The 117780-nt window shown below is 44.6% G+C and overlaps 6 protein-coding genes and 3 pseudogenes across 6 annotated transcripts; 2 read left to right on the top strand and 7 right to left on the bottom strand.

Annotated features, from left to right (window-relative positions):
- Nucleotides 1-12904: 12904 nt before the first annotated feature.
- Nucleotides 12905-13861, bottom strand: LOC135974524 (olfactory receptor 14A16-like). Its single transcript, XM_065562950.1, has one exon. It carries the CDS (start codon nt 13859-13861, stop codon nt 12905-12907), a length of 957 nt encoding a protein of 318 aa, XP_065419022.1.
- Nucleotides 13862-17031: 3170 nt separating this feature from the next.
- Nucleotides 17032-17819, bottom strand: LOC135974523 (olfactory receptor 14A16-like; annotated as a pseudogene).
- A 12955-nt stretch (nt 17820-30774) lies between these two features.
- LOC135974603 (olfactory receptor 14A16-like) lies at nt 30775-31695 on the bottom strand. Its single transcript, XM_065563021.1, has one exon. It carries the CDS (start codon nt 31693-31695, stop codon nt 30775-30777), a length of 921 nt encoding a protein of 306 aa, XP_065419093.1.
- A 13830-nt stretch (nt 31696-45525) lies between these two features.
- Nucleotides 45526-46123, bottom strand: LOC135974522 (olfactory receptor 14C36-like; annotated as a pseudogene).
- Nucleotides 46124-52051: 5928 nt separating this feature from the next.
- On the top strand, nt 52052-52972 carry LOC135974602 (olfactory receptor 14A16-like). The gene has a single exon (XM_065563020.1). The coding sequence runs from the start codon at nt 52052-52054 to the stop codon at nt 52970-52972; it is 921 nt and encodes a 306-aa protein (XP_065419092.1).
- A 20246-nt stretch (nt 52973-73218) lies between these two features.
- Nucleotides 73219-74175, bottom strand: LOC135974521 (olfactory receptor 14A16-like). The gene has a single exon (XM_065562949.1). The coding sequence runs from the start codon at nt 74173-74175 to the stop codon at nt 73219-73221; it is 957 nt and encodes a 318-aa protein (XP_065419021.1).
- Nucleotides 74176-77345: 3170 nt separating this feature from the next.
- LOC135974520 (olfactory receptor 14A16-like) lies at nt 77346-78133 on the bottom strand (annotated as a pseudogene).
- A 15407-nt stretch (nt 78134-93540) lies between these two features.
- LOC135974519 (olfactory receptor 14A16-like) lies at nt 93541-97074 on the bottom strand (the record flags this gene model as incomplete). The annotated part of the gene is made up of 4 exons (XM_065562948.1): nt 93541-93594; nt 95148-95236; nt 95803-96210; nt 96774-97074. Coding segments are annotated over 4 exons (852 nt in total), but the record flags the coding sequence as incomplete, so codon positions are not given.
- A 3873-nt stretch (nt 97075-100947) lies between these two features.
- LOC135974518 (olfactory receptor 14A16-like) lies at nt 100948-101904 on the top strand. The gene has a single exon (XM_065562946.1). The coding sequence runs from the start codon at nt 100948-100950 to the stop codon at nt 101902-101904; it is 957 nt and encodes a 318-aa protein (XP_065419018.1).
- The last annotated feature ends 15876 nt before the right edge of the window (nt 101905-117780 follow it).

The raw sequence follows: 117780 nt of genomic DNA, 5'->3' as shown, positions 1-117780 counted from the left end.
CATGGGCTCAAAGTGTAAGCCGCTGCCCCCGGTGTCAGGGCTCTTTTACTATAATGACCCCCTGGCTTTAACGAATAAATGGCTTGGATCCCCAGGGATTCATTCTGATGAGGATGTACTGTATTTTGTCGGTTGGTTGATTTGTTTCTTTGTTCTAGATGTTTTTGTTAGGTGGGTGTTTGGGAGGGCGAGGTATGTTTGATTAGATGGGAGTATCCATTTGATGTCATCAAGTAGTGGGTACTACCAGATCAGGCCCCGGACGGAGCATGTGCCTATCTTTCCCTGGTTCATGGTTCCCTAGCAGAGACAGGGGCCTCCCTGACTGGACTTAGGCATCTCTCTCTGAGCTAGCACACACTCCTCTCCTTGGCATCTCCCAGCGGCTAGCTCAGGCGCCTCCCCTCCTAGTGTGCTGGAATTTGTGACTCACATTCTTAGGTGTCTGTCTCTCCCTATCTGTTGTTTAGGGAACCCGGGGGCCTGACTTAGGCTGTTTCTGACCCTATTGTTGTCCCAGTGATTTTCTAGGTGCCTAAACTTTAGGTGTTGCCGCACTGCGAGTCACGACGCCTGGTCCTCTTTATGGATCCAGGCCCCAGGGGTATTTTAGCACCTAGTAGGTTTTTCAAAAGCAACTAGGCATCTACATCCCACTGAAATCTGTTCTCAGTGGTAACAGATGACAGAAGAAGGAGTGATGGTCTCAAGTTGCAGTGGGGGAGGTTAGGTTGGATATTAGGAAAACCTTTTTCTCTAGGAGGTTGGTGAAGCAATGGAATGGGTTGCTGAAGCACTGGAATGTCATATGTAAGACACAGGAGGTAATTGTCCAGCTCTACTTGGCACTGTTGAGGCCTCAGCTGGAGTATTGTGTCCTGTTCTGGGTGCCACTCTTTAAGAAAGATGTGGACAGATTGGCGAGAGTTCAGAGGAGACCAACAAAAAATGATCAAAGGTTTAGAAAACCTGACCTGTAAGGAACAGTGAAAAAAAAACAGCATGCAGAGGAATGGGGTTTGATCTGGAAAAGAGGACCAGCAACTCAAGTCTGTAGCAGAATACAAGAAAATTTCTTTAAAATACTGTTTGAATGATACCTCGCACAGGCAGGTTAAATATATATGTATATATATGCAGACTAAATGTTAGAGAAATTGTGGTGAAAGAGGAGATTTGATGCATGTTAGAATATTGGAAGCAGTCTGTAACTAAATGACCCAATTCTTGGCTATTTATTATCTAATAACCTTCTGGTGATCCTCCTGGGGCTTACTTGTGGAAATGGTCACACAACAGGAAATGAAAAATTAACCTCTGATCTGCTAGTAACTGCTCAGTTATTAGTAACCTCTCAATTTGAAATGAAACATAGTCTAAACATTGAGGAATAGTTCAAAACAATATGGGAGGTTGGTTATGGAAAAAATTAACACAAAAATTATGTAATAGAAAAATAGACAGAGGACAAATAGATACTTAGATATTTGGTTACCTCTTATTCAGTGCTCAAAGTATATTCTCCTGCAAAAATATCCCAGCACACCTGTCCAATTGCTCTGCATATGAACACATCCAGCATAGGAAATGGCCCTGGGGTTCATGAGGGAGTTGGCCATGGACTTGGGGACGATGACAGAGATGGAGCAAAGATCTATGATGGAGAGATTCATCAGGAAGAAGTACATGTGGGTGTGAAGCTGGTGGTCGAAGGCTATGGCCATGAAGATAAGAAGATTCCCCATCAGGGCTGCCAGATAAATCACTAGAAACACCACAAAGTGCAAAATCTGCAGCTCCCGAACATCAGAGAATCCCAGCAGAAGGAACTCAGTCACGGTGGTTCGGTTGGACATCTTCTTTCTCATGACTTTGTGTGATGGTTGCAGAGAGAGGGACAAGAGCAAGGGCCAGGATTAGATCAGTAAAATACTTTCCTTTTGTGAAAACCACGTTAATTTCCTGGGGTCAGACCCTTAGCTTGTGAAGATTGGTGTAATATGGGAATGAGGAGGGGGAAAACAGTCTCATTGACTCGAATGGCTTTACTCCTGATTTACACTGGGGTGAGAGAAAGTAGAATCAGTTCAGTGGACTTCAGTGCAGTTACTCCTAATTTGTACCAGGGTGATGGAGAGAAGAATTTGGAATAATTTCTTTTGAAGAATTTGTATACCTCTGTCACCCAGAGGTGGGCGAACTCTGTATAATATTGTATAAATGTTACTATCCTCAGTTTACCAAGGGGAATCAGGGGTCTGGCTGGCCAGATTCTGCTGTCAGGGGCACTGCTGTGAATGTGGGTTAACTTCACTGCATGCCATGGAATTACTCCCCATTTATACTGCTCTAAATGGGAGCAGCATTTCACCTGGCGGTGACCAAACCTCAACCATAATTACACAGTAAACTTGAGTGATGAATACAGCTCAGGACTCCTGATGCTTCGTCCCCTGTTTTAGCCAGATTTGCACGCTTGCTGCGAGAGAAAGACGTTCTGGATCCCTTCCTGCTTTTCTAACTACTCAACTAAACTTCCCCCCAGAGCTTCGAAGAAAACACAGGAATCCTGATTCTCAGTTCACCCCTGCTGTAACCCACTAAACTCAACACCTGGAAATACAGTCCAGGAGTTCTGGCTCTACCCACCTCTTATTCAGTGCTCAAATTATATTCACCTGCAAAAAAATCCCAGGTCACCTGTCCAATTGCTTTGCATATGAACATTTGATAGACAAAACCTGTTCTGTTAAATATGTGAATACAGAAATTTCACTCAATTTAATAAAATCACCAGAAATGACGAAGGAGTTCTAATGATCCTCACTCTGTACTTTGGTAACAACCTGTTAAATAGAAAAATTTGGTGACTATATTCCCATATGATCTCTTTAAACCAAAGTTCACTGTTGTAATGATTCTCTTGTTTCTGATATTTACATGGCAAGGATTTGTAAACTTGTTAAAACTTCCTAAATAAACAGTTAAAAAAAACTGGGCATATTGATCAAGCTGCCAGAGAAAAGTTCAGCTCCTAGTTTAGACTGATATAAATTACATTAAATCCACTGACACTAGAGTAGATTCAGTGGAAATAATCAGGATTTATATGAGTGTGTGAGAAGAATTAAGCCCATTCTTAAAATGGACCACAAAATTTGCGCTGGTCAGAGGTTAAAAAAGTGGCATTGTCAGTTGAAGTGTAAAATAAATGACCTTTTTGGAATGAAACGTTTTGATTTTCCAGTACAAAACAACTTTTCATTTCACTTTTTTCTTAATTTTACTTTAAAACATGGTCAACATTGAAACAAAATGTTTAGATTTTGTTTAAAATGGAACCTGATACAAAATTGTGTTTGACTTGTTGATTCACCTGGTAACTTTTATTGGGTTCAATTGTTGCTATTTAAACACACAGGCAAACACTCACACAAACACCCATGCAGTATCTTCCATAGACTGATGCACACACACACCATGATGCTCACTCACACTTCACACAAGCAGCCACACGTACACTATCCAACATGCAAACACTCACTGTAACACAGCAGCCTAAATGCACCAAACACACTCTTTCCCCCAGCACAAAAACAATCATAGACACACACTCACTGGCTCTCACACACAAACACAACACAGTTATGTCCCATATATTTCACTGGTCCCAGTTTAGATGGTATACTCTATATAGTGGTGTTACGAAGAAGGAACCAGATCTGAGTTTGGCAATGAGAACAAAACACTTTGTGGGCCAAGACATCAGTTCCCACATTTAGGAATATGAGCTCGGAATTGGCAATGCACATAGCGGAGGGGGTGTCTACAAACCCCTCCCACAACCAGCTCCTATCACTGAAATGGAAACATGGGAACCCATCAGAAATCTGCTGGCTTCTTGGTGCTGAGGCACTTGCATGATCTATCTCTTTATTCCCATAAATAATCTGTTGTCCCACTGTCTTGAATCTTCTGTCTGAACTATATCCATCACTGTAACATTTGATGAATGTGTAGGGCTGCTGCCCATTCTCCCACATGAGAGTATTTATTTATATTGCCCCCAGAACACACCCAGTATTATTATTACCTATCTTTGGTGAAAAAGTGGCAGCTCTGCAAAATCTGCACAGGGTCTGCCGTCTCCTAGAGTGAGGCCAAAGCAGCGTGGTGGCTTATTTTTCTTACCACCTTTGAGGTGCTTTTGTGAATGAGAGGAATAGTCACACCTTGTATTGGCTCCAGGTCTGTATTTCTGGGTATCATTTTTGCCTTTCTCCAAGGTACGTGAGAGAAGACAATTGGGTTTGGAATATCTGCAGCTGATGTATTGATCTATGGTTATAAATTGCTGAACAAGTCTATTTAGGAGCCAAATTTTGAGTTGCTTATAAGTGTTTAATCAAGCAAGACTCTGGTTGGGCCAGACTGGGATCTCAGTAACACCAGAATAAAGCTGAAGTCATTGGTGTTATTTTGGCTTCACCCCTGAGATCAGAATTTCCTCCACTATGAGTTTTGCCTGAATAAAGACAGAATAAAAACCGTCCACCCAATTGTACCAGTTTTGCAGTGATGTAACCCCACTGAAATCAGTGGAGTTATGGTGGCATAAATCTGGTATAATGGAGAGGACAATATAGCTCAAGGACTTCAAGATTTTTTTTTAAAAACACTCTTTATTATTTCTTGTTCACATGCACCATTTGAATGAGAATTATGCACAATGCAGACCGCTGCTTTAATCTTTTAGGAAAACTAAACTAATAGTTCATTGTTATGGTCTTGTCTTGCCTATGCAATCCTCTTTCCATTGCTACCTCTATAAGTAGTCTTGGAAGGATTAGATTTTTATCAGTAAATATTGGCTAATGTTGATTTCACCATACACACAAAGCTAGCGAAAAAATATTTCCTTCAACAATCAACATTTTCAGTGAGGCAAAGTAAGAAAAATGCTGCTTGAGAAATTATGAGTGTTTGATTTAAGGTTATTGACTTTCTATATCTTCACGTCATGTGGAAACATTGTGCTTTCACAGTTCTCAAGTTTTAATTTTTGAAACTCAACATGTACTGTCATTAAATAACTATTGTCTGATCCCTCCATAATTTCCTGCAACTGTGAAAATTTAAACTGATAAAAATAAAAAAATGTTTAATTATAAACATCAATATTATCAGTCAAAATTATATATATATAAATTAAATACTGCTAAGCCTAAGTATAAAATAGTATTGTCTATGGTCAGGAGTCCTATTTGCATTTTCTTTTGAAAAGTAGTATCTAAAGTTGTTGTTTTTTAAGGAATAAATGTAAGCCCTAGCTCAGCCCTCTTCTGCTGGGGAAAAACTTTCTTCTCATCTCCAGCCTAAATTTACTCATGGCCAGCTTATCCGCATTAGTTCCTGTGCCAGTATTCTCCTTTAGCATCAATAGCTCTTCTCTCTCCCTGGTGTTTATCCCCCTGATCTATTTAAAGAGAGCGACCACATCCCCTCTCAGCCGACTTTTTGCTCGGCTAAACAAGACAAATTCTTTTAGGCAACATCTACATTACAAGCTAGGGCTGTGATTCCCCAGCTCACATGCATGCGCTTGTGCTAGATGGATGAGTATATATCACAGTGCAGCTGCAGTAGCATGGGCGGCACTATAGCTTTGTCATGCCACGTACAAGCTTGTCTGAACCTCAGGGCCACCTACTCAGCGTGGCTGCCCATGCTAGCATGGCTATACAGGATTTATACTTGTGCTAGCTCTCATCGGGCCATCTCAAGGACATGGACCAGAGCTGGGAATCACTCCCCTGGTTCATAGTGTAGAAGTAGCCTCACTTTCCTCTCGTAAAATAGCTCTCCATTGTCGCAATAGGAGGACCATAGTTCCTAAGGTTGTAGGGTTTGGATTGTAATTGGTTCCATATTTACATGGCATTTTATCAAGCCTCATCTGGGACCAGATCCTCAGATGGTGGAAATGGACACTGCTCGACTGTAAGGGAGGTGTGGCAATTTACACAGGTGTCACAATGCAGTTCACAACTGGTGAGATTGTTACAGTTGAGGAACGGTCTCTCCTGACATTTCCCTTGTCCTTACCCCTCCCAAGGCAGCACATGATGTACTGAGAAAGAAAATGTCCAACCGAACCACCGTGACTGAGTTCTTTCTTCTTCTTGGATTCTCCGATTTTTGGGGGCTGCGTATTTTACACTTTATCCTGTTTCTAGGGATTTACCTGGAATCTCTGACAGGGAATCTCCTTGTTATCATCACCCATAGATATGACCAATGATTCCTAACACTGGAGGCTTGAATTCATTGCAAGCTGGGAAAAATTCCACAAAGACCAGCACAGTAAGTTTGCCATTTCAATTAAATATGTTAGAGTATTAATATACAGGGCAAATTTAAGAACATAAACTTGAATTAAGGTTGGAACTCTTTAAGACTTTTGCTATCAAGTCAATCAACCATCTAGATCAACCCCAAAAACATGAGTTTTCAGTTCCCCTGTGTATATATATATGAAGTATCTGTGAAATATATTTGAGGATACCTGAGAGTTTCTATGAAAATTTGATTAATTGAAAACACAATTTTCCTTTGAAAACAATTTAAGTAGGAAATTTCTGACCACGCTTAATTGGCAACTGAGCTTTAAGAAAAACTGGGGAATGCAAATATTGTCCAATAATACGATAATTTGAAACCCATACATTCTATTACATCTCTTCTTATTTGCAGCCTTTGGTTCATACTGTTAGTTATGCCTAGGGCTCCTGCAAGGCCTATACTTTAGTGACTGCAACCGAACCCTGGTCATTGCCCTTGTCCTTCCCTTCACAGCCATCACATGATGTACAGAGGAAGAAAATGTCCAACCAAATCACCGTGACTGAGTTCCTTCTCTTCTGACATTCGGGAGCTGCAGATTTTGCATTTCATAGTGTTTCTAGGGATTTACCTGGCAGCCCTGACTGGGAATCTTCTCATCATCACAGCCATAGCCCTTGACCATCATCCTCACACACCCATGTATTTCTTCCTAATGAATCTATCCATCCTAGACCTTGGCTCCATCTCTATTGTTGACCCCAGTCCATGGCCAATTCCCTCATGAGCACCAGGGCCATTTCATTATACGGATTGCGTCATCCAAGTCTTTCCCTTCCTTTTTTTCGCTACAGCTGAGCTTTCCTTAATAATCATCATGGCGTATGACTGGTATACATTTCCATCTGCCAACCACTGCACTACGAGTCAATAATGAACAGGAGAGCTTGTGTCAAAATGGCAGCCAGTATCTGGATCAGTGGGGTTCTCAATTCTGCACTGCACACATGGAACACATTTGTAATAATCTTCTGTGGAGACAATGAGATGAATACGTTCTTCTGTGAAATCCCCCAGGTCCTCAAACTTGCTTGGTATGACTCATATCTCAGTGAAACTGGGGCTATTGCCTTTAGCGTGTACTTTGCCTTAAACAGCTTTATTTTATAATTATGTCTTATGTTCTGATCTTCAAAATACTGTTGAGAATCCCCACTGAGCAGGGCCGGCATAAAACCTTCTCCACCTGCATCCTTCACCTCATTGTGGTCTCCGTGTTTGTTTGCACTGCTAGTTTTGCCTATATTAAACCCACCTCGAGCTAAATCACAACTCTAGATCTCATGGTGGCTGTTTCGTATTCCGTGGTGCCTTCCATGATGAATCCGATAATTTTTTGCATGAAGAACAAGGATGCAAATGAACAGTGCTGCCATGTGGGAAATGATTAGGTCAAGGCTATTTTCCAAAAAATAAAATGGCCATATTTCTCCCATGACCATCATCTCATTCTGTGTTTCTTTATAAATATAATCACCTCTTGATATTATTTTCTCCATGAAAACTTAACGTTCAATCTGTTTATCCACATTGAGGTATTTACACTGGTAAATATCTAGAAAAACTCCACTCAAGTCAATGGAGTTATTATAAATTTACACCTATATAAATATCCTGTATTCACACAGTGGCCAATGTCACATACCTCTGAGAGAATGAACAGAACAGGACAATTATTGAGTGACCCATCCTGTGTTGTTCAATTCCAGCATCTGGCAGTCAGAGGCTTAGGGACACCCAGAGCATAGGGTTGCATCCCTGACCCTCTTGGTTAATAGCCATTGATGGATCTCTCCTCCATGAACTTACATGTCTATCTATCCCTCCATCCCCATACATACCCCTCCATCTATTGATTGATTGATTCGTCTGAGGCTTTTGTACGGTCACCCATCACCATGGTATTAGAGCACTTTCCACATAAAATCAGTTACCATATCAAATTCACACATGGGGTCTCTGTCTCTTCTCCTTTTTCCAGAGTGGGGAGTAAAAATTCTGCCCCTGCTGCAGCCGTGAGGCCAGAGGACCTCTCTGCCCCTAGTATTGACCCAGGGCCGGAAGACCTGTCAGCCTCCGCCATGGCCATGGGGTTCAAGGTGTCAGCCGCTGCCCCGGTGGCAGGGCTCTTTTTCTATAATGAACCCCTGGGTTTAATGAACAAATGGCTTGGATCCCCAGGGGTTCGTTATAGCAAGGATGTACTGTATTTTGTTGGTTGATTGATTTGTTTCTTTGTTCCAGATGTTTTTGATGAGTGGGGGTTTGGGAGGGCGAGGTATGTTTGATTAGATCGGAGTATCCATTTGATGTCATCAAGTTCCGGGTACTACCAGATCAGGCCACGGACAGAGCATGCACCTATCTTCCCTTAGTTCGTGGTTCGCTAGCAGAGACAAGGGCCTCCCTGACTGGACTTAGGCATATCTCTCTGAGCTAGCACACACTCCTCTCCTCGGCATCTTCCATCAGCTAGCTTACGTGCCTCCACTCCTAGCATGCTGGATTTTGTGATTCCCATTCTTAGGTGTCTGTCTCTCCCTATCCGTCATATAGGAGCCCAGGTCCTGACTCAGGCTGTGTGTGTTTCTGTTGTTGCTCCAGTGATTTTCTAGGTGCCTAACTGTTAATTGTTGCCTCACTGTGAGTAACCATGTCTGGGCCTCTTTATGGATCCAGGCCCCATGGGGTATTTAGGCACCTAGAGGGTTTTTCAAAGCAACTAGGCAGCTAATTCCCACTGAAACCAATAAGTTTTGGACACCAAGAGACTTTATAAAAACCTCCCAGGCAGCTAAACACCTTTGAAAACCAGGCCTTAGGTGATGAAGTGCAGGTGTTTATATTGGGCAATGATACCTTGGTGTGCAGCTATGGGTCCATTGACTTATGATCTTTGATATCCACCAGAGATCCTAGAATCACAGAAATACTGGTCTGGGAGGAACTGGAAGCAAAGGGAAATTGGGTGCCTGGTTCTTTGAAAATCCCATCCTAAATTCCCGGAAGGAATATTCCTCCCCTTTGAAGAACATTCCCATATCTCTGCTAATTCTGCGGCTGACACCAGCCCACCTAATAGAAAAAAATGTCTTTTGTAGGTATATTATAGAATCACAGAACCATAGAAATGTTAGGCTGAAAAAGACCTTGAGAAGCTGAGGTAGGACCTAGTAAATCTAGACCAGCACTGAAAGTTGCTTGTCCAACATGTTTTTCAAAAAATCGCCAATGATGGGGATTCCACAAGCTCCCTTGGCAGCCTATTCCATTGATGGGACCTATGGTCCAAAAGCCTAGGGACCTTTAAAATTCTAAACTAAAGCCTGTTTTCAGTTTCTTGTTTCTTTGGTCCTTAATTGAGAACCCTGGAGAACTAAATCCTTCTTTTCACCTACAAAGCAAGTGAAATTCTCCAAGACAGTGTGTCTGACACCTAACCAAGAGGTGCAATGTCTAGGGAGAAGACAGGAGGTTGGTCTAAGACCAGAGCTGTGATTTTCTAAGAGGCCTTAGGAGTTAAACACAAGTTCCCAAGGACTCCTTTAAGTCCATTAGGCCCTACTCAAGATGCTGGAATTGGACAACACAGGATGGGTCACTCAATAATTGTCCTGTTCTGTTCATTCTCTCTGAAGAATCTGACATTGACCACTGTGTGAAGACAGGATATTTATATAGGTGTAAATTTATAGTAACTCCATTGACCTGAGTGCAGTTTTTCTAGATATTTACCAGTGTAAATACCTCAGTATGCATAAACGTATTGATTGCACATTATGTTCTCATGGAGACAATAATGTCAAGAGTTGATTATATTTATAAAGAAACACAGAATGAGATGATGGTCCTGGGAGAAAGATGGCCCTTTTATTTTTTGGAGAATAGCCTTGACCCAATCGTATCTACTCAGTGCCTTTGGGACAGAATGCAGGAGATCCAGTTTGTTGGAACTTATTCCTGGTAGAGGAGATTTCTAGGAAACTGCACAGAAGCTCTTTGGGAGTGGTGAGCATGGTGGGTAGCTGGACATTCATTTTGTTTTAAGCTGGATAATCCCCTTTCTGTGTGGTTTGTCCCCTGTCTGGTACTGAGACAAAACCAGACATGGTTTTGTCCAGTATCACGGAGGAGGGACACATGCAAGGTCACACTGGCAGGCAGGACCATGAGGTAGGGGCGGGGCCACAGCTTTCCCAGAAGTACCACAATGTCCGGTGTGGCGTTGCTTTCTAGAAATAATAAACCCCATCATGCTTTATGGAAATATGCTTATGAGTGTAAATATGACATGACTGGAATAGGTTTTATGTTAGATGTGCCATTTAACATATCTCTGCAAAGGTTGTGATCTACTGGATATATTCATCCTATTTACATGCATATATCTTTTTGTATTCGAAGTTATGATACCTGAAAGAAACTGAAACAAAGGACAGTAACCGCAGGGGTGTGAGTAATTGCTGGACCCAGACTAGAAGGAGGCTAGTCTCTAAAAGAAGCTTACTGGAACATCTCTGAGGGTGAGATTTCATCTGGAATCACTTTCTTGCTGTATGAGGCATAGACTTGCGTATTTTATTTTATTATTCTTGGTAATTCATTTTGTTGTGTCTGTTATTACTTGGAACCACTTAAATCCTACTCTTTGTATTTAATAAAATCACTTTTGACTTATTAATTAACCCAGAGAATGTATTAATACCTGGGGGGAGGGGCAAACAGCTGTGCATATCTATCTATCAACATTATAGAGGGTGAACAATTTATGAGTTTATCCTTTATAAACTTTATATAGGGTTGTAGTGAGGCGGTGTGGCTCCCTGCCGCCCCAGAGAGGGAAGAGCCTAGCCGGAGGCCAGAGTGGGCGGAGCTAGGGAGCACAGAGCCCATACCTCAGAGGGTCAGGTGGCAACCCGGAAGTATAAAGGTTCGCCCTCAGAGATCAGTAAGGCCCGAGCCATCGCAGGGGCCAGATACTTGCAGCCCAGCTCGTGATTGGGAAAACTCTATGGCCCAAGGCAGCCGCCAGGACTGGCCAGAGCTGCCCTGCGCCTGCTACCCGGAGGATTTGCAGGACCAGCCCTACCCTCGCTATCCAGAGGAACCTATGGTGCTGGACCCCCCAGAGGATAACACTCTGATCAAGGTACTACCCGAGGGGGAGTCTGGAAGTAGCCCAGGGGCAGCCGACCCTAGTCTGGCAGCAGCACTGCCAGAGACCATGTCAGTGTGTTGCGGCCAGGATCCCCACTGACTATGCAGTGAGTCTTCTTCCGCTGTTAGGGCCCCGGGCTGGGACGCAGTGGAGTGGGAGGGACTGCGTCCCCCCTGCCACCCAACTCGTGGGTGGCAGTCTCCCCCTCTCCCAGGCCTGAGGAGGCTTGGGCCTAGTGCTATTGTTTGTATTGGTACTGCTCAGCCCTGCTTGAGGGCCTGAGCTCCTAACTCAGCATTGTTTCTCCACCCTGACCTAGAGTCTGGGCCTCCTATTATTTATACAGTTGTTGCTCAGCTCTGCCTAAGGGCCTGAGCTCTGACTCTGCATTGCCCCACCCTGACCTAGGGCCTAGGCTCAACACTATTTGTACTGTTGTTGCTCAGCCCTGACTGTGGGCCTGAGCCCTGACCCATTGTTGCCCCGCCCTGGCCCAGGGCCTGGGCTCCCTACTGTGTATACTGGTGTTGCTCAGCCCTGCCCTGGGCCCTGAGCTCTGACTCTGCATTGCCCTGCCCTGACCTAGGGCCTGGGCCTACTATTGATTGTACTGCTCCTGCTCAGCCCTGCCTGAGGGTCTGAGCCCCTGACTCATTGTTGCCCGCCCTGACTCGGGCCTGGGCTTACATTGTTTATTTCAGTTACCGCAAGGGCTGCCGAGGACAGACAAATTCCCCAAACAATAACTGTCTGTAGTGAGCCGGTGTGGCTCCCCGCCGCCCCGGAGAGGGTCGAGCCCCGGGTAACCCTTGTACAAGGGTAAAACTGATTTATTTGGGGTTTGGACCCCATTCGGAGTAGGGTACCTGAGTGTTGGAGACAGGAACACTTCTTAAGCTGTTTTCAGATAAGCCTGCAGCTTTTGGCAGATGTGGTTCAGACCTGGGTCTGTGTCTTCTCTCACCTACCCCAGTCTTACACCAGTCTGACTCCTCTGGTTCCAATTAAGCCACTCCCTGATTTATACACACAAGCAAGACAACTCCCATATTCTTTTCAGTGGCCATGGAAGAGGCGCTAGTGGCCAAGCAGTGTAAGGGGTATTGTTTTGGCACAGAATGAAAGTCTGATTCCTCTTGTGCACACAATTTACACCCATTTACTCCACAACTGGACCAGATTTTCTACTGGTGTAAATCACCCCAGTGGCAGTGACATCAGCGGAGTTAATCTAGATTTGCATTGGTGCAACTAGGTCAAAATCAGACGTGTTTGTGTGCAATCTGTGTGGTTATGAAAATAACTGACATTAATGAATAGCTAAAGATACTACATAAGCAAACTTTAATTAGAGAAAGACAGAAAATTAATTCTTGGTGAATTCCTATACCCAGTCAGTCTCCTCAGGGCAGCTTTGATCTCTTTGTTCCTCAGGCTGTAGATAATTGGATTCACGATTGGTGGCAATACGGAATAAAGAACAGCCGCCACAAGATCCAGAGCAGATGGGGAGCTGGAGGTGGGTTTCAGGTAAGCAAAGGCCCCAGTGCAAACAAACAAGGAGACCACAGTGAGGTGAGGAAGGCAGGTGGAGAAGGCTTTATGTCGTCCCTGCTCAGAAGGGATTCTGAGCACTGATTTGAAGAGCTGAACATAGGACACAATCATAAAAACAAAGCAGCCTAAGACTAAACACACACCAAATACAAGAACCCTAACTTCACTCAGATAGGAGTCAGAGCAGGTGAGCTTCAGCAGCTGGGGGATTTCACAGAAGAACTGATCCACCATGTTGCCTCCATAGAAGGTCAATGCAAACGTGTTCCCGGTGTGTAGCACAGAGTAGAGAATCCCACTGATCCAGGCACCAGCTGCCATTTGGACACAAGCTCTGCTGTTCATCATTGTGTCATAGTGCAGTGGTTGGCAGATGGCAACATATCGGTCATACGCCATGACACAGAGAAGGGAAAAATCCGCTGTCACAAAGAAGACTAGGAAAAAGACTTGGACAACACATCCAGCATAGGAAATGGACCTGGTGTTCATGAGAGAGTTGGCCATGGATTTGGGGACGGTGACAGAGATGGAGCCAAGGTCTAGGATGGACAGATTCATCAGGAAGAAGTACATGGGGGTGTGAAGGTATTGGTCAAATGCGATGGCCATGAAGATAAGAAGATTCCCCACCAGGGCTGCCAAGTACATCACTAGAAACCCCACAAAGTGCCAAATCTGCAGCTCCCGAACATCAGAGAATCCCAGGAGAAGGAACTCGGTCATGGTGGTTCGGTTGGACATTTTCTTTCTCAGGACATCATATGATTTTTGCAGAGGGAGGGACAAGAGCAAGGGCCAGGATTAGATCAGTAAAATAACTCTCCTTTTGTGAAAACCACCTTAATTTCCTTGAGTCAGACCCTTAGCTTCTGAAGATTGAAGTAATATGGGAATGAGAATGGGGGAAACAGTCCCACTGATTCCAACCGAGTTACTCCTGATTTTCACTGGGGTGAGAGAAAGTAGAATCAGCTCAATAGGCTCCAGTGCAATTACTCCTAATTTACACCTGGGTGATGGAAAGGAGAATTAGGAAAAATTGCTTTTGAGGTATTTGTATACCTCTGTCACCCAGAGGTGGGGGAACAATGTATAATGTTGTATAAATACAGTTCAGGAGTCCTGATGCCTCGTCCCCCCTTCTAGCAGAATTTCCACCCTCATTGCGACAGACAAATGTTCCGGCTCCCCTCCTGCTTCTCTATCCACTCAGCTAAACTCCTTCCCAGAGCTTGGAAGAGAAACCAGGAGTGCTGACTCCCATTTCGCTCCCTGCTCTAACCCACTATATCCAACACTCCTCCCGGAGCTGGAAATACAGGCCAAGAGTTCTGGCTTTACTCACTGGACTCAACTCCCTCCCAGAGTTGGGAACAAAGTGAGGTGTCATGACTCATAGTTCCTTCCTCTAGCGTGTACATTAGACTGCCCTCAGCCTCTGTCCCAGTGACTCTCCATTGCCATCAGGAATGATTGCTGCGAGTGACAATGGAGAGTCATTGGGCCAGCGAACGCAAGTGAGAGTGATTCTCCAGCGTGGTACTTGGGGCACTCACCTGGTGTCTGGCAGAGCCAAGTTCAAGTCCCTGCTCCAATGACTATTTAATTATTGATACAAAGTGGAGCAGCTTCAACAGGGGAGACTGAGACAGTCTCATTTCAGAACAGCCCATAGCCTAGCGGCTCAGGCACCCTCCTGTAAATTGGGAATTCAAATCCCTTCTCTTCATCAGTCAGAGGGAGGGATTAAATCTGAGTTTGTCACAGGCCATACGAGTGCCCTAACCACTCAGCTTTAAGTTATGAGGGGTGCCAGTCCCACAGTCTTTATGAGAGACAGAAATAGAACCCCTCAGTTCTGGCTCATCTACACACTGGACTGAATTTCCTCCCAGAGCCACATATAAAACTCTGGAATCCTGGCTCTCAGTCCCTGCGACTCTTACCCACTTGACCCCACTCCCTTTCCAGAGCTGGGGATTGAATCCAGGCTCCTAGTCCCCACTACTGCTAACCCACTTGACTCAACTACCTTTGCAGCAATCTAATAGACAGATGAAACAATAAACTGAGAACTAGACACAAACTGATGCTAGATAGATAAATAGATAGTTTGATAGATCTAACAACAAACTAAAAGAGAGACACAAGTAAGAAAAGAACCGATACAGAGAGTGAGAGAGAAAAACAGAACAAACCGAAACTAACAGGTAGGTAGAGAAGTATAAACAAACGAATATAGAGAGAAAAGTATAAACAAACAGATAGACAGAAATAACAAGAAACTAATGTATACAGAGAGAAAAGCAACAATGAGCCGGTAGTGTTTGTCATAATTTTTGGACAATTTTAATGTAAACCCTCGATCCATTCTAAAAAATTTCTTCCTTAAAATGCCACTCTGTAACTAACAAATATATTTCATTGCAAGATTAAACTTACGGTGCCGGTGTGTGTGGAATCCTCCCAGACTGAGATGTCTCTTCTCCTCCAGCTACAGACTGCAATTGGTTACCCCTCTCTCTTTAGCCCCAGGCACACCCCTCTATCGATCTATCTCTCTATCTAATGCCCTATCACTGTATTATGAGAGGCTGTTCCCCCCTCATACTGAGGCTGAGCTGCTGCAAATACAGTGAGATCTGTGCTCTCTGCAGATGAGCTGTGTGTCAAAAACGTTGGTGCTGTGGGAAGGTGATTTATCCATGTCTGTTTCCTGGGTTTGTCGGACTCACTCCCTGGAGCCCTCAAGGGCTCAGAGGCAAGAATTAATTTTCTTGCCCTCTAGTTTCCTGGAGAGTTTGCAGAAACTAAAATAATCACAATGAAAACAAGGCAGCAGGGTCTAGAGGAAAGATTGTGAGGCAAACACTAAGGGCACACAGGACTGTACTCCAGACATCTGGCAACAATTCCTAGCCCTGCCACTGACCTGCTGTGTTACCTTGGGAAAGTCATTCCCTAGGGCTGTCTTTCTCCTCCCTCCCTTTCCCTGTCTTTTCTACTGTAAGCTCTTTGGGGCGGAGACTGTGTCTTACATAATACAATGGGCCTCTCATATCAGGTGCAACTATCAGATAATTAATTAATTATTAAAAAGCTAAGGGTCAAGTTGTCCTGAGATCTGATCCCAACTATTCCCCTGACTTTGTTCAGTCTCTTCACCGCTCCATTCCTCAGTTTGTCATCTGTCCAATGGGAATAATAGTTACTTGGAGGATAATTCATAATGAGTGGTGATGATTGGGGGAAGTCGTTTACGGTATTATGAAAACCTGGAAATGGAAAACATTTTTGTATATTTTTTCAGGTTTGGATGGGAAAGTTTTCAATATCAGAAATCTTTTCCCAAATCTATAAAATGTTTACCATAAACTTGCATTTTTACTAGAGAAGATTATTGACAACCAAACACTTTTCAGACTCCAGTTTCATTTCTTTGCCCACCCTCATCCAAAAGCAATATTATGGGATGTTCCCAGAATCAGACCTGTTTGTGTTCAAGCTGTGTGGTCATGGAAATAACTGACATTAATGAACAGATACTAAGGCTAGGTCTACAGTATAGGGGTGGTGGTGGGGGGTGGTGTCGACCTAAGATACACAACTTCAGCTACGCGAATAGCGTATAGCTGAAGTCGGCGATTTTAGGTCAATTCACCTGCCCGTGAGGACGGTGGTGAGTCGACCGCTGCTGCTCCCCCATCAACTCCACTTCCGCCTCTTGCTGCGGTGGAGTTCCGGAGTCCACGGCAGAGCGATCGGGGATCAATTTTATCACGTCTACACTAGACACGATAAATCGATCCTCGATAGATCGATCGCTACCCGCTGATCCGGCGGGTAGTTAAGATGTACACTAAGTAAGCCAACTTTTATTAGAGAAAGACAGAAAATTAATTCTTGGTGAATTACCTACATTCAGTCAGTCTCCTCAGGGCAGCTTTCATCTCCTTGTTCCTCATGCTGTAGATAATTGGATTCATGATTGGTGGCAATACGGAATAGAGAACTGCCACCACAAGATCCAGAACAGATGGGGAGCTGGAGGTGGGTTTCAGGTAGGCAAAGATGGCAGTGCAACAAACAAGGAGACCACAGTTAGGTGAGGAAGGCAGGTGGAGAAGACTTTATGCCGGCCCTGCTCAGAGGGGATTCTGAGCACTGATTAGAAGATCTGAACATAGGACACAATGATAAAAACAAAGCTGCCTAAGACTAAACACACACTAAATACAAGAAACCCAACTTCACTGAGATATGAGTCAGAGCAGGCGAGCTTGAGTAGATGGGGGATCTCACAGAAGAACTGATACACCATGTTGCCTCCACAGAAGCTCAATGCAAACGTGTTCCTGGTATGTAGCACAGAGTAGAGAATACCACTGATCCAGGCACCAGCTGCCATTTCCACACAAGCTCTGCTGCTCATTATTTTCTAATAGTGCAGTGGTTGGCAGATGGCGACATATCGGTCATATGCCATTATGGTGAGACGGGAAAAATCTGCTCCCAACAAGAAGAGGAGGAAAAAGACGTGGGCAACACATCCAGCATAGGAAATGGACCTGGTGTTCAACAGGGAGTTGGCCATGGATTTGGGGACAATGACAGAGACGGAGCCAAGGTCTAGGATGGAGAGATTCATCAGGAAGAAGTACATGGGGGTGTGAAGGCGGTGGTCGAAGGCTATAGCCATGAAGTTAAGAAGATTCTCCACCAGGGCTGCCAGGTAAATCACTAGAAACCCCACAAAATGCAAAATCTGCAGCTCCTGAACATCAGGGAATCCGAGGAGAAGGAACTCGGTCACAGTGGTTCGGTTGGACGTTTTCTTTCTCAGGACATCACATGATGGTTTCGGGAGGGTTACAAGAGCAAGGGCCAGGATTAGATCAGTGAAATAACTCTCCTTTTGTGAAAACCACCTTAATTTCCTTGTGTCAGACCCTTAACTTGTGAGTATTGGTGTAATATGGGAAAGAGGATGGGGAATGAGGATAGAGAAAACACTCCCTCTGACTCCAATAGAGTTACTTTTGATTTACACTGGGGTGAGAGAAAGTAGAATGATCTCAATGCACTCCAGTCCAGTTATTCCTAATTTACACAAGGGTGATGGAGAGGAGAAATAGAAACAATTGCTTTTAGGTATTTGTATACCTCTGTCACCCAGACGTGGGAGAACTCTGGATAACAGTGTATAAATGTTACTATCCTCAGTTTACTGAGGGGAATCAGGGGTCTGGCTGGATATATTCTGCTGTCAGGGGAACTGCTGTGAATGTGGGGTAATTTCACTGCATGCCATGGAATTACTCCCAATTTATACTGTTCTAAACGGGAGCAGCATCCAGCATGGAGGTGACTGAACCCAGCCAGACATAATAACACAGTGAACTCGAGTGAGGAATACAGCCCAGGCTTGGGGGTGTGGATAGGGGGTGGGATCCTTGGGAGGGAAACAGGGGATTGAGTGGGGACAGGGATCCCATGGGGGCAGTCAGGAAGGAGGGGGGGTTGGATGGGGCGGCAGGGGGCAGTCAGGGGCAGGGGTTCCAGGAGCAGTCAGGGGACAGGGAGAAGGGGTGGTTGGATAGGGCAGGGGTTCCGGGGGGGCCATCAGTGAACAGGGGGGGTTGGATGGAGCAGAAGTCCGGGGGGGCAGATAGGAGGTGCGGGCTGGGCCCTCCATATGATTTACGAAACCCGATGTGGCCCTTAGGCCAAAAAGTTTACCCGCCACTGCACTAAACCCCACCCACTTCCCAGAGCTGGAGATAGAACCCAGAAGGCCTCACTCCAAGTCCCCGTTACTCTAATCCACTAGACTCAACGCCTAAAAGACAGGAGTAACAATAAACTGAGAACTAGACACAACCTGATGTAGATAGATAGATAGATAGATAGATAGATAGATAGATAGATAGATAGATAGATAGATAGATAGATGTAACAACAAACTAACAGGGAGACACAAGTAAGAAAAGGACAGATACAGATAGTGAGAGAGAAACACAGAACTAACACTAACAGATAGACAGAGCAGTAAAAACAAATTAATTGAGAGAGGAAACTAAAGACAGTAAGCAATAACAGCAAGCTAATGTATATAGAGAGAAAAGTAACAAAGAGCTGATAGTGTTTGTCACAATTTTTGGACAATTTTAATGTAAACTCCTCAATCCATTCTAAAAAATATGTGTGTCAATTTGATCAATACCCCCACTCCCAATAGAAGGAAACTGAGGCACATATATTCTGCTCTCTCTTTCCTAAGGTAACTGGACTACTTCAGTTTCCCATGCCCAAATTGAGCTAAGAGTGAAACTCTGACAAAAAATATATATTGTCATTTGCAATTTTGTTATTAAAGAGCCACTCTGTAACTCCCAAATATATTTCATTGCAAGAGCAAACTTACGGTGCTGGTCTGTGTGGAATCCTCCCAGACTGAGATGGCTTTTCTCCTCCTGCTACATACTGCAATTGGTTACCCCTCTCTCTCTAGCCCCATGCACACCACTCTATCTATCTCTCTATCTAATGCCCCTATCATTGTACTATGAGAGGCCGTTCCCCCATCACACTGAGGCTGAGCTGCTGGAAATACACTGAGATCTGTGCTCTCTGCAGATGAGCTGTGTTTCAAAAACTTTGGTGCTGCGGGAAGGTGATTTATCCATGTCTGTTTTCTACAGGATTGTGGGACTCACTCCCTGAAGCCCTCAACAGCCCAAAAGTAACAGTTAATTTCTCTTCCCCTCTACTTCCCTGAAGAGTTTCCAGAAACTAAGGGCAGGTCTTCACTACGGGAGGGAGGGGTAGATTTAAGATACGCAAATTCAGCTACGCGAATAGCGTAGCTGAATTCGACGTATTGCAGCCGACTTGCCCCTCTCTAGGGACGGCGGCAAAATCGACCTCTGCGGCTTCCCGTCGATGGCGCTTACTCCCACCTCCGCTGGTGGAGTAAGAGCGTCGATTCGGGGATCGATTGTCGCGTCCCGATGAGACGCGATAAATCGATCCCCCAGAGGTAAATTTCTACCCGCCGATTCAGGCGGGTAGTGTAGACCTAGCCTAAGATAATCACAATTACAATGAGGCAGCAGGGACTAGAGGAAAGATTGTGAGGCAAACAGTAAGGGCACACAGGACTGTACTCCAGTCATCTGGCATCAATTCCTAGCCCTGCCACTGACCTGCTGTGTTACCTTGGGAAAGTCATTCCTTGGGCTGTCTTTTCCTTCCAACCCTTTGCCTGTCTTTTCTACTGTAAGCACCTTGGGGTGGAGTCTGTATTACCTAATAAAATGGGCCTTTCATATCAGGTGCAACTATCAGATAATTACTTAATTATTAAAAAGCTAAGGGTCAAGGTGTCCTGACATCTGATCCCAACTATTCCCCCGACTTTGTTCAGTCACTTCACCACTCCATTCCTCAGTTTGTCATCCATCCAATGAGGTTAATAATTACAACTTGGAGGATAATTCATAATTAGTGGAGATGCTCAAAAATATCTTCCTGTCAAAACAGCTTTTTTAAGAAAAATTGCTTGTTCTTGAAAATAATTTTGGTGTGGAAAAAAATCATTTAGAACTCATTTTTCTATTGGTTTTTGTTTGTTCGTGGGGGGAAGCTGTTTTTGGTTCTGTTTTTATAAAAACCTGGAGATGGAAAACTTTTTTGTATATTTATTCAGGTTATTGGGGAAAGTTTTCAAAATCAGAAATCTTTTCCCAAAACTAGAACATATTTACGATAAAGTGGCATGGTACTAGAGAAAGTTATTGAAAACCAAACACTTTTCAGTCTCCAGTTTCATTTTTTTGCCCACCCCCCATCCAAAATCAATATTATAGTATGTTTGTATGAAAACAAAACAATGACATTTCCCACAAAAATATAATTTTCATTTTTGACCAGTTTTAATACTGAGTAATTAAAACTAAATTAAATGCACATGGGTTGATGTGGGTGCAACATTCACCGCAATTTTATTTGACAACATCTGCTTATCATAGGAACTGTCTAACTGGGTCAGACATTTTGACCATCCAGTCCAGTATTCTGTCCCTGACAGTGGCCAGTACCACCTGATTCAGAGGAAAGTCTACAAGGTGCTATAGAGGAGAATTCCTGAATGACCTGCCCTTGGTGGAGTCTCATCATCATCAGCTAGTGAATGGTCTATAGCGTGAGGAACGTGAGTTTCTACCATTCATATTGTTTTATCTATTACAAAGTAACTGTATGCTCTCATTATCCAGATAAACTGGAATATTCAAAGGAACCTACTGGATTTGTGTGTCTAAATCCCTTTGGCTTTCAACAGGAGAGGAGTACCCAGCTCCATTAATCCCCTTTGAATGTCTCACTTAGTTTATTATTAATTACTTATTTTGTAGATTCCATCACTGACAACTTTCAAATCAAGACTGGATGTTTTTCTAAAGGATCTGCTCTAGGGGATGTTCTCTGGGCTGGGTTATACAGGAAGCCAGACTAGACAGTCACTATGGCCCCTTCTGGCCTTGGAATCTATTAATCTAATTCCAACTCCACCAAAATTGAAGAAAAAATTCTCTAAAAACCTTACAAAATGGTAGATTTAAAAAAAATCTCAATTTCTATGAATTATTTAAAGAAAGTTTGAATTGTTTTAAGGGAGTAAGAGGATTCTGATCCTCTCCCCCGGTTTTCGACCAGATCTATTAAAATTAATTCTGTAAGATTTTAGCTGAATTAGGCAACATTTCAGAGTAATTTTGGGGGAAAAGTTTTCAATATCAGAAATCTTTTTTCAAATCTAGAAAATATTTACCATAAACTTGCATTTTTACTAGAGAAGGTTATTGAAAACCAAACACTTTTCAGGGTCAAGTTTTATTTTTTTGCCCACCCCTCATCCAAAAGCAATATTATGGGATGTTTCTATGAAAACAAAAAAAATGACATTTCCCACAAAAATATATTTTTTATTGTTGACCAGCTTTAATAATGAGTAATTAAACTAAATTAAATGCATTTGAGTTGACTTGGGTGCAATATTCTGCTTGTCATAGGAACTGTCTAACTGGGTAAGACATATGGATCATCCAGTCCTGTATTCTGTCCCTGACAGTGGCCAGTACCACCTGATTCAGAGGAAAGTCTAAGAGGCCCTATAGAGGACAATTCTCAAATAACCTGCCCATGGCAGAGTCTCATCATCATCAGCTAGTGAATGCTCTATGGCGTGAGGAATGTGAGTTTCTACCCCTCATAGAGTTTATCTACTACAAAGTAACTGCATGCTCTCTTTATCCAGATAGGCTGAAATATTCAAAGGAACATACTGGATTTGTGTGTCTAAATCTCATTGGCTTTCTACAGGAGAGGAGTGCCCAGCTCCATTAATCCACTTTGAATATCTCGCTTAGTTTGTTATTAATTGATTATTTTGTAGATTCCATCATTGACAACTTTCAAATCAGGATTGGATGTTTTTCTAAAGGATCTTCTCTAGGTATTATCTTGGGGATGTTCTCTGGGCTGGGTTATACAGGAGGTCAGACTAGACAGTCACTATGGTCCCTTCTGGCCTTGGACTCTGTAAATCGAATTTGAACTCCCCCAAAACTGGGAATAAAGTTTCTCCAAAAACCTCACAAAATGGTAGAATGCTGAAATAGGCAACACCTCAGAGTAACACAACACCACCTCTCTCTTGGTGATGTAGGATATTTTGTGTTCATGGTGGGGCCAACATGATCAGTGATGGGATTTTCAAGATTGCCCATAGATATTTGGCCACCAAAATTCCAATTAATTTTAATGGGAATTGGGCATCCCAGTCCCCTAGGTGAAAATCTCCACGCATAGTTTTATGATCAAAACCTGCAACTCTTTTCTGGTAGTATTTTTAAGGCCATTATTCAATATTTTTATATATGGCTTGTATAAAGGAGAAGAGAATATGTTTATAAAACTTGCAGATGACACCAAGCTGGGAGGGGTTGCAAACACTTTGGCGGACAGGATGAGAATTCAAAATGACCTTGACAAATTGGAGAATTGGTCTAAAATCAACAAGAGGAAATTCAATAAAGATAAGTGCAAAGTTCTTCTCTTACCAAGGAAAAATCAAATATACAATTACAAACTGGGGAATCACTAGCTAGGTGGTGGCATTGCTGAAAAGGATCTCGGGGCTAGAGTGGATCACAAATTGAATATGAGTCAACAATGTGATGTAGTTGCAAAAAAGGTTGATATCATTTGGGGTGTATTAAAAAGAGTGTCGTATGTAAGACACGGGATGTAATTGTCCCGCTCTACTTGGCACTGGTGAGGCCTCAGCTGGAGTATTGTTTCCGGCTTTGGGTGCCACACCTTAAGGTAGATGTGGACAGATTGGAGACAGTTCACAGGAGACCAACAAAAATAATCAAAGGTTTAGATAACCTTACCTATGAGGAACACTTAAAAAAACAGGAATGCTGAGGAATGGGGTTTGATCTGGAAAAGAGGACCAGCAACCTCAGTCTGTAGCATAATACAAGAGTTTTTTATTAAAAATACTGTTTCAATGGTACCTCACACAGCCAGGTTAAAAATATATATACAGACTAAATGGGGATAAATATTAGAATAATTGTGGTGAAGGAGGAGATTTGATGCATTGGGCATGTCCCGTCATTAGAGAGTATTGGAAGCAATCTGTAGCAAAATGACCCAATTATGGATATTTATTATCTAATAACCTTTGGGTGATCCTCTGGGGGCTTCCTGGTGGAAATGGTCACACAAAAGGAAATGAAAAATTAACCTCTGATCTGCTAGTAACTGCTCAGCTATTAGTAACCCCTCAATGGGAAAAGAAATATAGTCCAACCATGGAGGAATGCTTCAAAACAATATGGGAGGTTGGTTATGGAAAAATTAACACAACAATTACATATTCAGCAAAATGGACAGAGGTCTGAATTATATCCATCACTGTGACATTTGAGGAATGTTTAGGGATGCTTTCATTTCTCCTACATGAGAGTTTTTATTTATATTGCCCTCGGAACACACCCAATATTATTATTACCTATCTTTGGTGGAAAAGTGGCAGCTTTGCAACATCTGCACAGGGCCTGCCTTCTCTTAGAGTGAAGCCAAAGCAGTGTGGTGGCTTATTTTTCTTACCACCGTAGAGATGTTTTGGGGTCAGATGCACGTTGTGAATGATAGGAATATTCATACCTTGTATTGGCTCCAGGTCCTTATTTCTGGGTAGCATTTTTGCCTTTCTCTAAGGTACGTCACAGAAGACAATTGGGTTTGGAATATCTGCAGCTGATGTATTGATCTATGGTTATAAATTGCTGAACAAGCCTATTTAGGAGCCAAATTTTGAGTTACTTATCAGTATTTAATCAAGCAAGACTCTGGTTGGGTTAGACATGGATCTCAGTAGCACCAGAGTAAAGATGAAGACTTTGGATTCATCTTGAGATCAGAATTTCCTCCACTGTGAGTTTTGCCTATCTATCCTGATATGGAGGACAGGTGGACTTGGAGGAGATCAAGAGGAACAGAACCCAGAACTCCTACTCTAGCACCATATCTGGTGTGCAATAATGCTGGCAGATTCAGCAGATGTCAATGTTGTTCATAAAGAGAGATCACAGGCTCAGTTCAGTGGCAAAGGTGCTCAGCCAGGTTTATTGTCAGCAAAGCACGGTACTAGCGCCCTGTTCAACAGGTCACAGGGGCACTAACACATGTATGCCCATGACAAGGTAAAGGCTCAGTCAACAAAATAGGATCCTGTGCTCTCGGCCGATACAAAGATGCCCCCACCATGACTCTTATACATTCATAGATTCAAATTACATATTACACTCCAGACGTTGTTACTTACCAGCCCTACACCTTGTACCTGCTGGGTCAAAAAAAACTTCCTCACCCATTATCCTGTCCTCCCCTCCTTATTTTTCGAGGGGTCGGTGTGCTCCTGTATCACCTCTTGGGAATTTGTTTACAAAGTTATTTGAGAACTCTGGGTGTTCTTGTACCATCCTCTCCGATCAGGAATGTGCTTACTTGGTTAGTCAATACCTGGCGGGTTACTATTCTGCCAACGTCAGGCCTAGTTTGGTTTCCAGTCTTTGGTTCATACTGTTAGTTATGCCTAGGGCTCCAGCAAGGTCTATAGTGACTGCAACTGAACCCTGGCCATTGCCCTTGTACTTCCCTCCACAGCCATCACATGATGTACTGATGAAGAATATGTCCAACCAAATAACTGTGACTGAGTTCCTTCTCCTGGAATTCTCTGACATTCGGGAGCTGCAGAATTTTCATTTCGTGGTGTTTCTAGTGATTTACCTGGCTGCCTTGACAGGAAATTTCTCATAATCACAGCCATACCCTCGACCACCATCTTCACACACCCATGTATTTCTTCCTAATGAATCTGTCCGTTCTAGACCTTAGCTCCATCTCCATCATCATCCCAAAGTCCATGGCCAATTCCCTCATGAGCACCAGGGCCATTTCGTATTACGGATGCATCGCCCAAGTCTTTCTCTTTCTTTTCTTCACTACAGCTGAGCTTTGCTTACTGACCATCATGGCGTACTAACGGTACATCGCCATGTGCCAACCACTGCACTACAAGTCAATGATGAACATGAGAGCTTGTGACCAAATGGCAGTCAGTATCTCGATCAGTGGGGTTCTCAACTCTGCACTGCACACTGGGAACACATTTGCAATAATCTTCTGTGGAGACAATGAGATGGAGCAGTTCTTCTGTGAAATCCCCCAGCTCCTCAAACTTGCTTGCTATGAGTCATATCTCAGTGAAACTGGAACTATTGCCTTTAGTGTGTACTTTGCCTTAAGCTACTTTGTTTTTATAATTGTGTCTTATGTTCTGATCTTCAAAAAAGTGCTGAGAATCCCCTCTGAGCGGGGCCAGCATAAAGCCTTCTCCAACTGCCTCCCTCACATCATTGTGGTCTCCGTGTTTGTTTGCACTGCTAGATTTGCCTATATTAAACCCACCTCCAGCTCAATCTCAGGTCTGGATCTCATGGTGACTCTTTTTATTCTGTTGTGCCTCCCATGATGAATCCAATCATTTATAGAATGAGGAAAAAGTATATGGAAGCTGCCCTGTGGAAAATGATTAAGTCAAGACTATTCTCCAAAAAATAAGATGGCCATCTTTCTCCCACGACCATCGTCTCAGTCTGTGTTTCTTTATAAACATAATCAACTCTTGACATTATTGTCTCCATGAGAACATAACGTGCAATCCGTTATGCACACTGAGGTATTTACACTGGTAAAAATCTAGAAAAACTGCACTCAGGTCAATGGAGTTACTATAAATTTACACCTATATAAATACCCTGTCTTCACACAGTGGCCAATATCAGATGATTCAGACAGAATGAACAGAACAGGACAATTATTGAGTGACCCCTCATGTGTTGTCCAATTCTAGCATCTGGCAGTCAGAGGCTTAGGGACACCCAGAGCACAGGGTTGCATACCTGACCCTCTTGGTTAATAGCCATTGATGGACCTATCCTCCATGAACTTATCATGTCTAGCTATCCATCCATCTCCATACATACCCCTCTATCTTTGATCTGTTGATCCATCTGAGGCTTTTTTACTGTCATCCATCGCTATGGTATCAGAGCACTTTCCACATATAATCAGTTACCATATCAAAGTTACACATGGGGTCTCTGGCTCTTCTCCTTTTTTCAGGGTGGGGAGTAAAAATTCTGCACCTGCTCCGGCCTCGAGGCCAGAGGAGCTCTCTGCCCCCACTAGCAACTCAGGGCCAGAAGAGCTGTCAGCCTCCACTATGGCCATGGGGTTCAAAATGTCAGCCTCTGTCCCCGTCAGCAGGGCTCTTTTGCTGTAATGACCCCCTGGCTTTAACGAACAAATGGCTTGGATCCCCAGGGATTCATTATAGTGAGGATGTACTGTATTTTGTTGGTTGGTTGGTTCATTAGTTTCTATGTTGCGGATGTTTTTGGTGAATGGTGTTTAGGTAGGGTGAGGTATGTTTGATTAGATGGGAGGATCCATTTGATGTCATCAAGTAGTGGATACAACCAGATCAGGCCCCAGATGGACCATGTGCCTATCTTCCCCTGGTTTGAGGTTCTCTAGCAGATACAGAGGCCTCCCTGACTGGACTTAGTCATCTGTCTGAGCTAGCACACACTCCTCTCCTCAGCATCTCCCATCGGCTAGCTCAGGCGCCTCCCCTAAGAGCATATCGGGTTTTGTGGCTGGCTGTCTCACCCTATTTGTCGTATAGGCAGCTTGGGGGCTCATTTTTCTCCCAGTGATTTCCTTGGTGCCTAAAATTAGGTGCTGCCGCACTGCAGGTCACCACGCCTGGGTCTGTTTATGGATCCAGGCACCAATGTGTTTTTCAAAAGCAACTAGGCATCTAAATCCCATTGAAATCAATGAGTTTTGGAAACCTAGATGCTTTACAAAAGCCTACCGGGCACCTAAACACCTTTGAAAACCAGGCCTTAGGTGATGAAGTGCAGGTATCTATACTGGGCAATGATACCCTGGTGTGCAGCTGTGGGTCCATTGACTCATGATCTTTGAAATCCACCAGAGATCATAGAATCACAGAAATGCCGGGCTGGGAGGGACGGAAAGCCAAGGGGAATCGGGTGCCTGGCTCTGTGAAATCCCATCTTAAATTCCTGGAAAAAATAGCCCACCCCTTTGAAGAACATTCCCATATCTCTGCTAATTCCACGGCTGGCGCCAGCTCAACTAATAGAAAAAAGTGAACTCCTGTCTTTTGTAGGTATGTTAAAGAATCACAGAACCATAAAAATGTGGGGCTGAAAAGGACCTCGAGAAGCTGAGGCAGGACCTAGGAACACTGGACCAGCCCTGACAGGTGCTTGTCCAACCTGTTCTTAAAAACCTCCGGTGATGGGGCTTCCACAACCTGCCTTGGCAGCCTGTTTCAGAGTTTAACTGTCCTTAGAGTTAGAAAACTTTTCTTAATCTGTAACCTAAATCTCCCTTGCTGCAGATGCAGCCCATTACTTCTTGTCCTATCTTCAATGGACATGGAGGAGAATAGATCACCATCCTCTTTATAACTGCCCATAACATATTTGAAGACTGTTATCAGGTCCCCACTCAGCCTTCTTTTCTCTTCCCAGTACGGCAACTACCATTGAGGAAATGATCAAAGAGCAGCAAAATCCCTTGTGCCGTATGCCAAACCATATGCTGGGACAACAAATACAATAGGGCTCAGAACTTCAAATCTATCAAATTCCCTAATTAGCTTTGAAAATTCCCTTCAATCGGGACTGCACGTCCAATTCACCTTGGGAGCTTTTACCAAGGCTAGTCGTGGATTCTCCATCTCTTGATGTCTTTAGATGGAGACTGAATGCCCTTCTGGAACATGCATTCGTCAAACATAACTTATTGGGCTCAAGATAGGGGAAAATACCCTTTGATCTATAGGAGGTCAGACGGCTCAGACTGGGTGATATAATGGTCTTTTCTGGATTTAAATGCTATGAATATTCCACAAAAATTTCTATTGATGGGACCTAGGGTCCAAATACCCTAGAGACCTTTAAAAAGAGACTGAAAACAGGCTTTAGAATTATAGTTTGGTCCTTAACTGAGAGCCCTGAAGAACTAAATCGTTCTTTTCGCCTATAAAGCAAGTTCACGTGCCCAGGGCCGTGTGTCTGACACCTAACCCAGAGACATCATGTCTAGGGAGAAGACAGGAGGTTATTCTAAGAGCAGAGATGGGATTTTCTAAAAGTCCTGAGGAGTTAAACGCAAGTTCCCAAGGACTCCTTTAACTCCATTAGGCCCTACTCCAGAAGGGAGCCACAATATTCACTGTTAGACAATATACCCGCCACCAGTGCCTCTGGGACATAATGCAGGAGATCCAGTTTGTTGGAACATATTCCTGGCAGAGGAGGTATCTAGGAAGCCGTGCAGAAGGTGTTCGGGAGAGGTGAGCATGGTGGGTCGAGGTAGCTGGCTATTTATTTGGTTTTAAGCCAGATAATCCTCTTCTTTTGTGCATTGTCTGCAGTCATGTTTTTATCCACTATCATGGATGAGGGACTCAATCAAGGTCACACTGGCTGCAGGGCCACGCAGGCCAGGGTGTGGCCACAGCTTTCCCACAAATACAAGAATGTCCGGTATTCTAGCAATGCGTCAGTGGCCAACCTAGTTGAGGGCAGAGTTGGGCAACGTTTTTCCAAGCCTTTGGCAGATTGTTTAACTTAGCTAAAAACATAGCAGCATCTGTCATGAACATGTTGAGGAAACCATTTCCCAATGACAAGTTACTTTGACCAGCTCTACCAACCTGAGCTGAGAGTAACACACACACCCGTGCCCATGTCATGTATCTTTGGTCTGCAGGGTACAGAGGGACTAGGAATGGGCATGTCAGAGATGATCCGGGAATAAACCTGCCCCTCCTCTTGCTAGGGAGCCCCTCCCCTCTTAGGTCTCACTCCCACTGCTGTTCTGCAGTAGCTTGGTAGGCAACATCAGCCTCTGATTAGTGCAGGAATAAGGTCCCCTGAAGTTCTCAGGCCACTTACGTGTATGCGAGGGTCACCATCTAATCTAGGCTGGCACCTGGGGGACTCAAACAGAGACATCTAAGGCCCAAAGTACGAGCTTTTACAGCTTGAGCTGAAGAACCAGGCTGTCTGACAGCCACTGGAACAGGCTCCGATCCTCAGGTGCGGCACAGAGGGGCCTCCTAATATGCATTGCCCATGGGTGGTGTTTATAGAGTGACACTGCACAGCTACACAGGTCAAGGGCTCCATCTGAACTGGAGTCACCTCCCTCAGCCAGGAAGACAGGGCCTCACAGACAGTTGTACTAATGCAATGCCATGGACTCTACTAGTGTTTATTCTGTGTGTGGCCCCTTCTCCTCTCCCCCGTCCCTGCACATACATAAAGACACAGAGTCATAGAGTTCAAGGCCAGAAGGAACGACCAGTACACCCAGTCGGATCTCCTGTACTCCAACACCAAACCCAACAACTGAAATTAGACCAAAGTGTCACAGCCCTCAGGAGACTAGACAGTTCTGTGCCACCGGCAGAGAATAGGAGAGACTGAGGTGCACCAGTGCCTGTGGTCCCCGCAAAGGGAGGGAAATGATTGTGATACACCCAGAAAATACTGGCAAGTGACCTGCACTACACTCTGGAGATGAAAGCGAAACCCTCCTAAGGTCCCTGCCAATCTGAACGGGGGAGAAATTCCTACCTGACCCCCAGATGGTGATCAGTTAGATCATGAAAATGTGGGCAAGAACCAGCCAGGCACGCACCTGAGAGAGAGACTGGCTTGGTGCCACCTCAGATCCCTGCCACATCCCACCCAATGGGCCATCTCCAGCTAGGGCCGCCAAATCACCCCAGCGGCAATGACATCAGCGGAGTTAATCTAGATTTGCATTGGTGCAACTAGGTCAAAATCAGACGTGTTTGTGTGCAATCTGTGTGGTTATGAAAATAACTGACATTAATGAATAGCTAAAGATACTACACAAGCAAACTTTAATTAGAGAAAGACAGAAAATTAATTCTTGGTGAATTACCTACACCCAGTCAGTCTCCCCAGGGCAGCTTTGATCTCTTTGTTCCTCATGCTGTAGATAATTGGATTCACGATTGGTGGCAATACGGAATAAAGAACAGACGCCACGAGATCCAGAGCAGATGGGGAGCTGGAGGTGGGTTTCAGGTAGGCAAAGGCCACAGTGCAAACAAACAAGGAGACCACAGTGAGGTGAGGAAGGCAGGTGGAGAAGGCTTTATGTCGTCCCTGCTCAGAGGGGATTCTGAGCACTGATTTGAAGAGCTGAACATATGACACAATCATAAAAACAAAGCAGACTAAGACTGAACACACACTAAATGCAAGTACCCCAACTTCACTAAGATAGGAGTCAGAGCAGGCGAGCTTGAGTAGATGGGGGATTTCACAGAAGAACTGATCCACCATGTTGCCTCCATAGAAGGTCAATGCAAACGTGTTCCCAGTGTGTAGTACAGAGTTGAGAATCCCACTGATCCAGGCACCAGCTGCCATTTGGACACAAGCTCTGCTGTTCATCATTGTGTCATAGTGCAGTGGTTGGCATATGGCAACATATCGGTCATACGCCATGACAATGAGAAGGGAAAAATCCGCTGTCACAAAGAAGACTAGGAAAAAGACTTGGGCAACACATCCAGCATAGGAAATGAACCTGGTGTTCATGAGGGAGTTGGCCATGGATTTGGGGACGGTGACAGAGATGGAGCCAACGTCTAGGATGGACAGATTCATCAGGAAGAAGTACATGGGGGTGTGAAGGTGATGGTCGAAGGCGATGGCCATGAAGATGAGAAGATTCCCCACCAGGGCTGCCAAGTACATCACTAGAAACCCCACAAAGTGCCAAATCTGCAGCTCCCGAACATCAGAGAATCCCAGGAGAAGGAACTCGGTCACGGTGGTTCGGTTGGACATTTTCTTCCTTAGGACATCCTGTGATGGTTGCAGAGGGAGGAACAAGAGCAAGGGCCAGGATTAAATCAGTAAAATAACTCTCCTTTTGTGAAAACCACCTGAATTTCCTTGAGTCAGACCCTCAGCTCAATGGACTCCAGTGCAGTGACTACTAATTTACACCAGGGTGATGGAGAGGAGAATTAGGAATAATTGCTTTTGAGGTATTTGTATATCTCTGTCACCCAAAGGTGGGCGAACTATGGATAATCTTGTATAAATGTTTCTATCCATAGTTTACTGAGGGGAATCGGGTGTCTGGCTGGCCAGATTCTGCTGTCAGGGGCATTGCTGCGAATGTGGGGTAATTTCACAGCATGCCATGGAATTACTCCCCATTTATACTGCTCTAAATGGGAGCAGCATCTCGCATGGAGGTGACCAAACCCAGCCATAATTACGCGGTAAACTCTAATCATGAATACAGCTCAGGAGTCCTGATGCCCCGTCCCCAGTTCTAGCCATTTTCCATGCTCGCTGCGAGAGACAGACATTCCAGCTCCCCTCCTGCTTCTCTAACCACTCAACTAAACTACCTTCCAGAGCTTGAAAGGGAACCCAGGAGTCCTGACTCCCAGTTTGCCCCCTGCTCTAACCTACTAAATGCAACACGCCTTCCGGAGCTGGAAATACAGGACAGGAGTTCTTGCTCTACCCAGTGGACTCAACTCTTCCCAGAGCTGGGAACACAAGTGAGGTGTCATGACTCCCAGTCCCCTCCTCTAATGACTACATCAGACTGCATCTCAGCCTCTGTCCCAGGGACTCTCCACTGCCATCAGGAATGACTGCTGTGAGTGATAATGGAGAGTCATTGGGCCAGGGTAGGGGCGTGAGAGTGATTCGCCAGCGTGGTACTTGGGACACTCACCTGGTGTCTGGTAGAGCCAAGTTCATGTCCCTGCTCCAATGACTATTTAATTATTGATACAAAGTGGAGCAGCTTCAACAGGAGAGACTGAGACCGTCTCATTTCAGAACAGCAAGGGCCAGGATTAGATCAGTAAAATAACTCTCCTTTTGTGAAAACCACCTTAATTTCCTTGAGTCAGACCCTTAGCTTCTGAAGATTGAAGTAATATGGGAATGAGAATGGGGGAAACAGTCCCGCTGATTCCAATGGAGTTACTCCTGATTTACACTGGGGTGAGAGAAAGTAGAATCAGCTCAATGGGCTCCAGTGCAGTTACTCCTAATTTACACCAGGGTGATGGAGAGGAGAATTAGGAACAATTACTTTTCAGGTATTTGTATACCTCTGTTACCCAGAGGTGGGCGAACTTTGGATAATGGTGTATCAATGTTAATATTTTCAGTTTACTGAGGTTAATCGGGGGTCTGGCTGGCCTGATTTTGGTGTCAGGGGCACTGCTGTGAATGTGGGGTAATTTCACTGCATCCCATTGAATTATTCCCCATTTATACTGCTCTAAATGGGAGCAGCATTTTGCATGGAGGTGACCATACCCAGGCATAATTACACATTAAACTCGAGTCAGGAATACAGTTCAGGAGTCCTGATGCCTCGTCCCCCCTTCTAGCCGAATTTCCATGCTCATAGCGAGAAACAAATGTTCTGGCTCCCCTCCTGCTTCTCTACCCACTCAGCTAAACTCCCTCCCAGAGCTTGGAAGAGAAACTAGGAGTGCTGACTCCCATTTCGCTCCCTGCTCTAACCCACTAAATCCAACACCCCTCCCGGAGCTGGAAATACAGGCCAAGAGTTCTGGCTTTACTCACTGGACTCAACTCCCTCCCACAGCTGGGAACAAAGTGAGGCGTCATGACTCATAGTTCCCTCCTCTAGCGTGTACATTAGACTGCATCTCAGCCTCTGACCCAGTGACTCTCCATTGCCAAAAGGAATGATTGCTGCGAGTGACAATGGAGAGTCATTGGGCCAGGGTAGGGGCATGAGAGTGATTCTCCAGCGTGGTACTTGGGGCACTCACCTGGTGTCTGGTAGAGACAAGTTCTAGTCCCTGCTCCAATGACAATTTAATTATTGATACAAAGTGGAGCAGCTTCAAAAGGAGAGACCGAGACAGTCTCATTTCAGAACAGCCCATAGCCTAGCAGCTCAGGCACCCTCCTGTAAATTGGGAATTCAAATCCCTTCTCTTCATCAGTCAGAGGGAGTCTGAGTTTGTCACAGGCCAGACGAGTGCCCTAACCACTCAGCTTTAAGTTATGAGGGGTGCCAGTCCCACAGTCTTTATGAGAGACAGAAATAGAACCCCCCCCGTTCTGGCTCATCTACACACTGGACTGAATTTCCTCCCAGAGCCACATATAAAACTCAGGACTCCTGGCTCTCAGTCCTTGCTACTCTTACCCACTTCACCCCACTCCGTTTCCAGAGCTGGGGATTGAATCCAGGCTCCTAGTCCCCACTACTGCTAACCCACTTGACTCAACTACCTTTGCAGCAATCTAATAGACAGATGAAACAATAAACTGAGAACTAGACACAAACTGATGCTAGATAGAGAGATAGATAGTTTGATAGATCTAACAACAAACTAACAAAGAGACACAAGTAAGAAAAGATACAGAGAGTGAGAGAGAAAAAGAGAACGAACCCAAACTAACAGGTAGATAGAGAAGTATAAACAAACTAATATAGAGAGAAAAGTATAAACAGACAGATAGACAGAAATAACAAGAAACTAATGTATACAGAGAGAAAAGCAACAACGAGCCGATAGTGTTTGTCACAATTTTTGGAGAATTTTAATCTAAACCCTCGATCCATTCTAAAAAATGTGTCAATTTGATCAATTCCCCCACTCCCTATAGAATGAAACTGAGGCACGAATATTCTGCCCCCTCTTTCCTAAGGTAAATGTTTTGGACTGCCTCAATTTCCCATTCCCAAATTGAGGTAAGAGTAAAAATATGAAAAAAAAATCTATTGGCACTTACAATTTCTTCCTTAAAATGCCACTCTGTAACTCACCAATATATTTCATTGCAAGAGCAAACTTACGGTGCCGGTCTGTGTGGAATCTTCCCAGACTGAGATGTCTTTTCTCCTCCATCTACAGACTGCAATTGGTTACCCCTCTCTCTCTAGCCCCATGCCCACCGCTCTATCGATCTATCTCTCTAACTAATGCCCCTGTCACTGTATTATGAGAGGCTGTTCCCCCCTCATACTGAGGCTGAGCTGCTGCAAATACAGTGAGATCTGTGCTCTCTGCAGATCAGCTGTGTGTCAAAAACGTTGGTGCTGTGGGAAGGTGATTTATCCATGTCTGTTTACTACGGGTTTGTCGGACTCACACCCTGGAGCCCTCAAGGGCTCAGAGGCAAGAATTAATTTTCTTGCCCTCTAGTTCCCTGGAGAGTTTGCAGAAACTAAAATAATCACAATTAAAACAAGGCAGCAGGGTCTTGAGGAAAGATTGTGAAGCAAACACTAAGGGCACACAGGACTGTACTCCAGACATCTGGCAACAATTCCTAGCCCTGCCGCTGACCTGCTGTGTTACCTTGGGAAAGTCATTCCCTAGGGCTGTCTTTCTCCTCCCACCCTTTGCCTGTCTTTTCTACTGGAAGTTCTTTGGGGCGGAGACTGTGTCTTACATAATATAATGGGCCTCTCATATCAGGTGCAACTATCAGATAATTAATTCATTATTAAAAAGCTAAGGGTCAAGGTGTCCTGAGATCTGATCCCAACTATTCCCCTGACTTTGTTCAGTCTCTTCACCGCTCCATTCCTCAGTTTGTCATCTGTCCAATGGGCATAATAGTTACTTGGAGGATAATTCATAATGAGTGGTGATGGTGGGAGGAAGTCATTTTTGGTATTATGAAAACCTGGAAATGGAAAACATTTTTGTATATTTTTTCAGGTTTGGTGGGGAAAGTTTTCAATATCAGAAATCTTTTCCCAAAACTATAAAATGTTTACCATAAACTTGCATTTTTACTAGAGAAGTTTATTGAAAACCAAACACTTTTCAGAGTCCAGTTTCATTTTTTTTGCCCACCCCCCATCCAAAAGCAATATTATGGGATGTTACTGAACAATGACAATTCCCATAAAAATATAGTTTTCATTTTTGACCAGCTTTAATAATGAGTAATTAAAACTAAATTAAATGCATTTGAGTTGATGTGGGTGCAACATTCATTGCAATTTTATTTGATAGCATCTGCTTGTCATAGGAACTGTCTAACTAAGTAAGATGTTTTGACCATCCAGTCCAGTATTCTGTCCCTGATAGCGGCCAGTACCACCAGATTCAGAGGAAACTTTAAGAGGCCCCTTACAGGACAGTTCTTGAATAACCTGCCCATGGCGGAGTCTCATCATCAGCTTGTGAATGGTCTATGGCGTGAGGAGTTTTATCATAGAGTTTTATCTACTCCAAAGTAACTACATGCTCTCATTATCCAGATAGGCTGAAATATTCAAAGGAACATACTGGATTTGTGTGTCTAAATGCCATTGGCTTTTGACAGGAGAGGAGTGCCCAGCTCCTTTAATCCTCTTTGAATATCTCGCTTAGTTTATTATTAATTACTTATTTTGTAGATTCCATCACTGACAATTTTCAAATCAAGATTGGATGTTTTACTATAGGAGCTGCTCTAGGTATTATTTTGGGGATGTTCTGTGGACTGGGTTATACAGGAGGTCAGACTAGACAGTCACTATGGTCCCTTCTGGCCATGGAATCTATTAATCTAATTTGATCTCCACCAAAAGTAGGAACAACATTTTTCCAAAAATTGACAAAATGGTAGATTTTTTAAAAAAGATTCTAAATTTCTATGAATTAAAAAAAAAATTCTTTAAATAATGGTGTAGGAGGATTCTGATCCTCTCTCCTGTTTTTGACCAGATTTATTCAAATTAATTCTGGGAGATTTTAGCTGAATTAGGCAACACATCAGGGTAACACAACTCCACCTCTCTCATGGTGATGTCGGCTATTTTGTGTTCCTGGAGGGGCCAACATGACCGGTGATGGGATTTTCAAGGTAGCCTATAGATATTTGGACACCATATATCAAAATATCAAAAATTCCAATTAGTTTTAATGGGAATTGGTCATCCCAGGCCCCTAGGTGAAAATCTCCACCCATAGTTTTACGATCAAAACGTGCAACACTTTTCTGGTGGCATTTTTAAGGCTATTATTCAATATTTTTTTAACGACTTGGATAATGGAGGAGAGAATATGCTTATAAAACTTGCATGTGACACCAAGCTGGGAAGGGTTGCAAACACTTTTGAGGACAGGATTAGAATTCGAAATGACCTTGACAAATTGGAGAATTGGTCCAAAATCAGCAAGAGGAAATTCAATAAAGACAAGTGCAAAGTTCTTCTCTTACCAAGGAAAAATCAAATGTACAACTCCAAAATGGGGAATCACTGGCTAGAGTGGATCACAAATTGAATGAGTCAACAATGTGATGTAGTTGCGAAAAAGGTTAATATCATTTGGACTGTATTAAAAAGAATGTCGTATGTAAGACACGGGAGGTAATTGTCCCACTCTACTTGGCACTGGTGAGGCCTCAGCTGGAGTACTGTGTCTGGTTCTGAGTGACACACTTTAAGTAATATGTGGACAGATTGGAAAGAGTTCAGAGGAGACCAACAAAAATGATCAAAGGTTTAGAAAACCTGACCTATGAGGAACAGTGAAAAGCAGAAGAATGGGGTTTAACTTGAAAAGAAGACCAGCAACCTCAGTCTGTAGCAGAATACAAGAAAATTTATTTAAAATACTGTTTGAATGGTACCTCACACAGCCAGGTTAAATATATATAATGGGATTCTCTGATGTTCGGTGGCTGCGTATTTTACTCTTTGTACTGTTTCTAGGGATTTACTTGGTATCCCTGACAGGGAATCTCCTTGTTATCATCCTTGCACTGCTTGACCATCACATTCACACCCCCATGTACTTCTTCCTGATAAATCTGTCTGTCTTAGACCTTGGATCTATCTCCCTCACTGTTCCCAAGTCCGTGGCCAACTCCCTGTTAAACACCATGTTAATTTCTTATGCTGGATGTGTTACCCAAGTCTTTCTCTTCATCTTCTTCACTGCAGTTGACTTTGCTTTTCTCACCATCATGGCGTATGACTCATACGTCGCCATCTGCCAACCACTGCACTATGAGATTTTAGTGAACAGGAGAGCTTGTGTCCAAATGGCATCCAGTGCCTGGATCACTGGAATTCTCCTTTCTATACTGCACTCTGGGGTCACATTTTCAATAATCTTCTGTGGAGGCAACATGGTGGGTCAGTTCTACTGTGAAATCCCCCAAATACTGAAGCTGTCCTGCTCTGACCTGTACCTTGGTGAAACTGTGGTTCTTTCCTTTAACATATTCTTAGGCTTAAGCTGCTTTTACAATTGTGTCATATATTCAGATCTTCAAAACAGTGCTGAAAATTCCCTCTGAGCAGGGTTGCCATAAAGCCTTCTCCACTTGCCTTTCTCACCTCATTGTGGTCTCCTTGTTATTTTGCCTAGTGGTTCCAAGTAATAACAGACACAATAAAATAAAACACGCAAGTCTATGCCTAATACAGCAAGGAAGTGATTCCAGATGAAATCTCACAATCAGAGATGTTCCAGGAAGCTTCTTTTACAGACTAGCCTCCTTCTAGTCTAGGTCCAGCAATTACTCACACCCCTGCGGTTACTGTCCTTTGGTCCAGTTTCTTTCAGGTATCATAACTTCGAATACAAAAAGATATATGCATGTAAATAGGATGAATATATCCAGTAGATCATAACCTTTGCAGAGATATGTTAAATGGCACACCTAACATAAAACCTATTCCAGTCATGTCATATTTACACTCATAAGCATATTTCCATAAAGCATGATGGGGTTTATTATTTCTAGAAAGCAACGCCACACCGGACATTCTGGTACTTCTGGGAAAGCTGTGGCCCCGCCCCTACCTCATGGTCCTGCCTGCCAGTGTGACCTTGCATGCATCCCTCATCCGTGATACTGGACAAAACCATATCTGGTTTTGTCTCAGTACCAGACAGGGGACAAACCACACAGAAAGGGGATTATCCAGCTTAAAACAAAATGAATGTCCAGCTACCTACCATGCTCACCACTCCCAAAGAGCTTCTGCGTGGCTTTCTAGAAATCTCCTTTACCAGGAACAAGTTCCAACAAACTGGATCTCCTGTATTCTGTCCCAAAGGCACTGAGTAGATATGATGGGGTCAAGGCTATTCTCCAAAAAAATAAAAGGGCCATCTTTCTCCCATGACCATCATCTCATTCTGTGTTTCTTTATAAACATAATCAACTCTTGACATTATTGTCTCCATGAGAACATAACGTGCAATCCGTTTATGCACAATGAGGTATTTACACTGGTAAATATCTAGAAAAACTGCACTCAGGTCAATGGAGTTACTATAAATTTACACCTATATAAATATCCTGTCTTCACACAGTGGTCAAAGTCAGATCCTTCAGAGAGAATGAACAGGACAGGACAATTATTGAGTGACCCATCCTGTGTTGTCCAATTCCAGCATCTGGAGTAGGGCCTAATGGACTTAAAGGACTTGTGTTTAACTCCTTAGGCCTCTTAGAAAATCACAGTTCTGGGAACTTGTGTTTAACTCCTTAGGCCTCTTAGAAAATCACAGTTCTGGTCTTAGACCAACCTCCTGTCTTCTCCCTAGACATAACACCTCTTGGTTAGGTGTCAGGCACACTGCCTTGGAGAATTTCACTTGCTTTGTAGGTGAAAAGAAGGATTTAGTTCTCCAGGGTTCTCAATTAAGGAACAAAGAAACAAGAAACTGAAAACAGGCTTTAGTTTAGAATTTTAAAGGTCCCTAGGGGGTTTGGACCATAGGTTCCATCAATAGAATAGGCTGTCAAGGGAGCTTGTGGAATCCCCATCATTGGCGATTTTTTGAAAAACAGGTTGGACAAGCAACTGTCAGTGCTGGTCTAAATTTACTAGGTCCTACCTCAGCTTCTCAAGGTCCTTTTCAGCCTAACATTTCTATGGTTCTGTGATTCTATAATATACCTACAAAAGACATTTTTTTTTTATTAGGTGGGCTGGCGCCAGCTGCAGAATTAGCAGAGATATGGGAATGTTCTTCAAAGGGGAGGACTATTCTTTCCAGGAATTTAGGATGGGATTTTAGAGCCAGATGATAAGAGCCAGCCACCCAATTTCCCTTTGCTTCCAGTCCCTCCCAGAACAGTATTTCTGTGATTCTAGGATCTCTGGTGGATATCGAAGATCATAAGTCAATGGACCCATAGCTGCACACCACGGTATCATTGCCCAATATAAACACCTGCACTTCATCACCTAAGGCCTGGTATTCAAAGATGTTTAGCTGCCTGGGAGGTTTTCATAAAGCCTCTTGGTGTCCAAAACTTATTGGTTTCAGTGGGAATTAGCTGCCTAGTTGCTTTTGAAAAACCCACTAGGTGCGTAAATACCCCCTGGGGCCTGGATCCTTAAAGAGGCCCAGACATGGTGACCCACAGTGTGGCAACAACTAACTGTTAGGCACCTAGAAAATCACTGGGGCAACAACAGAATCACACACAGCCTGAGTCAGGACCCGGGCTCCTATATGACGGATAGGGAGAGACAGACACCTAAGAATGGGAGTCACAAAATCCAGCATGCTAGGAGTGGAAGCACCTGAGCTAGCTGATGGGAGATGCCTAGGAGAGGAGTGTGTGCTTGCTCAGAGAGAGATGCTTAAGGCCAGTCAGGGAGGCCCTTGTCTCTGCTAGAGAACCACGAACCGGGGGAAGATAGGTGCATGCTCGGTCCGAGGCCTGATCTGTTAGTACCCAATACTTGATGACATCAAATGGATACTTCGATCTAATCAAATATACCTCGCCCTCCCAAACCCCCACTCACCGAAAACATCTGGAACAAAGAAACAAATCAATCAACCAACAAAATATAGTACATCCTCGCTATAACGAACCCCTTGGGATCCAAGCCATTTGTTCTTTAAAGTCAGGGGTTCATTATAGGAAAAGATCCCTGCCGCCAGGGCAATGGCTGACACCATGAACCCCATGGCCATGGCGGAGGCTGACAGGTCTTCCAGCCCTGGGTCAATACTAGGGGCAGAGAGGTCCTCTGGCCTCGCGGCCGCAGCAGGGACAAAATTTTTACTCCCCACTCTGGAAAAAGGAGAAGAGACAGAGACCCCATGTGTGAATTTGATATGGTAAGTGATTTTACGTGGAAAGTGCTCTGACACCATGGTGATGGGTGGCAGTACAAAAGCCTCAGACGAATCGATCGATCAATAGATGGAGGGGTATGTATGGGGATGGAGAGATAGATAGACATGATAAGTTCATGGAGGATAGATCCATCAATGGCTATTAACCAAGAGGGTCAGGGATGCAACCCTATGCTCTGGGTGTCCCTAAGCCTCTGACTGCCAAATGCTGGAATTGAACAACACAGGATGGGTCACTCAATAATTGTCCTGTTCTGTTCATTCTCTCTGAGGCATCAGACATTGGCCACTGTGTGAATACAGGATATTTATATAGGTGTAATTTTATAATAACTCCATTGACATGAGTGGAGTTTTTCTAGATATTTACCAGTGTAAATACTTCAGTGTGCATAAACGGAGTGCACGTTATGTTCTCATGGAGACAATAATGTCAAGAGTTGATTATATTCATAAAGAAACACAGAATGAGACGATGATCATGGGAGAAAGTTGGCCATTTTATTTTTTGGAGAATAGCCGTAACCAATCATTTTCCACAGGGAAGATTTGATATCCTTGTTCCTCATGCTATAAATGATCAGATTCATCATGGGAGGCATCAGGGCATAAAAAACTGGGACCAAGAGATCCAGACATGAGATTGAGCTGGAGGTGCATTTAATATAGGAAATAGTATCAGTGCAAAGAAATTGCTGGGGGATTTCACAGAAGAACTGCTCCACCTCATTGTCTTCACAGAAGATTATTGCAAACATGTTTCCAGTGTGCAGTGCAGAATTGAGAACCCCGCTGATCCAAATACTGGCTGCCATTTGGACACAAGCTCTCCTGTTCATCATTGACTCGTAGTGCAGTGGTTGGCAGATGGTGAAGTACCGGTTGTATGCCATGATGTTCAATAGAGAAGCTCAGCTGCAGCAAAGAAAAGGAAGAGAAAGTATTGGGCGGCACATTCATAATAGGAAATGGCCCTAGAGCTCATGAGGGAATTGGCAATGGACTTGGGGACGACAATGGAGATTGAGCTAAGGTTTAGGACGGACAGATTCTTCAGGAAGAAATACATGGGTGTGTGAAGATGGTGGTTGAGAGCTATGGCTGTGATGATGAGACGATTCCCAGTCAGGGCTGCCGGGTAAATCCCTAGAAACAGCAAGAAATGCAAAATTGGCAGCTCCCGAGTGTCAGAGAATCCCAGGAGGAGGAACTCAGTCATGGTGATTTGGTTGGACATTTTCTTCCTCAGTACATTATGTGATGGCTGTGAAGGGAAAGACAAGGGCAATGGCCAGGGTTCGGCTGCCGTAAGTAGAGGCCTTCCTGGAGCCCTAGACAGGGCCGGCCCCAGGGTTTTTGCCGCCCCAAGCAGCAAAAAAAAAAAAAAAAAAAAAAAAAAAGGCGCCATGGCAAGCGGCGGCAGCTCTACCTCCGCTTCATTCAACTGTGGCAATTCAGCAGCAGGTCCTTCGCTCCGAGAAGAAGTGATGGCATTGCTGTCTTAGGAGTCATTGGTCCTATCTATCTATCTATCTATCTATCTATCTATCTATCTATCTATCTATCTATCTATCTATCTATCTATCTATTCACTGCCGGGATTGTTTGGTTCTCTCTCTCTCTCTCATACCCCCATCACCGTATTATTCAGCAGCCACTGCGGTGTGCCTTCGCTGGATGTCCTGAGTTGCTGGGTCTCTCTGCAGTTCCTAGCACACAGGGATCTACTCCATAGATGGGCGCTCTCTGCTCCCCTCCTTAGGCAGGCTTGGCTGAGAGGTGATGGACTAAATGGGATGAGGGACTGAAAGCCTCTCCCAGCTCTAGAGAGGGCCAGGCACAGGAAGGAGGAGAGTGATGTGGGAAGGAAATGGTGGCCAGGGCTGGCCAAAGGACAGAATCAGGAGAGAATGTCTGGTGTTTGGAACTCTGACAGGAGGAAGCAGAGGTCGTGAGCTGATCCCTGGGGCTGGGGCCATATCAGGGGAGTGGAGCTGAGCAGAAGAGGGCACTGGTGGGAAAAGGGGTTCAACAGGAATCTCTGAGGAAGCTGAGTCAGGAACTCTGAGTGGAGAATAGGCTCTGGGCCACAGAGGGGGACTCTCAAAAAACAGGGACCAAGAACGTCCGTGAGGTGGAGGGTTGTGAGAGGGGAGGAAGGGGATTAGGTGCTAGGGGGGTTGTTTGCAGGTCTGGATTGTGTGTAGCAGAGGGAAGGAGACACCCGGGGACTAGAGTAAGAGCGTTCAGGGGGTGGAGGATGCATCAGAGGCTGGAGTCAAAGGGCCTGAATCTCTTCTCCCTGAAACCAGACATACTCCAGTGTAACACCATGGACTACCCCTGAGATGAGTGATGGGGGAATCAGCCCCATTGTCTCCAGTGGGGTTACTCCTGATTTACACCAGGGTGACTGAGAGGGAAATCAATTGACTGCAGTGGAGTATTTCTAACTTTTCATACAGTTGGTGCATTTTGGTGCTGATTCATTGTACATTGCGAGAGATCAAACCGGAGCTCAGATCCTCATGCAGGGTCTCCAAAGCTCAAGGGCCAACTCAGCAGAGTGCAGTCCACCCACTGACACTCAGGGGGAAATAAAGTGACAGCGTTATTAGCCACAGTGTTTAATTCTCAATTAGGCGTGTCAGCCTTTGAAGTGCTTGGAGTCACGCCAAATGGATTGCACTGTGCATGTGTCTGGCGAGAGGAGGAGATGGTTGGAAACTGTTTCTGACTTGCAGCCCCATAGCTGCTGAAAGGAGAATGTTCTGGCCAAGAAACCTAGGTCCTGTGATTCAAAATCTAACCCTGGGCAGAAATCTGTGCCTAAAAACAGGAGGGATCTGCCTCTGTTGAAGGGTATCTAATCTTGGGAAACTATCTCTTGAGCACAGCTGAATATTGAGAAGGTGCCGAAACTATTTTTGAAATGAAAATAAATAACCCATACACACGCTCACTGGGAGGGGGGATGATTGGGGGCAGAAGAGTTGGTGGGAAAGGAAGAGAGGAGTTTTGGGGGCAGTGAGAGGAGGGGTGATTATGGAGAGGAGGATAAATGAGGAGGTGGGATAGGAGACAGGTTGGGGGTTAGGAGATTGGGAGGGGTAGGGTACTGGGAAGGGGAACATGAGGGTGAGTGACAGCAGCCTGGGGGAATATTGGGGACAGGGGCACCTGAAAGCCCCACATTCCCCTCCCATGTATGTGCCAATATCTGGAGGTTTCCAATCCATCTATGGGGGTCCAACACTACCTGCTCCCCTCACGTGATCTTGAGGGATTTGTCCTTGTCCTTCTGGGGGGCTTAACCTGTCTCCCTTAACGCTTTTTCATGTGTGCCGGGTCTAGGGAAGCGCGGCCTCTTGGTGTGTGAAGCTGAGAAGAGTCACATGGAAAGGGTGCACCAACAACACCATGAAGACCCGGCTGGCCCTGGGGTGACTGGTACGAGTGATACAGTTCACACCTCTCGGAGCTATTGATTCTGGCTGCACCATCTCCTGGAACGGTATTCACTCAGCTCAGAAGAGCTAATTAAGGTTAACAGGCCACTTCTCTGAGCATCCAATGTGGCAGATGGATGCATCCGACTTTGTGCTGCACTTATGGAGAGGTTCTGGGGGTCGATGTGAGGGGAACCCAGACAGGCACAGAATAGAGTTCCCGTCCAGAAAAACGTGGTGGTTCTGAAAAGAGCCTTTTGCTTCTCTTGTCCTCCATATCCATTGCTATCTACAGCTGACACAAGGACCACTTACTCCTACTAACATTTTTCTTTGTCTTCAAACAGCTAGAAAATTAAATAGCCAAAAACTTCACTGAAACAGAGTTAAGGTCTTCCAGTGAGAGCTCGTGCCCATCCAGAAGGTCCCGTTTAGCAAAACTCAAGCTTCAGAAAACCATGACATATAGAATTAAGGTAAGATAAGGTAATGGAAATGCCCACATAACCTTAACTCTGCCCCCTTTGGGCGATGCCCCACAACACCCGTAACACCCACACTCAGGCTCTGCCTTGTCACTGCAATGGACAGGCGCTACCTGCGCTTGCCCTATGCTCGAACACTGTGTCTGAACTATCACTGGGCAACCTTAACTCTGTGTTAAAAACGCAAAATCCTTTGGTTTTTTTTTTTGCCATTTATAGTTAGATCGATCAATCGATTCTTATCTGATTTACACTGGTGTAAACCTAGAGTAACTCCACTGACTTCAGTGAATTTAGTCTGGATTATTACCACTGTAAACAAAGCATTTTGTATAAAAAAGATTGCACATCATCTTCCCATTGAGGCAATAATGTCATCATTTGATTATATCAGTAAGGAAACACAGAATGAAACCATGGTGAAGGGAGAAATCTGAAAATTTAATTTTTGATGAATAACCTCCATCCAGTTAGTTTCTTCAGGGCACCTTTGATCTCCTTGTTCCTCATGCTGTAGATGATTGGATTCATCAGAGGAGGCACCATGGAAGAAAGCACACCTACCACACGATCCAGACCTGATGGAGAGCGGGAAGTGGGCTTCACCTAAGCAAAAACAGCAGTGCAAAATAACAAGGAGACCACAATGAGGTGAGAAAGGCAAGTGGAGAAGGCTTTATGGCAACCCTGCTCAGAGGGAATTTTCAGCACTGTTTTGAAGATCTGAATATATGACACAATTGTAAAAGCAGCTTAAGCCTAAGAATATGTTAAAGGAAAGAACCACAGTTTCACCAAGGTACAGGTCAGAGCAGGACAGCTTCAGTATTTGGGGGATTTCACAGTAGAACTGACCCACCATGTTGCCTCTACAGAAGATTATTGAAAATGTGACCCCAGAGTGCAGTATAGAAAGGAGAATTCCAGTGATCCAGGCACTGGATGCCATTTGGACACAAGCTCTCCTGTTCACTAAAATCTCATAGTGCAGTGGTTGGCAGATGGCGACGTATGAGTCATACGCCATGATGGTGAGAAAAGCAAAGTCAACTGCAGTGAAGAAGATGAAGAGAAAGACTTGGGTAACACATCCAGCATAAGAAATTAACATGGTGTTTAACAGGGAGTTGGCCACGGACTTGGGAACAGTGAGGGAGATAGATCCAAGGTCTGAGACAGACAGATTTATCAGGAAGAAGTACATGGGGGTGTGAATGTGATGGTCAAGCAGTGCAAGGATGATAACAAGGAGATTCCCTGTCAGGGATACCAAGTAAATCCCTAGAAACAGTACAAAGAGTAAAATACGCAGCCACCGAACATCAGAGAATCCCATTATATATATTTAACCTGGCTGTGTGAGGTACCATTCAAACAGTATTTTAAATAAATTTTCTTGTATTCTGCTACAGACTGAGGTTGCTGGTCTTCTTTTCAAGTTAAACCCCATTCTTCTGCTTTTCACTGTTCCTCATAGGTCAGGTTTTCTAAACCTTTGATCATTTTTGTTGGTCTCCTCTGAACTCTTTCCAATCTGTCCACATATTACTTAAAGTGTGTCACTCAGAACCAGACACAGTACTCCAGCTGAGGCCTCACCAGTGCCAAGTAGAGTGGGACAATTACCTCCCGTGTCTTACATACGACATTCTTTTTAATACAGTCCAAATGATATTAACCTTTTTCGCAACTACAACACATTGTTGACTCATTCAATTTGTGATCCACTCTAGCCAGTGATTCCCCATTTTGGAGTTATACATTTGATTTTTCCTTGGTAAGAGAAGAACTTTGCACTTGTCTTTATTGAATTTCCTCTTGCTGATTTTGGACCAATTCTCCAATTTGTCAAGGTCATTTCGAATTCTAATCCTGTCCTCAAAAGTGTTTGCAACCCTTCCCAGCTTGGTGTCACATGCAAGTTTTATAAGCATATTCTCTCCTCCATTATCCAAGTCGTTAAAAAAATATTGAATAATAGCCTTAAAAATGCCACCAGAAAAGTGTTGCACGTTTTGATCGTAAAACTATGGGTGGAGATTTTCACCTAGGGGCCTGGGACGACCAATTCCCATTAAAACTAATTGGAATTTTTGATATTTTGATATATGGTGTCCAAATATCTATAGGCTACCTTGAAAATCCCATCACCGGTCATGTTGGCCCCTCCAGGAACACAAAATAGCCGACATCACCATGAGAGAGGTGGAGTTGTGTTACCCTGATGTGTTGCCTAATTCAGCTAAAATCTCCCAGAATTAATTTGAATAAATCTGGTCAAAAACAGGAGAGAGGATCAGAATCCTCCTACACCATTATTTAAAGAATTTTTTTTTAATTCATAGAAATTTAGAATCTTTTTTAAAAAATCTACCATTTTGTCAATTTTTGAAAAAATGTTGTTCCTATTTTTGGTGGAGATCAAATTAGATTAATAGATTCCATGGCCAGAAGGGACCATAGTGACTGTCTAGTCTGACCTCCTGTATAACCCAGTCCACAGAACATCCCCAAAATAATACCTAGAGCAGATCCTTTAGTAAAACATCCAATCTTGATTTGAAAATTTTCAGTGATGGAATCTACAAAATAAGTAATTAATAATAAACTAAGCGAGATATTCAAAGAGGATTAATGGAACTGGGCACTCCTCTCCTGTCAAAAGCCAATGGCATTTAGACACACAAATCCAGTATATTCCTCTGAATATTTCAGCCTATCTGGATAATGAGAGCATGCAGTTACTTTGGAGTAGATAAAACTCTATGATAAAACTCCTCACACCATAGACCATTCACAAGCTGATGATGAGACTCCGCCATGGGCAGGTTATTCAAGAACTGTCCTGTAAGGGGCCTCTTAAACTTTCCTCTGAATCTGGTGGTACTGGCCGCTATCAGGGACAGAATACTGGACTGGATGGTCAAAACATCTTACCTAGTTAGACAGTTCCTATGACAAGCAGATGCTGTCAAATAAAATTGCAATGAATGTTGCACCCACATCAACTCAAAAGCATTTAATTTAGTTTTAGTTACTCATTATTAAAGCTGGTTAAAAATGAAATTTATATTTTTATGGGAATTGTCATTGTTCAGTAACATCCCATAATATTGCTTTTGGATGGGGGGTGGGCAAAAAAATGAAACTGGAATCTGAAAAGTGTTTGGTTTTCAATAAACTTCTCTAGTAAAAATGCAAGTTTATGGTAAACATTTTATAGTTTTGGGAAAAGATTTCTTATATTGAAAACTTTCCCCCCCAAACCTGAAAAAATATACAAAAATGTTTTCCATTTCCAGGTTTTCATAATACCAAAAACGACTTCCCCCCACCATCACCACTCATTATGAATTATCCTCCAAGTAACTATTATGCCCATTGGACAGATGACAAACTGAGGAATGGCGCGGTGAAGAGACTGAACAAAGTCAGGGGAATAGTTGGGATCAGATCTCAGGACAGCTTGCCCCTAAGCTTTTTAATAATGAATTAATTATCTGATAGTTGCACCTGATATGAGAGGCCCATTATATTATGTAAGACACAGTCTCCGCCCCAAAGAACTTCCAGTAGAAAAGAAAGGCAAAGGGTGGGAGGAGAAAGACAGCCCTATGGAATGACTTTCCCAAGGTAACACTCAGGTCAGCGGCAGGGCTAGGAATTGTTGCCAGATGTCTGGAGTACAGCCCTGTGTGTCCTTAGTGTTTGCCTCACAATCTTTCCTCTAGACCCTGCTGCCTTGTTTTAATTGTGATTATTTTAGTTTCTGCAAACTCTCCGGGGAACTAGAGGGCAAGAAAATTAAATCTTGCCTCTGAGCCCTTGAGGGCTCCAGGGTGTGAGTCCGACAAACCCGTTGTAAACAGACATGGATAAATCACCTTCCCACAGCAACAAAGTTTTTGACACACAGCTCATCTGCAGAGAGCACAGATCTCACTGTATTTGCAGCAGCTCAGCCTCAGTATGAGGGGGGAACAGCCTCTCATAATACAGTGACAGGGGCATTAGTTAGAGAGATAGATCGATAGAGCGGTGTGCATGGGGCTAGAGAGAGAGGGGTAACCAATTGCAGTCTGTAGCTGGAGGAGAAAAGACATCTCAGTCTGGGAGGATTCCACGCAGACCGGCACCGTAAGTTTGCTCTTGCAATGAAATATATTGGTGAGTTACAGAGTGGCATTTTAAGGAAGAAATTGTAAGTGCCAATAGATTTTTTTTCATATTTTTACTCTTACCTCAATTTGGGCATGGGAAACTGAGGCAGTCCAAAGCATTTACCTTAGGAAAGAGGGGGCAGAATATTCGTGCCTCCTTTTCATTCTATAGGGAGTGGGGGAATTGAGGAAATTGACACATATTTTTTAGAATGGATCAAGGGTTTAGATTAAAATTCTCCAAAAATTGTGACAAACACTATCGTCTCATTGTTGCTTTTCTCTCTGTATACATTAGTTTCTTGTTCTTTCTGTCTATCTGTCTGTTTATACTTTTCTCTCTATATTAGTTTGTTTATACTTCTCTATCTACCTGTTAGTTTGGGTTCGTTCTCTTTTTCTCTCTCACTCTCTGTATCGGTTCTTTTCTTACTTGTGTCTCTCTGTTAGTTTGTTGTTAGATCTATCAAACTATCTATCTGTCTATCTAGCGTTAGTTTTTGTCTAGTTCTCAGTTTATTGTTTCATCTGTCTATTAGATTGCTGCAAAGGTAGTTGAGTCAAGTGGGTTTGCAGTAGTGGGGACGAGGAGCCTGGATTCAATCCCCAGCTCTGGAAACGGAGTGGGGTGAAGTGGGTAAGAGTAGCAAGGACTGAGAGCCAGGACTCCTGAGTTTTATATGTGGCTCTGGGAGGAAATTCAGTCCAGTGTGTAGAGGAGCCAGAACTGGGGGGTTCTATTTCTGTCTCTCATAAAGACTGTGGGCACTCGTCTGGCCAGTGACAAACTCAGACTCCCTCTGACTGATGAAGAGAAGGGATTTGAATTCCCAATTTACAGGAGGGTGCCTGAGCTGCTAGGCTATGGGCTGTTCTGAAGTGAGACTGTCTTAGTCTCTCCTTTTGAAGCTGCTCCACTTTGTATCAATAATTAAATAATCATTGGAGCAGGGACTAGAACTTGTCCCTACCAGACACCAGGTCAGTGCCCCAAGTACCACGCTGGAGAATCACTCTCATGCCCCTACCCTGGCCCAATGACTCTAGATTGTCACTCGCAGCAATCATTCCTTTTGGCAATGGAGAGTCACTGGGTCAGAGGCTGAGATGCAGTCTAATGTATACGCTAGAGGAGGGAACTATGAGTCATGACACCTCACTTTGTTCCCAGCTGTGGGAGGGAGTTGAGTCTAGTGAGTAAAGCCAGAACTCTTGGCCTGTATTTCCAGCTCCGGGAGGGGTGTTGGATTTAGTGGGTTAGAGCAGGGAGCGAAATGGGAGTCAGCACTCCTAGTTTCTCTTCCAAGCTCTGGGAGGGAGTTTAGCTGAGTGGGTAGAGAAGCAGGAGGGGAGCCAGAACATTTGTTTCTCGCTATGAGCAAGGATATTCGGCTAGAAGGGGGGACGAGGCATCAGGACTCCTGAACTGTATTCCTGACTCGAGTTTAATGTGTAATTATGGCTGGGTTTGGTCACCTCCATGCAAAATGCTGCTCCCATTTAGAGCAGTATAAATGGGGAGTAATTCCATGGCATGCAGTGAAATTACCCCACATTCACAGCAGTGCCCCTGACACCAAAATAAGGCCAGCCAGACCCCCGATTAATCTCAGTAAACTGAGAATATTAACATTTATACACCATTATCGAGAGTTCGCCCACCTCTGGGTAACAGAGGTATACAAATACCTGAAAAGTAATTGTTCCTAATTCTCCTCTCCATCACCCTCGTGTAAATTAGGAGTAACTGCACTGGAGCCCATTGAGCTGATTCTACTTTCTCTCACCCCAGTGTAAATCAGGAGTAACTCCATTGGAATCAGCGGGACTGTTTCCCCCATTCTCATTCCCATATTACATCAATCTTCAGAAGCTAAGGGTCTGACTCAAGGAAATTAAGGTGGTTTTCACAAAAGGAGAGTTATTTTACTGATCTAATCCTGGGCCTTGCTGCTCTGAAATGAGACTGTCTCAGTCTCTCCTGTTGAAGCTGCTCCACTTTGTATCAATAATTAAATAGTCATTGGAGCAGGGACATGAACTTGGCTCTACCAGACACCAGGTGAGTGTCCCAAGTACCACGCTGGCGAATCACTCTCACGCCCCTACCCTGGCCCAATGACTCTCCATTATCACTCACAGCAGTCATTCCTGATGGCAGTGGAGAGTCCCTGGGACAGAGGCTGAGATGCAGTCTGATGTAGTCATTAGAGGAGGTGACTGGGAGTCATGACACCTCACTTGTGTTCCCAGCTCTGGGAAGAGTTGAGTCCACCGGGTAAAGCAAGAACTCCTGTCCTGTATTTCCAGCTCCGGAAGGCGTGTTGCATTTAGTGGGTTAGAGCAGGGGGCAAACTGGGAGTCAGGACTCCTGGGTTCCCTTCCAAGCTCTGGAAGGTAGTTTAGTTGAGTGGTTAGAGAAGCAGGAGGGGAGCTGGAATGTCTGTCTCTCGCAGCGAGCATGGAAAATGGCTAGAACTGGGGACGGGGCATCAGGACTCCTGAGCTGTATTCATGATTAGAGTTTACCGCGTAATTATGGCTGGGTTTGGTCACCTCCATGCGAGATGCTGCTCCCATTTAGGGCAGTATATATGGGGAGTAATTCCATGGCATGCTGTGAAATTACCCCACATTCGCAACAATGCCCCTGACAGCAGAATCTGGCCAGCCAGACACCCGATTCCCCTCAGTAAACTATGGATAGAAACATTTATACAAGATTATACATAGTTCGCTCACCTTTGGGTGACAGAGATATACAAATACCTCAAAAGCAATTATTCCTAATTCTCCTCTCCATCACCCTGGTGTAAATTAGTAGTCACTGCACTGGAGTCCATTGAGCTGAGGGTCTGACTCAAGGAAATTCAGGTGGTTTTCACAAAAGGAGAGTTATTTTACTGATCTAATCCTGGCCCTTGCTCTTGTCCCTCCCTCTGCAACCATCACACGATATCCTGAGAAAGAAAATGTCCAACCGAACCACCGTGACCGAGTTCCTTCTCCTGGGATTCTCTGATGTTCGGGAGCTGCAGATTTGGCACTTTGTGGGGTTTCTAGTGATGTACTTGGCAGCCCTGGTGGGGAATCTTCTTATCTTCATGTCCATTGCCTTCGACCATCACCTTCACACCCCCATGTACTTCTTCCTGATGAATCTGTCCATCCTAGACGTTGGCTCCATCTCTGTCACCGTCCCCAAATCCATGGCCAACTCCCTCATGAACACCAGGTCCATTTCCTATGCTGGATGTGTTGCCCAAGTCTTTTTCCTCACCTTCTTCATCCCAGCGGATTTTTCCCTTCTCATTGTCATGGCGTATGACCGATATATTGCCATATGCCAACCACTGCACTATGACACAATCATGAACAGCAGAGCTTGTGTCCAAATGGCAGCTGGTGCCTGGATCAGTGGGATTCTCAACTCTATACTACAAACCGGGAACACATTTGCATTGACCTTCTGTGGAGGCAACATGGTGGATCAATTCTTCTGTGAAATCCCCCAGCTGCTGAAGCTCGCCTGCTCTGACTCCTATCTTAGTGAAGTTAGGGTTCTTGCATTTAGTGTGTGTTTACTCTTAGTCTGCTTTGTTTTTATGATTGTGTCATATGTTCAGATCTTCAAATCAGTGCTCAGAATCCCCTCTGAGCAGGGACGACATAAAGCCTTCTCCACCTGCCTTCCTCACCTCACTGTGGTCTCCTTGTTTGTTTGCACTGGGGCCCTTGCCTACCTGAAACCCACCTCCAGCTCCCCATCTTCTCTGGATCTTGTGGCGGCTGTTCTTTATTCCGTATTGCCACCAATCGTGAATCCAATTATCTACAGCATGAGGAACAAAGAGATCAAAGCTGCCCTGAGGAGACTGACTGGGTGTAGGTAATTCACCAAGAATTAATTTTCTGTCTTTCTCTAATTAAAGTTTGCTCATGTAGTATCTTTAGCTATTCATTAATGTCAGTTATTTTCATAACCACACAGATTGCACACAAACACGTCTAATTTTGACCTAGTTGCACCAATGCAAATCTAAATTAACTCCGCTGATGTCACTGCCGCTGGGGTGATTTACACCAGTAAAAATTCTGGTCCAGTTGTGGAGTAAATGGGTGTAAATTGTGTGCACAAGAAGAATCAGACTTTCATTCTGTGCCAAAACAATACCCGTTACACTGCTTGGCCACTAGCGCCTGTTCCATGGCCACTGAAAGAATGATGGGAGTTGTCTTGCTTGTTTGTCTAAATCAGGGAGTGGCTTCATTGGAACCACAGGAGTCAGACTGGTGTAAGAATGGGGTAGGTGCGAAGACATTTGGGGTAGATCCTCAACACATCAGTGTAGTTCCATTGACTATGGTGGCACATAATCAAATTGCAGCATCTGTGGAGCTGACCTACTGCCTCCAATGGAGCTGTATAACCATTGGCACCGGCTGGGTTCTGGGCCCATTGTGTTATAAACCACCATTCATGGCCTAACCACTAGGCGGGGGACACGAGGCCAGACTGTGTTAGCTCACATGTACATTCGGGCATGTGGGAGATGGAGAGACTGGCTAGAAATTACAGGGAGGTTTCTAACCACCAGCAGGGCGAGGTTCTCGAGCATCCTCCCAATAGGAGTTGTGGGAGGAAAATGACTGAATTAGTTTGAAGATAGCTGGACAAATGTCTGAGTGGGACTGTATGACAGGGCTGCTTGTGCTGGTAGCGGGAAGAGCTCAGCAGCAATGGGGCTCACTTACACCGTCCCGGGCCGGAGCATCTTTAATAACCTGTACTTGGTCCGGGACCTATTAGAGCTGGGGCTTAGGGGTGGTCTGTCGTTCGCCCTCCTGTCCCTGGACCAGGAGAAGGCATTTGACAGGATGGACCACGGGTATCTCCTGGGCACTCTGCAGGCATTTGGCTTCGGGCCCCAGTTTGTGGGTTTTCTCCAAGTGCTGTACGCTGAGGCAGAGTGTCTGGTCAGGCTCAACTGGACCCTGACCGAGCCAGTCAGCTTTGGGCGGGAGTACGGCAGGGGTGCTTCCTCTTGGGCCAGCTGTACACTCTGGCGATCGAGCCCTTCCTCTTCCTCCTCCATCAGAGGTTGGCGGGGTTGGCACTTCGGGAGCCGGAGCTGCGGCTGGTCCTGTCGGAGTACGCCAACGACGTGCTCCTCGTGGTTCAGGACCCGGGGGACCTGGTGTGGGTGGAGGCCTGCCAGGCCGTTTACTCAGCGGCCTCCTTCACCCGGGTCAACTGGGTCAATAGCTCTGGCCTGGTGGTCAGGGACAGGTGGCAGGCGAGCTCCCTCCCACCCGCGCTTGAAGCCATTCGGTGGAGCGCGGGTCCGCTGCTCTATCTCGGCGTTTACCTTTCCACCACGCATCCTTCTCCACCAGAGAACTGGCAGGATTTGGAGGTCAGGGTGGGTGAGCGGCTGCAGAGATGGACAGGACTGCTCCGGTGTGTCTCCCTGCGAGGGAGGGCACTGGTGCTGAATCAGCTCGTCCTGTCCATGCTCTGGCACCGGCTCAACACCCTGAGCCCGGCCACGGGGCTCCTGGCCAGGCTCCAGAGGACGGCCCTGGAGTTTTTCTGGCTGGAACTGCACTGGGTCTTTGCAGGGGTTCTGAGTCTTTCCCTGGAGGAGGGAGGACAGGGCCTGGTCTGCCTTCGTAGCCAGGTCCACGTCTTCCGCCTCCAGGCCCTGCAGAGGCTCCTTTATGGTGCAGGTAGTCCGGCGTGGAGCACGTTAGCGCACACCTTCCTCCGCCGCCTCCGAGGGCTCCGATACGACCGGCAGTTCCTTTTTCTTCACCCGAGACGTCTTCCACGAGACCTCTCGGAGCTGCTGGTCTTCTACCAGGACCACCTCCGGACCTGGAAGCTTTTTTCAGTGACCAGGTCCATTGTGGCCACCGAGGGGGCGGACCTCCTCATGGAGCCCCTGCTGCACAACCCCGATCTCCATGTGCAGGTGGCGGAGTCGCCCTCGGTGAGCCGGAGGTTGGTCCTGGCAGAAACCACCAAGGTCGGAGACCTCCTGGACTACGCCAGGGGGGACTGGGTGGATCCCCGTGCGCTTGGCCGGCACATGGGGCTCTCCACCCTTGTGACCCCTCTGCGTGTACTTCAGGAGGTGGGCGCTGCCTTGTCGCCCCCTTCTCTCAGCTTCCTGTGTCGGGCCCTGCGAGAGGGCGCTCCCCACCCACCCCTCACCCCGGGCCCTCCGGACCTTTTTATCGGGGCCCTGTTCCGCGAGCCCCCCCCCGGCTACCCCGCTCCCATAATCCGAGCCAGCTGCATGCTCTGCAGCCGGTCCGGTTTCGAACCGCGCCCAGAGACCACCTGTACACGCTTGTGCTCCACACGTTGCATCTCCTCACCCTCGCGTCCCGCCCTGACACTAAATGGCGGGACTACCTGCAACCTGTGGAGGGTGAGGAGCCCCGGTGGGCCAGCCTTTATTCCACCTTGGTCCCAAGACCCACCGGGGACATTGGTTGGCGGCTCCTTCACGGAGCCCTGAGAACGGGCGTGTACCTGGCGTGGTTCACCCCTATTCCCGAGGCCTGCCCATTCTGCGGCATGAGGGAGACCCTGATGCATGCCTACCTCGAGTGCGCCAGGTTGCAGCCCCTGTTCCGGCTCCTCCAGAACCTCTTGTTGAAGTTCTGGCTGCACTTTTCCCCACACCTGTTCATTTATGCACACCCTATCCGAGACCTCCTCGTCAACCTCTTCCTGGCTTTAGCCAAACTCACCATCTATAATACCAGGGAGAGGATGTTGGACGAAGAGGTGCTCTGCGACTGTGGGGCCTATTTCCGTACCTCCCTAGTCTCACATCTCTGGGCAAAGTTTCACTGGGCAGCGTCCGCTGGCTCCTTTGCCACCTTTGAAGAGCAGTGGGCGCTGTCCGGGGTTCTCTGATCGGTGTCCGCATCTGGTACCCTGATTTTGAACCTTTAACCGTCACCTCACTCCCTGTTTTCTCATTAGTTGTCCCAAGAAATTACTTGGTTCCTGGGTCCAGTGGTCCCTCCCGCTAGGCTCGGGGAGGGGCCTTTAGAAGTGGGCGGGTAAGCCCGCCCACCTCCCAGTTGATACCAATAGGGCCTCACTACAACCCTGTATAAAGTTTATACTTTAAGAGAGGAGCAGGTAGTGTTCCTTTTCCACAAACTCTTCCACCCCCATTATCCCCCCCCCCCCACTTCCCAGTGAGCGTGTGCATGGGTTATTTATTTTCATTTCAAAAATAGTTTCAGCACCTTCTCAATATTCGGCTGTGCTCAAGGGATATTTCCTCAAGATTAGAAACCCTTCAACAGAGGCAGATGCCTCCTGTTTTTAGGCACAGATTTCTGCCCAGGGTTAGATTTTGCCTCACAGGACCTAGGTTTGTTGGCCAGAACATTCTCCTTTCAGCAGCTATGGGGCTGCAAGTCAGAAACAGTTTTCAACCATCTCCTCCTCTCGCCAGGCACATGCACAGTGCAATCCATTTGTTGTGACTCCAACCACTTCAAAGGCTGACACGCCTAACTGAGAATTAAACACTGTGGCTAATAACGCTGTCACTTTATTTCCCCCTCAGGGTCAGTGGGTGGACTCCACTCTGCTGAGTTGGCCCTTGAGCTTTGGAGACCCTGCATGAGGATCTGAGCCCCGGTTTGATCTCTAGCTATGCACAATGTATCGTCACCAAAATGCACCAAATGTATGAAAAGTTAGAAATACTCCACTGCAGTCAACTGATTTCCCTCTCACTAACCCTGCTGTAAAACAGGAGTAACCACACTGAAGTCAATGGGGCTGATTCCCCCATCACTTATCTCGGGGTAATTCCATAGTGTTACACTTGAGTATGTCTGGTTTCAGGGAGAAGAGATTCAGGCCCTTTGACTCCAGCCTCTGATGCATCCTCCACCCCCTGAACGCTCTTACTCTAGTCCCTGGGTGTCTCCTTCCCTCTGCCACACACAGCCCAGACCTGCAAACATCCCCCAGCCCCCCAGCCCTTAATCCCCTTCCTTCCCTCTCACAACCCTCCACCTTACAGACACTCTCGGTCCCTGTTTTTTGAGAGCCCAGAGCCAATTCTCCACTCAGAGTTCCTGACTCAGCTTCCTCAGAGATTCCTGTTGAACCCCTTTGCCCACCAGTCCCCTCTTCTGCTCAGCTCCACTCCCCTGATATGGCCCCAGCCCCAGGGATCAGCTCACGACCTCTGCTTCCTCCTGTCAAAGTTCCAAACACCAGACATTCTCTCCTGATTCTGTCCTTTGGCCAGCCCTGGCCACCATTTCCTTCCCACACCACTCTCCTCCTTCCTGTGCCTGGCCCTTTCTAGAGCTGGGAGAGGCTTTCAGTCCCTCATCCCATTTAGTCCATCAACTCTCAGCCAAGCCTGCCCAAGGAGGGGAGCAGAGAGCGCCCATCTGTGGAGTAGATCCCTGTCTGCTAGGAACTGCAGAGAGACCCATCAACTCAGGACATCCAGCGAAGGGACACCGCAATGGCTGCTGTATAATACGGTGAAGGGGGCATGAGAGAGAGAGAGAGAACCAAACAATCCTGGTAGTGGATAGATAGATAGATAGATAGATAGATAGATAGATAGATAGATAGATAGATAGATAGATAGATAGATAGATATGACCAATGATCCCTAACACTGGAGGCTCGAATGCATCACAGACTGGGAAAAATTCCACAAAGACCAGCACAGTAAGTTTGCCATTTAATTAAATATGTTAGAGTATTAATATACAAGGCTAATTTAAGAACATACATTTGAATTTGGTTTGGAACTCGTTAAGACTTTTGCTATCAAGTTAATCAATCATCTAGAGCCTATCAGAATTTCTTTCATAAAAAAATAAAATCTCCAATTATTCATGTTTGGACAACTGAGAAAAAACATTTTCAGTTAAAAATTGCAGAAAATTGATATTTTTCTGACTAGATCCACCCATATGAAGAATCCATTAAATATATTTGAGGATACCTGAGACTTTCTATGAAAATTTGATTAATTGATAACACAATTCTCCTTTGAAAACAATTTAAGCAGAAATTTTCTGACCACCCTTAATTGTAAACTGAGCTTTTAACAAAGACTGGGGAATGCAAATATTGTCCAATAATACAATAATTTCAAACCCGTACACTCTCTTGAATCTCTTCTTATTTCTGTTTCAGAGGGGTAGCTGCCAGATGGTAAAACTGAGTAAGCAACAAAGCTGATAGCCCACAGAATTTGTTTTGTACCAACTAGTGCCTTTAAATTCAGGATGAGAGTTGAACCAAGCAGCCAAAACCATATCTGGTGTGCAACACTGCTGCCAGATTCAGTAGACCTTGATGTTGTTCATAAAGAGAGGCTTGGTTCAGTTGCAGAGGGGCTCAGCCAGGTTTATTGTCAGCAAAGCACGGTACTAGCGCCCTGTCCAACAGGTCACAGGGGCACAAACACAGGTATGCCCATGACAAGGTAAAGGCTCAGTCAACATAACAGGATCCTGTGCCCTTGGCCGATTCAAAGATGCCCCCACCATGACTTCTCCTTTTATACATTGATAGAAACAAATTTCATATTACACTCCAGCTGTTGTTAGTTACCAGCCCTACACCTAGTACCTGCTGGATCAAACAAAACATCCTCATCCATTATCCTGTCCTGCACTCCTTATCTGACAAGGGGTCAGTGTGCTCCTGTATCACCTCTTGGGAATTTGTTTACAAAGTTATTTGAGAAATCTGGGTGTTCTTGTTCCATCCTCTCTGATCAGGAATGTGCTTACTTGGTTAGTCAATACCTGGTGTGTTACTATTCTGCCAAGGTCAGGCCTACTTTGGTTTGCAGCCTTTGGTTCACACTGTTAGTTATGCCTAGGGCCAGGGCCAGCTCCAGGCACCAGCGTACCAAGCAGGTGCCTGGGGCGGCCATTGAAGACTGGGGCGGCACGTCCGGTCGTTCAGCGGCAATTCAGCAGCAAGGGCGTCACTGCCTCTCGGAGCGAAGGACCTGCCGCTGAATTGCCGCCGTAGAATGAAGCGGTGGTAGAGCTGCCGCCGCTTGCGATTGCAGCTTTTTTTATTTTTTTTTTTATTTTGCTGCTTGGGGCGGCAAAAACGCTGGAGCCGGCCCTGTCTAGGGCTCCAGCAAGGCCTCTACTTACGGCAGCCTAACCCTGGCCATTGCCCTTTTCTTTCCCTTCACAGGCATAACATGATGTACTCAGGAAGAAAATGTCCAACCAAATCACCATGACTGAGTTCCTTCTCCTGGGATTCTCTGACATTTGGGAGCTGCAAATTTTGCATTTCATGCTGTTTCTAGGGATTTACCCGGCAGCCCTGACTGGGAATCTTCTCATCCTCACAGGCATAGCTCTCAACCACCGTCTTCACACACTCATGTATTTCTTCCTGAAGAATCTGTCCGTCCTAGACCTTAGCTCAATCTCCACTGTCGTCCCCAAGTCCATTGCCAATTCCCTCATGAGCACCAGGGCCATTACATATTATGGATGTGCCGCCCAATACTTTCTCTTCCTTTTCTTTGCTGCAGCTGAGCTTCTCTTACTGACCATCATGGCATACGACCGGTACTTCACCATCTGCCAACCACTGCATTATGAGTCAATATTGAACAGGAGAGCTTGTGTCCAAATGACAGCCAGTATCTGGATCAGTGGGGTTCCCAATTCTGCACTGCACACTGGAAACACATTTACAATAAGCTTCCGTGGAGACAATGAGATGGAGTAGTTCTTCTGTGAAATCCCCCAGCTCCTCAAACTTGCTTCTTATGACTCATATCTCAGTGAAACTGGGGCTATTGCCTTTAGCTTGTACTTTGCCTTAAACTGCTTTGTCTTTAAAATTGTGTCATATGTTTTGATCTTCAAAACAGTGCTGAGAGTCCCCTCTGAGCAGGTCTGGCATAAAGCCTTCTCCACCTGCCTTTCTCACCTCATTGTGGTCTCTGTGTTTGTTTGCACTGCTAGTTTTACCTATATTAAACCCACCTCCAGCTCAATCTCATGTCTGGATCTCGTGGTGCCAGTTTTTTATGCCCTGGTGCCTCCCATGATCAATCTGATCATTTATAGCATGAGGAACAAGGATATCAAATCTGCCCTGTGGAAAATGATTGGGTTACGGCTATTCTCCACAAAATAAAATGGCCAACTTTCTCCCATTACCATCGTCTCATTCTGTGTTTCTTTATAAATATAATCAACTCTTGACATTATTTTCTCCAGGAGAACATAACGTGCAATCTGTTTTGGCACACTGAGGTATTTACACTGGTAAATATCTAGAAAAAACTCCACTCAGATCAATGGAGTAATTACAGATTTACACCAATATAAATATACTGTCTTCACACAGTGGCCAATGTCATATGCTTCACAGAGAATAAACAGAACAGGGCAATTATTGAGTGACCCATCCTGTGTTGTCCAATTCCAGCATCTGGCAATCAGAGGCTTAGGGACATCCAGGGCATAGGGTTGCATCCCTGACTCTCTTGGTTAATAGCCATTAATGGACCTATCCTCCATGAACTTATCATGTCTAGCTATCCATCCATACCCATCCATACCCCTCTATCTATTGATCGATTGATCTGTCTGAGGCTTATGTATTGCCACCCATCACCATGGTATCAGAGCACTTTCCATATAAAATCAGTTACCATATCAAAGTCACATATTGCGTCTCTGGCTCTTCTCCTTATTTCAGGATGGGGAGTAAAAATTCTGCCCCCTCCACGGCCCCGAGGCCAGAGGAGCTCTCTGCTCCCACTACCGAACCAAGGCCGGAAGAGCTGTTAACCTCCGCCATGGCCATGGGCTCAAAGTGTAAGCCGCTGCCCCCGGTGTCAGGGCTCTTTTACTATAATGACCCCCTGGCTTTAACGAATAAATGGCTTGGATCCCCAGGGATTCATTCTGATGAGGATGTACTGTATTTTGTCGGTTGGTTGATTTGTTTCTTTGTTCTAGATGTTTTTGTTAGGTGGGTGTTTGGGAGGGCGAGGTATGTTTGATTAGATGGGAGTATCCATTTGATGTCATCAAGTAGTGGGTACTACCAGATCAGGCCCCGGACGGAGCATGTGCCTATCTTTCCCTGGTTCATGGTTCCCTAGCAGAGACAGGGGCCTCCCTGACTGGACTTAGGCATCTCTCTCTGAGCTAGCACACACTCCTCTCCTTGGCATCTCCCAGCGGCTAGCTCAGGCGCCTCCCCTCCTAGTGTGCTGGAATTTGTGACTCACATTCTTAGGTGTCTGTCTCTCCCTATCTGTTGTTTAGGGAACCCGGGGGCCTGACTTAGGCTGTTTCTGACCCTATTGTTGTCCCAGTGATTTTCTAGGTGCCTAAACTTTAGGTGTTGCCGCACTGCGAGTCACGACGCCTGGTCCTCTTTATGGATCCAGGCCCCAGGGGTATTTTAGCACCTAGTAGGTTTTTCAAAAGCAACTAGGCATCTACATCCCACTGAAATCTGTTCTCAGTGGTAACAGATGACAGAAGAAGGAGTGATGGTCTCAAGTTGCAGTGGGGGAGGTTAGGTTGGATATTAGGAAAACCTTTTTCTCTAGGAGGTTGGTGAAGCAATGGAATGGGTTGCTGAAGCACTGGAATGTCATATGTAAGACACAGGAGGTAATTGTCCAGCTCTACTTGGCACTGTTGAGGCCTCAGCTGGAGTATTGTGTCCTGTTCTGGGTGCCACTCTTTAAGAAAGATGTGGACAGATTGGCGAGAGTTCAGAGGAGACCAACAAAAAATGATCAAAGGTTTAGAAAACCTGACCTGTAAGGAACAGTGAAAAAAAAACAGCATGCAGAGGAATGGGGTTTGATCTGGAAAAGAGGACCAGCAACTCAAGTCTGTAGCAGAATACAAGAAAATTTCTTTAAAATACTGTTTGAATGATACCTCGCACAGGCAGGTTAAATATATATGTATATATATGCAGACTAAATGTTAGAGAAATTGTGGTGAAAGAGGAGATTTGATGCATGTTAGAATATTGGAAGCAGTCTGTAACTAAATGACCCAATTCTTGGCTATTTATTATCTAATAACCTTCTGGTGATCCTCCTGGGGCTTACTTGTGGAAATGGTCACACAACAGGAAATGAAAAATTAACCTCTGATCTGCTAGTAACTGCTCAGTTATTAGTAACCTCTCAATTTGAAATGAAACATAGTCTAAACATTGAGGAATAGTTCAAAACAATATGGGAGGTTGGTTATGGAAAAAATTAACACAAAAATTATGTAATAGAAAAATAGACAGAGGACAAATAGATACTTAGATATTTGGTTACCTCTTATTCAGTGCTCAAAGTATATTCTCCTGCAAAAATATCCCAGCACACCTGTCCAATTGCTCTGCATATGAACACATCCAGCATAGGAAATGGCCCTGGGGTTCATGAGGGAGTTGGCCATGGACTTGGGGACGATGACAGAGATGGAGCAAAGATCTATGATGGAGAGATTCATCAGGAAGAAGTACATGTGGGTGTGAAGCTGGTGGTCGAAGGCTATGGCCATGAAGATAAGAAGATTCCCCATCAGGGCTGCCAGATAAATCACTAGAAACACCACAAAGTGCAAAATCTGCAGCTCCCGAACATCAGAGAATCCCAGCAGAAGGAACTCAGTCACGGTGGTTCGGTTGGACATCTTCTTTCTCATGACTTTGTGTGATGGTTGCAGAGAGAGGGACAAGAGCAAGGGCCAGGATTAGATCAGTAAAATACTTTCCTTTTGTGAAAACCACGTTAATTTCCTGGGGTCAGACCCTTAGCTTGTGAAGATTGGTGTAATATGGGAATGAGGAGGGGGAAAACAGTCTCATTGACTCGAATGGCTTTACTCCTGATTTACACTGGGGTGAGAGAAAGTAGAATCAGTTCAGTGGACTTCAGTGCAGTTACTCCTAATTTGTACCAGGGTGATGGAGAGAAGAATTTGGAATAATTTCTTTTGAAGAATTTGTATACCTCTGTCACCCAGAGGTGGGCGAACTCTGTATAATATTGTATAAATGTTACTATCCTCAGTTTACCAAGGGGAATCAGGGGTCTGGCTGGCCAGATTCTGCTGTCAGGGGCACTGCTGTGAATGTGGGTTAACTTCACTGCATGCCATGGAATTACTCCCCATTTATACTGCTCTAAATGGGAGCAGCATTTCGCCTGGCGGTGACCAAACCTCAACCATAATTACACAGTAAACTTGAGTGATGAATACAGCTCAGGACTCCTGATGCTTCGTCCCCTGTTTTAGCCAGATTTGCACGCTTGCTGCGAGAGAAAGACGTTCTGGATCCCTTCCTGCTTTTCTAACTACTCAACTAAACTTCCCCCCAGAGCTTCGAAGAAAACACAGGAATCCTGATTCTCAGTTCACCCCTGCTGTAACCCACTAAACTCAACACCTGTCCCGGAGCTGGAAATACAGTCCAGGAGTTCTGGCTCTACCCACCTCTTATTCAGTGCTCAAATTATATTCACCTGCAAAAAAATCCCAGGTCACCTGTCCAATTGCTTTGCATATGAACATTTGATAGACAAAACCTGTTCTGTTAAATATGTGAATACAGAAATTTCACTCAATTTAATAAAATCACCAGAAATGACGAAGGAGTTCTAATGATCCTCACTCTGTACTTTGGTAACAACCTGTTAAATAGAAAAATTTGGTGACTATATTCCCATATGATGTCTCTTTAAACCAAAGTTCACTGTTGTAATGATTCTCTTGTTTCTGATATTTACATGGCAAGGATTTGTAAACTTGTTAAAACTTCCTAAATAAACAGTTAAAAAAAACTGGGCATATTGATCAAGCTGCCAGAGAAAAGTTCAGCTCCTAGTTTAGACTGATATAAATTACATTAAATCCACTGACACTAGAGTAGATTCAGTGGAAATAATCAGGATTTATATGAGTGTGTGAGAAGAATTAAGCCCATTCTTAAAATGGACCACAAAATTTGCGCTGGTCAGAGGTTAAAAAAGTGGCATTGTCAGTTGAAGTGTAAAATAAATGACCTTTTTGGAATGAAACGTTTTGATTTTCCAGTACAAAACAACTTTTCATTTCACTTTTTTCTTAATTTTACTTTAAAACATGGTCAACATTGAAACAAAATGTTTAGATTTTGTTTAAAATGGAACCTGATACAAAATTGTGTTTGACTTGTTGATTCACCTGGTAACTTTTATTGGGTTCAATTGTTGCTATTTAAACACACAGGCAAACACTCACACAAACACCCATGCAGTATCTTCCATAGACTGATGCACACACACACCATGATGCTCACTCACACTTCACACAAGCAGCCACACGTACACTATCCAACATGCAAACACTCACTGTAACACAGCAGCCTAAATGCACCAAACACACTCTTTCCCCCAGCACAAAAACAATCATAGACACACACTCACTGGCTCTCACACACAAACACAACACAGTTATGTCCCATATATTTCACTGGTCCCAGTTTAGATGGTATACTCTATATAGTGGTGTTACGAAGAAGGAACCAGATCTGAGTTTGGCAATGAGAACAAAACACTTTGTGGGCCAAGACATCAGTTCCCACATTTAGGAATATGAGCTCGGAATTGGCAATGCACATAGCGGAGGGGGTGTCTACAAACCCCTCCCACAACCAGCTCCTATCACTGAAATGGAAACATGGGAACCCATCAGAAATCTGCTGGCTTCTTGGTGCTGAGGCACTTGCATGATCTATCTCTTTATTCCCATAAATAATCTGTTGTCCCACTGTCTTGAATCTTCTGTCTGAACTATATCCATCACTGTAACATTTGATGAATGTGTAGGGCTGCTGCCCATTCTCCCACATGAGAGTATTTATTTATATTGCCCCCAGAACACACCCAGTATTATTATTACCTATCTTTGGTGAAAAAGTGGCAGCTCTGCAAAATCTGCACAGGGTCTGCCGTCTCCTAGAGTGAGGCCAAAGCAGCGTGGTGGCTTATTTTTCTTACCACCTTTGAGGTGCTTTTGTGAATGAGAGGAATAGTCACACCTTGTATTGGCTCCAGGTCTGTATTTCTGGGTATCATTTTTGCCTTTCTCCAAGGTACGTGAGAGAAGACAATTGGGTTTGGAATATCTGCAGCTGATGTATTGATCTATGGTTATAAATTGCTGAACAAGTCTATTTAGGAGCCAAATTTTGAGTTACTTATAAGTGTTTAATCAAGCAAGACTCTGGTTGGGCCAGACTGGGATCTCAGTAACACCAGAATAAAGCTGAAGTCATTGGTGTTATTTTGGCTTCACCCCTGAGATCAGAATTTCCTCCACTATGAGTTTTGCCTGAATAAAGACAGAATAAAAACCGTCCACCCAATTGTACCAGTTTTGCAGTGATGTAACCCCACTGAAATCAGTGGAGTTATGGTGGCATAAATCTGGTATAATGGAGAGGACAATATAGCTCAAGGACTTCAAGATTTTTTTTTAAAAACACTCTTTATTATTTCTTGTTCACATGCACCATTTGAATGAGAATTATGCACAATGCAGACCGCTGCTTTAATCTTTTAGGAAAACTAAACTAATAGTTCATTGTTATGGTCTTGTCTTGCCTATGCAATCCTCTTTCCATTGCTACCTCTATAAGTAGTCTTGGAAGGATTAGATTTTTATCAGTAAATATTGGCTAATGTTGATTTCACCATACACACAAAGCTAGCGAAAAAATATTTCCTTCAACAATCAACATTTTCAGTGAGGCAAAGTAAGAAAAATGCTGCTTGAGAAATTATGAGTGTTTGATTTAAGGTTCAGTGCAGCTGCAGTAGCATGGGCGGCACTATAGCTTTGTCATGCCACGTACAAGGTTGTCTGAACCTCGGGGCACCTACTCAGCGTGGCTGCCCATGCTAGCATGGCTATACAGGATTTATACTTGTGCTAGCTCTCATCGGGCCATCTCAAGGACATGGACCAGAGCTGGGAATCACTCCCCTGGTTCATAGTGTAGAAGTAGCCTCACTTTCCTCTCGTAAAATAGCTCTCCATTGTCGCAATAGGAGGACCATAGTTCCTAAGGTTGTAGGGTTTGGATTGTAATTGGTTCCATATTTACATGGCATTTTATCAAGCCTCATCTGGGACCAGATCCTCAGATGGTGGAAATGGACACTGCTCGACTGTAAGGGAGGTGTGGCAATTTACACAGGTGTCACAATGCAGTTCACAACTGGTGAGATTGTTACAGTTGAGGAACGGTCTCTCCTGACATTTCCCTTGTCCTTACCCCTGCCAAGGCAGCACATGATGTACTGAGAAAGAAAATGTCCAACCGAACCACCGTGACTGAGTTCTTTCTTCTTCTTGGATTCTCCGATTTTTGGGGGCTGCGTATTTTACACTTTATCCTGTTTCTAGGGATTTACCTGGAATCTCTGACAGGGAATCTCCTTGTTATCATCACCCATAGATATGACCAATGATTCCTAACACTGGAGGCTTGAATTCATTGCAAGCTGGGAAAAATTCCACAAAGACCAGCACAGTAAGTTTGCCATTTCAATTAAATATGTTAGAGTATTAATATACAGGGCAAATTTAAGAACATAAACTTGAATTAAGGTTGGAACTCTTTAAGACTTTTGCTATCAAGTCAATCAACCATCTAGATCAACCCCAAAAACATGAGTTTTCAGTTCCCCTGTGTATATATATATGAAGTATCTGTGAAATATATTTGAGGATACCTGAGAGTTTCTATGAAAATTTGATTAATTGAAAACACAATTTTCCTTTGAAAACAATTTAAGTAGGAAATTTCTGACCACGCTTAATTGGCAACTGAGCTTTAAGAAAAACTGGGGAATGCAAATATTGTCCAATAATACGATAATTTGAAACCCATACATTCTATTACATCTCTTCTTATTTGCAGCCTTTGGTTCATACTGTTAGTTATGCCTAGGGCTCCTGCAAGGCCTATACTTTAGTGACTGCAACCGAACCCTGATCATTGCCCTTGTCCTTCCCTTCACAGCCATCACATGATGTACAGAGGAAGAAAATGTTCAACCAAATCACCGTGACTGAGTTCCTTCTCTTCTGACATTCGGGAGCTGCAGATTTTGCATTTCATAGTGTTTCTAGGGATTTACCTGGCAGCCCTGACTGGGAATCTTCTCATCATCACAGCCATAGCCCTTGACCATCATCCTCACACACCCATGTATTTCTTCCTAATGAATCTATCCATCCTAGACCTTGGCTCCATCTCTATTGTTGACCCCAGTCCATGGCCAATTCCCTCATGAGCACCAGGGCCATTTCATTATACGGATTGCGTCATCCAAGTCTTTCCCTTCCTTTTTTTCGCTACAGCTGAGCTTTCCTTAATAATCATCATGGCGTATGACTGGTATACATTTCCATCTGCCAACCACTGCACTACGAGTCAATAATGAACAGGAGAGCTTGTGTCAAAATGGCAGCCAGTATCTGGATCAGTGGGGTTCTCAATTCTGCACTGCACACATGGAACACATTTGTAATAATCTTCTGTGGAGACAATGAGATGAATACGTTCTTCTGTGAAATCCCCCAGGTCCTCAAACTTGCTTGGTATGACTCATATCTCAGTGAAACTGGGGCTATTGCCTTTAGCGTGTACTTTGCCTTAAACAGCTTTATTTTATAATTATGTCTTATGTTCTGATCTTCAAAATACTGTTGAGAATCCCCACTGAGCAGGGCCGGCATAAAACCTTCTCCACCTGCATCCTTCACCTCATTGTGGTCTCCGTGTTTGTTTGCACTGCTAGTTTTGCCTATATTAAACCCACCTCGAGCTAAATCACAACTCTAGATCTCATGGTGGCTGTTTCGTATTCCGTGGTGCCTTCCATGATGAATCCGATAATTTTTTGCATGAAGAACAAGGATATCAGTGCTGCCATGTGGGAAATGATTAGGTCAAGGCTATTTTCCAAAAAATAAAATGGCCATATTTCTCCCATGACCATCATCTCATTCTGTGTTTCTTTATAAATATAATCACCTCTTGATATTATTTTCTCCATGAAAACTTAACGTTCAATCTGTTTATCCACATTGAGGTATTTACACTGGTAAATATCTAGAAAAACTCCACTCAAGTCAATGGAGTTATTATAAATTTACACCTATATAAATATCCTGTATTCACACAGTGGCCAATGTCACATACCTCTGAGAGAATGAACAGAACAGGACAATTATTGAGTGACCCATCCTGTGTTGTTCAATTCCAGCATCTGGCAGTCAGAGGCTTAGGGACACCCAGAGCATAGGGTTGCATCCCTGACCCTCTTGGTTAATAGCCATTGATGGATCTCTCCTCCATGAACTTACATGTCTATCTATCCCTCCATCCCCATACATACCCCTCCATCTATTGATTGATTGATTCGTCTGAGGCTTTTGTACGGTCACCCATCACCATGGTATTAGAGCACTTTCCACATAAAATCAGTTACCATATCAAATTCACACATGGGGTCTCTGTCTCTTCTCCTTTTTCCAGAGTGGGGAGTAAAAATTCTGCCCCTGCTGCAGCCGTGAGGCCAGAGGACCTCTCTGCCCCTAGTATTGACCCAGGGCCGGAAGACCTGTCAGCCTCCGCCATGGCCATGGGGTTCAAGGTGTCAGCCGCTGCCCCGGTGGCAGGGCTCTTTTTCTATAATGAACCCCTGGGTTTAATGAACAAATGGCTTGGATCCCCAGGGGTTCGTTATAGCAAGGATGTACTGTATTTTGTTGGTTGATTGATTTGTTTCTTTGTTCCAGATGTTTTTGATGAGTGGGGGTTTGGGAGGGCGAGGTATGTTTGATTAGATCGGAGTATCCATTTGATGTCATCAAGTTCCGGGTACTACCAGATCAGGCCACGGACAGAGCATGCACCTATCTTCCCTTAGTTCGTGGTTCGCTAGCAGAGACAAGGGCCTCCCTGACTGGACTTAGGCATATCTCTCTGAGCTAGCACACACTCCTCTCCTCGGCATCTTCCATCAGCTAGCTTACGTGCCTCCACTCCTAGCATGCTGGATTTTGTGATTCCCATTCTTAGGTGTCTGTCTCTCCCTATCCGTCATATAGGAGCCCAGGTCCTGACTCAGGCTGTGTGTGTTTCTGTTGTTGCTCCAGTGATTTTCTAGGTGCCTAACTGTTAATTGTTGCCTCACTGTGAGTAACCATGTCTGGGCCTCTTTATGGATCCAGGCCCCATGGGGTATTTAGGCACCTAGAGGGTTTTTCAAAGCAACTAGGCAGCTAATTCCCACTGAAACCAATAAGTTTTGGACACCAAGAGACTTTATAAAAACCTCCCAGGCAGCTAAACACCTTTGAATACCAGGCCTTAGGTGATGAAGTGCAGGTGTTTATATTGGGCAATGATACCTTGGTGTGCAGCTATGGGTCCATTGACTTATGATCTTTGATATCCACCAGAGATCCTAGAATCACAGAAATACTGGTCTGGGAGGAACTGGAAGCAAAGGGAAATTGGGTGCCTGGTTCTTTGAAAATCCCATCCTAAATTCCTGGAAGGAATATTCCTCCCCTTTGAAGAACATTCCCATATCTCTGCTAATTCTGCGGCTGACACCAGCCCACCTAATAGAAAAAAATGTCTTTTGTAGGTATATTATAGAATCACAGAACCATAGAAATGTTAGGCTGAAAAAGACCTTGAGAAGCTGAGGTAGGACCTAGTAAATCTAGACCAGCACTGACAGTTGCTTGTCCAACATGTTTTTCAAAAAATCGCCAATGATGGGGATTCCACAAGCTCCCTTGGCAGCCTATTCCATTGATGGGACCTATGGTCCAAAAGCCTAGGGACCTTTAAAATTCTAAAGTAAAGCCTGTTTTCAGTTTCTTGTTTCTTTGGTCCTTAATTGAGAACCCTGGAGAACTAAATCCTTCTTTTCACCTACAAAGCAAGTGAAATTCTCCAAGACAGTGTGTCTGACACCTAACCAAGAGGTGCAATGTCTAGGGAGAAGACAGGAGGTTGGTCTAAGACCAGAGCTGTGATTTTCTAAGAGGCCTTAGGAGTTAAACACAAGTTCCCAAGGACTCCTTTAAGTCCATTAGGCCCTACTCAAGATGCTGGAATTGGACAACACAGGATGGGTCACTCAATAATTGTCCTGTTCTGTTCATTCTCTCTGAAGAATCTGACATTGACCACTGTGTGAAGACAGGATATTTATATAGGTGTAAATTTATAGTAACTCCATTGACCTGAGTGCAGTTTTTCTAGATATTTACCAGTGTAAATACCTCAGTATGCATAAACGTATTGATTGCACATTATGTTCTCATGGAGACAATAATGTCAAGAGTTGATTATATTTATAAAGAAACACAGAATGAGATGATGGTCCTGGGAGAAAGATGGCCCTTTTATTTTTTGGAGAATAGCCTTGACCCAATCGTATCTACTCAGTGCCTTTGGGACAGAATGCAGGAGATCCAGTTTGTTGGAACTTATTCCTGGTAGAGGAGATTTCTAGGAAACTGCACAGAAGCTCTTTGGGAGTGGTGAGCATGGTGGGTAGCTGGACATTCATTTTGTTTTAAGCTGGATAATCCCCTTTCTGTGTGGTTTGTCCCCTGTCTGGTACTGAGACAAAACCAGACATGGTTTTGTCCAGTATCACGGAGGAGGGACACATGCAAGGTCACACTGGCAGGCAGGACCATGAGGTAGGGGCGGGGCCACAGCTTTCCCAGAAGTACCACAATGTCCGGTGTGGCGTTGCTTTCTAGAAATAATAAACTCCATACTGCTTTATGGAAATATGCTTATGAGTGTAAATATGACATGACTGGAATAGGTTTTATGTTAGATGTGCCATTTAACATATCTCTGCAAAGGTTATGATCTACTGGATATATTCATCCTATTTATATGCATATATCTTTTTTTATTCGAAGTTATGATACCTGAAAGAAACTGGACCAAAGGACAGTAACCATAGGGGTGTGAGTAATTGCTGGACCCAGACTAGAAGGAGGCTCGTCTGTAAAAGAAGCTTACTGGAACATCTCTGAGGGTGAGATTTCATCTGGAATCACTTTCTTGCTGTATTAGGCATAAGCTTGCGTGTTTTATTTTATTATTCTTGGTAATTCATTTTGTTGTGTCTGTTATTACTTGGAACCACTTAAATCCTACTCTTTGTATTTAATAAAATCACTTTTGACTTATTAATTAACACAGAGAATGTATTAATACCTGGGGGGAGGGGCAAACAGCTGTGCATATCTATCTATCAACGTTATAGAGGGTGAACAATTTATGAGTTTATCCTTTATAAACTTTATATAGGGTTGTAGTGAGGCGGTGTGGCTCCCTGCCACCCCAGAGAGGGAAGAGACCATCCGGAGGCGAGAGTGGGCGGAGCTAGGGAGCACACAGCCCACACCTCAGAGGGTCAGGTGGCAACCCAGAAGTATAAAGGTTCGCCCTCACAGATCAGTAAGGCCCGAGCCATCGGAGGGGCCAGATACCTCCAGCCCAGCTCGTGATTGGGAAAACTCTGTGGCCCAAGGCAGCCGCCAGGACTGGCCAGACCTGCCCTGCGCCTGCTACCCGGAGGATTTGCAGGACCAGCCCTACCCTCACTATCCAGAGGAACCTATGGTGCTGGACCCCCCAGAGCATAACACTCTGATCCAGGTACTACCCGAGGGGGAGTCTGGAAGTAGCCCAGGGGCAGCCGACCCTAGTCTGGCAGCAGCACTGCCAGAGACCATGTCAGTGTGTTGCGGCCAGGATCCCCACTGACTATGCAGTGAGTCTTCTTCCGCTGTTAGGGCCCCGGGCTGGGACGCAGTGGAGTGGGAGGGCCTGCGTCCCCCCTGCCACCCAACTCGTGGGTGGCAGTCTCCCCCTCTCCCAGGCCTGAGGAGGCTTGGGCCTAGTGCTATTGTTTGTATTGGTACTGCTCAGCCCTGCTTGAGGGCCTGAGCTCCTAACTCAGCATTGTTTCTCCACCCTGACCTAGAGTCTGGGCCTCCTATTATTTGTACAGTTGTTGCTCAGCTCTGCCTAAGGGCCTGAGCTCTGACTCTGCATTGCCCCACCCTGACCTAGGGCCTAGGCTCAACACTATTTGTACTGTTGTTGCTCAGCCCTGACTGTGGGCCTGAGCCCTGACCCATTGTTGCCCCGCCCTGGCCCAGGGCCTGGGCTCCCTACTGTGTATACTGGTGTTGCTCAGCCCTGCCCTGGGCCCTGAGCTCTGACTCTGCATTGCCCTGCCCTGACCTAGGGCCTGGGCCTACTATTGATTGTACTGCTCCTGCTCAGCCCTGCCTGAGGGTCTGAGCCCCTGACTCATTGTTGCCCGCCCTGACTCGGGCCTGGGCTTACATTGTTTATTTCAGTTACCGCAAGGGCTGCCGAGGACAGACAAATTCCCCAAACAATAACTGTCTGTAGTGAGCCGGTGTGGCTCCCCGCCGCCCCGGAGAGGGTCGAGCCCCGGGTAACCCTTGTACAAGGGTAAAACTGATTTATTTGGGGTTTGGACCCCATTCGGAGTAGGGTACCTGAGTGTTGGAGACAGGAACACTTCTTAAGCTGTTTTCAGATAAGCCTGCAGCTTTTGGCAGATGTGGTTCAGACCTGGGTCTGTGTCTTCTCTCACCTACCCCAGTCTTACACCAGTCTGACTCCTCTGGTTCCAATTAAGCCACTCCCTGATTTATACACACAAGCAAGACAACTCCCATATTCTTTTCAGTGGCCATGGAAGAGGCGCTAGTGGCCAAGCAGTGTAAGGGGTATTGTTTTGGCACAGAATGAAAGTCTGATTCCTCTCATGCACACAATTTACACCCATTTACTCCACAACTGGACCAGATTTTCTACTGGTGTAAATCACCCCAGTGGCAGTGACATCAGCGGAGTTAATCTAGATTTGCATTGGTGCAACTAGGTCAAAATCAGACGTGTTTGTGTGCAATCTGTGTGGTTATGAAAATAACTGACATTAATGAATAGCTAAAGATACTACATAAGCAAACTTTAATTAGAGAAAGACAGAAAATTAATTCTCGGTGAATTCCTATACCCAGTCAGTCTCCTCAGGGCAGCTTTGATCTCTTTGTTCCTCAGGCTGTAGATAATTGGATTCACGATTGGTGGCAATACGGAATAAAGAACAGCCGCCACAAGATCCAGAGCAGATGGGGAGCTGGAGGTGGGTTTCAGGTAAGCAAAGGCCCCAGTGCAAACAAACAAGGAGACCACAGTGAGGTGAGGAAGGCAGGTGGAGAAGGCTTTATGTCGTCCCTGCTCAGAAGGGATTCTGAGCACTGATTTGAAGAGCTGAACATAGGACACAATCATAAAAACAAAGCAGCCTAAGACTAAACACACACCAAATACAAGAACCCTAACTTCACTCAGATAGGAGTCAGAGCAGGTGAGCTTCAGCAGCTGGGGGATTTCACAGAAGAACTGATCCACCATGTTGCCTCCACAGAAGGTCAATGCAAACGTGTTCCCGGTGTGTAGCACAGAGTAGAGAATCCCACTGATCCAGGCACCAGCTGCCATTTGGACACAAGCTCTGCTGTTCATCATTGTGTCATAGTGCAGTGGTTGGCAGATGGCAACATATCGGTCATACGCCATGACACAGAGAAGGGAAAAATCCGCTGTCACAAAGAAGACTAGGAAAAAGACTTGGACAACACATCCAGCATAGGAAATGGACCTGGTGTTCATGAGAGAGTTGGCCATGGATTTGGGGACGGTGACAGAGATGGAGCCAAGGTCTAGGATGGACAGATTCATCAGGAAGAAGTACATGGGGGTGTGAAGGTGTTGGTCAAATGCGATGGCCATGAAGATAAGAAGATTCCCCACCAGGGCTGCCAAGTACATCACTAGAAACCCCACAAAGTGCCAAATCTGCAGCTCCCGAACATCAGAGAATCCCAGGAGAAGGAACTCGTTCATGGTGGTTCGGTTGGACATTTTCTTTCTCAGGACATCATATGATTTTTGCAGAGGGAGGGACAAGAGCAAGGGCCAGGATTAGATCAGTAAAATAACTCTCCTTTTGTGAAAACCACCTTAATTTCCTTGAGTCAGACACTTAGCTTCTGAAGATTGAAGTAATATGGGAATGAGAATGGGGGAAACAGTCCCACTGATTCCAACCGAGTTACTCCTGATTTTCACTGGGGTGAGAGAAAGTAGAATCAGCTCAATAGGCTTCAGTGCAATTACTCCTAATTTACACCTGGGTGATGGAAAGGAGAATTAGGAAAAATTGCTTTTGAAGTATTTGTATACCTCTGTCACCCAGAGGTGGGGGAACAATGTATAATGTTGTATAAATACAGTTCAGGAGTCCTGATGCCTCGTCCCCCCTTCTAGCCGAATTTCCACCCTCATTGCGAGAGACAAATGTTCCGGCTCCCCTCCTGCTTCTCTATCCACTCAGCTAAACTCCTTCCCAGAGCTTGGAAGAGAAACCAGGAGTGCTGACTCCCATTTCGCTCCCTGCTCTAACCCACTATATCCAACACTCCTCCCGGAGCTGGAAATACAGGCCAAGAGTTCTGGCTTTACTCACTGGACTCAACTCCCTCCCAGAGCTGGGAACAAAGTGAGGTGTCATGACTCATATTTCCTTCCTCTAGCGTGTACATTAGACTGCCCTCAGCCTCTGTCCCAGTGACTCTCCATTGCCATCAGGAATGATTGCTGCGAGTGACAATGGAGAGTCATTGGGCCAGCGAACGCAAGTGAGAGTGATTCTCCAGCGTGGTACTTGGGGCACTCACCTGGTGTCTGGCAGAGCCAAGTTCAAGTCCCTGCTCCAATGACTATTTAATTATTGATACAAAGTGGAGCAGCTTCAACAGGGGAGACTGAGACAGTCTCATTTCAGAACAGCCCATAGCCTAGCGGCTCAGGCACCCTCCTGTAAATTGGGAATTCAAATCCCTTCTCTTCATCAGTCAGAGGAAGGGATTAAATCTGAGTTTGTCACAGGCCATACGAGTGCCCTAACCACTCAGCTTTAAGTTATGAGGGGTGCCAGTCCCACAGTCTTTATGAGAGACAGAAATAGAACCCCTCAGTTCTGGCTCATCTACACACTGGACTGAACTGCCTCCCAGAGCCACATATAAAACTCTGGAATCCTGGCTCTCAGTCCCTGCGACTCTTACCCACTTGACCCCACTCCCTTTCCAGAGCTGGGGATTGAATCCAGGCTCCTAGTCCCCACTACTGCTAACCCACTTGACTCAACTACCTTTGCAGCAATCTAATAGACAGATGAAACAATAAACTGAGAACTAGACACAAACTGATGCTAGATAGATAAATAGATAGTTTGATAGATCTAACAACAAACTAAAAGAGAGACACAAGTAAGAAAAGAACCGATACAGAGAGTGAGAGAGAAAAACAGAACAAACCGAAACTAACAGGTAGGTAGAGAAGTATAAACAAACGAATATAGAGAGAAAAGTATAAACAAACAGATAGACAGAAATAACAAGAAACTAATGTATACAGAGAGAAAAGCAACAATGAGCCGGTAGTGTTTGTCACAATTTTTGGACAATTTTAATGTAAACCCTCGATCCATTCTAAAAAATTTCTTCCTTAAAATGCCACTCTGTAACTCACAAATATATTTCATTGCAAGAGCAAACTTACGGTGCCGGTTTGTGTGGAATCCTCCCAGACTGAGATGTCTTTTCTCCTCCAGCTACAGACTGCAATTGGTTACCCCTCTCTCTTTAGCCCCAGGCACACCCCTCTATCGATCTATCTCTCTATCTAATGCCCTATCACTGTATTATGAGAGGCTGTTCCCCCCTCATACTGAGGCTGAGCTGCTGCAAATACAGTGAGATCTGTGCTCTCTGCAGATGAGCTGTGTGTCAAAAACGTTGGTGCTGTGGGAAGGTGATTTATCCATGTCTGTTTCCTGGGTTTGTCGGACTCACTCCCTGGAGCCCTCAAGGGCTCAGAGGCAACAATTAATTTTCTTGCCCTTTACTTCCCTGGAGAGTTTGCAGAAACTAAAATAATCACAATGAAAACAAGGCAGCAGGGTCTAGAGGAAAGATTGTGAGGCAAACACTAAGGGCACACAGGACTGTACTCCAGACGTCTGGCAACAATTCCTAGCCCTGCCACTGACCTGCTGTGTTACCTTGGGAAAGTCATTCCCTAGGGCTGTCTTTCTCCTCCCACCCTTTGCCTGTCTTTTCTACTGTAAGCTCTTTGGGGCGGAGACTGTGTCTTACATAATACAATGGGCCTCTCATATCAGGTGCAACTATCAGATAATTAATTAATTATTAAAAAGCTAAGGGTCAAGTTGTCCTGAGATCTGATCCCAACTATTCCCCTGACTTTGTTCAGTCTCTTCACCGCTCCATTCCTCAGTTTGTCATCTGTCCAATGGGAATAATAGTTACTTGGAGGATAATTCATAATGAGTGGTGATGATTGGGGGAAGTCGTTTACGGTATTATGAAAACCTGGAAATGGAAAACATTTTTGTATATTTTTTCAGGTTTGGATGGGAAAGTTTTCAATATCAGAAATCTTTTCCCAAATCTATAAAATGTTTACCATAAACTTGCATTTTTACTAGAGAAGATTATTGACAACCAAACACTTTTCAGACTCCAGTTTCATTTCTTTGCCCACCCTCATCCAAAAGCAATATTATGGGATGTTCCCAGAATCAGACCTGTTTGTGTTCAAGCTGTGTGGTCATGGAAATAACTGACATTAATGAACAGATACTAAGGCTAGGTCTACACTATAGGGGTGGTGGTGGGGGGGGGTGTCGACCTAAGATACACAACTTCAGCTACGCGAATAGCGTATAGCTGAAGTCGGCGATTTTAGGTCAATTCACCTGCCCGTGAGGACGGTGGTGAGTCGACCGCTGCTGCTCCCCCATCAACTCCACTTCCGCCTCTTGCTGCGGTGGAGTTCCGGAGTCCACGGCAGAGCGATCGGGGATCAATTTTATCACGTCTACACTAGACACGATAAATCGATCCTCAATAGATCGATCGCTACCCGCTGATCCGGCGGGTAGTTAAGATGTACACTAAGTAAGCCAACTTTTATTAGAGAAAGACAGAAAATTAATTCTTGGTGAATTACCTACATTCAGTCAGTCTCCTCAGGGCAGCTTTCATCTCCTTGTTCCTCATGCTGTAGATAATTGGATTCATGATTGGTGGCAATACGGAATAGAGAACTGCCACCACAAGATCCAGAACAGATGGGGAGCTGGAGGTGGGTTTCAGGTAGGCAAAGATGGCAGTGCAACAAACAAGGAGACCACAGTTAGGTGAGGAAGGCAGGTGGAGAAGACTTTATGCCGGCCCTGCTCAGAGGGGATTCTGAGCACTGATTAGAAGATCTGAACATAGGACACAATGATAAAAACAAAGCTGCCTAAGACTAAACACACACTAAATACAAGAAACCCAACTTCACTGAGATATGAGTCAGAGCAGGCGAGCTTGAGTAGATGGGGGATCTCACAGAAGAACTGATACACCATGTTGCCTCCACAGAAGCTCAATGCAAACGTGTTCCTGGTATGTAGCACAGAGTAGAGAATACCACTGATCCAGGCACCAGCTGCCATTTCCACACAAGCTCTGCTGCTCATTATTTTCTAATAGTGCAGTGGTTGGCAGATGGCGACATATCGGTCATATGCCATTATGGTGAGACGGGAAAAATCTGCTCCCAACAAGAAGAGGAGGAAAAAGACGTGGGCAACACATCCAGCATAGGAAATGGACCTGGTGTTCAACAGGGAGTTGGCCATGGATTTGGGGACAATGACAGAGACGGAGCCAAGGTCTAGGATGGAGAGATTCATCAGGAAGAAGTACATGGGGGTGTGAAGGCGGTGGTCGAAGGCTATAGCCATGAAGTTAAGAAGATTCTCCACCAGGGCTGCCAGGTAAATCACTAGAAACCCCACAAAATGCAAAATCTGCAGCTCCTGAACATCAGGGAATCCGAGGAGAAGGAACTCGGTCACAGTGGTTCGGTTGGACGTTTTCTTTCTCAGGACATCACATGATGGTTTCGGGAGGGTTACAAGAGCAAGGGCCAGGATTAGATCAGTGAAATAACTCTCCTTTTGTGAAAACCACCTTAATTTCCTTGTGTCAGACCCTTAACTTGTGAGTATTGGTGTAATATGGGAAAGAGGATGGGGAATGAGGATAGAGAAAACAGTCCCACTGACTCCAATAGAGTTACTTTTGATTTACACTGGGGTGAGAGAAAGTAGAATGATCTCAATGCACTCCAGTGCAGTTATTCCTAATTTACACAAGGGTGATGGAGAGGAGAAATAGAAACAATTGCTTTTAGGTATTTGTATACCTCTGTCACCCAGACGTGGGAGAACTCTGGATAACAGTGTATAAATGTTACTATCCTCAGTTTACTGAGGGGAATCAGGGGTCTGGCTGGATATATTCTGCTGTCAGGGGAACTGCTGTGAATGTGGGGTAATTTCACTGCATGCCATGGAATTACTCCCAATTTATACTGTTCTAAACGGGAGCAGCATCCAGCATGGAGGTGACTGAACCCAGCCAGACATAATAACACAGTGAACTCGAGTGAGGAATACAGCCCAGGCTTGGGGGTGTGGATAGGGGGTGGGATCCTTGGGAGGGAAACAGGGGATTGAGTGGGGACAGGGATCCCATGGGGGCAGTCAGGAAGGAGGGGGGGTTGGATGGGGCGGCAGGGGGCAGTCAGGGGCAGGGGTTCCAGGAGCAGTCAGGGGACAGGGAGAAGGAGTGGTTGGATAGGGCAGGGGTTCCGGGGGGGCCATCAGTGAACAGGGGGGGTTGGATGGAGCAGAAGTCCGGGGGGGCAGATAGGAGGTGCGGGCTGGGCCCTCCATATGATTTACGAAACCCGATGTGGCCCTTAGGCCAAAAAGTTTACCCGCCACTGCACTAAACCCCACCCACTTCCCAGAGCTGGAGATAGAACCCAGAAGGCCTCACTCCAAGTCCCCGTTACTCTAATCCACTAGACTCAACGCCTAAAAGACAGGAGTAACAATAAACTGAGAACTAGACACAACCTGATGTAGATAGATAGATAGATAGATAGATAGATAGATAGATAGATAGATAGATAGATAGATGTAACAACAAACTAACAGGGAGACACAAGTAAGAAAAGGACAGATACAGATAGTGAGAGAGAAACACAGAACTAACACTAACAGATAGACAGAGCAGTAAAAACAAATTAATTGAGAGAGGAAAGTAAAGACAGTAAGCAATAACAGCAAGCTAATGTATATAGAGAGAAAAGTAACAAAGAGCTGATAGTGTTTGTCACAATTTTTGGACAATTTTAATGTAAACTCCTCAATCCATTCTAAAAAATATGTGTGTCAATTTGATCAATACCCCCACTCCCAATAGAAGGAAACTGAGGCACATATATTCTGCTCTCTCTTTCCTAAGGTAACTGGACTACTTCAGTTTCCCATGCCCAAATTGAGCTAAGAGTGAAACTCTGACAAAAAATATATATTGTCATTTGCAATTTTGTTATTAAAGAGCCACTCTGTAACTCCCAAATATATTTCATTGCAAGAGCAAACTTACGGTGCTGGTCTGTGTGGAATCCTCCCAGACTGAGATGGCTTTTCTCCTCCTGCTACATACTGCAATTGGTTACCCCTCTCTCTCTAGCCCCATGCACACCGCTCTATCTATCTCTCTATCTAATGCCCCTATCATTGTACTATGAGAGGCCGTTCCCCCATCACACTGAGGCTGAGCTGCTGGAAATACACTGAGATCTGTGCTCTCTGCAGATGAGCTGTGTTTCAAAAACTTTGGTGCTGCGGGAAGGTGATTTATCCATGTCTGTTTTCTACAGGATTGTGGGACTCACTCCCTGGAGCCCTCAACAGCCCAAAAGTAACAGTTAATTTCTCTTCCCCTCTACTTCCCTGAAGAGTTTCCAGAAACTAAGGGCAGGTCTTCACTACGGGAGGGAGGGGTAGATTTAAGATACGCAAATTCAGCTACGCGAATAGCGTAGCTGAATTCGACGTATTGCAGCCGACTTGCCCCTCTGTAGGGACGGCGGCAAAATCGACCTCTGCGGCTTCCCGTCGATGGCGCTTACTCCCACCTCCGCTGGTGGAGTAAGAGCGTCGATTCGGGGATCGATTGTCGCGTCCCGATGAGACGCGATAAATCGATCCCCCAGAGGTAAATTTCTACCCGCCGATTCAGGCGGGTAGTGTAGACCTAGCCTAAGATAATCACAATTACAATGAGGCAGCAGGGTCTAGAGGAAAGATTGTGAGGCAAACAGTAAGGGCACACAGGACTGTACTCCAGTCATCTGGCATCAATTCCTAGCCCTGCCACTGACCTGCTGTGTTACCTTGGGAAAGTCATTCCTTGGGCTGTCTTTTCCTTCCAACCCTTTGCCTGTCTTTTCTACTGTAAGCACCTTGGGGTGGAGTCTGTATTACCTAATAAAATGGGCCTTTCATATCAGGTGCAACTATCAGATAATTACTTAATTATTAAAAAGCTAAGGGTCAAGGTGTCCTGACATCTGATCCCAACTATTCCCCCGACTTTGTTCAGTCACTTCACCACTCCATTCCTCAGTTTGTCATCCATCCAATGAGGTTAATAATTACAACTTGGAGGATAATTCATAATTAGTGGAGATGCTCAAAAATATCTTCCTGTCAAAACAGCTTTTTTAAGAAAAATTGCTTGTTCTTGAAAATAATTTTGGTGTGGAAAAAAATCATTTAGAACTCATTTTTCTATAGGTTTTTGTTTGTTCGTGGGGGGAAGCTGTTTTTGGTTCTGTTTTTATAAAAACCTGGAGATGGAAAACTTTTTTGTATATTTATTCAGGTTATTGGGGAAAGTTTTCAAAATCAGAAATCTTTTCCCAAAACTAGAACATATTTACGATAAAGTGGCATGGTACTAGAGAAAGTTATTGAAAACCAAACACTTTTCAGTCTCCAGTTTCATTTTTTTGCCCACCCCCCATCCAAAATCAATATTATAGTATGTTTGTATGAAAACAAAACAATGACATTTCCCACAAAAATATAATTTTCATTTTTGACCAGTTTTAATACTGAGTAATTAAAACTAAATTAAATGCACATGGGTTGATGTGGGTGCAACATTCACCGCAATTTTATTTGACAACATCTGCTTATCATAGGAACTGTCTAACTGGGTCAGACATTTGGACCATCCAGTCCAGTATTCTGTCCCTGACAGTGGCCAGTACCACCTGATTCAGAGGAAAGTCTACAAGGTGCTATAGAGGAGAATTCCTGAATGACCTGCCCTTGGTGGAGTCTCATCATCATCAGCTAGTGAATGGGCTATGGCGTGAGGAAGGTGAGTTTCTACCATTCATATTGTTTTATCTATTACAAAGTAACTGTATGCTCTCATTATCCAGATAAACTGGAATATTCAAAGGAACCTACTGGATTTGTGTGTCTAAATCCCATTGGCTTTCAACAGGAGAGGAGTACCCAGCTCCATTAATCCCCTTTGAATGTCTCACTTAGTTTATTATTAATTACTTATTTTGTAGATTCCATCACTGACAACTTTCAAATCAAGACTGGATGTTTTTCTAAAGGATCTGCTCTAGGGGATGTTCTCTGGGCTGGGTTATACAGGAAGCCAGACTAGACAGTCACTATGGCCCCTTCTGGCCTTGGAATCTATTAATCTAATTCCAACTCCACCAAAATTGAAGAAAAAATTCTCTAAAAACCTTACAAAATGGTAGATTTAAAAAAAATCTCAATTTCTATGAATTATTTAAAGAAAGTTTGAATTGTTTTAAGGGAGTAAGAGGATTCTGATCCTCTCCCCCGGTTTTCGACCAGATCTATTAAAATTAATTCTGTAAGATTTTAGCTGAATTAGGCAACATTTCAGAGTAATTTTGGGGGAAAAGTTTTCAATATCAGAAATCTTTTTTCAAATCTAGAAAATATTTACCATAAACTTGCATTTTTACTAGAGAAGGTTATTGAAAACCAAACACTTTTCAGGGTCAAGTTTTATTTTTTTGCCCACCCCTCATCCAAAAGCAATATTATGGGATGTTTCTATGAAAACAAAAAAAAATGACATTTCCCACAAAAATATATTTTTTATTGTTGACCAGCTTTAATAATGAGTAATTAAACTAAATTAAATGCATTTGAGTTGACTTGGGTGCAATATTCTGCTTGTCATAGGAACTGTCTAACTGGGTAAGACATATGGATCATCCAGTCCTGTATTCTGTCCCTGACAGTGGCCAGTACCACCTGATTCAGAGGAAAGTCTAAGAGGCCCTATAGAGGACAATTCTCAAATAACCTGCCCATGGCAGAGTCTCATCATCATCAGCTAGTGAATGCTCTATGGCGTGAGGAATGTGAGTTTCTACCCCTCATAGAGTTTATCTACTACAAAGTAACTGCATGCTCTCTTTATCCAGATAGGCTGAAATATTCAAAGGAACATACTGGATTTGTGTGTCTAAATCTCATTGGCTTTCTACAGGAGAGGAGTGCCCAGCTCCATTAATCCACTTTGAATATCTCGCTTAGTTTGTTATTAATTGATTATTTTGTAGATTCCATCATTGACAACTTTCAAATCAGGATTGGATGTTTTTCTAAAGGATCTTCTCTAGGTATTATCTTGGGGATGTTCTCTGGGCTGGGTTATAGAGGAGGTCAGACTAGACAGTCACTATGGTCCCTTCTGGCCTTGGACTCTGTAAATCGAATTTGAACTCCCCCAAAACTGGGAATAAAGTTTCTCCAAAAACCTCACAAAATGGTAGAATGCTGAAATAGGCAACACCTCAGAGTAACACAACACCACCTCTCTCTTGGTGATGTAGGATATTTTGTGTTCATGGTGGGGCCAACATGATCAGTGATGGGATTTTCAAGATTGCCCATAGATATTTGGCCACCAAAATTCCAATTAATTTTAATAGGAATTGGGCATCCCAGTCCCCTAGGTGAAAATCTCCACGCATAGTTTTATGATCAAAACCTGCAACTCTTTTCTGGTAGTATTTTTAAGGCCATTATTCAATATTTTTATTTATGGCTTGTATAAAGGAGAAGAGAATATGTTTATAAAACTTGTAGATGACACCAAGCTGGGAGGGGTTGCAAACACTTTGGCGGACAGGATGAGAATTCAAAATGACCTTGACAAATTGGAGAATTGGTCTAAAATCAACAAGAGGAAATTCAATAAAGATAAGTGCAAAGTTCTTCTCTTACCAAGGAAAAATCAAATATACAATTACAAACTGGGGAATCACTAGCTAGGTGGTGGCATTGCTGAAAAGGATCTCGGGGCTAGAGTGGATCACAAATTGAATATGAGTCAACAATGTGATGTAGTTGCAAAAAAGGTTGATATCATTTGGGGTGTATTAAAAAGAGTGTCGTATGTAAGACACGGGATGTAATTGTCCCGCTCTACTTGGCACTGGTGAGGCCTCAGCTGGAGTATTGTTTCCGGCTTCGGGTGCCACACCTTAAGGTAGATGTGGACAGATTGGAGACAGTTCACAGGAGACCAACAAAAATAATCAAAGGTTTAGATAACCTTACCTATGAGGAACAGTTAAAAAAACAGGAATGCTGAGGAATGGGGTTTGATCTGGAAAAGAGGACCAGCAACCTCAGTCTGTAGCATAATACAAGAGTTTTTTATTAAAAATACTGTTTCAATGGTACCTCACACAGCCAGGTTAAAAATATATATACAGACTAAATGGGGATAAATATTAGAATAATTGTGGTGAAGGAGGAGATTTGATGCATTGGGCATGTCCCGTCATTAGAGAGTATTGGAAGCAATCTGTAGCAAAATGACCCAATTATGGATATTTATTATCTAATAACCTTTGGGTGATCCTCTGGGGGCTTCCTGGTGGAAATGGTCACACAAAAGGAAATGAAAAATTTACCTCTGATCTGCTAGTAACTGCTCAGCTATTAGTAACCCCTCAATGGGAAAAGAAATATAGTCCAACCATGGAGGAATGCTTCAAAACAATATGGGAGGTTGGTTATGGAAAAATTAACACAACAATTACATATTCAGCAAAATGGACAGAGGTCTGAATTATATCCATCACTGTGACATTTGAGGAATGTTTAGGGATGCTTTCATTTCTCCTACATGAGAGTTTTTATTTATATTGCCCTCGGAACACACCCAATATTATTATTACCTATCTTTGGTGGAAAAGTGGCAGCTTTGCAACATCTGCACAGGGCCTGCCTTCTCTTAGAGTGAAGCCAAAGCAGTGTGGTGGCTTATTTTTCTTACCACCGTAGAGATGTTTTGGGGTCAGATGCACGTTGTGAATGATAGGAATATTCATACCTTGTATTGGCTCCAGGTCCTTATTTCTGGGTAGCATTTTTGCCTTTCTCTAAGGTACGTCACAGAAGACAATTGGGTTTGGAATATCTGCAGCTGATGTATTGATCTATAGTTATAAATTGCTGAACAAGCCTATTTAGGAGCCAAATTTTGAGTTACTTATCAGTATTTAATCAAGCAAGACTCTGGTTGGGTTAGACATGGATCTCAGTAGCACCAGAGTAAAGATGAAGACTTTGGATTCATCTTGAGATCAGAATTTCCTCCACTGTGAGTTTTGCCTATCTATCCTGATATGGAGGACAGGTGGACTTGGAGGAGATCAAGAGGAACAGAACCCAGAACTCCTACTCTAGCACCATATCTGGTGTGCAATAATGCTGGCAGATTCAGCAGATGTCAATGTTGTTCATAAAGAGAGATCACAGGCTCAGTTCAGTGGCAAAGGTGCTCAACCAGGTTTATTGTCAGCAAAGCACGGTACTAGCGCCCTGTTCAACAGGTCACAGGGGCACTAACACATGTATGCCCATGACAAGGTAAAGGCTCAGTCAACAAAATAGGATCCTGTGCCCTTGGCCGATACAAAGATGCCCCCACCATGACTTTTATACATTCATAGATTCAAATTACATATTACACTCCAGACGTTGTTACTTACCAGCCCTACACCTTGTACCTGCTGGGTCAAAAAAATTCCCTCATGAGCACCAGGGCCATTTCGTATTACGGATGCATCGCCCAAGTCTTTCTCTTCCTTTTCTTCACTACAGCTGAGCTTCGCTTACTGACCATCATGGCGTACTAACGGTACATCGCCATGTGCCAACCACTGCACTACAAGTCAATGATGAACATGAGAGCTTGTGACCAAATGGCAGTCAGTATCTCGATCAGTGGGGTTCTCAACTCTGCACTGCACACTGGTGTGAAAGTTACTAGTGACCCCCCCTTAACAGAGCAGCCTTTATGTCAACCAGGGCCATTAGGGGGAAGCAGACACTTCAAGTACACAGTAGCCTGAACTTTTCAACTGTCTTCCCTTCAAGGCCTTACGGTAGTTGGAGCTGGTCCCAAGCCGGTTTTCACTGACCAGATAGCAAAAGCACGGGTCTGACAACCACCAATCAAGTGTTAACACTGCAAGGACCTTTGTCTGAATGTGTATAAAGGATCTGTAAAATGTGTGTAAGACAGAGTTTTTGTACTAAGGTGCAAAGCTCTCCTTTCTTCTGCAGAATAAAGCAACTCTTCCTTATCCCTGTCTGGCTGTTATTGGCTCTCAGCTAGGTGGACCCGATATTTCGGTAACAGTTTCTGGCGACCCCAGATGGGACCCTCCTAGCTCGGACATTGGACTCCGGACGGCTGCGGCGAACTGGGAACGGCGCCAACGGGGTGTTTCGCCCCTTTTCTCTGCTTCACCGCGGCCCCCGGGGTTCGTGCTCCGATAAGGTGAGTCCTAATAGGATAAGGAGACACTATCTGGTTCTGGTCTGGTTAACCGGTTTATGAATTTCTGTCTTATACATTGGGTGTTAGGTGTGTATTGGTAGAAATTCCTGTAATAGGATCCTATTAGACCATAATTCCTTCTGTTCTCTGTGTAATTCTCTGTTAGAGTGTCAGCAGGCAGATAGGTGGGTCTCTGTTTAGACCATAATTCCCTCTGTTCTCTGTGTAATTCTATTTTAAGAGTGTCAGCAGGCAGATGGGTGGGTCTCTGGTAAAACCCTCTGAGGATAGCCCTTTAGATTATATGTTAAGTAAATGGTCTTTACCCGGTGTTTAAAAAGAAATAGTTACACCTTGTGTAGAAATTGATGTGGCTAGTGTTGTAGAAATTGAATTGTGGATAGGATGTGCATTTTCCCCAGAACATGTGCAGTGTATATTGTAGCAGAGGTAAAAGAAATGCAAACCTACCAATATAGGTTGTGTTGTCTCTTCCAGATCACTGGGTGTTTGAAAGCAGGAGTTAGAAGTAAAAGGCAATCAAAAGTCTGGGAAAGTTAATTGTGTCCCTTTTTACGTAAGAATTTTTAAGCTGTGGATAGCTTTGGATCTGGAAGCAAGCCAGAAAGCATCTGTATTAATGCAATTTTCTAACTAATAAGGTAGAAGCCACTGAAACCTGGGCTGCCTATGAAACAAATAAAGGAAATATGGGGTAATTCCTCTGTTTTGCCTAAAATCAACAAGAGTATGTGTGTATATAAAGGAAATATTTTAAGCAATGACTGACTGCCCAGAAGGGGTAGACCTCTGTTCTTTTGTCTTTCAGATCATCAGAGAAAACGGATGCCAGCTGAATAGCATTCTATGTACCATGCATTTACTGGTACAATAGGAATTATTTTTGTGTTCTTTGTCCTGTCTTGTGATGTTTGTCTTGTGGCCAGAATTGTTGAATTTAATATTTTCATAGGACAGTCTAGCTCAAATTTAAATAGAAGGGTTAAATCAAAAAGCAGATACTTGTTTTATTCAACTTGGAATACAAAGTGTTTGGATAAATCAGGAAAATGTGATATACTAAAATCTGATATATTTGCTTAAGTAAGAAAAAGAAACTTCATTGGCCAGATTTTTTAATTGAAAAATTGTTGTTAAAATTTGCATACCGACAGTCTTTGGAAGCAAGGACATGGAAGGTTAACCCACTCCCCATATTGCCCATGGGATCCTTCTGGCTACCTCAGATTTCTAGCCAGAGGGCTGGGGAGGGAGGAAAGCTATTGGACACCAGAGGTTGTACCGAGTGGACTCCTCAAAGGTGGGTGTGCTTGTCCTGGTTTGTTGCTCCAAAGCTCTGTAATAAAGTTATTTTACTGGAAGGGTGTACATGGCATACATTGAGTAATAAGACTAATGTACTGTATAATGGCAATTGTGTATGTGTTCATTTTTGGGAGAAGGTGTATGAGTGAAGAGTGGAAGTTTCCTTTGTAGGTTAAAAGAAGCCAAGAAGGGAAGCAGGAAAAAGAACAGAACGAGTTAACTGGAAAAAAAAAATAGCCAGCAAGCTCAGTGCAAAGATAAGATGCTGGCCCATCCAAGGACACTGCCCACAGCTAAGACTTGGCTGATAGCCAAGAAAAGGGGGGGCTGAATGTGCCCAAGCAACTATGAGATCTGTAAAACACTGCCAGGCATTAATGAAATGTGTTAGGTTTCTTTTCTCACAGATAAAAGAAGTGCTACCCAAAGACCCTAGCAGCCCTGCCATTGATTGAAACAAGGAGACTGAGTCTATGTAAAGTTCATCAACAAAAGACTGCTTTGGCTCCCCACTGGAAAGGCCCTTTCCAAGTGCTGTTAACCACCAACACCGCTGTGAAGTGCCAAGGACTACCCGCCTGGACCCATGCTTCTCACTGTAAAAAGACCCCTCCACCTCGGGAGGACTCTTCGACTGATAAGCCTATTTCTCCTTCTAGCTCTGCTGTGCCTTCTGGACAGCAGGAAAAAGGAAAAAAGACAAGGTGAAGTGCTAGTAACCTCTCCCTTGTCCACTGACAGACCTACTGTGCCTCTGGATTTTTCTAGAAGAAGCAAAACCATTACAGGGTGATGTGCTAGTAACCTCTCCCCTGTATGATGCTAAACCACACTGTTTCAGGAAAAGAGAAGAAGGAACACTTGCTTCATTGGAACCACCAAAGTCCAGGGATTCCTGACTACAAGAGACATTAAGAACTGACCCTGGTGAAGAAACAAAGAATTATACACTGGCAGGAAGAAACTTGTGGGACCCATGCTTGGGAATGTGGTATAGTACTACACCAAAAAGAAATGTATTAGGATATCAATGAACTGTGATTAACACTACACTAGGGACTGTTAAATTTTCATTACCCTTATTCAGTTTCCAGATCACCACTACATACCCAAATTGCTCACAGGGGGCTGCCATTAGATTAGCACAACAGAGGGTTTGGGTTATTTCCTCTAGAAAGAAAAGTGACTTGACCGGATCCCTATGGGATGGGGCCAAAAGTGCAGCAGCAGTTTGGAATATTTTTAAGAACCAAGAACATGATGAGAAATTGGGGCACAGCTAACCCAGGTACAGGCTGGAATTGGTGAGTTACATGTTATCTCCGCCCTTAGTTCTATGACCCAGAAGTTGCTGACAGAGATGGTATTGAATATCACTGAGGCTGGGAAGGCATTGCAGTGGGATCTAGCATGTTCAGAAATTCAGGATTTCCTGAATGACCAGCTAATGGCCATTCGGAATGATCTAGAGCATCAGGCTTGGCCCACTGCCCTTACAGACACATCAGGAGTACCATCTGATCTGTGGCCATGGAGACATACTTGGAGACTTTCTGGGTGGAAGTGCAGACATTCTCAGTGCTCCTTCCAAGCATATGGACCGGTTGGGGGGGGTGTGGGCTCCCACATACCGAATCCTGCCGGGTCCATGGGGAGGATGCATGTGGGATTGGGTAATTCACTGAGACATCTGGGAAATTAGACCTCCTGGTATGCCCAATCGATTTTTAGTCAGTGCTCCTGGGATTACATCTGACATTTGGATGGGATTAGGGAGTCAATGGACATTTTGGTCATTAGAACCCCCACAGCTTCAGTGTATCCGTAAACTGAAGCCAGGAGAAGTTGTTACTCTTCATGACTACGTTTGCTGGGAGGGTAGGGGACAAGGAACTACCCTGACAGGACACTTACTCTTCCAAGCTAATGATAGCTGTGTGTATGTTAATGACGCCATATCGCAAGACATACATTTTAATCTCACTACCACTGCAGGCAACCATATCATTTACTGGCCTGCAGATAGAGTTTTTCAAGTAGCCCTTAAGTTCCAGATACCCTTTAATTGGACTAGTTTAGTATCTGATAGATTTCAGAATTTGTTTTCACTGTTACCAGAGATTCAGAAAATCTCTGAAGTACAAGGGCAAATTCACATGCTTCAAAATATATATCAAGTTGAAAAGTATGCCTTTCATACTGCTTATAGAGTGTCTATTTTATGTACTAAGTATGATGTATTGTGCTTTATGACTAAGGCTGTACAACAACCCCATTATAGTATTGCTATGGGAATGTTATTGCTTGTATTGTTATTAGTTAGCTTAGGATTATGTTATTGTTGTAAAAGACGTAATAATAGTAATACCTTTCATGTTCATGCTCATCATGCATTGTCATTACATCCAATCAAAACCCTTTAGGTTGAAGCATCTGAAGTAAAATCTGAATTCCAAGACTTAATGCAAATAGAGATTTGAAAATGTTTGTTGTACTAGTATACAAAAGGGGGGGGTTGTGGAAGCAGAGAAAGAACTGACAGGAAGGGGATGCAATGCATGACAGTTTGTTAGCAAGAGTCAGGCTAACTGTAACCCTAATAATGCGAGATTTGTAGAAGCGAGGAATGTGTGAGGCAAGTGGGAAAGAACTGTGTGAGAAGTTGTTGCGACCTTGTGTAGATAATATGGAATGTAGACTAAGAGTCTACATTAGTGAGCAAAACAAGATATCAGAATGACCTATGTATAAACAGAATGCTGCTGTTGTTTTCCATGCTGTATCTCTTGATCACACCTTTAGTTTTGAGGACCTCCTTCCAGACCTTGGGTCATGGTTTACGGGGCTCTTTCAAACAATTGTTAAATGGATTCTTTTCTTTCTATGTGTTATTTGGACAATGATACAATGTGCCAAATGCCTGTGTAATGCTATGATCAAAAGCTCTGCTGTCCATAAGAAAACCCAGTATCTGTCCCTCCAGCTTGATCGCAAATTGCATAACGGGCCTGACAATTTTTGAATTTGTCAGGCCCGAAGGGGGGACTGTGAAAGTTACTAGTGACCCCCCCTTAACAGAGCAGCCTTTATGTCAACCAGGGCCATTAGGGGGAAGCAGACACTTCAAGTACACAGTAGCCTGAACTTTTCAACTGTCTTCCCTTCAAGGCCTTACGGTAGTTGGAGCTGGTCCCAAGCCGGTTTTCACTGACCAGATAGCAAAAGCACGGGTCTGACAACCACCAATCAAGTGTTAACACTGCAAGGACCTTTGTCTGAATGTGTATAAAGGATCTGTAAAATGTGTGTAAGACAGAGTTTTTGTACTAAGGTGCAAAGCTCTCCTTTCTTCTGCAGAATAAAGCAACTCTTCCTTATCCCTGTCTGGCTGTTATTGGCTCTCAGCTAGGTGGACCCGATATTTCGGTAACACTGGGAACACATTTGCAATAATCTTCTGTGGAGACAATGAGATGGAGCAGTTCTTCTGTGAAATCCCCCAGCTCCTCAAACTTGCTTGCTATGACTCATATCTCAGAGAAACTGGAACTATTGCCTTTAGTGTGTACTTTGCCTTAAGCTACTTTGTTTTTATAATTGTGTCTTATGTTCTGATCTTCAAAAATTGCTGAGAATCCCCTCTGAGCGGGGCCAGCATAAAGCCTTCTCCAGCTGCCTCCCTCACATCATTGTGGTCTCCGTGTTTGTTTGCATTGCTAGATTTGCCTATATTAAACCCACCTCCAGCTCAATCTCAGGTCTGGATCTCATGGTGACTCTTTTTATTCTGTTGTGCCTCCCATGATGAATCCAATCATTTATAGCATGAGGAAAAAGTATATGGAAGCTGCCCTGTGGAAAATGATTAAGTCAAGACTATTCTCCAAAAAAATAAGATGGCCATCTTTCTCCCACGACCATCGTCTCAGTCTGTGTTTCTTTATAAACATAATCAACTCTTGACATTATTGTCTCCATGAGAACATAACGTGCAATCCGTTATGCACACTGAGGTATTTACACTGGTAAATATCTAGAAAAACTGCACTCAGGTCAATGGAGTTACTATAAATTTACACCTATATAAATACCCTGTCTTCACACAGTGGCCAATATCAGATGATTCAGACAGAATGAACAGAACAGGACAATTATTGAGTGACCCCTCATGTGTTGTCCAATTCTAGCATCTGGCAGTCAGAGGCTTAGGGACACCCAGAGCACAGGGTTGCATACCTGACCCTCTTGGTTAATAGCCATTGATGGACCTATCCTCCATGAACTTATCAGGTCTAGCTATCCATCCATCTCCATACATACCCCTCTATCTTTGATCTGTTGATCCATCTGAGGCTTTTTTACTGTCATCCATCGCTATGGTATCAGAGCACTTTCCACATATAATCAGTTACCATATCAAAGTTACACATGGGGTCTCTGGCTCTTCTCCTTTTTTCAGGGTGGGGAGTAAAAATTCTGCACCTGCTCCGGCCTCGAGGCCAGAGGAGCTCTCTGCCCCCACTAGCAACTCAGGGCCAGAAGAGCTGTCAGCCTCCACTATGGCCATGGGGTTCAAAATGTCAGCCTCTGCCCCCGTCAGCAGGGCTCTTTTGCTGTAATGACCCCCTGGATTTAACGAACAAATGGCTTGGATCCCCAGGGATTCATTATAGTGAGGATGTACTGTATTTTGTTGGTTGGTTGGTTCATTAGTTTCTATGTTGCGGATGTTTTTGGTGAATGGTGTTTAGGTAGGGTGAGGTATGTTTGATTAGATGGGAGGATCCATTTGATGTCATCAAGTAGTGGATACAACCAGATCAGGCCCCAGATGGACCACGTGCCTATCTTCCCCTGGTTTGAGGTTCTCTAGCAGATACAGAGGCCTCCCTGACTGGACTTAGTCATCTGTCTGAGCTAGCACACACTCCTCTCCTCAGCATCTCCCATCGGCTAGCTCAGGCGCCTCCCCTAAGAGCATATCGGGTTTTGTGGCTGGCTGTCTCACCCTATTTGTCGTATAGGCAGCTTGGGGGCTCATTTTTCTCCCAGTGATTTCCTTGGTGCCTAAAATTAGGTGCTGCCGCACTGCAGGTCACCACGCCTGGGTCTGTTTATGGATCCAGGCACCAATGTGTTTTTCAAAAGCAACTAGGCATCTAAATCCCATTGAAATCAATGAGTTTTGGAAACCTAGATGCTTTACAAAAGCCTACCGGGCACCTAAACACCTTTGAAAACCAGGCCTTAGGTGATGAAGTGCAGGTATCTATACTGGGCAATGATACCCTGGTGTGCAGCTGTGGGTCCATTGACTCATGATCTTTGAAATCCACCAGAGATCATAGAATCACAGAAATGCCGGGCTGGGAGGGACGGAAAGCCAAGGGGAATCGGGTGCCTGGCTCTTTGAAATCCCATCTTAAATTCCTGGAAAAAATAGCCCACCCCTTTGAAGAACATTCCCATATCTCTGCTAATTCCACGGCTGGCGCCAGCTCAACTAATAGAAAAAAGTGAACTCCTGTCTTTTGTAGGTATGTTAAAGAATCACAGAACCATAAAAATGTGGGGCTGAAAAGGACCTCGAGAAGCTGAGGCAGGACCTAGGAACACTGGACCAGCCCTGACAGGTGCTTGTCCAACCTGTTCTTAAAAACCTCCGGTAATGGGGCTTCCACAACCTGCCTTGGCAGCCTGTTTCAGAGTTTAACTGTCCTTAGAGTTAGAAAACTTTTCTTAATCTGTAACCTAAATCTCCCTTGCTGCAGATGCAGCCCATTACTTCTTGTCCTATCTTCAATGGACATGGAGGAGAATAGATCACCATCCTCTTTATAACTGCCCATAACATATTTGAAGACTGTTATCAGGTCCCCACTCAGCCTTCTTTTCTCTTCCCAGTACGGCAACTACCATTGAGGAAATGATCAAAGAGCAGCAAAATCCCTTGTGCCATATGCCAAACCATATGCTGGGACAACAAATACAATAGGGCTCAGAACTTCAAATCTATCAAATTACCTAATTAGCTTTGAAAATTCCCTTCAATCGGGACTGCATGTCCAATTCACCTTGGGAGCTTTTACCAAGGCTAGTCGTGGATTCTCCATCTCTTGATGTCTTTAGATGGAGACTGAATGCCCTTCTGGAACATGCATTCGTCAAACATAACTTATTGGGCTCAAGATAGGGGAAAATACCCTTTGATCTATAGGAGGTCAGACGGCTCAGACTGGGTGATATAATGGTCTTTTCTGGATTTAAATGCTATGAATATTCCACAAAAATTTCTATTGATGGGACCTAGGGTCCAAATACCCTAGAGACCTTTAAAAAGAGACTGAAAACAGGCTTTAGAATTATAGTTTGGTCCTTAACTGAGAGCCCTGAAGAACTAAATCCTTCTTTTCGCCTATAAAGCAAGTTCACGTGCCCAGGGCCGTGTGTCTGACACCTAACCCAGAGACATCATGTCTAGGGAGAAGACAGGAGGTTATTCTAAGAGCAGAGATGGGATTTTCTAAAAGTCCTGAGGAGTTAAACGCAAGTTCCCAAGGACTCCTTTAACTCCATTAGGCCCTACTCCAGAAGGGAGCCACAATATTCACTGTTAGACAATATACCCGCCACCAGTGCCTCTGGGACATAGTGCAGGAGATCCAGTTTGTTGGAACATATTCCTGGCAGAGGAGGTATCTAGGAAGCCGTGCAGAAGGTGTTCGGGAGAGGTGAGCATGGTGGGTCGAGGTAGCTGGCTATTTATTTGGTTTTAAGCCAGATAATCCTCTTCTTTTGTGCATTGTCTGCAGTCATGTTTTTATCCACTATCATGGATGAGGGACTCAATCAAGGTCACACTGGCTGCAGGGCCACGCAGGCCGAGGTGTGGCCACAGCTTTCCCACAAATACAAGAATGTCCGGTATTCTAGCAATGCATCAGTAGCCAACCTAATTGAGGGCAGAAATGGGTAACGTTTTTCCAAGCCTTTGGCAGATTGTTTAACTTAGCTAAAAACATAGCAGCATCTGTCATGAACATGTTGAGGAAACCATTTCCCAATGACAAGTTACTTTGACCAGCTCTACCAACCTGAGCTGAGAGTAACACACACACCCGTGCCCATGTCATGTATCTTTGGTCTGCAGGGTACAGAGGGACTAGGAATGGGCATGTCAGAGATGATCCGGGAATAAACCTGCCCCTCCTCTTGCTAGGGAGCCCCTCCCCTCTTAGGTCTCACTCCCACTGCTGTTCTGCAGTAGCTTGGTAGGCAACATCAGCCTCTGATTAGTGCAGGAATAAGGTCCCCTGAAGTTCTCAGGCCACTTACGTGTATGCGAGGGTCACCATCTAATCTAGGCTGGCACCTGGGGGACTCAAACAGAGACATCTAAGGCCCAAAGTACGAGCTTTTACAGCTTGAGCTGAAGAACCAGGCTGTCTGACAGCCACTGGAACAGGCTCCGATCCTCAGGTGCGGCACAGAGGGGCCTCATAACATGCATTGCCCATGGGTGGTGTTTATAGAGTGACACTGCACAGCTACACAGGTCAAGGGCTCCATCTGAACTGGAGTCACCTCCCTCAGCCAGGAAGACAGGGCCTCACAGACAGTTGTACTAATGCAATGCCATGGACTCTACTAGTGTTTATTCTCTGTGTGGCCCCTTCTCCTCTCCCCCGTCCCTGCACATACATAAGACACAGAGTCATAGAGTTCAAGGCCAGAAGGAACGACCAGTACACCCAGTCGGATCTCCTGTACTCCAACACCAAACCCAACAACTGAAATTAGACCAAAGTGTCACAGCCCTCAGGAGACTAGACAGTTCTGTGCCACCGGCAGAGAATAGGAGAGACTGAGGTGCACCAGTGCCTGTGGTCCCCGCAAAGGGAGGGAAATGATTGTGATACACCCAGAAAATACTGGCAAGTGACCTGCACTACACTCTGGAGATGAAAGCGAAACCCTCCTAAGGTCCCTGCCAATCTGAACGGGGGAGAAATTCCTACCTGACCCCCAGATGGTGATCAGTTAGATCATGAAAATGTGGGCAAGAACCAGCCAGGCACGCACCTGAGAGAGAGACTGGCTTGGTGCCACCTCAGATCCCTGCCACATCCCACCCAATGGGCCATCTCCAGCTAGGGCCGCCAAATCACCCCAGCGGCAATGACATCAGCGGAGTTAATCTAGATTTGCATTGGTGCAACTAGGTCAAAATCAGACGTGTTTGTGTGCAATCTGTGTGGTTATGAAAATAACTGACATTAATGAATAGCTAAAGATACTACAAAAGCAAACTTTAATTAGAGAAAGACAGAAAATTAATTCTTGGTGAATTACCTACACCCAGTCAGTCTCCCCAGGGCAGCTTTGATCTCTTTGTTCCTCATGCTGTAGATAATTGGATTCACGATTGGTGGCAATACGGAATAAAGAACAGACGCCACAAGATCCAGAGCAGATGGGGAGCTGGAGGTGGGTTTCAGGTAGGCAAAGGCCACAGTGCAAACAAACAAGGAGACCACAGTGAGGTGAGGAAGGCAGGTGGAGAAGGCTTTATGTCGTCCCTGCTCAGAGGGGATTCTGAGCACTGATTTGAAGAGCTGAACATATGACACAATCATAAAAACAAAGCAGACTAAGACTGAACACACACTAAATGCAAGTACCCCAACTTCACTAAGATAGGAGTCAGAGCAGGCGAGCTTGAGTAGATGGGGGATTTCACAGAAGAACTGATCCACCATGTTGCCTCCACAGAAGGTCAATGCGCCATTTAACATATTTCTGCAAAGGTTATGATCTACTGGATATATTCATCCTATTTACATGCATATATCTTTTTGTATTTGAAGTTATGATACCTGAAAGAAACTGAAACAAAGGACAGTAACCGCAGGGGTGTGAGTAATTGCTGGACCCAGACTAGAAGGAGGCTAGTCTGTAAAAGAAGCTTCCTGGAACATCTCTGATTGTGAGATTTCATCTGGAATCACTTCCTTGCTGTATTAGGCATAGACTTGCGTGTTTTATTTTATTGTGTCTGTTATTACTTGGAACCACTAGGCAAAATAACAAGGAGACCACAATGAGGTGAGAAAGGCAAGTGGAGAAGGCTTTATGGCAACCCTGCTCAGAGGGAATTTTCAGCACTGTTTTGAAGATCTGAATATATGACACAATTGTAAAAGCAGCTTAAGCCTAAGAATATGTTAAAGGAAAGAACCACAGTTTCACCAAGGTACAGGTCAGAGCAGGACAGCTTCAGTATTTGGGGGATTTCACAGTAGAACTGACCCACCATGTTGCCTCCACAGAAGATTATTGAAAATGTGACCCCAGAGTGCAGTATAGAAAGGAGAATTCCAGTGATCCAGGCACTGGATGCCATTTGGACACAAGCTCTCCTGTTCACTAAAATCTCATAGTGCAGTGGTTGGCAGATGGCGACGTATGAGTCATACGCCATGATGGTGAGAAAAGCAAAGTCAACTGCAGTGAAGAAGATGAAGAGAAAGACTTGGGTAACACATCCAGCATAAGAAATTAACATGGTGTTTAACAGGGAGTTGGCCACGGACTTGGGAACAGTGAGGGAGATAGATCCAAGGTCTAAGACAGACAGATTTATCAGGAAGAATTACATGGGGGTGTGAATGTGATGGTCAAGCAGTGCAAGGATGATAACAAGGAGATTCCCTGTCAGGGATACCAAGTAAATCCCTAGAAACAGTACAAAGAGTAACATACGCAGCCACCGAACATCAGAGAATCCCATTATATATATTTAACCTGGCTGTGTGAGGTACCATTCAAACAGTATTTTAAATAAATTTTCTTGTATTCTGCTACAGACTGAGGTTGCTGGTCTTCTTTTCAAGTTAAACCCCATTCTTCTGCTTTTCACTGTTCCTCATAGGTCAGGTTTTCTAAACCTTTGATCATTTTTGTTGGTCTCCTCTGAACTCTTTCCAATCTGTCCACATATTACTTAAAGTGTGTCACTCAGAACCAGACACAGTACTCCAGCTGAGGCCTCACCAGTGCCAAGTAGAGTGGGACAATTACCTCCCGTGTCTTACATACGACATTCTTTTTAATACAGTCCAAATGATATTAACCTTTTTCGCAACTACATCACATTGTTGACTCATTCAATTTGTGATCCACTCTAGCCAGTGATTCCCCATTTTGGAGTTGTACATTTGATTTTTCCTTGGTAAGAGAAGAACTTTGCACTTGTCTTTATTGAATTTCCTCTTGCTGATTTTAGACCAATTCTCCAATTTGTCAAGGTCATTTCGAATTCTAATCCTGTCCTCAAAAGTGTTTGCAACCCTTCCCAGCTTGGTGTCACATGCAAGTTTTATAAGCATATTCTCTCCTCCATTATCCAAGTCGTTAAAAAAATATTGAATAATAGCCTTAAAAATGCCACCAGAAAAGTGTTGCACGTTTTGATCGTAAAACTATGGGTGGAGATTTTCACCTAGGGGCCTGGGATTACCAATTCCCATTAAAACTAATTGGAATTTTTGATATTTTGATATATGGTGTCCAAATATCTATAGGCTACCTTGAAAATCCCATCACCGGTCATGTTGGCCCCTCCAGGAACACAAAATAGCCGACATCACCATGAGAGAGGTGGAGTTGTGTTACCCTGATGTGTTGCCTAATTCAGCTAAAATCTCCCAGAATTAATTTGAATAAATCTGGTCAAAAACAGGAGAGAGGATCAGAATCCTCCTACACCATTATTTAAAGAATTTTTTTTTTTAATTCATAGAAATTTATAATCTTTTTTAAAAAATCTACCATTTTGTCAATTTTTGGAAAAATGTTGTTCCTACTTTTGGTGGAGATCAAATTAGATTAATAGATTCCATGGCCAGAAGGGACCATAGTGACTGTCTAGTCTGACCTCCTGTATAACCCAGTCCACAGAACATCCCCAAAATAATACCTAGAGCAGCTCCTATAGTAAAACATCCAATCTTCATTTGAAAATTTTCAGTGATGGAATCTACAAAATAAGTAATTAATAATAAACTAAGCGAGATATTCAAAGAGGATTAAAGGAGCTGGGCACTCCTCTCCTGTCAAAAGCCAATGGCATTTAGACACACAAATCCAGTATGTTCCTTTGACCTCCAAATCCTGCCAGCTCTCCGGCGGAGAAGGATGCGTGGTAGAAAGGTAAACGCCAAGAGAGAGCAGCGGACCCGCGCTCCACCGAATGGCTTGAAGCGCGGGTGGGAGGTAGCTCGCCTGCCACCTGTCCCCGACCACCAGGCCAGAGCTCTTGACCCAGTTGACCCGGGAACAGTGAGGGAGATAGATCCAAGGAGACAGACAGATTTAGGAAACATACATGGATAAATCACCTTCCCGCAGCACCAACGTTTTTGACACACAGTTCATCTGCAGAGAGCACAGATCTCAGTGTATTTGCAGAAGCTCAGCCTCAGTATGGGGGGAACAGCCTCTCATAATACAGTGATAGGGGCATTAGATAGAGAGATAGATCGATAGAGGGGTGTGCATGGGGCTGGAGAGAGAGAGGGGTAACCAATTGCAGTCTGTAGATGGAGGAGAAAAGACATCTCAGTCTGGGAGGATTCCACACACACTGGAACCGTAAGTTTGCTCTTGCAATGAAATATATTTGTGAGTTACAGAGTGGCATTTTAAGGAAGAAATCGTAAGTGCCAATAGATTTTTTTTTTCATATTTTTACTCTTACCTCAATTTGGGCATGAGAAACTCAGGCAGTCTAAAGCATTTACCTTAGGAAAGAGGGAGAAGAATATTTGTGCCTCAGTTTCATTCTATTGGGAGTGGGGGAATTGATCAAATTGACACACGTATATTTGAGAATGGATGGAGGGTTTACATTAAAATTGTCCAAAAATTGTAACAAACACTATTGACTTGTTGTTGCTTTTCTCTCTGTATACATTAGTTTCTTGTTATTTCTGTCTATCTGTCTGTTTATACTTTTCTCTCTATATTAGTTTGTTTATAATTTTCTATATACCTGTTAGTTTGGGTTCATTTTGTTTTTCTCTCTCACTCTCTGTATCTTTTCTTACTTGTGTCTCTGTTAGTTTGTTGTTAGATCTATCAAACTATCTATCTATCTATCTAGCATCAGTTTGTGTCTAGTTCTCAGTTTATTGTTTCATTTGTCTATTAGATTGCTGCAAAGGTAGTTGAGTCAAATGGGTTAGCAGTAGTGAGGACGAGGACCCTGGATTCAATCCCCAGCTCTGGAAAGGGAGTGGGGTCAAGAGGGTAAGAGTAGCAAGGACTGAGAGCCAGGACTCCTGAGTTTTAAATGTGGCTCTGGGAGGAAATTCAGTCCAGTGTGTAGAGGAGCCAGAACTGGGGGGTTCTATTTCTGTCTCTCATAAAGACTGTGGGACTGGCACCCCTCATAACTTAAAGCTGAGTGGTTTGGGTACTGGTATGGCCTGTGACAAACTCAGATTTAATCCCTCCCTCTGACTGATGAAGAGAAGGGATTTGAATTCCCAATTTACAGGAGGGTGCCTGAGCCGCTAGGCTATGGGCTGTTCTGAAATGAGACTGTCTCAGTCTCTCCTGTTGAAGCTGCTCCACTTTGTATCAATAATTAAATAGTCATTGGGGCAGGGACTTGAACTTGGCTCTACCAGACAGCAAGTACCACGCTGGAGAATCAATCTCACTTGCGTTCGCTGTCCCAATGACTCTCCATTGTCACTCGCAGCAATCATTCCTGTTGGCAATGGAGAGTCACTGGGACAGAGGCTGAGGGCAGTCTAATGTACACGCTAGAGGAGGGAACTATGAGTCATGACACCTCACTTTGTTCCCAGCTCTGGGAGGGAGCTGAGTCCAGTGAGTAAAGCCAGAACTCTTGGCCTGTATTTCCAGCTCCGGGAGGGGTGTTGGATTTAGTGGGTTAGAGCAGGGAGCGAAATGGGAGTCAGCACTCCTGGTTTCTCTTCCAAGCTCTGGGAGGGAGTTTAGCTGAGTGGATAGAGAAGCAGGAGGGGAGCCGGAACATTTGTCTCTCGCAATGAGGGTGGAAATTCGGCTAGAAGGGGGGACGAGGCATCAGGACTCCTGAACTGTATTTATACACCATTATACATTGTTCCCCCACCTCTGGGTGACAGAGGTATAGAAATACCTCAAAAGCAATTTTTCCTAATTCTCCTCTCCATCACCCAGGTGTAAATTAGGAGTAACTGCACTGGAGTCTATTGAGCTGATTCTACTTTCTCTCACCCCAGTGAAAATCAGGAGTAACTCAGTTGGAATCAGTGGGACTGTTTCCCCCATTCTCATTCCCATATTACTTCAATCTTCAGAAGCTAAGGGTCTGACTCAAGGAAATTAAGGTGGTTTTCACAAAAGGAGAGCTATTTTACTGATCTAATCCTGGCCCTTGCTCTTGTCCCTCCCTCTGCAACCATCATATGATGTCCTGAGAAAGAAAATGTCCAACCGAACCACCATGACCGAGTTCCTTCTCCTGGGATTCTCTGATGTTCGGGAGCTGCAGATTTGGCACTTTGTGGGGTTTCTAGTGATGTACTTGGCAGCCCTGGTGGGGAATCTTCTTATCTTCATGGCCATCGCCTTCGACCATCACCTTCACACCCCCATGTACTTCTTCCTGATGAATCTGTCCATCCTAGACCTTGGCTCCATCTCTGTCACCGTCCCCAAATCCATGGCCAACTCCCTCATGAACACCAGGTCCATTTCCTATGCTGGATGTGTTGCCCAAGTCTTTTTCCTAGTCTTCTTTGTGACAGCGGATTTTTCCCTCCTCATTGTCATGGCGTATGACCGATATGTTGCCATCTGCCAACCACTGCACTATGACACAATGATGAACAGCAGAGCTTGTGTCCAAATGGCAGCTGGTGCCTGGATCAGTGGGATTCTCAACTCTATACTACAAACCGGGAACACATTTGCATTGACCTTCTGTGGAGGCAACATGGTGGATCAATTCTTCTGTGAAATCCCCCAGCTGCTGAAGCTCGCCTGCTCTGACTCCTATCTTAGTGAAGTTAGGGTTCTTGCATTTAGTGTGTGTTTACTCTTAGTCTGCTTTGTTTTTATGATTGTGTCATATGTTCAGCTCTTCAAATCAGTGCTCAGAATCCCCTCTGAGCAGGGACGACATAAAGCCTTCTCCACCTGCCTTCCTCACCTCACTGTGGTCTCCTTGTTTGTTTGCACTGGGGCCCTTGCCTACCTGAAACCCACCTCCAGCTCCCCATCTGCTCTGGATCTTGTGGCGTCTGTTCTTTATTCCGTATTGCCACCAATCGTTAATCCAGTTATCTACAGCATGAGGAACAAAGAGATCAAAGCTGCTCTGAGGAGACTGACTGGGTATAGGAATTCACCAAGAATTAATTTTCTGTCTTTCTCTAATTAAAGTTTGCTTATGTAGTACCTTTAGGTATTCATTAATGTCAGTTATTTTCATAACCACACAGATTGCACACAAACACATCTGATTTTGACCTAGTTGCACCAATGCAAATCTAGATTAACTCCGCTGATGTCACTGCCGCTGGGGTGATTTACACCAGTAGAAAATCTGGTCCAGTTGTGGAGTAAATGGGTGTAAATTGTGTGCATGAGAGGAATCAGACTTTCATTCTGTGCCAAAACAATACCCGTTACAATGCTTGGCCACTTGCGCTTGTTCCATGGCCACTGAAAAGAATATGGGAGTTGTCTTGCTTGTGTGTCTAAATCAGGGAGTGGCTTAATTGGAACCAGAGGAGTCAGACTGGTGTAAGACTGGGGTAGGTGAGAAAAGACATTTTGGGGTAGATCCTCAACACATCAGTGTAGTTCCATTGACTTTGGTGGCACAAAATCAGATTGCAGCATCTGTGGAGCTGACCTACTGCCTCCAATGGAGCTGTATAACCATTGGCACCGGCTGGGTTCTGGGCCCATTGTCTTATAAACCACCATTCATGGCCTAACCACTAGGTGGGGGATAAAAGGCCAGACTGTGTTAGCTCACATGTACATTCGGGCGTGTGGGAGATGGAGAGACTGGCTAGAAATTACAGGGAGGTTTCTAACCACCAGCAGGGCGAGGTTCTCGAGCATCCTCCCTATAGGAGTTGTGGGAGGAAAATGACTGAATTAGTTTGAAGATAGCTGGACAAATGTCTGAGTGGGACTGTATGACGGGCCTGCTTGTGATGGTGGCGGGAAGAGCTCAGCAGCAATGGGGCTCACTTACACCGTCCCGGGCCGGAGCATCTTTAATAACCTGTACTTGGTCCGGGACCTATTAGAGCTGGGGCTTAGGGGTGGTCTGTCGTTCGCCCTCCTGTCCCTGGACCAGGAGAAGGCATTTGACAGGATGGACCACGGGTATCTCCTGGGCACTCTGCAGGCATTTGGCTTCGGGCCCCAGTTTGTGGGTTTTCTCCAAGTGCTGTACGCTGAGGCAGAGTGTCTGGTCAGGCTCAACTGGACCCTGACCGAGCCAGTCAGCTTTGGGCGGGAGTACGGCAGGGGTGCTTCCTCTTGGGCCAGCTGTACACTCTGGCGATCGAGCCCTTCCTCTTCCTCCTCCATCAGAGGTTGGCGGGGTTGGCACTTCGGGAGCCGGAGCTGCGGCTGGTCCTGTCGGCGTACGCCGACGACGTGCTCCTCGTGGTTCAGGACCCAGGGGACCTGGTGTGGGTGGAGGCCTGCCAGGCCGTTTACTCAGCGGCCTCCTTCACCCGGGTCAACTGGGTCAATAGCTCTGGCCTGGTGGTCAGGGACAGGTGGCAGGCGAGCTCCCTCCCACCCGCGCTTGAAGCCATTCGGTGGAGCGCGAGTCCGCTGCTCTATCTCGGCGTTTACCTTTCCACCACGCATCCTTCTCCACCAGAGAACTGGCAGGATTTGGAGGTCAGGGTGGGTGAGCGGCTGCAGAGATGGACAGGACTGCTCCGGTGTGTCTCCCTGCGAGGGAGGGCACTGGTGCTGAATCAGCTCGTCCTGTCCATGCTCTGGCACCGGCTCAACACCCTGAGCCCGGCCACGGGGCTCCTGGCCAGGCTCCAGAGGACGGCCCTGGAGTTTTTCTGGCTGGAACTGCACTGGGTCTTTGCAGGGGTTCTGAGTCTTCCCCTGGAGGAGGGAGGACAGGGCCTGGTCTGCCTTCGTAGCCAGGTCCACGTCTTCCGCCTCCAGGCCCTGCAGAGGCTCCTTTATGGTGCAGGTAGTCCGGCGTGGAGCACGTTAGCGCACACCTTCCTCCGCCGCCTCCGAGGGCTCCGATACGACCGGCAGTTCCTTTTTCTTCACCCGAGACGTCTTCCACGAGACCTCTCGGAGCTGCTGGTCTTCTACCAGGACCACCTCCGGACCTGGAAGCTTTTTTCAGTGACCAGGTCCATTGTGGCCACCGAGGGGGCGGACCTCCTCATGGAGCCCCTGCTGCACAACCCCGATCTCCATGTGCAGGTGGCGGAGTCGCCCTCGGTGAGCCGGAGGTTGGTCCTGGCAGAAACCACCAAGGTCGGAGACCTCCTGGACTACGCCAGGGGGGACTGGGTGGATCCCCGTGCGCTTGGCTGGCGCATGGGGCTCTCCACCCTTGTGACACCTCTGCGTGTACTCCAGGAGGTGGGCGCTGCATTGTCGCCCCCTTCTCTCAGCTTCCTGTGGCGGGCCCTGCGAGAGGGCGCTCCCCGCCCACCCCTCACCCCGGGCCCTCCGGACCTTTTTATTGGGCCCCTGTTCCGCAAGCCCCCCCCCGGCTACCCCGCTCCCATAATCCGAGCCAGCTGCATGCTCTGCAGCCGGTCCGGTTTCGAAACGCGCCCAGAGACCACCTGTACATGCTCGTGCTCCACACGTTGCATCTCCTCACCCTCGCGTCCTGCCCTGACACTAAATGGCGGGACTACCTGCAACCTGTGGAGGGTGAGGAGCCCCGGTGGGCCAGCCTTTATTCCACCTTGGTCCCAAGACCCGCCGGGGACATTGGTTGGCGGCTCCTTCACGGAGCCCTGAGAACGGGCGTGTACCTGGCGTGGTTCACCCCTATTCCCGAGGCCTGCCCATTCTGCGGCATGAGGGAGACCCTGATGCATGCCTACCTCGAGTGCGCCAGGTTGCAGCCCCTGTTCCGGCTCCTCCAGAACCTCTTGTTGAGGTTCTGGCTGCACTTTTCCCCACACCTGTTCATTTATGCACACCCTATCCGAGACCTCCTCGTCAACCTCTTCCTGGCTTTAGCCAAACTCACCATCTATAATACCAGGGAGAGGATGTTGGACGCAGAGGTGCTCTGCGACTGTGGGGCCTATTTCCGTACCTCCCTAGTCTCACATCTCTGGGCAAAGTTTCACTGGGCAGCGTCCGCTGGCTCCTTTGCCACCTTTGAAGAGCAGTGGGCGCTGTCCGGGGTTCTCTGATCGGTGTCCGCATCTGGTACCCTGATTTTGAACCTTTAACCGTCACCTCACTCCCTGTTTTTTCATTAGTTGTCCCAAGAAATTACTTGGTTCCTGGGTCCAGTGGTCCCTCCCGCTAGGCTCGGGGAGGGGCCTTTAGAAGTGGGCGGGTAAGCCCGCCCACCTCCCAGTTGATACCAATAGGGCCTCACTACAACCCTGTATAAAGTTTATACTTTAAGAGAGGAGCAGGTAGTGTTCCTTTTCCACAAACTCTTCCACCCCCATTATCCCCCCCCCAACTTCCCAGTGAGCGTGTGCATGGGTTATTTATTTTCATTTCAAAAATAGTTTCAGCACCTTCTCAATATTCGGCTGTGCTCAAGGGATATTTCCTCAAGATTAGAAACCCTTCAACAGAGGCAGATGCCTCCTGTTTTTAGGCACAGATTTCTGCCCAGGGTTAGATTTTGCCTCACAGGACCTAGGTTTGTTGGCCAGAACATTCTCCTTTCAGCAGCTATGGGGCTGCAAGTCAGAAACAGTTTTCAACCATCTCCTCCTCTCGCCAGGCACATGCACAGTGCAATCCATTTGTTGTGACTCCAACCACTTCAAAGGCTGACACGCCTAACTGAGAATTAAACACTGTGGCTAATAACGCTGTCACTTTATTTCCCCCTCAGGGTCAGTGGGTGGACTGCACTCTGCTGAGTTGGCCCTTGAGCTTTGGAGACCCTGCATGAGGATCTGAGCCCCGGTTTGATCTCTAGCTATGCACAATGTATCGTCACCAAAATGCACCAAATGTATGAAAAGTTAGAAATACTCCACTGCAGTCAACTGATTTCCCTCTCACTAACCCTGCTGTAAAACAGGAGTAACCACACTGAAGTCAATGGGGCTGATTCCCCCATCACTTATCTCGGGGTAATTCCATAGTGTTACACTTGAGTATGTCTGGTTTCAGGGAGAAGAGATTCAGGCCCTTTGACTCCAGCCTCTGATGCATCCTCCACCCCCTGAACGCTCTTACTCTAGTCCCTGGGTGTCTCCTTCCCTCTGCCACACACAGCCCAGACCTGCAAACATCCCCCAGCCCCCCAGCCCTTAATCCCCTTCCTTCCCTCTCACAACCCTCCACCTCACAGACACTCTCGGTCCCTGTTTTTTGAGAGTCCCCTCCATGGCCCAGAGCCAATTCTCCACTCAGAGTTCCTGACTCAGCTTCCTCAGAGATTCCTGTTGAACCCCTTTGCCCACCAGTCCCCTCTTCTGCTCAGCTCCACTCCCCTGATATGGCCCCAGCACCAGGGATCAGCTCACGACCTCTGCTTCCTCCTGTCAAAGTTCCAAACACCAGACATTCTCTCCTGATTCTGTCCTTTGGCCAGCCCTGGCCACCATTTCCTTCCCACACCACTCTCCTCCTTCCTGTGCCTGGCCCTTTCTAGAGCTGGGAGAGGCTTTCAGTCCCTCATCCCATTTAGTCCATCAACTCTCAGCCAAGCCTGCCCAAGGAGGGGAGCAGAGAGCGCCCATCTGTGGAGTAGATCCCTGTCTGCTAGGAACTGCAGAGAGACCCATCAACTCAGGACATCCAGCGAAGGGACACCGCAATGGCTGCTGTATAATACGGTGAAGGGGGCATGAGAGAGAGAGAGAGAACCAAACAATCCTGGCAGTGGATAGATAGATAGATAGATAGATAGATATGACCAATGATCCCTAACACTGGAGGCTCGAATGCATCACAGACTGGGAAAAATTCCACAAAGACCAGCACAGTAAGTTTGCCATTTAATTAAATATGTTAGAGTATTAATATACAAGGCTAATTTAAGAACATACATTTGAATTTGGTTTGGAACTCTTTAAGACTTTTGCTATCAAGTTAATCAATCATCTAGAGCCTATCAGAATTTCTTTCATAAAAAAATAAAATCTCCAATTATTCATGTTTGGACAACTGAGAAAAAACATTTTCAGTTAAAAATTGCAGAAAATTGATATTTTTCTGACTAGATCCACCCATATGAAGAATCCATTAAATATATTTGAGGATACCTGAGACTTTCTATGAAAATTTGATTAATTGATAACACAATTCTCCTTTGAAAACAATTTAAGCAGAAAATTTCTGACCACCCTTAATTGTAAACTGAGCTTTTAAGACTGGGGAATGCAAATATTGTCCAATAATACAATAATTTCAAACCCGTACACTCTCTTGAATCTCTTCTTATTTCTGTTTCAAAGGGGTAGCTGCCAGATGGTAAAACTGAGTAAGCAACAAAGCTGATAGCCCACAGAATTTGTTTTGTACCAACTAGTGCCTTTAAATTCAGGATGAGAGTTGAACCAAGCAGCCAAAACCATATCTGGTGTGCAACACTGCTGCCAGATTCAGTAGATCTTGATGTTGTTCATAAAGAGAGGCTTGGTTCAGTTGCAGCGGTGCTCAGCCGGGTTTATTGTCAGCAAAGCACGGTACTAGCGCCCTGTCCAACAGGTCACAGGGGCACAAACACATGTATGCCCATGACAAGGTAAAGGCTCAGTCAACATAACAGGATCCTGTGCCCTTGGCCGATTCAAAGATGCCCCACCATGACTTCTCCTTTAATACATTGATAGAAACAAATTTCATATTACATTCTAGATGTTGTTAGTTACCAGCCCTACACCTAGTACCTGCTGGATCAAACAAAACATCCTCATCCATTATCCTGTCCTCCCCTCCTTATCTGACAAGGGGTCAGTGTGCTCCTGTATCACCTCTTGGGAATTTGTTTACAAAGTTATTTGAGAAATCTGGGTGTTCTTGTTCCATCCTCTCCGATCAGGAATGTGCTCACTTGGTTAGTCAATACCTGGTGTGTTACTATTCTGCCAAGGTCAGGCCTAGTTTGGTTTGCAGCCTTTGGTTCACACTGTTAGTTATGCCTAGGGCCAGGGCCAGCTCCAGGCACCAGCATACCAAGCAGGTGCCTGGGGCGGCCAATGAAGAGGGGGGCGGCACATCCGGTCGTTCAGCGGCAATTCAGCAGCAAGGGTGTCACTGCCTCTCGGAGCGAAGGACCTGCCGCTGAATTGCCGCCGTAGAATGAAGCAGTGGTAGAGCTGCCGCCGCTTGCGATTGCAGCTTTTTTAATTTTTTATTTTATTTTGCTGCTTGGGGCGGCAAAAATGCTGGAGCCGGCCCTGTCTAGGGCTCCAGCAAGGCCTCTACTTACGGCAGCTGAACCCTGGCCATTGCCCTTTTCTTTCCCTTCACAAGCATAACATGATGTACTCAGGAAGAAAATGTCCAACCAAATCACCATGACTGAGTTCCTTCTCCTGGGATTCTCTGACATTTGGGAGCTGCAAATTTTGCATTTCATGCTGTTTCTAGGGATTTACCCGGCAGCCCTGACTGGGAATCTTCTCATCATCACAGGCATAGCTCTCAACCACCGTCTTCACACACCCATCCACACTGGAAACACATTTACAATAATCTTCCGTGGAGACAATGAGATGGAGCAGTTCTTCTGTGAAATCCCCCAGCTCCTCAAACTTGCTTCTTATGACTCATATCTCAGTGAAACTGGGGCTATTGCCTTTAGCTTGTACTTTGCCTTAAACTGCTTTGTCTTTAAAATTGTGTCATATGTTTTGATCTTCAAAACAGTGCTGAGAGTCCCCTCTGAGCAGGTCTGGCATAAAGCCTTCTCCACCTGCCTTTCTCACCTCATTGTGGTCTCTGTGTTTGTTTGCACTGCTAGTTTTGCCTATATTAAACCCACCTCCAGCTCAATCTCATGTCTGGATCTCGTGGTGCCAGTTTTTTATGCCCTGGTGCCTCCCATGATCAATCTGATCATTTATAGCATGAGGAACAAGGATATCAAATCTGACCTGTGGAAAATGATTGGGTTACGGCTATTCTCCAAAAAATAAAATGGCCAACTTTCTCCCATTACCATCGTCTCATTCTGTGTTTCTTTATAAATATAATCAACTCTTGACATTATTTTCTCCAGGAGAACATAACGTGCAATCTGTTTTGGCACACTGAGGTATTTACACTGGTAAATATCTAGAAAAAACTCCACTCAGATCAATGGAGTAATTACAGATTTACACCAATATAAATATCCTGTCTTCACACAGTGGCCAATGTCATATGCTTCACAGAGAATGAACAGAACAGGGCAATTATTGAGTGACCCATCCTGTGTTGTCCAATTCCAGCATCTGGCAATCAGAGGCTTAGGGACATCCAGGGCATAGGGTTGCATCCCTGACTCTCTTGGTTAATAGCCATTAATGGACCTATCCTCCATGAACTTATCATGTCTAGCTATCCATCCATACCCATCCATACCCCTCTATCTATTGATCGATTGATCTGTCTGAGGCTTATGTACTGCCACCCATCACCATGGTATCAGAGCACTTTCCATATAAAATCAGTTACCATATCAAAGTCACATATTGCGTCTCTGGCTCTTCTCCTTATTTCAGGATGGGGAGTAAAAATTCTGCCCCCTCCACGGCCCCGAGGCCAGAGGAGCTCTCTGCCCCCACTACCGAACCAAGGCCGGAAGAGCTGTCAGCATCCGCCATGGTCATGGGCTCAAGGTGTCAGCCGCTGCCCCCGGTGTCAGGGCTCTTTTACTATAATGAATCCCTGGCTTTAACGAATAAATGGCTTGGATCCCCAGGGGTTCATTCTGATGAGGATGTACTGTATTTTGTCGGTTGGTTGATTTGTTTCTTTGTTCTAGATGTTTTTGTTGGGTGGGTGTTTGGGAGGGCGAGGTATGTTTGATTAGATGGGAGTATCCATTTGATGTCATCAAGTAGTGGGTACTACCAGATCAGGCCCCGGACGGAACATGTGCCTATCTTCCCCTGGTTTGTTGTTCCTAGCAGAGACAGGGGCCTCCCTGACTGGACTTAGGCATCTCTCTCTGAGCTAGCACACACTCCTCTCCTCGGCATCTCCCAGCGGCTAGCTCAGGCGCCTCCCCTCCTAGTGTGCTGGAATTTGTGACTCACATTCTTAGGTGTCTGTCTCTCCCTATCTGTTGTTTAGGGAACCCGGGGGCCTGACGTAGGCTGTTTCTGACCCTATTGTTGTCCCAGTGATTTTCTAGGTGCCTAAACTTTAGGTGTTGCCGCACTGCGAATCACGACACCTGGGCCTCTTTATGGATCCAGGCCCCAGGGGTATTTTAGCACCTAGTAGGTTTTTCAAAAGCAACTAGGCATCTACATCCCACTGAAATCTGTTCTCAGTGGTAGCAGATGACAGAAGAAGGAGTGATGGTCTCAAGTTGCAGTGGGGGAGGTTAGGTTGGATATTAGGAAAACCTTTTTCTCTAGGAGGTTGGTGAAGCAATGGAATGGGTTGCTGAAGCACTGGAATGTCATATGTAAGACACAGGAGGTAATTGTCCAGCTCTACTTGGCACTGTTGAGGCCTCAGCTGGAGTATTGTGTCCTGTTCTGGGTGCCACTCTTTAAGAAAGATGTGGACAGATTGGCGAGAGTTCAGAGGAGACCAACAAAAATGATCAAAGGTTTAGAAAACCTGACCTGTAAGGAACAGTGAAAAAAAAAAACAGCATGCAGAGGAATGGGGTTTGATCTGGAAAAGAGGACCAGCAACTCAAATCTGTAGCACAATACAAGAAAATTTCTTTAAAATACTGTTTGAATGATACCTCGCACAGGCAGGTTAAATATATATGTATATATATATGCAGACTAAATGTTAGAGAAATTGTGGTGAAAGAGGAGATTTGATGCATGTTAGAATATTGGAAGCAGTCTGTAACTAAATGACCCAATTCTTGGCTATTTATTATCTAATAACCTTCTGGTGATCCTCCTGGGGCTTACTTGTGGAAATGGTCGCACAACAGGAAATGAAAAATTAACCTCTGATCTGCTAGTAACTGCTCAGTTATTAGTAACCTCTCAATTGGAAATGAAACATAGTCTAAACATTGAGGAATAGTTCAAAACAATATGGGAGGTTGGTTATGGAAAAAATTAACACAAAAATTATGTAATAGAAAAATAGACAGAGGACAAATAGATCCTTAGATATTTGGTTACCTCTTATTCAGTGCTCAAAGTATATTCTCCTGCAAAAATATCCCAGCACACCTGTCCAATTGCTTTGCATATGAACACATCCAGCATAGGAAATGGCCCTGGGGTTCATGAGGGAGTTGGCCATGGACTTGGGGACGATGACAGAGATGGAGCAAAGATCTATGATGGAGAGATTCATCAGGAAGAAGTACATGTGGGTGTGAAGCTGGTGGTTGAAGGCTATGGCCATGAAGATAAGAAGATTCCCCATCAGGGCTGCCAGATAAATCACTAGAAACACCACAAAGTGCAAAATCTGCAGCTCCCGAACATCAGAGAATCCCAGATGTCCAACCGAACCCATCAGTCACGGTGGTTCGGTTGGACATCTTCTTTCTCATGACTTTGTGTGATGGTTGCAGAGAGAGGGACAAGAGCAAGGGCCAGGATTAGATCAGTAAAATAACTTTCCTTTTGTGAAAACCACGTTAATTTCCTGGGGTCAGACCCTTAGCTTGTGAAGATTGGTGTAATATGGGAATGAGGAGGGGGAAAACAGTCTCATTGACTCGAATGGCTTTACTCCTGATTTACACTGGGGTGAGAGAAAGTAGAATCAGCTCAGTGGACTTCAGTGCAGTTACTCCTAATTTGTACCAGGGTGATGGAGAGAAGAATTTGGAATAATTGCTTTTGAAGAATTTGTATACCTCTGTCACCCAGAGGTGCGCGAACTCTGTATAATATTGTATAAATGTTACTATCCTCAGTTTACCAAGGGGAATCAGGGGTCTGGCTGGCCAGATTCTGCTGTCAGGGGCACTGCTGTGAATGTGGGTTAATTTCACTGCATGCCATGGAATTACTCCCCATTTATACTGCTCTAAATTGGAGCAGCATTTCGCCTGCCGGTGACCAAACCTCAACCATAATTACACAGTAAACTTGAGTGATGAATACAGCTCAGGACTCCTGATGCTTCGTCCCCTGTTCTAGCCAGATTTGCACGCTTGCTGCGAGAGAAAGACGTTCTGGATCCCTTCCTGCTTTTCTAACTACTCAACTAAACTTCCCCCCAGAGCTTCGAAGAAAACACAGGAATCCTGATTCTCAGTTCACCCCTGCTGTAACCCACTAAAATCAACACCTGTCCCGGAGCTGGAAATACAGTCCAGGAGTTCTGGCTCTACCCACCTCTTATTCAGTGCTCAAATTATATTCACCTGCAAAAAAATCCCAGATCACCTGTCCAATTGCTTTGCATATGAACATTTGATAGACAAAACCTGTTCTGTTAAATATGTGAATACAGAAATTTCACTCAATTTAATAAAATCACCAGAAATGACGAAGGAGTTCTAATGATCCTCACTCTGTACTTTGGTAACAACCTGTTAAATAGAAAGATTTGGTGACTATATTCCCATATGATGTCTCTTTAAACCAAAGTTCACTATTGTAATGATTGTTTTGTTTCTGATATTTACATGGCAAGGATTTGTAAACTTGTTAAAACTTCCTAAATAAACAGTTAAAAAAAAACTGGGCATATTGATCAAGCTGCCAGAGAAAAGTTCAGCTCCTAGTTTAGACTGATATAAATTACATTAAATCCACTGACACTAGAGTAGATTCAGTGGAAATAATCAGGATTTATATGAGTGTGTGAGAAGAATTAAGCCCATTCTTAAAATGGACCACAAAATTTGCGCTGGTCAGAGGTTAAAAAAGTGGCATTGTCAGTTGAAGTGTAAAATAATTGACCTTTTTGGAATGAAACGTTTTGATTTTCCAGTACAAAACAACTTTTCATTTAACTTTTTCCTTAATTTTACTTTAAAACATGGTCAACATTGAAACAAAATGTTTAGATTTTGTTTAAAATGGAACCTGATACAAAATTGTGTTTGACTTGTTGATTCACCTGGTAACTTTTATTGGGTTCAATTGTTGCTATTTAAACACACAGGCAAACACTCACACAAACACCCATGCAGTATCTTTCATAGACTGATGCACACACACACCATGATGCTCACTCACACTTCACACAAGCAGCCACACGTACACTATCCAACATGCAAACACTCACTGTAACACAGCAGCCTAAATGCACCAAACACACTCTTTCCCCCAGCACAAAAACAATCATAGACACACACTCACTGGCTCTCACACACAAACACAACACAGTTATGTCCCATATATTTCACTGGTCCCAGTTTAGATGGTATACTCTATATAGTGGTGTTACGAAACAAGGAACCAGATCTGAGTTTGGCAATGAGAACAAAACACTTTGTGGGCCAAGACATCAGTTCCCACATTTAGGAATATGAGCTCGGAATTGACAATGCACATAGTGGAGGGGGTGTCTACAAACCCCTCCCACAACCAGTTCCTATCACTGAAATGGAAACATGGGAACCCATCAGAAATCTGCTGGCTTCTTGGTGCTGAGGCACTTGCATGATCTATCTCTTTATTCCCATAAATAATCTGTTGTCCCACTGTCTTGAATCTTCTGTCTGAACTATATCCATCACTGTAACATTTGATGAATGTGTAGGGCTGCTGCCAATTCTCCCACATGAGAGTATTTATTTATATTGCCCCCAGAACTCACCCAATATTATTATTACCTATCTTTGGTGAAAAAGTGGCAGCTCTGCAAAATCTGCACAGGGTCTGCCGTCTCCTAGAGTGACGCCAAAGCAGTGTGGTGGCTTATTTTTCTTACCACCTTTGAGGTGCTTTTGTGAATGAGAGGAATAGTCACACCTTGTATTGGCTCCAGGTCTGTATTTCTGGGTATCATTTTTGCCTTTCTCCAAGGTACGTGAGAGAAGACAATTGGGTTTGGAATATCTGCAGCTGATGTATTGATCTATGGTTATAAATTGCTGAACAAGTCTATTTAGGAGCCAAATTTTGAGTTGCTTATAAGTGTTTAATCAAGCAAGACTCTGGTTGGGCCAGACTGGGATCTCAGTAACACCAGAATAAAGCTGAAGTCATTGGTGTTATTTTGGCTTCACCCCTGAGATCAGAATTTCCTCCACTATGAGTTTTGCCTGAATAAAGACAGAATAAAAACTGTCCACCCAATTGTACCAGTTTTGCAGTGATGTAACCCCACTGAAATCAGTGGAGTTATGGTGGCATAAATCTGGTATAATGGAGAGGACAATATAGCTCAAGGACTTCAAGATTTTTTTTTAAAAACACTCTTTATTATTTCTTGTTCACATGCACCATTTGAATGAGAATTATGCACAATGCAGACCGCTGCTTTAATCTTTTAGGAAAACTAAACTAATAGTTCATTGTTATGGTCTTGTCTTGCCTATGCAATCCTCTTTCCATTGCTACCTCTATAAGTAGTCTTGGAAGGATTAGATTTTTATCAGTAAATATTGGCTAATGTTGATTTCACCATACACACAAAGCTAGCGAAAAAATATTTCCTTCAACAATCAACATTTTCAGTGAGGCAAAGTAAGAAAAATGCTGCTTGAGAAATTATGAGTGTTTGATTTAAGGTTATTGACTTTCTATATCTTCACGTCATGTGGAAACATTGTGCTTTCACAGTCCTCAAGTTTTAATTTTTGAAACTCAACATGTACTGTCATTAAATAACTATTGTCTGATCCCTCCATAATTTCCTGCAACTGTGAAAATTTAAACTGATAAAAATAAAAAAATGTTTAATTATAAACATCAATATTATCAGTCAAAATTATATATATATAAATTAAATACTGCTAAGCCTAAGTATAAAATAGTATTGTCTATGGTCAGGAGTCCTATTTGCATTTTCTTTTGAAAAGTAGTATCTAAAGTTGTTGTTTTTTAAGGAATAAATGTAAGCCCTAGCTCAGCCCTCTTCTGCTGGGGAAAAACTTTCTTCTCATCTCCAGCCTAAATTTACTCATGGCCAGCTTATCCGCATTAGTTCCTGTGCCAGTATTCTCCTTTAGCATCAATAGCTCTTCTCTCTCCCTGGTGTTTATCCCCCTGATCTATTTAAAGAGAGCGACCACATCCCCTCTCAGCCGACTTTTTGCTCGGCTAAACAAGACAAATTCTTTTAGGCAACATCTACATTACAAGCTAGGGCTGTGATTCCGCAGCTCACGTGCATGCGCTTGTGCTAGATGGATGAGTATATATCACAGTGCAGCTGCAGTAGCATGGGCGGCACTATAGCTTTGTCATGCCACGTACAAGGTTGTCTGAACCTCGGGGCCACCTACTCAGCGTGGCTGCCCATGCTAGCATGGCTATACAGGATTTATACTTGTGCTAGCTCTCATCGGGCCATCTCAAGGACATGGACCAGAGCTGGGAATCACTCCCCTGGTTCATAGTGTAGAAGTAGCCTCACTTTCCTCTCGTAAAATAGCTCTCCATTGTCGCAATAGGAGGACCATAGTTCCTAAGGTTGTAGGGTTTGGATTGTAATTGGTTCCATATTTACATGGCATTTTATCAAGCCTCATCTGGGACCAGATCCTCAGATGGTGGAAATGGACACTGCTCGACTGTAAGGGAGGTGTGGCAATTTACACAGGTGTCACAATGCAGTTCACAACTGGTGAGATTGTTACAGTTGAGGAACGGTCTCTCCTGACATTTCCCTTGTCCTTACCCCTCCCAAGGCAGCACATGATGTACTGAGAAAGAAAATGTCCAACCGAACCACCGTGACTGAGTTCTTTCTTCTTCTTGGATTCTCCGATTTTTGGGGGCTGCATATTTTACACTTTATCCTGTTTCTAGGGATTTACCTGGAATCTCTGACAGGGAATCTCCTTGTTATCATCACCCATAGATATGACCAATGATTCCTAACACTGGAGGCTTGAATTCATTGCAAGCTGGGAAAAATTCCACAAAGACCAGCACAGTAAGTTTGCCATTTCAATTAAATATTAATATACAGGGCAAATTTAAGAACATAAACTTGAATTAAGGTTGGAACTCTTTAAGACTTTTGCTATCAAGTCAATCAACCATCTAGAGCCTATCAGCATTTTGTTTGTAAAAAAAAATAGGTTTTTCATAGACTTCCCAAAAATCTCAATTTTTTCATGTTTTGATAAGTGAGAAACAAACATTTTCAGCAAAAAATTGCAGAAAACTGATTTTTTTTCTCCCTAGATCCACCCCAAAAACATGAGTTTTCAGTTCCCCTGTGTATATATATATGAAGTATCCGTGAAATATATTTGAGGATACCTGAGAGTTTCTATGAAAATTTGATTAATTGAAAACACAATTTTCCTTTGAAAACAATTTAAGTAGGAAATTTCTGACCACGCCTAATTGGAAACTGAGCTTTAAGAAAGACTGGGGAATGCAAATATTGTCCAATAATACGATAATTTCAAACCCATACATTCTATTACATCTCTTCTTATTTGCAGCCTTTGGTTCATACTGTTAGTTATGCCTAGGGCTCCTGCAAGGCCTATGCTTTAGTGATTGTAACCGAACCCTGGTCATTGCCCTTGTCCTTCCCTTCGCAGCCATCACATGATGTACAGAGCAAGAAAATGTCCAACCAAATCACCATGACTGAGTTCCTTCTCTTCTGACATTCGGGAGCTGCAGATTTTGCATTTCATAGTGTTTCTAGGGATTTACCTGGCAGCCCTGACTGGGAATCTTCTCATCATCACAGCCATAGCCCTTGACCATCATCCTCACACACCCATGTATTTCTTCCTAATGAATCTATCCATCCTAGACCTTGGCTCCATCGCCATTGTCGACCCCAGTCCACGGCCAATTCCCTCATGAGCACCAGGGCCATTTCATTATACAGATTGCGTCATCCAAGTCTTTCCCTTCCTTTTTTTCGCTACAGCAGAGCTTTCTTTAATAATCATCATGGCGTATGACTGGTATACATTTCCATCTGCCAACCACTGCAGTACGAGTCAATAATGAACAGGAGAGCTTGTGTCAAAATGGCAGCCAGTATCTGGATCAGTGAGGTTCTCAATTCTGCACTGCACACTTGGAACACATTTGTAATAATCTTCTGTGGAGACAATGAGATGAATCAGTTCTTCTGTGAAATCCCCCAGCTCCTCAAATTTGCTTGGTATGACTCATATCTCAGTGAAACTGGGGCTATTGCCTTTAGCGTGTACTTTGCCTTAAACTGCTTTATTTTATAATTATGTCTTATGTTCTGATCTTCAAAATACTGTTGAGAATCCCCACTGAGCAGGGCCGGCATAAAACCTTCTCCACCTGCATCCTTCACCTCATTGTGGTCTCCGTGTTTGTTTGCACTGCTAGTTTTGCCTATATTAAACCCACCTCGATCTAAATCACAACTCTAGATCTCATGGTGGCTGTTTCGTATTCCGTGGTGCCTCCCATGATGAATCCGATAATTTTTTGCATGAAGAACAAGGATATCAGTGCTGCCATGTGGGAAATGATTAGGTCAAGGCTATTATCCAAAAAATAAAATGGCCATATTTCTCCCATGACCATCATCTCATTCTGTGTTTCTTTATAAATATAATCACCTCTTGACATTATTTTCTCCATGAAAACTTAACGTTCAATCTGTTTATCCACATTGAGGTATTTACACTGGTAAATATCTAGAAAAACTCCACTCAAGTCAATGGAGTTATTATACATTTACACCTATATAAATATCCTGTATTCACACAGTGGCCAATGTCACATACCTCTGAGAGAATGAACAGAACAGGACAATTATTGAGTGACCCATCCTGTGTTGTTCAATTCCAGCATCTGGCAGTCAGAGG

This window comes from Chrysemys picta, chromosome 12 (assembly GCF_011386835.1).
Source record: "Chrysemys picta bellii isolate R12L10 chromosome 12, ASM1138683v2, whole genome shotgun sequence".
Taxonomy (NCBI): Eukaryota; Metazoa; Chordata; order Testudines; family Emydidae; genus Chrysemys; species Chrysemys picta.
The sequence above is the reverse complement of the archived record's forward strand: the minus strand, read 5'-3'. Positions and strand labels throughout refer to the sequence as shown.

Excerpts from the sequence above, each read along its gene's own strand:
- LOC135974602 (XM_065563020.1), top strand. The coding sequence starts at position 52,052 with ATGTCCAACCGAACCACCGTGACCGAGTTCCTTCTCCTGGGATTCTCT.
- LOC135974524 (XM_065562950.1), bottom strand. The coding sequence starts at position 13,861 with ATGTCCAACCGAACCACCATGACCGAGTTCCTTCTCCTGGGATTCTCT.
- LOC135974518 (XM_065562946.1), top strand. The coding sequence starts at position 100,948 with ATGTCCAACCGAACCACCATGACCGAGTTCCTTCTCCTGGGATTCTCT.
- LOC135974521 (XM_065562949.1), bottom strand. The coding sequence starts at position 74,175 with ATGTCCAACCGAACCACCATGAACGAGTTCCTTCTCCTGGGATTCTCT.
- LOC135974603 (XM_065563021.1), bottom strand. The coding sequence starts at position 31,695 with ATGTCCAACCGAACCACCGTGACCGAGTTCCTTCTCCTGGGATTCTCT.